General features: G+C 46.4%; 1 protein-coding gene across 2 annotated transcripts; it reads right to left on the reverse strand.

Moving 5' to 3' along the window:
• Positions 1 to 922: 922 nt before the first annotated feature.
• On the reverse strand, positions 923 to 79114 carry ZBTB6 (zinc finger and BTB domain containing 6). Of its 2 annotated transcripts, XM_063936942.1 has the most exons (3): positions 78964 to 79113; positions 32304 to 32381; positions 923 to 3816 (listed from the first exon to the last, which is right to left on the reverse strand). In XM_063936942.1, the coding sequence occupies exon 3, from the start codon at positions 3804 to 3806 to the stop codon at positions 2547 to 2549; it is 1260 nt and encodes a 419-aa protein (XP_063793012.1). In that variant the 5' UTR covers positions 3807 to 3816; positions 32304 to 32381; positions 78964 to 79113; the 3' UTR covers positions 923 to 2546. The 2 variants fall into 2 exon arrangements, with proteins under 2 accessions (XP_063793012.1, XP_063793013.1); XM_063936943.1 differs by lacking the exon at positions 32304 to 32381 and having other exon boundaries at positions 78964 to 79114.
• Between the last annotated feature and the right edge of the window lie 65065 nt (positions 79115 to 144179).

The raw sequence follows: 144179 nt of genomic DNA on the forward strand, positions 1-144179 counted from the left end.
GGCAGGTCCCACCTGGGGGACCCTCTTACCTCCTCCCTAAGAAGCAGCCACGCGATCCAGGAGAGCATCAGCGCTGGTGTGCCTGGGAACCAGAGTGTCACCGCCGCAAGTACCCGGGAACTCAGCCAGCGGGAGTATGCAGCGCTGCTGGGGAGGTGATGGAGCCGCAGCACAGTATGTCACAATGACATATAAAGTGCTGCAGCCCTTGAAGTCTTCTAAAAGCTCTTTTCAGGGCTGCCTAGCGCAGACCCCCCCCCCCCCCCCCCGTTAAGTGCAGCGCAGGCAACAACTTACAAACTGAGCTCCAGTGTCAAGAGGCGGGGTTATAGAGGAGGCGGTGCAATGCATCCTGGGAACAGTCAAAGCTTTAGCCTGTTGGTGCCTCTGGATCAAGATCCAACTCTACACCCCGATGGAACAGTGTACCCCGCTGCAGAAAAACGATAACGTTCCCATCTAGACTATGCTGATCATTGAGATAAGTTCTCATGATCTGTGCCAAGATAAAGTGAAGATATATAGATAAAGAGCAATTACCTTAATGCATGTTTCTTTTGCTAAAACAACCACCACCTTCTGTACAGCGTACTTTTAAAATTAATGAAAATCATAAAAGGGAAAGGGTGGATTATATTTCTAGTATAAATACAGCCAACAGATAGAGCACCCACCAGATCTGTGCCATAGTATGGAATACGTCACTTTTCTATTTCAAAACAATACATCCTCTTCCCCTCAATGGATTTATTTTAAGCGTCATGTTGAAGCAATGTTTGACCTTGAAAGTGCTCATAAGGTAATGTACTGTTTGCAGACCTCTAAAAGGGGTATTAGGTTATTGCATGTTTGGCTGTTAGGAACTGCTATATTTAGCACTTTCAGAATAAGCAAAGAGAGGTCTACAGTAACAGCAACAATCTACTAAAAGTAGCTTTATTCTTTCTTTTTTTTCATTTGGCAAGTAAAATCCTAAAGTAGGTAAACAATAGTGTACTTTGGTGATTACACACTATGGCAGTGGCTCTCAAACTGTATGCCCGTGCCCTGGGTTGGTGGTCCAAGACCAATTAAAAAAGGTTATGGGCAATGTAATAGGCAAAATCAGTGCTGGTGGCTGCCAAACATAAAACATATGGACAAACAGAAGAAAATCTTGTCCCTCACCACTTAACTGAACCCAAGGATGACATCAAAACACAATTTACTTAATTTAACATTTCTTTCTAAATTTCTCAATAAGAAACTTTTGGCCTAGGACTGCCGTGAAAAAAATTCCGACACTCTAGGGCGCCGTGATTTAAAAAAAAAAAAAAAAAATGTTTGGGAACCACTGAACTATGGGGTATATTTACTGAAGGTCGATTCTCAGTTTTTTATTCAATGAAAATCGATCTCAACTGATGCTGGGTTTTAGAGCCTAAAACACACTTACTAACACATTTTTAAATATTAATAAGTGTGTTCTAACACTGGAAGACAAACAACGATTTAGATTAATTTTCAAATTGACAAAAATCAAATAAATAAAAAGATCTACCTTTAGTACATAACCCCTAGAGGTCAAAAGTATGGGTACACCCCCAGTTTTTATTGAAATACAAGCTATTTAAGTTGAGTTTACCACTTTGAATTTTGACAAAAGGTAAGTGGTGCATTTATAGGAGGTTAAAAAAAAAACTAACATGATGGTCTGGCGCTCTTTTGCTGGATCCCAAGTACTTGACTTGCACAAAGGGACTGGAACCCTGTACCAAGATGGCTACCACAGCATTTTGCAGCACCATGCAATATCCTCTGGTCTATGACTAGTTGATCCAAGGGTTTATCATACAGGAAAATAACTCCCAAAACATACGGTACCTCAAGGCTAATTTCTGGGAAAACAACAAAATGATACTGCAGGCTCCAAATCGCAGAGCGGCCAGTACAGTCTCCAGCATAAAACTCCAACAAGCTGGTTTGGGATGAACTGGACAGAAGGGCGACACCAAAGCAAACTACCTACAAGTACAACACATTTGTGGGAGCTTCTGCAACAGTGTAGGGCAGTTATATCTGCAATAGGCGACTACTTTTCATGTCAAAAATTTAGATTACAATTTGTTAAATAAAATGATTCCATAATTTTGTTTTATCTCTAGTTATTTGTGCTATGCTTTCATGTTACAGTACACAGACATGGAACTGCATAAATTCCAATAAAAACTGGAAAAATGGGGGTTATCTAAACCTTTTGACAGATAGAGGAAAGTCTTAATTCAGCAGTTTGCAAAAACACAACCTAACACTTAATTTAGTGTATACTAAACAACAATTGTTGCCTTGTTTAAGTGGGTACAGGACATTTATGTACTGTGCCGCTGATGATGGTGAATTAAATACTATATAATGTGCCACTGACCTAAGCCAGATCCGATATCTTGTCCCTCACCACTTCTGGGCGCTGCGGAACCCTTGTGGCGCCATATAAATAAAGGATAATAATAATAAAGGATAATAATAATAATATCCCTCAGCAATACGTGTAGCTTCTCCAGTGCACCCTAATCATAATCTATGGTTATTTTAGTAATGGAGTCCAAGTTTGGCTTATCTCCCCCACCCCTCCCGTGTACTGAATTAAGATGTTTTTTTAGGGCTGATTTGTGCTTAAAATCCATGTCGCAGCAATGACACTTGTATGGACGGTCCCCACTGTGGATATTGTGATGGTCTTGAAGTGTACTTTTTGCAGTGAATGTTTTCAAACACACAGAACACTGGAATGGCCTGATACCCATGTGACCACGGATATGTCTGTTCAAGTTCTTTTTCTGCGTAAAGGTTTTTCCACACTGCAAGCACAAAAACAGTTTGTGCATCTTTAAGTGTCGTAAGTAGTTCTCCAAGTGTAGAAATCCACGAGGGCATTTAGGACACTGATGTCTCCATGAGCACGTCCCTTCCGCGGGACTTTGAAGGCCATGCATCATGGCAGAAGGTGGAGTACCACCATCCTGGAAACTCTGATACGGACTGCCTGGCAGATCATTCATGCGGTTTTCGACAGTAGAGTTAATCATGGAGTGCTGAGTGTCCGAAAAATACATGTTTGATTTAGAAGACGTGCAAGGCTGGGGGAACTGCTCACTCGCTACATGGTTTGCATCGTCAGACACAGAGCCCATCCTGAAAATGCATATATCATTGTCTTTATAATCCATGTCCACTGCAGAAAGATCATTCTTTTCAGACACATGGCTCTGCAAATCGCTCTGATCATTTCCTTCCTTCTTAATCTGGTAGTCCAAATTCAGCTGGATGTCATCTGACAGTTCAATGATGTCGCAATCTTTACCCTGACTGTTGGCGGATCCTATTTCAGCTTCACAAGGAGGATCTTTGGCTGGCTGCAATGCTTCCTTATTGTCAGCAGTCTCACTTTGTAAGTACCGTGAAAGAGCTTCTGTGCATTTTTCAACAATGTGAACCATTTGCAGATAACTGGCTGCAGTCAGATACTTCAGAAGCTCTTTTTTCCTTACCTCCAGAACCCCAGTATAACAGGAAAGAAGCAATTTCTGTCCCACTTCTGAATTCTGCAGTATGGTGATACGAACCTGCCTTGACTGATTCAGTAAAAACTGATCCCTCATGAATGTGGAGCAGGCGGCAAAAACAACTTTATGTCCATGGAACTCTGCATCATTGATGTATATAGAAACATCACAAAACAGATTTTGCTCTCTGAGAATATTCATCTTGTGCAAAACACCATCTCCTTGCTGCTCAAATCGAAAGTGGAGGATGTCGGAGTCAGACATGGTGACAGCCCTGAAGAAAACAAAACAAACATGAAAATAGAAGAATGCAGATGATACTAAACCGTCAACTACAGCATTTTCTATCACGTTCCCTTTACAAACCATTATATCCTCTTTAACGACTCCGCTACTCTCCTATTTGGGTGCATTTATTAAGTTAGGTGTCTTTGCCTATGATCCATTGATATTTAGGATAATACTTTTAAAAGGGCAAAGAGAATATTTGCTTTTCCCAAAATGAGAAAGGGATTACAGTGATAACTTGAAGCATGAGGAAGCCTATTTAGCACATGCTTTTACTACCATTATAGCTGCCCTGTTCAATGTCTATAAGACAACAAAATCATTAATAAAAATAAGAATTTACTCACCGGTAATTCTATTTCTCGTAGTCCGTAGTGGATGCTGGGTACTCCGTAAGGACCATGGGGAATAGACGGGCTCCGCAGGAGACTGGGCACTCTTAAAAGAAAGATTAGGTACTATATCTGGTGTGCACTGGCTTCTCCCTCTATGCCCCTCCTCCAGACCTCAGTTAGGGAAACTGTGCCCGGAAGAGCTGACATTACTAGGAAAGGATTTGGAATCCAGGGTAAGACTCATACCAGCCACACCAATCACACCGTACAACTTGTGATAACTATACCCAGTTAACAGTATGAACAACAACTGAGCCTCATTCAACAGATGGCTCAGAACAATAACCCTATAGTTAAGCAATAACTATATACAAGTATTGCAGAAAGTCCGCACTTGGGACGGGCTCCCAGCATCCACTACGGACTACGAGAAATAGAATTACCGGTGAGTAAATTCTTATTTTCTCTGACGTCCTAGTGGATGCTGGGTACTCCGTAAGGACCATGGGGATTATACCAAAGCTCCCAAACGGGCGGGAGAGTGCGGATGACTCTGCAGCACCGAATGAGCAAACTCAAGGTCCTCCTCAGCCAGGGTATCAAACTTGTAGAATTTTGCAAAAGTGTTTGATCCCGACCAAGTAGCAGCTCGGCAAAGTTGTAAAGCCGAGACCCCTCGGGCAGCCGCCCAAGAAGAGCCAACCTTCCTCGTGGAATGGGCTTTTACTGATTTAGGATGCGGCAGTCCAGCCGCAGAATGTGCAAGTTGAATCGTGCTACAGATCCAGCGAGCAATAGTCTGCTTTGAAGCAGGAGCACCCAGCTTGTTGGGTGCATGCAGGATAAACAGCGAGTCAGTTTTTCTGACTCTAGTCGTCCTGGAAACATAGATTTTCAGGGCCCGGACTACGTCCAGCAACTTGGAATCCTCCAAGTCCAGAGTAGCCGCAGGCACCACAATAGGTTGGTTCAAATGAAACGCTGATACCACCTTTGGGAGAAATTGGGGACGAGTCCTCAATTCTGCCCTGTCCATATGGAAAATCAGATATGGGATTTTACAGGACAAAGCCGCCAATTCTGACACACGCCTAGCTGAGGCCAAGGCCAACAGCATGACTACCTTCCACGTGAGATACTTCAACTCCACGGTCTGAAGTGGCTCAAACCAATGTGATTTTAGGAAATCCAACACTACGTTGAGATCCCAAGGTGCCACTGGAGGTACAAAAGGGGGCTGAATATGCAGCACTCCCTTAACAAACGTCTGAACTTCAGGCAGTGAAACCAGTTCTTTTTGAAAGAAAATAGACAGGGCCGAAATCTGGACTTTAATGGATCCCAATTTTAGGCCCATAGTCACTCCCGACTGTAGGAAGTGCAGAAATCGACCCAGCTGAAATTCCTCTGTTGGGGCCTTCATGGCCCCACACCAAGCAACATATTTTCGCCATATGCGGTGATAATGTTTTGCTGTCACCTCCTTCCTAGCTTTTATCAGCGTAGGAATGACTTCAACTGGAATGCCCTTTTCCATTAGGATCCGGCGTTCAACCGCCATGCCGTCAAACGCAGCCGCGGTAAGTCTTGGAACAGACAGGGCCCCTGCTGTAGCAGGTCCTGTCGGAGCGGCAGAGGCCAAGGGTCCTCTGAGATCATTTCTTGTAGTTCCGGGTACCAAGTTCTTCTTGGCCAATCCGGAACGATGAGTATAGTTCTTATTATTCTCAGTACCTTGGGTATGAGAGGCAGAGGAGGGAACACAAACCGACAAGTACACCCACGGTGTCACTAGAGCGTCCACAGCTATCGCCTGAGGGTCCCTTGACCTGGCGCAATATCTTTTTAGCTTTTTGTTGAGGCGGGACGCCATCATGTCCACCTGTGGCCTTTCCCAACGATTTACAATCAGCTGGAAAACTTCTGGATGAAGTTCCCACTCTCCCGGGTGGAGGTCGTGCCTGCTGAGGAAGTCTGCTTCCCAGTTGTCCACTCCCGGAATGAACACCGCTGACAGTGCTAGCACGTGATTCTCCGCCCATCGGAGAATCCTTGTGGCTTCTGCCATCGCCATCCTGCTTCTTGTGCCGCCCTGTCGGTTTACATGGGCGACCGCCGTGATGTTGTCTGACTGAATCAGCACCGGCTGGTTTTGAAGCAGGGGTTCTGCTTGACTTAGGGCATTGTAAATGGCCCTTAGTTCCAGAATATTTATGTGTAGGGAAGTCTCCTGACTCGACCATTGTCCTTAGAAGTTTCTTCCCTGAGTGACTGCCCCCCAACCTCGGAGGCTTGCATCCGTGGTCACCAGGACCCAGTCCTGAATGCCGAATCTGCGGCCCTCGAGAAGATGAGCACTCTGCAGCCACCACAGCAGAGACACCCTGGCCCTCGGGGACAGGGTGATCAGCCGATGCATCTGAAGATGCGATCCGGACCACTTGTCTAACAGATCCCACTGAAAGATCCTTGCATGGAACCTGCCGAAGGGAATTGCTTCGGAAGAAGCTACCATCTTTCCCAGGACTCGCGTGCAGTGATGCACCGACACCTGTTTTGGTTTCAGGAGGTCTCTGACCAGAGATGACAACTCCTTGGCCTTCTCCTCCAGGAGAAACACCTTCTTCTGTTCTGTGTCCAGAATCATGCCCAAGAACAGCAGACGCGTCGTAGGAACCAGCTGCGACTTTGGGATATTCAGAATCCAGCCGTGCTGTTGTAGCACTTCCCGAGATAGTGCTACTCCGACTAACAACTGCTCCTTGGACCTTGCCTTTATAAGGAGATCGTCCAAGTACGGGATAATTATAACCCCCTTCTTTCGAAGGAGTATCATCATTTCGGCCATTACCTTGGTAAATACCCTTGGTGCCGTGGACAGACCAAACGGCAACGTCTGGAATTGGTAATGGCAGTCCTGTACCACAAACCTGAGGTACTCCTGGTGAGGTGGGTAAATGGGGACATGTAGGTAAGCATCCTTGATGTCCAGTGACACCATAAAATCCCCCTCTTCCAGGCTTGCAATAACCGCCCTGAGCGATTCCATTTTGAACTTGAACTTCCTTATATAAGTGTTCAAGGATTTTAAATTTAGAATGGGTCTCACCGAACCGTCTGGTTTCGGTACCACAAACATTGTGGAATAGTAACCCCGTCCCTGTTGAAGGAGGGGAACTTTGATTATCACCTGCTGAAGGTACAGCTTGTGAATTGCCGCCAGTACTACCTCCCTTTCCTTGGGAGTAGCTGGTAAGGCTGATTTGAGGTAACGGCGAGGGGGAGACGCCTCGAACTCCAGCTTGTATCCCTGAGATACCACTTGTAGAACCCAGAGATCCACCTGTGAGTGAACCCACTGGTCGCTGAAGTTCCGGAGACGGGCCCCCACCGCACCTGGCTCCACCTGTGGAGCCCCAGCGTCATGCGGTGGACTTAGTGGAAGCAGGGGAGGATTTTTGTTCCTGGGAACTGGCTGTCTGGTGCAGCTTTTTCCCTCTACCCCTGCCTCTGGGCAGAAAGGACGCGCCTCTGACCCGCTTGCCTTTCTGAGGCCGAAAGGACTGTACTTGATAATACGGTGCTTTCTTAGGCTGTGAGGGAACCTGAGGTAAAAAGTCGACTTCCCAGCTGTTGCTGTGGATACGAGGTCTGAGAGACCGTCCCCAAACAATTCCTCACCTTTATAAGGCAAAACTTCCATGTGCCTTTTAGAATCAGCATCACCTGTCCACTGCCGAGTCCATAATACTCTCCTGGCAGAAATGGACATTGCATTAATTCTAGATGCCAGCCGGCAAATGTCCCTCTGTGCATCCCTCATATATAAAAGACTACGTCTTTAATATGCTCTATGGTTAGCAAAATAGTATCCCTGTCAAGGGAATCAATGTTATCTGACAGGGTATCAGACCATGCTGCTGCAGCACTACACATCCATGCTGAAGCAATAGCAGGTCTCAGTATAGTACCTGAGTGTGTATACACAGACTTCAGGATAGCCTCCTGCTTTCTATCCGCAGGCTCCTTTAAGGCGGCCGTATCCTGAGACGGCAGTGCCACCTTTTTTGATAAGCGTGTGAGCGCCTTGTCCACCCTAGGGTATGTTTCCCAACGCAACCTGTCCGTTGGCGGGAAAGGGTACGCCATTAGTAACCTCTTAGAAATCACTAATTTTTTATCTGGGGAACACCACGCTTCTTCACACAATTCATTTAACTCATCAGATGGGGGAAAAGTCACTGGCTGCTTTTTCTCCCCAAACATAATACCCTTTTTAGTGGTAACCGGGTTAATGTCAGAAATGTGCAACACATTTTTCATTGCTGTAATCATGCATCGGATGGCCCTTGTGGATTGTACATTTGTCTCATCCTCGTCCACACTGGAGTCAGACTCCGTGTCGACATCTGTGTCTGCCATCTGAGCGGGCGTTTTTGAGCCCCTGATGGCCTCTGAGACGCCTGGGCAGGCGCGGGCTGAGATGCCGGCTTTCCCAAAGCTGTTACGTCATCGAACCTTTTATGCAAGGAGTTGACACTGTCGGTTAATACCTTCCACATATCCATCCACTCTGGTGTCGGCCCCGCAGGGGGCGACATCACACTTATCGGCTCCTGCTCCGCCTCCACGTAAGCGTCCTCATCAAACATGTCGACACAGCCGTACCGACACACCGCACACACACACAGGGAATGCTCTGACTGAGGACAGGACCCCACAAAGTCCTTTGGGGAGACAGAGAGAGAGTATGCCAGCACACACCAGAGCGCTATATAACAGAGGGATTTACACTAACACAAAGTTCATTTTCCCCCAATAGCTGCTTATATCACCTTTTGCGCCTAAATTTATGTGCCCCCCCCTCTCTTTTTTACCCTTCTCGTAGTGTATACTGCAGGGGAGAGCCTGGGGAGCGTCCTTCCAGCGGAGCTGTGAAGAGAAAATGGCGCTGGCTGTGCTGAGGAAGATAGCCCCGCCCCTTCAGCGGCGGGCTTCTCCCGCTTTTTTAATAATACTTATGGCGGGGGATTAGGCACATATACAGTTTATAACTGTATTATGTGCATTTTGCCAAAAAGGTATACATATTGCTGCCCAGGGCGCCCCCCCCCAGCGCCCTGCACCCACCAGTGACCGGAGCGTGTGGTGTGCTGTGGGAGCAATGGCGCACAGCTGCAGTGCTGTGCGCTACCTTATTGAAGACCGGAGTCTTCAGCCGCCGATTTTCTCCTGGTTCTTCCGTCTTCTGGCTCTGCAAGGGGGACGGCGGCGCGGCTCCGGGAACGGACGATCGAGGTCGGGCCCTGTGTTCGATCCCTCTGGAGCTAATGGTGTCCAGTAGCCTTAGAAGCACAAGCTAGCTGCAAGCAGGTAGGTTTGCTTCTCTCCCCTCAGTCCCTCGTAGCAGTGAGTCTGTTGCCAGCAGATCTCACTGAAAATGAAAAACCTAACAAATACTTTCTTTTCTAGTAAGCTCAGGAGAGCCCACTGGGTGCATCCAGCTCTGGCCGGGCACAGATTCTAACTGAGGTCTGGAGGAGGGGCATAGAGGGAGGAGCCAGTGCACACCAGATATAGTACCTAATCTTTCTTTTAAGAGTGCCCAGTCTTCTGCGGAGCCCGTCAATTCCCCATGGTCCTTACGGAGTACCAAGCATCCACTAGGACGTCAGAGAAAGGATGTTTTCAATGCATAGATCAAAACAGAAAACTTGCCTCTTTATACTTTTTATTTACTACTAACATGAGTACATACTCACTACGGCCCTAATCAGAGTCTGAATTCCACTCACGTCTCTTATTCTGACTCTGTCCATATAAAGAGCACAGTCCTCCCTCCATTTGATTTCCAGATGTGCATTTTTGCCTACCTAGTATGTCCCCACTTTTGTGTGTGCAGTGTTCCCCTTTGTCGGACACTGAAGAGCACTGTGTGCCTTACAAATATATTTAAATTGTATTTCTTTGTAACATTAGTGGAACCAAAATTCTAAACTTTACTTATGAGCACAACTACAGAAATTGGACCAGCAAAGTTAACTGTTTAATACCAGTATTGTCTGAACAGCCTAGGCAATATGCTGGCAATAAGTTTTAGCACTGTAAAGAAAAAAAACAACAACTATAATTTCCGCGATTTGGGCCATTTTGACAAATAAGCCCCTAGATTCAAATTCAGGACATGGGACCCCATGAGGTTAGCATAACTAAGCTGCTTCAGAACAACAGTAAGATAATTTAACACTTAAGCTTCTAATGAATGCAACACGTATACCGCTTTCAGATTGCAGTAATAACCCGGGTAATTGCTGGGATAAACTAGGTAGCAGCTCAATGTAAAAGGATCCCCCCCAAATAATGGATTTTAATACCTACCGGTAAATCCTTTTCTCCTAGTCCGTAGAGGATGCTGGGGTCCAATTCAGTACCATGGGGTATAGACGGTTCCGCAGGAGCCATGGGCACTTTAAGACTTTTTCAGAGTGTGAACTGGCTCCTCCCTCTATGCCCCTCCTCCAGACCTCAGTATAGGAACTGTGCCCAGGGAGACGGACATTTCGCATAAGAATTTACTTTTAAGTCAACGGTGAGATTCATACCAGCTCACACTCCAACCATGCCGCACAACATGGCATTCAACATAACACATGCCAATGGGCATGAACTATTGCAGCAACCTGCTGAAAATAATTTTAACACAACACTTGTGTAACTACAACGAAATAACAACTGCAGGTGAAGTACGCACTGGGTTGGGTGCCCAGCATCCTCTACGGACTAGGAGAAAAGGATTTACCGGTAGGTATTAAAATCCAGTTTTCTCATACGTCCTAGAGGATGCTGGGGTCCACTTCAGTACCATGGTGTTATACCAAAGCTCCAGTACGGACGGGAGAGTGCGGATGACCCTGCAGCACCAATTGACCAAACTTGAGGTCCTCATCGGCCAAGGTGTCAAACTTGTAAAACTTAGCAAACGTTTTGTCCCTGACCAAGTAGCTGCTCTGCAAAGTTGTAAAGCCGAGACCCCCCCGAGCAGCCGCCCAGGATGAGGAGCCCACCTTTCTAGTAGAATGGGCTTTTAACGAAGTCGGTAATGGCAATCCTGCCGTGGAATGAGCGTGCTGAATCGTACCTCTGATCCAGCGCGCAATAGTCTGCGTAGAAGCAGGACCCCCAATCTTTTTGGGAACATACAGGACAAACAGAGCCTCTGATTTCCATATCTGAGCTGTTCTTGCGACAAATTCTCAAAGCTCTGACCACATCCAGAGACTTTGAAGCAGCGAAGGTGTCAGTAGCCACTGGCACCACAATAGGCTGAAACCACCTTAGGCAGAAATTGCTGACAAGTTCATAACTCAGCCCTATCTTCATGGAAGATCAAGTAAGGGCTCTTGTAAGACAAGGCCCCTAACTCGGACACCCTTCTTGCAGATGCCAAGGCCAACAGCATGACCACTTTCCAAGTGAGAAACTTCAATTCTATCTCCTGGAGAGGTTCAAACCAATCCGATTGAAGGAACTGCAACACCACGTTAAGATCCCATGGTGCCACAGGAGGCACAAAAAAGGAGGTTGGATGTGCAGAACCCTCTTCATGAAGGTCTGAACTTCTGGAAGGGAGGCCAAATGTTTCTGAAAGAAAACGTACAAGGCAGAAATCTGGACCTTGATTGACCGCAATCATAGGCCCGCATCCACACCCGCCTGGAGAAAATGTCCTAACTGAAACTCTTCCGTTGGAGCTTTCTTGGATTCACACCAAGACACATTTTCTCCAAATGCGGTGGTAATGTTTAGACGTTACCCCTTTCCTGGCCTGAATTAGAGTGGGAATGACCTCTTTGGGAATACCCTTTCGGGCTAGGATCCGGCGCTCAACAGCCATGCCGTCAAACGTAGCCGCGGTAAGTCTCTATATACGCACAGCCCCAGGAAGAGGCCGAGGATCTTCTATGAGCAACTCCTGAAGATCTGGATACCAAGCCCTCCTTGGCCAGTCCGGGACAATGAGGATCGCTCAAACCCTTGTTCTTCTTATGATCTTGAGAACTTTTGGTATTAGTGGAAGTGGAGGGAAGACATACACCGACCAAAACAACCACTAGGTCAGTAGTGCATCCACTGCTATTGCTTGAGGGTCTCTCGACCTGAAAATATCTCTGAAGCTTCTTGTTGAGATGAGATGCCATCATGTCTACTTGAGGAACTCCCCAAAGACCTGTCACCTCTGCGAAGACTTCTTGGTGGAGGCCCCATTCTCCTGGATGGAGATCGTTTCTGCTGAGGAAGTCCACTTCCCAGTTATCCTCTCCCGGAATGAAAGTTGCTGACAGAGCTCTTGCATGTCTTTCTGCCCAGAGGAGGATCTTTGTCACCTCTGCCATCGCCGCTCTGCTTTTCGTTCCGCCCTGACGGTTAATGTACGCGACCGCTGTTACATTGTCCGACTGGATCTGTACGGGTTGATCTTGAAGAAGATGTACCGCTTGTAGAAGGCCATCGTAAATGGCTCTCAATTCTAGAACGTTTATGTGAAGACAAGCTTCTTGACTTGATCATCTTCCTTAGAAGCTTTTCCCCTGTGTGACTGCTCCCCAGCCTCGGAGACTTGCATCCGTGGTTACTAGGACCCAGTCCTGAATCCCGAACCTGCGTCCCTCTAGTAGGTGAGAACTGTGTAGCCACCACAGGAGCGAAATTCTGGCTTTGGATGACAGGATTATCCTCTGGTGCATGTGTAGGTGGGATCCGGACCACTTGTCCAACAGGTCCCACTGGAATACTCTGGCATGGCATCGGCCAAACTGTATGGCCTCGTAGGCCGCTACCATCTTTCCTAACAACCGAATGCATTGATGAATCGACACTTGTGTTGGTTTCAGAATTTGTTTGAGCATTCTCTGGATTTCCAGAGACTTTTCTACTGGAAGAAATACCCTCTGTACTTCTGTGTCCAGTATCATCCCCAGAAAAGATAATCTTGTCGTCGGTTCCAACTGTGACTTTGGAAAAATAAGATTTTAAACCTACCGGTAAATCTTTTTCTCGTAGTCCGTAGAGGATGCTGGGGACTCCGTAAGGACCATGGGGATAGACGGGCTCCGCAGGATACATGGGCACTTTAAGAAAGACTTTAGATCTGGTGTGCACTGGCTCCTCCCTCTACGCCCCTCCTCCAGACCTCAGTTAGAGAAACTGTGCCCAGAGGAGACAGACAGTACGAGGAAAGGATTTTCGTTAATCCAAGGGCAAGATTCATACCAGCCACACCAATCACACCGTATAACTTGTGATATACTATCCAGTTAACAGTATGAAAACGACATAGCATCAGTCCAAGACAGATGAGACTATAACATAACCCTTATTTAAGCAATAACTATATACAAGTCTTGCAGAAGTAGTCCGCACTTGGGACGGGCGCCCAGCATCCTCTACGGACTACGAGAAAAATATTTACCGGTAGGTTTAAAATCTTATTTTGTCTTACGTCCTAGAGGATGCTGCGGACTCCGTAAAGACCATGGGGATTATACCAAAGCTCCCAAACGGGCGGGAGAAAGCGGATGACTCTGCAGCACCGATTGAGCAAACAGGAGTTCCTCCTCAGCCAGGGTATCAAACTTATAGAACTTTGCAAAGGAGTTTGAACCCGACCAAGTAGTAGCTCGGCACAGCTATAGCGCTGAGACCCCTCTGGCAGCCGCCCAAGAAGAGCCCACCTTCCTAGTGGAATGGGGCTTGACCGATTTAGGTAACGGCAATCCCGCCGTAGAATGCGCCTGCTGAATCGTGTTACATATGCAGCGAGCAATAGTCTACTTTGAAGCAGGGGCACCAATCTTGTTGGGTGCATACATGACAAACAGTGCTTCTGTTTTTCTGACTGTAGCCGATCTGGCCACGTAAATTTTCAAAGCCCTGACTACATGAAGGGACTCTGGATCCTCCAAGTCACGCGTAGCCACAGGCACCACAATAGTTCATATGAAAAGGATGAAAACACTTTTGGCAGGAATTGTGGACGGGTCCTCAATTCCGCTCTATCCATATGGAAAACCAGATAGGGGCTTTTATGTGATAAAGCCGCTAATTCCGACACTCGCCTAGCCGAAGCCAAGGCTAATAACATGACCACCTTCCAAGTGAGATTTTTCAACTCCACCGTTTTAAGTGGTTCAAACCAGTCTGACTTAATGAAACTTAACACCACGTTAAGGTCCCAAGGCGTCACCGGAGGTACAAAAGGAGGCTGAATATGCAGTACTCCCTTCACAAAAGTTTGTACTTCAGGGAGAGAGGCCAATTCCTTTTGAAAGAAAATGGATAGGCCGAAATCTGAACCTTAATATATACTAATTTTAGGCCGAAATTTACTCCAGTTTGCAGGAAGTGAAGGAAACGGCCCAGATGGAATTCTTCCGTAGGAGCATTCCTGGCCTCACACCAGGAAACATTTTAGCCATATACGGTGATAATGTTTAGATGTCATGTCCTTCCTAGCCTTTATTAGCGTAGGAATGACCTCATCCGGAATACCCTGATCCACTAGGATCCGGCGTTCAACCGCCATGCCGTCCAACGCAGCCGCGGTAAGTCTTGGAATAGACATGGCCCCTGTTGCAACCGGTCCTGTCTTAGAGGAAGAAGCCACTGATCTTCTGTGAGCATTTCCTGCAGATCCAGATACCAGGTCCTTCGTGGCCTATCTGGAACAATGAGGATTGTTCTCATTCCTCTCCCTCCTACCATTCTCAACACCTTGGGTATGAGAGGAAGAGGGGGAAATACATAGACCGACTGGAACACTAACGGTGTCACTAGGGCATCTACAGCTACTGCCTGAGGGTCTCTTGACCTGGTGCAATACCTCTGTAGCTTCTTGTTGAGGCGGGACGCCATCACGTCTATCTGTGGCAGTTCCCACTGACTTGCAATCTGTGCGAAGGCATCCTAAAGAAGTCCTCTCTTGGATGCAGGTCGTGTTTGCTGAGGAAGTCTGCTTCTCAGTTGTCCACTCCCGGAATGAACTGCTGAAAATGCGCCCAGCGGAGAATCCTGATGGCTTCTGCCATTTCCACTCTGCTCTTTGTGCCGCCTTGGCGGTTTACATGAGCCACTGCGGTGATGTTGTCTTACTGGATCAGAACCGGTAGGTCGCGAAGCAATGTTTCCGCTTGCCGAAGGGCGTTGTATATGGCCCTCAGCTCCAGGATGTTGATTTGAATACAAGTTTTTTGACTTGACCCAAAGACCTTTGAAGTTTCTTCCCTGTGTGACTGCTCCCCCACCTCGGAGGCTCGCGTCCGTGGCTACCAGAATCCAGTCCTGGATGGCGAACCTGCGACCCTGCAGAAGGTGAGCACTCTGCAGCCACCATAGGAGAGACAACCTGGCCCTAGGGGACAGGGTGATTAACTGATGCATCTGTAGATGTGATCCGGACCACTTGTTCCGTAGATCCCATTGGAAAGTCCTCGCATGGAACCTGCCGAAGGGAATGGCCCCGTAAGATGCCACCATCTTTCCCAGGACCCGAGTGCAGTGACGCACCGACACCTGTTTTGGTTTTAATAGGTCTCTGACCAGTGTCATGAGTTCCTGAGCCTTCTCCATCGGGAGATAAACCCTTTTCTGGTCTGTGTCCAGAATCATGCCCAGGAAAGGCAGATGAGTCGTAGGAATGAACTGCGACTTTGGAATATTTAGAATCCAGCCGTGTTGTCATAACACTTCCAGAGAGCGTGCTACGCTGATCAGCAACTGCTCTCTTGACCTCGCTTTTATGAGGAGATCGTCCAAGTATGGGATAATTGTGACCCCTTGATCCCGCAGGAGTACCATCATTTCCGCCATTACCTTGGTAAATATTCTCGGTGCCGTGGAGAGACCAAACGGCAACGTCTGAAATTGGTAATGACAATCCTGTACCACAAATCTGAGGTACGCCTGATGAGGTGAATAAATGGGGACATGAAGGTACGCATCCTTTATGTCCAGAGACACCATAAAATCCCCCCCTTCCAGGCTAGCGATGACCGCTCTTAGCGATTCCATCTTGAACTTGAACCTTTACAGGTATATGTTCAGGGATTTTAAATTTAATATGGGTCTGACCGAACCGTCCGGTTTCGGTACTACAAACATGGTCGAATAATAACCCCTTCCTTGTTGAAGGAGGGGAACCTTGACCACCACCTGTTGAAGATACAATTTGTGAATTGCAGTTAACACTATTTCCCTCTCGAGGGGGGAAGCTGGCAGGGCCGATTTGAGGTATCAGTGAGGGGGCATCTCTTCGAATTCCAGCTTGTATCCCTGAAACACAATCTCTATTGCCCAGGGATCCAACTGGGAGTGAACCCACTTGTGGCTGAAATTTCGGAGACGCGCCCCCACCGGGACTAGCCCCGCCTGTGGAGCCCCAGCGTCATGCGGTGGATTTAGTGGAAGCCGGGGAGGACTTCTGTTCCTGGGAACTAGCTGCGTTGTGCAGCTTCCTTCCTCTGCCCCTGCCAAGAAAGGACGCACCTCGGACTTTCTTGCCTTTCTGTGATCGAAAGGACTGCATTTGGTAATACGCTGCTTTCTTAGGTTGTGAGGAAACATATGGCAAAAAATTTGACTTTCCAGCAGTAGCTGTGGAGACCAGGTCCGAGAGACCCTCCCCAAACAATTCCTCACCCTTGTAAGGTAAAACCTCCATGTGCCTTTTTGAGTCGGCATCACCTGTCCATTGCCGAGTCCACAGGACCCTTCTGGCAGAAAATCGACATAGCATTTATTCTAGAACCCAGTAGACTAATGTCTCTTTGAGCATCTCTCATATATAGGACAGCGTCTTTTATATGCCCCAGGGTCATTAATATAGTATCCTTGTCTAAGGTATCAAGTTCCTCAGACAGGGTGTCCGTCCATGCTGCTACAGCACTACACACCCAGGCCGACGCGATCGCTGGCCTCAGTAAGGTACCTGTTTGTGTATAAATGGATTTCAGGGTACCCTCTTGCTTTCTATCCGCAGCATCTTTGAGGGTGGCCGTATCCTGTGACGGCAGGGCTACCCTCTTGGATAAGCGTGTTAAAGCTTTGTCCACCCTAGGGGAGTATTCCCAGCGTAACCTGTCCGTTGGCGGGAAAGGATACGCCATAAGCATCCGTTTGGAAATCTGCAGTTTTTTATCTGGAGATTCCCAAGCCTTTTCACATAACTCATTTAGCTCGTGTGAAGGGGGAAAGGTCACCACCTGCCTTTTTTTCCCCATACATATGAACCCTCTTGTCAGGGACTGGGGTTTCCTCTGTGATGTGCAACACATCCTTAATTGCTATAATCATATAACGGATGGATTTAGCCAATTTAGGCTGTAACTTTGCATCATCGTAATCGACACTGGAGTCAGAATCCATGTCGGTATCTGTGTCAACAATTTGGGATAGTGGGCGCTTCTGAGACCCTGACTGCCTCTGCGACATAGGATCAGGCACGGGCTGAGACCCTGACTGTCATAAGGCTTCAGCTTTATCCAACCTTTTATGCAAGGAATTAACATTATCATTTAAAACCTTCCACATATCCATCCAATCAGGTGTCGGCGCCGTCGGCGGAGACACCACATTCATTTGCTCCCGCTCTGTTTCCACATAGCCTTCCTCGTCAAACATGTCGACACAAGCGTACCGACACACCACACACACAGGGAATGCTCCTTTTGAAGACAGTTCCCCCACAAGGCCCTTTGGAGAGACAGAGAGAGAGTATGCCAGCACACACCCCAGCGCTATATAACCCAGGAATAACACAGTAACTTAATGTTAACCCAGTAGCCGCTGTTTATAGTGATTTTTGCGCCTAATTATGTGCCCCCCCTCTCTTTTTACCCTCTTGTACCGTGTCTCTGCAGGGGAGAGCCTGGGGAGCTTCCTCTCAGCGGAGCCGTGTAGAAAAAAATGGCGCTGGTGAGTGCTGAGGAAGAAGCCCCGCCCCCTCAGCGGCGGGCTTCTGTCCCGCTTCAATGTACAATTTTTGGCGGGGGCTCATACATATATACAGTGCCCAACTGTATATATGCTAAACTGTTGCCAAAGAGGCCCCAATTGCTGCCCAGGGCGCCCCTTTCCCTCTGCGCCCTGCACCCTTACAGTGACCGGAGTATGTGAGGTGTGTGTGGGAGCAATGGCGCACAGCTGCAGTGCTGTGCGCTACCTCAGTGAAGACCGGAGTCTTCTGCCGCCGATTTAGAGGTCTTCTTGCTTCTCATGCTCACCCGGCTTCTGTCTTCCAGCTCTGCGAGGGGGACGGCGGCGCGGCTCTGGGATCGGACGACGAGGGTGAGATCCTGTGTACGATCCCTCTGGAGCTAATGGTGTCCAGTAGCCTAAGAAGCAGGACCTATCTTCAGAGAGTAGGGCTGCTTCTCTCCCCTCAGTCCCACGATGCAGGGAGTCTGTTGCCAGCAGAGCTCCCTGAAAATAAAAAAACCTAACAAAATACTTTCTTACAGCAAGCTCAGGAGAGCTCACTGAACAGCACCCAGCTCGTCCGGGCACAGATTCAAACTGAGGTCTGGAGGAGGGACATAGAGGGAGGAGCCAGAGCACACCAGAATATGAATTCTTTCTTAAAGTGCCCATGTCTCCTGCGGAGCCCGTCTATTCCCCATGGTCCTTACGGAGTCCCCAGCATCCACTAGGACATTAGAGATAAGAAATTAAAAAAGGAGTCCTTATTGCAGTGATAAGGAGTCTTCATTATAGGTGGTTAGCTGCAAATGATAATAACTATGCCTCTGCGTGCCTGCCTTAAGCAGTAAGACAGTGGGATAATTCACTGCTGGTCAGTGGAGGAGCGATAGGACTACCCTTAAACTGATGTTCCTTGTGCTTTCGTATACGCTGCGAATGTGCACTCAACTGCGAATGAGATGCGATATCTGCAGTGAGCGTCTTTCATTTTTGGGCAGCAGCCTCACTTGCCAATATCAGCAGTTGCAATGGGGGAAAAACAACGCACTTGCAATTCAATTAGCATCCATCTCTGAATCAAACCCTATAAGATCTCCCTGTGTTGGTGGATAATGGGATGGTGTTGTAAACCCCTTAATAGTTATTCATTAAAAATGCTATAGCCCTCCGGTTTCCTGGCTAATACCCATAAGGTGATCTGCAACTTTGTTTGGGGTGGATGGAAACCTAGATTCAAACATTCTATTCAACCGCAAGCATCAAGGAGGTAAACTCCTTACTCCCTCAGCTTACGATCGAGCTATAGCGCTTACTTGAGTAATGGACTGGATAAGGGGTTCAGAAGAGTGAGTGGCTCTAGAGGGGGTTTCATCTCCAGTTCCCCTGAAATTTTTGCCTTGGTGCTCCAAAATTCCTAAAAGTTCCTATCTCACTACTGGTCCAACATTAAAGGTATGGGGGGGAAAAAAATAAGAATTTACTCACCGGTAATTCTATTTCTCGTAGTCCGTAGTGGATGCTGGGGACTCCGTAAGGACCATGGGGAATAGCGGCTCCGCAGGAGACTGGGCACAACTAAGAAAGATTTAGGACTACCTGGTGTGCATTGGCTCCTCCCTCTATGCCCCTCCTCCAGACCTCAGTTAGGAAACTGTGCCCGGAAGAGCTGACACAATAAGGAAAGGATTTGGAATCCCGGGTAAGACTCATACCAGCCACACCAATCACACCGTACAACTCGTGATACTATACCCAGTGAACAGTATGAATAACAACTGGGCCTCTCAAACAGATGGCTCCAAACAATAACCCTTTAGTTAGGCAATAACTATATACAAGTATTGCAGACAATCCGCACTTGGGATGGGCGCCCAGCATCCACTACGGACTACGAGAAATAGAATTACCGGTGAGTAAATTCTTATTTTCTCGGACGTCCTAGTGGATGCTGGGAACTCCGTAAGGACCATGGGGATTATACCAAAGCTCCCAAACGGGCGGGAGAGTGCGGATGACTCTGCAGCACCGAATGAGCAAACTCAAGGTCCTCCTCAGCCAGGGTATCAAACTTGTAGAATTTAGCAAATGTGTTTGAACCCGACCAAGTAGCAGCTCGGCAAAGTTGTAAAGCAGAGACCCCTCGGGCAGCCGCCCAAGAAGAGCCCACTTTCCTCGTGGAATGGGCTTTTACAGATTTAGGATGCGGCAGTCCAGCCGCAGAATGTGTAAGTTGAATCGGACTACAGATCCAGCGAGCAATAGACTGCTTTGAAGCAGGAGCACCCAGTTTGTTGGGCGCATACAGGATAAATAGCGAGTCAGTTTTCCCGACTCCAGCCGTCCTGGAAACAGATTTTCAGGGCCCTGACTACGTCCAGCAACTTGGAATCCTCCAAGTCCTTAGTAGCCGCAGGCACCACAATAGGTTGGTTCAAATTAAAAGCTGATGTCCCCAATTTCTTCCTAAGGTGGTGAGTCCTCAATTCCGCCCTATCCATATGGAAAATCAGATAAGGGCTTTTACATGACAAAGCCGGCAATTCTGACACACGCCTGGCCGAAGCCAAAGCCAACAGCATGACCACTTTCCACGTGAGATATTTTAGTTCCACGGTTTTAAGTGGCTCAAACCAATGTGACTTAAGGAAATCCAACACCACGTTGAGATCCCAAGGTGCCACTGGAGGCACAAAAGGGGGCTGAATATGCAGCACTCCTTTAACAAACGTCTGAACTTCAGGCAGTGAAGCCAGTTCTTTTTGGAAGAAAATCGACAGAGCCGAAATCTGGACCTTAATGGAACCTAATTTGAGGCCCATAGTCACCCCTGACTGTAGGAAGTGCAGAAATCGACCCAGCTGAAATTCCTCCGTTGGGGCCCTTCTGGCCTCACACCACGCAACATATTTTCGCCATATGCGGTGATAATGGTTTGCGGTCACCTCTTTCCTAGCTTTAATCAGCGTAGGGATGACTTCCTCTGGAATGCCCTTTTCCTTCAGGATTCGGCGTTCAACCGCCATGCCGTCAAACGCAGTCGCGGTAAGTCTTGGAACAGACAGGGTCCCTGCTGCAGCAGGTCCTGTCTGAGCGGCAGAGGCCATGGTTCCTCTGATATCATTTCTTGAAGTTCTGGGTACCAAGCTCTTCTTGGCCAATCCGGAACAATGATTATAGTTCTTACTCTTCTCCTTCTTATTATCCTCAGTACCTTGGGTATGAGAGGAAGAGGAGGGAACACATAAACCGACTGGTACACCCACGGTGTCACTAAAGCGTCCACAACTATCGCCTGAGGGTCCCTTGACCTGGCGCAATATCTTTGTAGCTTTTTGTTGAGGCGGGACGCCATCATGTCCACCTGTGGCCTTTCCCACCGGTGTACAACCATTTGGAAGACTTCTGGATGAAGTCCCCACTCTCCCGGGTGGAGGTCGTGTCTGCTGAGAAAGTCTGCTTCCCAGTTGTCCACTCCGGGAATGAACACTGCTGACAGTGCTAACACATGATTTTCCGCCCATCGGAGAATCCTTGTGCCTTCTGCCATCGCCATCCTGCTTCTTGTGCCGCCCTGTCGGTTTACATGGGCGACCGCCGTGATGTTGTCTGACTGGATCAGCACCGGCTGGTGTTGATGCAGGGGTCTTGCCTGACTTAGGGAATTGTAAATGGCCCTTAGTTCCAGAATATTTATGTGTAGGGAAGTCTCCTGACTCGACCATTGTCCCTGGAAGTTTCTTCCCTGTGTGACTGCCCCCCAACCTCGAAGGCTGGCATCCGTGGTCACCAGGATCCAGTCCTGTATGCCGAATCTGCGGCCCTCTAGAAGATGAGCACTCTGCAGCCACCACAGCAGCGACACCCTGGCCCTTGGAGACAGGGTTATCAGCCGATGCATCTGAAGATGCGATCCGGACCACTTGTCCAACAGATCCCACTGAAAGATCCTTGCATGGAACCTTCCGAATGGAATTGCTTCGTAAGAAGCCACCATCTTTCCCAGGACTCGCGTGCAGTGGTGCACAGACACCTGTTTTGGTTTTAGGAGGTCTCTGACTAGAGATGACAACTCCTTGGCCTTCTCCTCCGGTGAAACACTTTTTTCTGTTCTGTGTCCAGAACCATCCCCAGGAACAGTAGACGCGTTGTAGGAACTAGCTGCGACTTTGGAATATTCAGGATCCAGCCGTGCTGTTGTAGCACTTCCCGAGCTAGTGCTACTCCGATCAACAACTGTTCCCTGGACCTCGCCTTTATAAGGAGATCGTCCAAGTACGGGATAATTAAAACTCCCTTTTTCCGAAGGAGTATCATCATTTCGGCCATTACCTTGGTAAATACTCTCGGTGCCGTGGACAGACCAAACGGCAACGTCTGGAATTGGTAATGACAGTCCTGTACCACAAATCTGAGGTACTCCTGGTGAGGAGGGTAAATGGGGATATGCAGGTAAGCATCCTTGATGTCCAGTGATACCATGTAATCCCCCTCGTCCAGGCTTGCAATCACCGCCCTGAGCGATTCCATCTTGAACTTGAACCTTCTTATATAAGTGTTCAAGGATTTTAAAATTTAAAATGGGTCTCACCGAACCGTCCGGTTTCGCTACAACAAACATTGTGGAAAAGTAACCCCGTCCTTGTTGAAGGAGGGGTACCTTGATTATCACCTGCTGAGAATACAGCTTGCGAATCGCCTCCAGCACTGCCTCCCTGTCTGGGGGAGCTGTCGGCAAGGCAGATTTGAGGAAACGGCGAGGGGGAGACGTCTCGAATTCCAGCTTGTACCCCTGAGATACTACTTGTAGAATCCAGGGATCCACCCGTGAGCGAGCCCACTGGTCGCTGAAGTTCTTGAGACGGGCCCCCACCGTACCTGGCTCCGCCTGTGGAGCCCCAGCATCATGCGGTGGACTTAGAGGAAGCGGGGGAGGACTTTTGTTCCTGGGAACTGGCTGTATGTTGCAGCTTTTTCCCTCTACCTCTGGGCAGAAAGGACGCGCCTCTAACCCGCTTGCCTTTCTGGGGCCGAAAGGACTGTACCTGATAATACGGTGCTTTCATTTGCTGTGAGGGAACATGGGGTAAAAATGCTGACTTCCCAGCTGTCGCTGTGGAAACGAGGTCCGAGAGACCATCCCCAAACAACTCCTCACCCTTGTAAGGCAAAACTTCCATGTGCCTTTTAGAATCTGTATCTCCTGTCCACTGCCGAGTCCACAATCCTTTCCTGGCAGAAATGGACATTGCGTTTATTTTAGATGCCAGCCGGCAAATATCCCTCTGTGCATCTCTCATGTATAAGACGACGTCTTTAATATGCTCTACGGTTAGCAATATAGTGTCCCTGTCTAGGGTATCAATGTTTTCCGACAGGGAATCTGACCACGCAGCTGCAGAACTGCACATCCATGCTGAAGCAATAGCCGGTCTCAGTATAATTCCTGAGTGTGTATATACAGACTTCAGGATAGCCTCCTGCTTTCTATCCGCAGGCTCCTTTAGGGCGACCGTGTCCGGAGACGGAAGTGCCACCTTTTTTGACAGACGTGCGAGCGCTTTATCCACCCTAGGGGATGTCTCCCAACGTGACCTGTCCTCTGGCGGGAAAGGGTACGCCATTAGTAACTTTTTAGAAATTACCAGTTTCTTATCGGGGGAAGCCCACGCTTCTTCACACACTTCATTTAATTCATCAGATGGGGGAAAAACCACTGGTAGCTTTTTCTCCCCAAACATAATACCCTTTTTTGTGGTACCTGGGGTAATATCAGAAATGTGCAACACATTTTTCATTGCCGTAATCATATAACGAGTGGCTCTATTGGAATGTACACTAGTCTCATCGTCGTCGACACTGGAGTCAGTATCCGTGTCGACATCTGTGTCTGCCATCTGAGGTAGTGGTCGTTTTAGAGCCCCTGATGGCTTTTGAGACGCCTGGGCAGGCACAGGCTGAAAAGCCGGCTGTCCCACATCTGCTATGTCGTCAAACCTTTTATGTAAGGAGTTGACACTGTCGCGTAATTCCTTCCACATGTCCATCCATTCAGGTGTCGACCCCGCAGGGGGTGACATCACATTTATCGGCACCTGCTCCGCCTCCACATAAGCCTCCTCATCAAACATGTCGACACAGCCGTACCGACACACCGCACACACACAGGGAATGCTCTGACTGAGGACAGGACCCCACAAAGTCCTTTGGGGAGACAGAGAGAGAGTATGCCAGCACACACCAGAGCGCTATATAATGCAGGGATACACACTACACACAGTGATTTTTCCCCTATAGCTGCTATAATACACAGTTTGCGCCTAAATTTAGTGCCCCCACTCTCTTTTTTTACCCTATTGAGCCTGGAAACTGCAGGGGAGAGCCTTGGGAGCGTCCTTCCAGCGGAGCTGTGAGAGGAAATGGCGCCAGTGTGCTGAGGGAGATAGCCCCGCCCCCTTCTCGTCGGACTTCTCCCGCTTTTTTCAGGATATTTTTGGCAGGGGATTTTACAAATATATAGTCTTACTGACTATATTATGTGTTTGTTTGCCAAGCTAAGGTACTCTTATTGCAGCCCAGGGCGCACCCCCCCCCCCCCAGCGCACTGCACCCATCAGTGACCGGAGTGTGTGGTGTGCATGGGGAGCAATGGCGCACAGCTGCAGTGCTGTGCGCTACCTTAATGAAGACCGGAGTCTTCAGCCGCCGATTTCCTGGACGTTCTTCTTGCTTCTGGCTCTGCAAGGGGGACGGCGGCGCGGCTCCGGGACCGGACGACCGAGGCTGGGCCTGTGTTCGATCCCTCTGGAGCTAATGGTGTCCAGTAGCCTAAGAAGCCCAAGCTAGCTGCAAGCAGGTAGGTTCGCTTCTTCTCCCCTCAGTCCCTCGTAGCAGTGAGTCTGTTGCCAGCAGATCTCACTGAAAATAAAAAACCTAAATATACTTTCTTTTCTAAGAGCTCAGGAGAGCCCCTAGTGTGCAACCAGCTCGGCCGGGCACAAAATTCTAACTGAGGTCTGGAGGAGGGGCATAGAGGGAGGAGCCAGTGCACACCAGGTAGTCCTAAATCTTTCTTAGTTGTGCCCAGTCTCCTGCGGAGCCGCTATTCCCCATGGTCCTTACGGAGTCCCCAGCATCCACTAGGACGTCAGAGAAAATAAAATAAAAATCGAGAGCTGTAGATGGGATCTCTTCGGTATTCTACCCACTTACTCCTCTTCTTCATAACCCTTTTTTTCCATCAGACATTGTCTATGCAGTCGAAGGAAGGTGTGAATAGGGAAGGCCACATAATATTAAAAGGCAGATTTAAAACGTTCCCGTGGAAATATGGAAGTAAATATTTCAGTCAAGCACCACACCATGCTTGCTGTTGCCCTCTCCTCCTTCCTTATAGCGGGTGTAATACTGTTCAGTATGCCAATTCGAAGTCTATAGGAACAGGCACATGCTTTAAGAAGGGATTTAAAGGGGAGGTCATATGATGATCACTGACATGACATGTCAGTCTAGTTTGTAAACTGACCTGTCTAAACTTACCCCGAGAACAGTTCTGCACCAGAGTATATGGCCCACAGCCAGGGCGTCAAATTTCGTGATCTCACGTGTCCAGGTTATCCATATCTCATGGAAAGATTTTCTCTTGCTTAGTTTCCGCTTTTTCACGGTTTTACCCCAACACCCTTCATTGTGTTCCGCCATTCCCTTCTGAATCCTCCTCCTTGTACATTTGTGTACCAGACCTAGCTTGTTGATCATCCTGTCTCTCTGAAAATCTGTAGGCACATCAGAGAGCTGAATCCTGCAAGCCTTTTTGTAGCAAAACCTAAACCACCTTGCAGGGGTCATGGGTTTAATTACAACCATGTCCCTAGCTGTGTGACGCTTCTATGGTCTCCCACTCTTTGGAATATAGGAGGAAACCCCTGGTGTTTGCAATAGGACATATACTGTAAAATACACAGGGTTAAGGACTTTTAAGAATGATTAAAAATTCTCTGTTTTCTAGTAAACATGCACTATATAAAATAAGATTTTACTCACCGGTAAATCTAATTCTCGTAGTCCGTAGTGGATGCTGGGACTCCGTAAGGACCATGGGGAATAGCGGCTCCGCAGGAGACTGGGCACAACTAAAGAAAGCTTTAGGACTACCTGGTGTGCACTGGCTCCTCCCACTATGACCCTCCTCCAGACCTCAGTTAGGATACTGTGCCCGGAAGAGCTGACACAATAAGGAAGGATTTTGAATCCCGGGTAAGACTCATACCAGCCACACCAATCACACCGTTTAACTCGTGATACTATACCCAGTTAACAGTATGAAATATAACTGAGCCTCTCAACAGATGGCTCAACAATAACCCTTTAGTTAGGCAATAACTATAAACAAGTATTGCAGACAATCCGCACTTGGGATGGGCGCCCAGCATCCACTACGGACTACGAGAAATAGATTTACCGGTGAGTAAAATCTTATTTTCTCGGATGTCCTAAGTGGATGCTGGGACTCCGAAAGGACCATGGGGATTATACCAAAGCTCCCAAACGGGCGGGAGAGTGTGGATGACTCTGCAGCACCGAATGAGCAAACTCTAGGTCCTCCTCAGCCAGGGTATCAAACTTGTAGACTCTTGCAAAAATGTTTGAACCCGACCAAGTAACAGCTCGGCAAATTTGTAAAGCCGAGACCCCTCGGGCAGCCGCCCAAGAAGAGCCCCTTTCCTCGTGGAATGGGCTTTTACAGATTTAGGGTGCGGCAGTCCAGCCGCAGAATGTGCAAGTTGAATCGTGCTACAGATCCATCGAGCAATAGTCTGCTTAGAAGCAGGAGCACCCAGTTTGTTGGGTGCATACAGGATAAATAACGAGACAGTTTTCCTGACTCCAGCAGTCCTGGGAACATATACTTTCCAGGGCCCTGACTACGTCCAGTAAATTGGAATCCTCCAAGTCCCAAGTAGCCGCAGGCACCACAATAGGTTGGTTCACATGAAAAACTGATACCACCTTAGGAAGGAATTGGGAACGAGTCCTCAATTCCGCCTTTTCCATATAAAAAAATCAGATAAGGGCTTTTGCATGACAAAGCCGCCAATTCTGATACACGCCTGGCCGACGCCAAGGCCAACAGCATGACCATTTTTCCACGTGAGGTATTGTAGCTCCACGGATTTAAGTGGCTCAACCCAATGCGACTTCAGGAAATCCAACATCACGTTGAGATCCCACGGTGCCACTGGAGGCACAAACGGGGGCTGACTATGCAGCACTCCCTTAACAAAAGTCTGAACTTCAGGCAGTGAAGCCAGTTCTATTTTGGAAGAAAATCGATAGAGCCGAAATCTGGACCTTAATGTAACCCAATTTTAGGCCCATAGTCACCCCTGACTGTAGGAAGTGCAGAAATCGACCTAGCTGAAATTCCTCCTTTGGGGGTCTTCCTGGCCTCACAGCACGCAACATATTTCCGCCATATGCGGTGATAATGGTTTGCGGTCACTTCTTTCCTAGCTTTAATTAGCGTAGGGATAACTTCCTCCGGAATGCCCTTTTCCTTCAGGATCCGGCGTTCAACCGCCATGCCGTCAAACGCAGCCGCGGTACGTCTTGGAACAGACAGGCCCCCTGCTGCAGCAGGTCCTGTCTGAGCGGCAGAGGCCATGGGTCCTCTGAGATCATTTCTTGGAGTTCTGGGTACCAAGCTCTTCTTGGCCAATCCGGAACAATGAGTATAGTTCTTACTACTCTCCTTCTTATTATTCTCATAACCCTGGGTAAGAGAGGCAGAGAAGGGAACACATACACCGACTGGTACACCCACGGTGTTACCAGAGCGTCCACAGCTATCGCCTGAGGGTCCCTTGACCTGGCGCAATATCTTTGTAGCTTTTTGTTGAGGCGGGACGCCATCATGTCCACCTGTGGCCTTTCCCAATGGTGTACAATCATTTGGAAGACTTCTGGATGAAGTCCCCACTCTCCCGGGTGGAGGTCGTGTCTGCTGAGAAAGTCTGCTTCCCAGTTGTCCACTCCGGGAATGAACACTGCTGACAGTGCTAACACATGATTTTCCACCCATCGGAGAATCCTTGTGGCTTCTGCCATCGCCATCCTGCTTCTTGTGCCGCCCTGTCGGTTTACATGAGCGACCGCCGTGATGTTGTCCGACTGGATCAGCACCGGCCGGTGTTGAAGCAGGTGTCAAGCCTGACTTAGGGCCTTGTAAATGGCCCTTAGTTCCAGAATATTTATGTGTAGGGAAGTCTCCTGACTTTTCCACAGTCCTTGGAAGTTTCTTCCCTGTGTGACTGCCTCCCAGCCTCGAAGGCTGGCATCCGTGGTCACCAGGACCCAGTCCTGTATGCCGAATCTGCGGCCCCCTAGAAGATGAGCACTCTGCAGCCACCACAACAGCGACACCCTGGCCCTTGGAGACAGGGTTATCCGCCGATGCATCTGAAGATGCGACCCGGACCACTTGTCCAACAGAACCCACTGGAAGATCCTTGCATGGGACCTGACGAATGGAATTTCTTCGTAAGAAGCTACCATCTTTCCCAGGGCTCGCGTGAATGATGCACCGACACCTGTATTTGTATTAGGAGGTCTCTGTCTAGAGACGACAACTCCTTGGACTTCTCCTCCGGGAGAAACCCTTTTTATCCTGTTCTGTGTCCAGAACCATACCCAGGAACAGTAGACGCGTCGTAGGAACCAGCTGCGACTTTGGAATATTCAGAATCCAGCCATGCTGTTGTAGCACTTCCCGAGATAGTGCTACTCCGACGAACAACTGCTCCCTGGACCTCGCCTTTATAAGGAGATCGTCCAAGTACGGGATAATTATTTCGGCCATTACCTTGGTAAATACCCTCGGTGCCGGGGACAGACCAACGGCAACGTCTGGAATTGGTAATGACAATCCTGTACCACAATTTTGAGGTACTCCTGGTGAAGAGGGTAAATAGGGACATGCAGGTAAGCATCCTTGATGTCCAGTGATACCATGAAATTCTCCAGGCTTGCAATAATCGCCATGAGCGATTCCATTTTGAACTTGAACCTTCGTATATAAGTGTTCAAGGATTTCAATTTTAGAATGGGTCTCACCGAACCGTCTGGTTTCGGTACCACAACATTTTGGAATAGTAACCCCGGCCTTGTTGAAGGAGTGGTACCTTGATTTCACCTGCTGGAAGTACAGCTTGTGAATTGCCGCCAGTACTACCTCCCTTTCTCCGAGGGCAGCAGGCAAGGCTGATGTGAGGTAACGGCGAGGGGGAGTTGCTTCGAACTCCAGCCTGTATCCCTGTGATACTACTTGCAGAACCTAGGGATCCACCTGTGGGCAAGCCCACTGGTCCCTGAAGTTCCCGAGACGCGCCCCCCACCGCACCTGTCTCCACCTGTGGAGCCCCAGCGTCATGCGGTGGACTCAGAGGAAGCGGGGGAAGATTTTTGATCCTGGGAACTGGCTGTCTGGTGCAGCTTTTTCCTTCTTCCCTTGTCTCTGTGCAGAAAGGAAGCGCCTTTGACCCGCTTGCTTTTCTGAAGCCGAAAGGACTGTACTTGAAAATACGGTGCTTTCTTAGGCTGTGAGGAAACCTGAGGTAAAAAAATTTCTTCCCAGCTGTTGCTGTGGATACGAGGTCCCAGAGACCATCCCCAAACAATTCCTCACCCTTATAAGGCAGAATCTCCATGTGCCTTTTAAAGGCAGCATCACCTGTCCACTGCCGGGTCTCTAATACCCTCCTGGCAGAATGGACATTGCATTAATTCTGGATGCCAGCCGGCAAATATCCCTCTGTGCATCCTTCATATATAAGACGATGTCTTTAAAATGCTCTATGTTAGCAAAATATTTTCCTGTCTAGGGTATTAATATTATCTGACAGGGTAACAGACCACGCTGCAGCAGCACTATTTATGCTGAGGCAAATGCAGGTCTCAGTATAGTACCTGAGTGTGTATATACAGACTTCAGGATAGCCTCCTGCTTTTTATCAGCAGACTCCTTCAAAGTGGCCGTATCCCAAGACGGCAGTGCCACCTTTTTTTGACAAACGTGTGAGCACCTTATCCACCCTAGGGGATATCTCCCAACGTGACCTATCCTCTGGCGGGAAAGGGTACGCCAGCAGTAACTTTTTAGAAATTACCCTTATCTTATCGGGGGAACCCACGCTCTTTACACACTTCATTCACTCATCTGATGGGGGAACAAAACACTGGCTGCTTTTTCTCCCCAAACATAAAAACCCTTTTATGTGGTACTTGGGTTCATGTCAGAATGTGTAACACATTTTTTATTGCCGAGATCATGCAACGGATGTTCCTAGTGGATTGTGTATATGTCTCAACCTCGTCGACACTGGAGTCAGACTCCGTGCCGACATCTGTGTCTGCCATCTGAGGTAACGGGCGTTTTTTTTGAGCCCCTGATGGCCTTTGAGACGCCTGGGCAGGCGCGGGCTGAGAAGCCGGCTGTCCCACAGCAGTTACGTCATCCAGCCTTTTATGTAAGGAGTTGACATTGTCGGTTAATACCTTCCACCTATCCATCCACACTGGTGTCTGCTCCACAGGGGGCGACATCCCATTTATCGGCCTCTGCTCCGCCTCCACGTAACCTTCCTCATCCAACATGTCGACACAGCCGTACCGACACACCGCACACACACAGGGAATGCTCTGACTGAGGACAGGACCCCACAAAGTCCTTTGGGGAGACAGAGAGAGAGTATGCCAGCACACACCAGAGCGCTATATAATGCAGGGATTAACACTATAACTGAGTGATTTTTCCCCCAATAGCTGCTTGTATACACATATTGCGCCTAAATTTAGTGCCCCCCCTCTCTTTTTAACCCTTTGAGCCTGAAAACTACAGGGGAGAGGCCTGGGGAGCTGTCTTCCAGCTGCACTGTGAAGAAAAAATGGCGCCAGTGTGCTGAGGGAGATAGCCCCGCCCCTTTTTTGGCTGACTTTTCTCCCGCTTTTTTCATGGATTCTGGCAGGGGTAATTTATCACATACATAGCCCTGGGACTATATATTGTGATGATTTGCCAGCCAAAATGTATTTTATTGCCCTCAGGGCGCCCCCCCCCAGCGCCCTGCACCCATCAGTGACCGGAGTGTGAGGTGTGCATGAGGAGCAATGGCGCACAGCTGCAGTGCTGTGCGCTACCTTGTTGAAGACAGAAGTCTTCTGCCGCCGATTTTCCGGAACACTTCTTGCTTCTGGCTCTGTAAGGGGGCCGGCGGCGCGGCTCCGGGACCGCACATCGAGGTCGGGTCCTGTGGTCGATCCCTCTGGAGCTAATGGTGTCCAGTAGCCTAAGAAGCCCAAGCTACCACCAGTTAGGTAGGTTCGCTTCTTCTCCCCTTAGTCCCTCGCTGCAGTGAGTCTGTTGCCAGCAGATCTCACTGTAAAATAAAAAACCTAAAATATACTTTCTTTCTAGGAGCTCAGGAGAGCCCCTAGTGTGCATCCAGCTCAGCCGGGCACAAGATTCTAACAGAGGTCTGGAGGAGGGTCATAGTGGGAGGAGCCAGTGCACACCAGGTAGTCCTAAAGCTTTCTTTAGTTGTGCCCAGTCTCCTGCGGAGCCGCTATTCCCCATGGTCCTTACGGAGTCCCAGCATCCACTTAGGACGTCAGAGAAATAATAATTGAGAGGGTCAGTAACCGCTTCTGCCATCTAGCATCTTCTCCATTAACTTCTAACATAGTGGCATGTGCCACTATGTTCCTCATCAGCAGCAATATACAATCCCTGGTATTGTATTTCAAGACATATCTAACTGAAAAGGGACCCATGACACTTGTGGCATGTGCCTCTTTACCACAGAGACCCTCAATTGTAAACAACCTCATTTACCAAAATAATTTTGTTTTCACTTTTGCGTATGTATTAGAAATGCATCCTAAATTCAAAATTGCCACACCCTTTTCCCAATTCACATTTAACAGGTCAAAGGTAATACACGTTTTTATTTTCCATTCATCTTGAAGCAGGTACCACAGAAGCTGAAGATATGTATTTGAACCGAATACGCTAAAGACATGCAACATAAGTATTTCACTATTTTGTACGTGTACGTCTAAATGACAAGCCTATAGATACATATAGATTAGATAGTATAGTGTTTACAATTACCTAGAACTATGCAATCATGCTTTTCAGGTTGTGAGCAGGTGCAATACTGATTGCTAGTAGATGTAGTTCCACAATTACCTGTAGGTGAGAGAACAATGAGATATTCGGGGTTACTTCACAGTTCTTTGCATACTGATCATATCCTCACCCAGGATAAATCACAGGCGACACCCTTGGAATTTTCACCCTTAGAACTTTTCGCCCCAGTTAAATCAGCCTTACTAAACTCTAACTGCGGGATACTTATGTCAGTGTCCGTCTGCTGCTGTGCCTATGTTTTATTTACCCTGTACTTGTCCTTTATTGTCTTCAACTGTAAGTCACTAGTTTCCTGTTTTGATTATTTTGTATTTTGTTTATGTACTCTAATCGGGCGCTGCAGATCCCTTGTGGCGCCATATAAATAAAGGATAGTACTAATAAATTATAATATATATATTTATTGTGTATGGAAAAAAGTGAGAAATAGCGCCTTCTAGTGCAGTATATAGGAGTCTGATTTTACAGATACCTTCACCAGTATAATACACTCTTGAAATGCACAAATACCACTTTTTATGTCACATGGGTCCAGTGGGTAATCACAATCAGGATGGCTTTTCATTAACCACGCATTTAAGGACTACAAGACTCTGTACATCTGTTTCATCTGTGTGGTGTAGCGCTTGAAACCACTATTTTCTAATATATATATATATATACACACACATATACATACATACATACATACATACATATACATACAGGGTTGAGTATCCCTTATCCAAAATGCTTGTGACCAGAGGTATTTTGGATATCGGATTTTTCCGTATTTTGGAATAATTGCATACCATAATGAGATGTCATGGTGATGGGACCTTAATCTAAGCACAGAATACATTTATGTTTTATATATACACCTTATACACACAGCCTGAAAGTAATTTTAGCCAATATTTTTTATAACTTTGTGCATTAAACAAAGTGCGTCTACATTCACACAATTCATTTATGTTTCATATACACCTTATGCACACAGCCTGAAGGTCATGTAATACAATATTTTTAATAACTTTGTGTATTAAACAAAGTTTGTGTACATTGAGCCATCAGAAAACAAAGGTTTCACTATCTCACTCAAAAAAGTCAGTATTTCGGAATATTCCGTATTTCGGAATATTCCGTATTTCGGAATATTCCGTATTTCGGAATATTCCGTATTTCGGAATATTCCGTATTTCGGAATATTTGGATATGGGATAAGATTAGATAGATAGATAGATAGATAGATAGATAGATAGATAGATAGATAGATATACACATATACATACAGGCGGATTGGACTGGTGGTGGTAATGTATAAATATGCTTTTTTGTGTTGTACTTGTTATCCTGATGAAGGGGATATCACCCCAAAACGTTGATTATAGCACCTTGCTGTTTTGCACTTTAATGAAGACTCCGAGTGCCACTTCTTCTGCTTTGAAATGTATGTGGGGGCGCCGTCCTCTCCAAGAAGGCACTGAAGCAATTACAGCATTTTCACCAGTTGAGTGCCTGATCATTTTTCACAGGTATATTGCATGAGTTGAGCAGCATAGCCAACGGCTGGTATATCGTCAGATATATCAGCACATATGGCTGTGTGTACAAGCTGACCTCACAGCTGGGCAGGCAAATTCATGTTGAGCGGCCGATCAACAACACCACAAATAAACTCCTGCTTCCATGTGTAAACTGTAATACATATACATAAATACCCAAACTAACACAAATACACCACAAACTGAGCATCTACACTAAAACAAATAAAGGAACACAACAGAATATTTACATACACATCTTAAAATACATATAAGTCAGCATGTGCTTGTGTATGCACAACACTTGAGGATATGATATTGTAAGTATGATCTTGCTGTTGATACATCAGCATCCTCTGGATGATGAAGAATGATTATATTATGGCTATGTAATTATTTAAAAAATTGTGTAGCCACAGCACGGTCAGCACCAGCACAGGACTGAACTCCCTTGGGGAATTAGGGCCACATAAAATATGGGGGCCTTTCACTAAGAATAAAAACAAAAACCAGCCCCATGTTATAAACACTAGAGCTCTTTACAAACATCAATGGAGCACTCAATGTGGGGGGTAATATCTTTAAATTGCCAAGTCAGTTTTTTTATTTTTTATTGGTGGCATACAGGTCCCAGTATGGCCTATGGCCAACGTACTCATTATGCCTCAGCCCCATACACGATGGATTAGCTGTTAATCAGAGGCGGAACTACCATTGGTGCAGTAGGTGAATTGCACCGGGGCCCCTGAGAACTAATGGGCCCACTGCTGCCCAGACCAGCAATGAATTATCCTCTGGACCCACGCAGACTGTTTTGAGCAATGTCGGATGAATGGCCCAGTGCAGAGAGCAGGGTGAGCCCCACTACCCTTACCTTAGCAGGGCTAACCTTTGCTTGGCTTGACGAGCGTGACTCACTGGGACGGAGGAGGAGGCGCTGTGCAGTGGACACGGATCCGGAAGTGACAGCCGGGTCAAGAGCGTGCGCGTGTGAGGAACGAGCGAGTGGTGGTGCCGGATCGATGGTATTGCCGTGAGCGGGGGGTGCCGGATCGGCCGGGGGGACCTGCCATGAGAGTTGGTGCCGGATCGGCCGGAGGCACAGCCGGTGAGAGCGGAAACAGGGGGTACACGCTCTCAGTGTAAAACTATAATTAATATATGTATGTATGTATGTATGTATGTATGTATGTATGTATGTATGTATGTATGTATATATATATATATATATATATATATATATATATATATATATATATATATATATATATATATATATATATATATATATATATATATATATATATATATATATATACACATACACATACACATACACATACACACACAAGCAGGGATGCGGCACTCACGAAGACTTGGGAAGAAAATCACAGACACCAATTCTGGTATAATCAACGTTTCAATCCTTTAAGGATTGAAACGTTGATTATACCAGAATTGGTGTCTGTGATTTTCTTCCCAAATGTTCGTGAGTGCCGCATCCCTGCTTGCTTGTATTTGTTTTATGAGGGCACCAGAACCAGCTGTGTACGAGGTGGAGTGCCGGGTAAACTGCATTGTGTATGTATGTATGTATGTATGTGTATATATATATATGTATATATATATATATATATATATATTTTTTTTTTTTTTTTTTATTTATTTTTTTTTTTTAAAGTAAGAACTTAATCACCGGTAATTCTATTCCTCGTAGTCCGTAGTGGATGCTGGGAACTCCGTAAGGACAATGGGGAATAGACGGGCTCTGCAGGAGACTGGGCACCCTAAAGAAAAGATTAGGTACTAGCTGGTGTGCACTGGCTCCTCCCTCTATGCCCCTCCTCCAGACCTCAGTTAGGGAAACTGTGCCCGGAAGAGCTGACATTACAAGGAAAGGATTTTTGGAATCCAGGGTAAGACTCATACCAGCCACACCAATCACACCGTACAACTTTTGATAACCTTACCCAGTTAACAGTATGAACAACAACTGAGCCTCACTCAACGGATGGCTCATAACAATAACCCTTATTTAAGCAATAACTATAAACACGTATTGCAGAAAGTCCGCACTTGGGACGGGCGCCCAGCATCCACTATGGACTACGAGAAATAGAATTACCGGTGAGTAATTTCTTATTTTCTCTGACGTCCTAGTGGATGCTGGGAACTCCGTAAGGACCATGGGGATTATACCAAAGCTCCCAAACGGGCGGGAGAGTGCGGATGACTCTGCAGCACCGAATGAGCAAACACAAGGTCCTCCTCAGCCAGGGTATCAAACTTGTAGAACTTTGCAAAGGTGTTTGAACCCGACCAAGTAGCCGCTCGGCAAAGCTGTAAAGCCGAGACCCCTCGGGCAGCCGCCCAAGAAGAGCCCACCTTCCTTGTGGAATGGGCTTTTACTGATTTTGGATGCGGCAATCCAGCCGCAGAATGAGCCAGCTGAATCGTGCTACAGATCCAGCGAGCAATAGTTTGCTTTGAAGCAGGAGCACCCAGCTTGTTGGGAGCATGCAGGATAAACAGCGAGTCAGTCTTCCTGGCTCCAGCCGTTCTGGAAACATATATTTTCAAAGCCCTGACTACGTCCAGCAACTTGGAGTCCTCCAAGTCCCGAGTAGCCGCAGGCACCACAATAGGTTGGTTCAAATGAAACGATACCACCACTTTTGGGAGAAATTGGGGACGAGTCCTCAATTCTGCCCTGTCCATATGGAAGATCAGATATGGGCTTTTACATGACAAAGCCGCCAATTCCGACACACGCCTAGCCGATGCTAAGGCCAACGGCATGACCACTGTCCACGTGAGATACTTTAGTTCCACGGTCTTAAGTGGCTCGAACCAGTGGGATTTCAGGAAATCCAACACAACGTTAAGATCCCAGGGTGCCACTGGTGGCACAAAAGGGGGCCGAATATGCAGCACTCCCTTTACAAACGTCTGAACCTCAGGCAGTGAAGCCAGTTCTTTTTGAAAGAAAATGGATAGGGCCGAAATCTGGACCTTTATGGACCCCAATTTTAGGCCCATAGTCACCCCTGACTGTAGGAAGTGCAGGAATCGACCCAGCTGGAATTCCTCTGTAGGGGCCGTCCTGGCCTCACACCAAGCAACATATTTTCGCCATATACGGTGATAATGCTTTGCGGTCACGTCCTTCCTAGCCTTTATCAGCGTAGGAATAACTTCATCCGGAACGCCTTTTTCCGCTAGGATCCGGCGTTCAACCGCCATGCCGTCAAACGCAGCCGCGGTAAGTCTTGGAATAGACAGGGCCCTTGTTGCAGCAGGTCCTGTCAGAGGCAGAGGCCATGGGTCCTCTGTGCGCATTTCTTGCAGTTCCGGGTACCAAGTCCTTCTTGGCCAATCCAGAACAATGAGTATTGTTCTTATTCCTCTCTTTCTTACTATTCTCAGTACCTTGGGTATGAGAGGAAGAGGAGGAAACACATATACCGACTGGTACACCCACGGTGTCACTAGGGCGTCCACAGCTATCGCCTGAGGGTCCCTTGACCTGGCGCAATATCTTTTTAGCATTTTGTTGAGGCGGGACGCCATCATGTCCACCTGTGGCAGTTCCCATCGCTTTGCAATCTGTGTGAAGACTTCTTGATGAAGTCCCCACTCTCCCGGGTGGAGGCCGTGTCTGCTGAGGAAGTCTGCTTCCCAGTTGTCCACTCCCGGAATGAACACTGCTGACAGTGCTTGCACGTGATTCTCCGCCCACCGAAGAATCTTTGTGGCTTCCGCCATTGCCATCCTGCTTCTTGTGCCGCCCTGGCGGTTTACATGGGCGACCGCCGTGATGTTGTCTGACTGAATCAGCACTGGCCGGTTTCGAAGCAGGGGCTCTGCTTGACTCAGGGCGTTGTAAATGGCCCTTAGTTCCAGTATATTTATGTGTAGAGAAGTCTCCAGACTTGACCACAGCCCTTGGAAGTTTCTTCCCTGAGTGACTGCCCCCCATCCTCGGAGGCTTGCATCCGTGGTCACCAGGACCCAGTCCTGTATGCCGAACCTGCGGCCCTCGAGAAGGTGAGCACTCTGCAGCCACCACAGAAGAGACACCCTGGCCCTTGGGGACAGGGTGATCAGCCGATGCATCTGAAGATGCGATCCGGACCACTTGTCCAACAGATCCCACTGAAAGATCCTTGCATGGAACCTGCCGAAGGGAATGGCTTCGTATGAAGCCACTATCTTTCCCAGGACTCGCGTGCAGTGATGCACCGATACCGGTTTTGGTTTCAGGAGGTCCCTGACCAGAGATGCTAATTCCTGGGCCTTCTCCACCGGGAGAAACACCTTCTTCTGTTCTGTGTCCAGAATCATGCCCAGGAAAAGCAGACGTGTCGTAGGAATCAGCTGCGACTTTGGAACATTCAGAATCCAGCCGTGCTGTTGCAACACTTCCTGAGAGAGTGCTACGCTGATCAACAACTGCTCTCTGGACCTCGCCTTTATGAGGAGATCGTCCAAGTACGGGATAACTATAACTCCCTTCTTCTGAAGGAGTATCATCATTTCGGCCATTACCTTGGTAAATATCCTCGGTGCCGTAGACAGGCCAAACGGCAACGTCTGGAACTGGTAATGACAGTCCTGTATCACAAACCTGAGGTACTCCTGGTGAAGTGGGTAAATGGGGACATGCAAGTAAGCATCGTTGATGTCCAGCGACACCATAAAATCCCCCTCTTCCAGGCTTGCAATAATCGCTCTGAGCGATTCCATTTTGAACTTGAATTTCTTTATATAAGTGTTCAAGGATTTTAAATTCAGAATGGGTCTCACCGAACCGTCCGGTTTCGGTACCACAAACATTGTGGAATAGTAACCCCTTCCCTGTTGAAGGAGGGGGACCCTGATAATCACTTGCTGGAGGTACAGCTTGTGAATTGCCGCCAGTACTACCTCCCTTTCCATGGGGGAAGCTGGCAAGGCTGATTTGAGGTAACGGCAGGGGGGGGGGGGACACAGAGTCGCTTCGAATTCCAGCTTGTATCCCTGAGATACAATTTGTACAGCCCAGAGATCCACCTGTGAGCGAACCCACTGGTTGCTGAAGTTTCGGAGACGCGCCCCCACCGCACCTGGCTCCGCCTGTGGAGCCCCAACGTCATGCTGACCGACAGTCACATGACCTCCTCCGTGAGCCAGACGGCTCACTATCCCGATGGTCGGCATGCCGACCAACAGGGACTATTTCCACTCGTGGGTGTCCACGACACCCATAGAGTGGGAATAGAACCCGTGGCGACCGCAGGTCGCCACCGAGTCCGCAGCGTGGCGAGCGCAGCGTGGCGAGCGCAGCGAGCCCGTAAGGGGCTTGCTGCACTCGCCCCTCCCTGCCGGTATGCTGCCGGGATCCCGGCGTCGGTAAGGTGACCGGCGGTCAGGAGACCGCCGGTCACCAGTACTACACCCTTTTATATGGCCCAAGGATGGCAAAACAGTATCCCTGTCGAGGGAATCTATGTCGTCTGACAGAGTATCTGTCCATGCTGCTACAGCACTACACCTCCAGGCTGAAGCAATAGCAGGTCTCAGTAGAGTACCAGAGTGTGTATACACTGACTTCAGGATAGCTTCCTGCTTTCTATCCGCAGGCTCCTTTAGGGCAGCCGTATCCTGAAACGGCAGGGCCACCTTTTTAGATAAGCGTGTCAGCGCCTTGTCCACCCTAGGGGATGTTTCCCAACGTAACCTGTCCGTTGGCGGGAAAGGGTACGCCATCAGTAACCTCTTAGAAATCACTAGTTTCTTATCAGGGGAACTCCACGCTTCTTCACATAATTCATTTAATTCATCAGATGGGGGAAAAGTCACTGGCTGCTTTTTCTCCCCAAACATATAAACCCTCTTGGTATTAACAGGGTTAATCTCAGAAATGTGTAATACATCTTTCATTGCAATAATCATGTATCGGATGGCCTTGGTCATTTTAGACTGTAAATGTGCCTCATCATCGTCGACACTGGAGTCGGACTCCGTGTCGACATCTGTGTCAACCATCTGAGATAGAGGGCGTTTATGAGCCCCTGACGGTTTCTGAGTCGCCTGGGCAGGCGCGGGCTGAGACCCCGGCTGTCCCAAGGCTGCAGCGTCATCAAACCTTTTATGTAAGGAGCTTACATTGTCGTTTAAGACCTTCCACATATCCATCCAATCAGGTGTCGGCCCCGACGGGGGCGACACCACACTTATCTGCCCTTGCTCCGCCTCCACGTAACCCTCCTCATCAAACATGTCGACACAGCCGTACCGACACACCGCACACACACAGGGAATGCTCAGACTGAGGACAGGACCCCACAAAGTCCTTTGGGGAGACAGAGAGAGAGTATGCCAGCACACACCACAGCGCTATATAACACAGGGATTTTCACTTATAATAAGCGATTACCCAATAGCTGCCTTATATGTTTTATTTGCGCCTAAATTTATGTGCCCCCCCTCTCTTTTTTACCCTTCTTGTACCTGGATACTGCAGGGGAGAGCCTGGGAAACTGCTTCCAGCGGAGCTGTGAAGAGAAAATGGCGCTGGTGTGCTGAGGAAGAAGGCCCCGCCCCCTTAGTGGCGGGCTTCTGTCCCGCTTTCTGTGTAAAAAAATGGCGGGGGTTTTTACATATATACAGTGCCAGACTGTATATATGTATTTTTATTGCCAAAAGGTACTTCTATTGCTGGCCCCCCCCCCCCCCAGCTGCGGTGCTGTGCGCTACCTTAAATGAAGACAGGAGTCTTCTGCCGCCGATTTCGTCGTCTTCAAGCTTCTGTTTTTCTGGCTCTGCGAGGGGGACGGCGGCGCGGCTCCGGGAACGGACGATCGAGGACAGGTGCCTGTGTTCGAACACTCTGGAGCTAATGGTGTCCAGTAGCCTAAGAAGCACAAGCTAGCTGCAAGCAGGTAGGTTTGCTTCTCTCCCCTTAGTCCCACGTAGCAGAGAGTCTGTTGCCAGCAGAAGCTCACTGAAAAAAAAACACCCTAATAAATACTTTCTTTACTAGTAAGCTCAGGAGAGCCCACTAGGAGCACCCAGCTCTGGCCGGGCACAGATTCTAACTGAGGTCTGGAGGAGGGGCATAGAGGGAGGAGCCAGTGCACACCAGATAGTACCTAATCTTTTCTTTAGAGTGCCCAGTCTCCTGCGGAGCCCGTCTATTCCCCATGGTCCTTACGGAGTTCCCAGCATCCACTAGGACGTCAGAGAAAATAAGAATTTACTTACCGATAATTCTATTTCTCGTAGTCCGTAGTGGATGCTGGGGACTCCGTCAGGACCATGGGGAATAGCGGGCTCCGCAGGAGACAGGGCACATCTAAAAAAGCTTTTAGGTCACATGGTGTGTACTGGCTCCTCCCCCTATGACCCTCCTCCAAGCCTCAGTTAGGTACTGTGCCCGGACGAGCGTACACAATAAGGAAGGATCTTGAATCCCGGGTAAGACTCATACCAGCCACACCAATCACACCGTACAACTTGTGATCTGAACCCAGTTAACAGTATGATAACAAAACGAAGTAGCCTCCGAAAAGATGGCTCACAACAATAGTAATAACCCGATTTTTGTAACAATAACTATGTACAAGCATTGCAGACAATCCGCACTTGGGATGGGCGCCCAGCATCCACTACGGACTACGAGAAATAGAATTATCGGTAAGTAAATTCTTATTTTCTCTAACGTCCTAGTGGATGCTGGGGACTCCGTCAGGACCATGGGGATTATACCAAAGCTCCCAAACGGGCGGGAGAGTGCGGATGACTCTGCAGCACCGAATGAGAGAACTCCAGGTCCTCCTTAGCCAGAGTATCAAAATTTGTAAAATTTTACAAACGTGTTCTCCCCTGACCACGTAGCTGCTCGGCAAAGTTGTAATGCCGAGACTCCTCGGGCAGCTGCCCAGGATGAGCCCACCTTCCTTGTGGAATGGGCATCTATATATTTTGTCTGTGGCAGGCCTGCCACAGAATGTGCAAGCTGAATTGTATTACAAATCCAGCGTGCAATAGACTGCTTAGAAGCATGAGCACCCAGCTTGTTGGGTGTATACAGTATAAACAGCAAGTCAGACTTTCTGACTCCAGCCGTCCTAAATATATATATATATATATATATATATATATATATATATATATATATATATATATATATATATATATATATATATATATATATTTTTAGGGCCCTGACCACGTCTAGTAACTTGGAGTCCTCCAAGTCCCTAGTAGCCGCAGGCACCACAAGAGGTTGTTTCAGGTGAAAACGCTGACACCCCTTTATGAAGAAACTGGAGACGAGTCCCAGTTCTGTCCTGTTCAAATGGAAAATTTTAACATGGGCTTTTGTAAGACAAAGCCGCCCATTCTGACAATCGCCTGGCCGAGGCCAGGGCTAACCACATGGTCACTTCCCATGTGAGATATTTGTCAACAGCATGGTCACTTTCCATGTGAGATATTTCAAATCCACAGATTTGAGCGGTTCAAACCAATATGAATTTAAGAAATCCCAACACTATGTTGAGATCTCACGGTGCCCCTAGGGGCACAAAAAAGCTGTATATGCAATACATCCTTTACAATCTGGACTTCAGGAACTGAAGTCAATTCTTTCTGGAAGAAAATCTACAGGGCCGAAATTTAAATGTTAATGAACCCCAATTTGAGGTCCAAAACACTCCTGTTTTCAGGAAGTGTAGAAATCGACCTAGTTGAATTTCCGTCGTGGAGCCTTCCTGGCCTCACCCACGCAACATATTTTCACCACATGTGGTGATGACGTTGTGCGGCCACCTCCTTCCTGGCTTTGACCAGGGTAGGTATGACCTCTTATGGAATGCCTTTTCCCCTCAGGATCCGGCATTCAACCGCCATGCCGTCAAACGCAGCCGCGGTAAGTCTTGGAATAGACATGGTACTTGCTGAATCAAGTCCCTTCTTAGCTCCCCAGGCCCTTAGTCCTCTGTGAGCATTTCTTGAAGTTCCGGGTACCAAGTCCCTCTTGGCCAATCCGGAGCCACTAGTATAGTTCATACTCCTCTATGTCTTATAATTCTCAATACCCTGGTTATGAGAAACAGAGGAGGGAACACATACACAGACTGGTACACCCACGGTGTTACCAGAACATCCACAGCTATCGCCTGAAGGTCTCATGACCTGGCGGAATACCTGTCCCGTTTTTTGTTCGGGCGGGACGCCATCATGTCCACCTTTGGTCTTTGCCAACGGTCCACAATCATGTTGAAAAACTTCCCTATGAAGTTTCCACTCTCCCGGGTGGAGGTCATGCCTGCTGAGGAAGTCTGCTTCCCAGTCGTCCACTCCCGGAAAGAACACTGCTGACAGTGCTATCACATGATTTTCCGCCTAGCGAAAAATCCTTGCAGTTTTCACTGCCCTCCTGCTTCTTGTGCCGCCCTTCTGTTTACGTGGGCGACTGCCGTGATGTTATCCCACTGGATCAATACCGGCTGACCTTGAAGCAGAGGTCTAGCTAAGTTTAGAGCATTATAAAATTGCTCTAAGCTTATTTATGCGGAGAGAATTCTCCAGACTTAATCACACTTCCCTGGAAATTTTTTCCCTGTGTGACTGTTCCCCAGCCTCTCAGGCTGGCCTCCGTGGTCACCGGCATCCAATCCTGAATGCCGAATCTGCGGCCCTCTAGAAGATGAGCACTCTGTAATCACCACAGGAGAGACACCCTTTTCCTTGGATATAGGGTTATCCGCTGATGCATCTGAGGATGCGATCCGGACCATTTGTCCAGCAGATCCCACTGAAGAGTTCTTGCGGGAAATCTGCCGAATGGAATTGCTTCGTAATAAGCCACCATTTTTACCAGGACTATTGTGCAATGATGCACTGACACTTTTCCTGGTTTCAGGAGGATCCCGATTAGCTCGGATAACTCCCTGGTTTTCTCCACTGGGAGAAACACGTTTTTCTGGACTGTGTCCAGAATCTTCCCTAGGAACAGTAGACGTGTCGTCGGAAAAAGCTGCGATTTTGGAATATTTAGAATCCACTCGTGCTGTCGTAGAACTACTTAAGATAGTGCTACTCCGACCTCCAACTGTTCTCTGGACCTTGCCCTTATCAGGAAAGCGTCCATGTTTCTTTTAAGAAAAATCATCATTCCGGCCATTACCTTGGTAAAGACCCGGGGCGCCGTGGACAATCCAAACGGCAGCGTCTGAACTGATAGTGACAGTTCTGTACCAGGAACCTGAAGTACCCTTGGTGAGAAGGGCAAATTTGGACCTGTAGGTAAACGTCCCTGATATCCAGTGACATCATATCGTCCCCTTCTTCCTGGTTCGCTATCACTGCTCCGAGTGACTCCATCTTGATTTGAACGCTTGTATGTAAGTGTTCAAATATTTCAGATCTCACCGAGCCGGTTGGCTTCAGTACCACAATATAGTGTGGAATACTACCCCCTTCCTTGTTGTAAGAAGGGTACTTTGATTATCACCTGCTGGGATTACAGCCTGTGAATTGTGTGAGGGGGAGACGTCTCGAATTTCCAATGTACACCTGGGATATTACATGTAGGATCCCGGAGTTCCCTTGCGAGTGTTGCTGAAACTCTTGAGATGACCCCCTACCGCACCTGAGTCCGCTTGTACGGCCCCAGCGTTATGCTGCGGACTTGGCAGAAGCCGTGAGGAGCTTCTGTTCCTGGGAATGAGCTGCTTGCTGCAGTCTTCTTCCCTTTCCTCTCCCCCTGGGCAGATATGACTGGCCTTCGCCCGCCTGCCCGTATGGGGACGAAAGGACTGAGACTGAAAAGACTGTGTCCTTTTCTGCCAATATGTGACTCGGGGTAACAAAAGGTGGATTTTTCAGCTGTTGCCATGGCCACCAGGTCCAATGGACCGCCCCTTTATACGGCAATACTTCCATATGCCGTCTGGAATCTGCCTCACCTGACCACTGTCGTGTCTTCATCTGGCAGATATGTACATCACATTTACTCTTGATGCCAGAATGCAAATATGCCTCTGCGCATCACACATATATAGAAATGCATCCTTAAAATGCTCTATAGACAATAAAATCCTGTCCCTGTCAAGGGTATCAAAATTTTCAGTCAGGAAATCCGACCAAGCCCCCTCAGCGCTGCACATCCAAGCTGAGGCGATTGCTGGTCGTAGTATAACACCAGTATGTGTGTATATACTGTTATGATATTTTTCAGCTTCCTATCAGCTGGCTCCTTGAGGGCGGCCGTATCTGGAAACGGTAACGCCATGTTTTTTATAAGCGTGTGAGCGCCTTGTCCACCCTAAGGTGTGTTTTCCAACTCGCCCTTACTACTGGCGGGAAAAAGGGTATACCGCCCATAACTTTCTGTCGGAGGAACCCCACGTATCATCACACACTTCATTTAATTTATCTGATTCAGGCAAAACTACAAGTAGTTTATTCCCACCCTACAAAATACCCTTATTTGTGGTACTTGTGGTATCAGAAATACGTAACACCTCCTTCATTGCCCTTAACATGTAACTTGTGGCCCTAAAGGAAAAATACGTTTGTTTCTTCACCGTCGACACTGGGGTCAGTGTCCGTGTCAGTGTCTGTCGACCGACTGAGGTAAATGGGCGTTTTTACAAGCCCCTGACGGTGTCTGAGACGCCTGGACCGATACTAATTTGTCCGCCGGCTGTCTCATGTCGTCAACCGGCTTGCAGCGTGTTGACATTATCACGTAATTCCATAAGTAAGCCATCCATTCTGGTGTCGACTCCCTAGAGAGTGACATCACCATTACAGGCAATTTTCTCCGTCTCCTCACCAACATTTTCCTCATACATGTCGACACACACGTACCGACCTACAGCACACACATACAGGGAATGCTCTGATAGAGGACAGGACCCACTAGCCCTTTGGGGAGACAGAGGGAGAGTTTGCCAGCACACACCAAAAGCGCCATAATGTATATAACAACCCTAGAAGGTGTTGTTTCTATATATGGGCTCTTAATATATAATTATATCGCCAATTTATGCCCCCCTTCTCTTTAACCCTGTTTCTGTAGTGCAGGGGAGAGTGGGAGCCTTCCTCACCAGCGGAGCTGGTCAGGAAAATGGCGCTGAGTGCTGAGGAGAATAAGCTCCGCCCCTTTCACGGCGGCTTTTCTCCCGGTTATTAGGAAAACTGGCCTGGGTTAAATACATACATATAGCCTTAATGGCTATATGTGATGTATTTATTTGCCTCTAAGGTAATCTATATTGCTGCCCAGGGCGCCCCCAGCAGCGCCCTGCACCCTCCGTGACCGAGATCAGTGAGCCGTGTAGCAACAATGGCGCACAGCTGCAGTGCTGTGCGCTACCTTCATGAAGACTGAGGAGTCTTCTGCCGCCTGTTTCCGGACCTCCGTTCTGCCGTTCTTCAGCGTCTGTAAGGGGGATCGGCGGCGCGGCTCCGGGACGAACCCCAGGCTGACCTGTGTTCCGACTCCCTCTGGAGCTCAGTGTCCAGTAGCCTAAGACTTCAATCCTCCTGCACGCAGGTGAGTTGCAAGTCTCTCCCCTAAGTCCCTCGTTGCAGTGATCCTGTCGCCAGCAGGAATCACTGATTAGAAACCTAAAAAAAAACTTTTCTAAACAGCTCTTTAAGAGAGCCACCTAGATTGCACCCTCTCGGACGGGCACAAAAACCTAACTGAGGCTTGGAGGAGGGTCATAGGGGGAGGAGCCAGTACACACCATGTGACCTAAAAGCTTTTTTAGATGTGCCCTGTCTCCTGCGGAGCCCGCTATTCCCCATGGTCCTGACGGAGTCCCCAGCATCCACTAGGACGTTAGAGAAAAGTGTATTAGTGGCTCTTTGAGTGAGTGAGGGGCAGAGAGCAGTGTGTGATTGAGGGACTGGTGTGTGTGTGTGTGTGTGTGTGTGTGTGTGTGTGTGTGTGTGTGTGTGTGTGTGTGTGTGTGTGTGTGTGTGTGTGTTGTTGGAACTAGTTTGTGAGCAAGGGGCCGAGTTTGGAGTGTGTGAGGGGCAGAGTTTTCGGGTGTGTAGCGTGCCTGTTTGTTTCGGTATTTTGGATTTGTTTGTGTGTGTGTGCACTTTTTGTGTGTGTTCTAGGAATTTCCGGGGACGCTGCTGCATATTGTTTTCTTCACCACCCGCCTGTGGGGTCAAAACCCTCTGCTGAGCTGCACAAGGGGACGAGGAAGTCGGCTGCTGCAGTCATCAGAAGAGAGGACAGAAGGGGATAGAGACTGCTGCCATTACAGCTGCTGCTGCCACTGGAGGTACCGGGTACTACGGCTGCATAAAAGCGAAGAACCAAGGACCGCACAAAGATAGATAAGTATAAGCCAGCTTAATTATTGGATAAGTGAGTGTTTGCCCAGATTGTTTTGCTTCTACTTTTTCTCTTTTGCTTCTTTTTCTTTGAGAGTAACAGGGAGTTAGACCTTACAAACAATATGGGGGGGGGCTGTGATTGGGGACCTCACTCAGTGCATGTCGTGCAAGATGTATGCACACCTGGAGCTACCGGCCCAGTGTGACGAGGTGTGTGCGAACGGTTGCCCTGGAAGCTCAGGTAACTGATCTAGAGCAAACCGTTACGCGACTGAGGGAGTTGCACAATCTCACGCAAAGTTTAGACAGAACAGTGGAGGAGTTGCGGGAGGGGTCAATGGTAGAAGAGGATGATGATCAGGTAGCTAGCTGGGTCACAGTTAGAAGGAAGAAAAAGAGGGGGAGGCTCGACATCTCCGAACTATCAAACCCGAACAAATTTGCCCGACTGGACGAGGAATCAGAGGATGATAGTGAGGAAATGACGGTGCCGGAGGATACTGCTCCCTCTAGCAACCAGAGGTGCGGTAGCTCTGGCGCAGTTGGGATAAAAGATAGTGAGGTACCTAGTGAGATTGTGGTGGTAGGGGATTCTATCATCAGGAAGGCAGATAGGGCAATTTGCTACCGGGACCGTGATCACCGTACAGTCTGTTGTCTCCCGGGTGCTCGGGTACGGCACATCGCGGACCGGGTAGATAGATTATTGGGAGGGGCTGGGAAAGACCTGGCGGTCTTGGTGCACGTTGGCACTAATGACAAAGTTAGCGGTAGGTGGGATGTCCTTAAGAAAGACTATAGGGACTTAGGAAAGAAACTTAAGGCAAGGACATCTAAGGTAATATTCTCCGAAATATTACCCATGCCACGCGCTAGTCCAGGGAGGCAGAGGGAGATTAGGGAGGTAAATGTGTGGCTTAGGGATTGGTGCAGGAAAGAGGGTTCGTGTTCCTGGAACACTGGGCGGACTTCTCAGTCAGGCGCCATCTCTTTTGTCGTGATGGATTGCACCTGACTGAGGAGGGGGGCAGCGGTGCTGGGGGGGATGGTTAGAAGGTTGGAGGAGATTTTTAACTAGGAGCCTGGGGGGAGGGTTTAGCTAGAAACTACGGGTCATGCAGTGAGAATAGTGGGGATGGCGGTAGTAAACGAAATGGGGGAGAAGATGGGGGGGGGGGGGGGGGGGGGGGAGGGTAAGAGCAGGCAGTAAGGTTGCTAACATGGGTACTAAAAGAGATTTTACCAAAGCACTAACCAATGACGATTACAGGTCATCATTGCTACATAAGGTGAAAGATGTCCCTAACGCAAGGGGAAATACTTATCTTAGTTGTATGTATGTAAACGCATGCATTCTGGGCACCATACTACAAAAAGGATATCCTAGAGCTAGAAAAGGTTCAGAGGCGGGCGACCAAACTAATTAAGGGTATGGAGATGCTGGAATACGAGGAAAGCCTTGCAAGACTAGGCATGTTTACACTGGACAAGAGGAGACTAAGAGGGGGCATGATCAACATCTACAAATATATAAGGGGACAATACACAGATCTTGCGCAGGACCTGTTTTTGGTTAGGTCAACACAGAGAACACGCGAGATTCTGCACAATACGGCATAAAGGCTTTTTTACGGTAAGGACGATACGTGTTTGGAATTCCCTGCCTGAGGGAGTTGTAATGGCGGACTCAGTCAACACCTTTAAGAATGGGTTAGATAAATTCCTAATGGATAAGGCAATCCAGGGTTATGGTGCATAGTCACGCACTATGGTTATTGTAAAATAAGAATTTACTTACCGATAATTCTATTTCTCATAGTCCGTAGTGGATGCTGGGGACTCCGAAAGGACCATGGGGAATAGCGGCTCCGCAGGAGACTGGGCACAAAGTAAAAGCTTTAGGACTAGCTGGTGTGCACTGGCTCCTCCCCCTATGACCCTCCTCCAAGCCTCAGTTAGGATACTGTGCCCGGACGAGCGTACACAATAAGGAAGGATTTTGAATCCCGGGTAAGACTCATACCAGCCACACCAATCACACCGTACAACTTGTGATCTGAACCCAGTTAACAGCATGATAACAGAAGGAGCCTCTGAAAAGATGGCTCACAACAATAATAACCCGATTTTTGTAACTATGTACAAGTATTGCAGACAATCCGCACTTGGGATGGGCGCCCAGCATCCACTACGGACTATGAGAAATAGAATTATCGGTAAGTAAATTCTTATTTTCTCTAACGTCCTAGTGGATGCTGGGGACTCCGAAAGGACCATGGGGATTATACCAAAGCTCCCAAATGGGCGGGAGAGTGCGGATGACTCTGCAGCACCGAATGAGAGAACTCCAGGTCCTCCTCAGCCAGGGTATCAAATTTGTAGAATTTAGCAAACGTGTTTGCCCCTGACCAAGTAGCAGCTCGGCAAAGTTGTAAAGCCGAGACCCCTCGGGCAGCCGCCCAAGATGAGCCCACTTTCCGTGTGGAATGGGCTTTTACAGATTTTGGCTGTGGCAGGCCTGCCACAGAATGTGCAAGCTGAATTGTACTACAAATCCAACGAGCAATCGTCTGCTTAGAAGCAGGAGCACCCAGTTTGTTGGGTGCATACAGGATAAACAGCGAGTCAGATTTTCTGACTCCAGCCGTCCTGGAAACATATATTTTCAGGGCCCTGACTACGTCCAGCAACTTGGAATCCTCCAAGTCCCTAGTAGCCGCAGGCACCACAATAGGTTGGTTTAAGTGAAATGCTGAAACCACCTTAAGGAGAAATTGAGGACGAGTCCTCAATTCTGCCCTGTCCGTATGAAAAATTAGGTAAGGGCTTTTATAGGATAAAGCCGCCAATTCTGATACACGCCTGGCTGAAGCCAGGGCTAACAGCATTACCACTTTCCATGTGAGATATTTCAAGTCCACAGTGGTGAGTGGTTCAAACCAATGTGATTTTAGGAATCCCAACACTACATTGAGATCCCAAGGTGCCACTGGAGGCACAAAAGGAGGCTGTATATGCAGTACTCCCTTGACAAACGTCTGAACTTCAGGAACAGAAGCTAGTTCTTTTTGGAAGAATATCGACAGGGCCGAAATTTGAACCTTAATGGACCCTAATTTGAGGCCCATAGACAGTCCTGTTTGCAGGAAATGCAGGAATCGACCCAGTTGAAATTCCTCCGTAGGGGCCTTCCTGGCCTCGCACCACGCAACATATTTACGCCAAATACGGTGATAATGTTGTACGGTTACATCCTTCCTGGCTTTGATCAGGGTAGGGATGACTTCATCCGGAATGCCTTTTTCCTTCAGGATCCGGCGTTCAACCGCCATGCCGTCAAACGCAGCCGCGGTAAGTCTTGGAACAGACATGGTCCCTGCTGGAGCAGGTCCGGTCTTAGAGGTAGAGGCCACGGGTCTTCCGTGAGCATCTCTTGAATTTCCGGGTACCAAGTCCTTCTTGGCCAATCCGGAGCCACGAGTATAGTCTTTACTCCTCTCCTTCCTATGATTCTCAGTACTTTTGGTATGAGAGGAAGAGGAGGGAACACATACACTGACCGGTACACCCACGGTGTTACCAGAGCGTCCACAGCTATTGCCTGAGGGTCCCTTGACCTGGAGCAATATCTGTCCAGTTTTTTGTTGAGGCGGGACGCCATCATGTCCACCTTTGGTTCTTCCCAACGGTTTACAATCATGTGGAAGACTTCTGGGTGAAGTCCCCACTCCCCCGGGTGAAGATCGTGCCTGCTGAGGAAGTCTGCTTCCCAGTTGTCCACTCCCGGAATGAACACTGCTGACAGTGCTATCACATGATTTTCCGCCCAGCGAAGAATCCTTGTCACTTCCGTCATTGCCCTCCTGCTTCTTGTGCCGCCCTGTCTGTTTACGTGGGCGACTGCCGTGATGTTGTCCGACTGGATCAATACTGGCTGACCCTGAAGCAGAGGCCTTGCCTGACTTAGGGCATTGTAAATGGCCCTTAGTTCCAGGATATTTATGTGAAGTGACGTTTCCATGCTTGACCACAAGCCCTGGAAATTTTTTCCCTGTGTGACTGCTCCCCAGCCTCTCAGGCTGGCATCCGTGGTCACCAGGACCCAATCCTGAATGCCGAATCTGCGGCCCTCTAGGAGATGAGCACTCTGTAACCACCACAGGAGAGACACCCTTGTCCTTGGAGACAGGGTTATCCGCTGATGCATTTGAAGATGCGATCCGGACCATTTGTCTAGCAGATCCAACTGAAAAGTTCTTGCGTGGAATCTGCCGAATGGAATCGCTTCGTAAGAAGCCACCATCTTTCCCAGGACCCTTGTGCACTGATGCACTGACACCTGGCCTAGTCTTAGGAGTTTCCTGACTAGGTCGGATAACTCCCTGGCTTTCTCTTCCGGGAGAAACACCTTTTTCTGTACTGTGTCCAGAATCATCCCTAGGAACAGCAGACGTGTCGTCGGAATCAGCTGTGATTTTGGAATATTTAGAATCCATCCGTACTGTCGTAGTACTATTTGAGATAGTGCTACTCCGACCTCTAACTGTTCTCTGGACCGCGCCCTTATCAGGAGATCGTCCAAGTAAGGGATAATTAAGACGCCTTTTCTTCTAAGAAGAATCATCATTTCGGCCATTACCTTGGTAAAGACCCGGGGTGCCGTGGACAATCCAAACGGCAGCGTCTGAAACTGATAGTGACAGTTCTGTACCACAAACCTGAGGTACCCTTGGTGAGAAGGGCAAATTGGGACATGGAGGTAAGCATCCTTGATGTCCAGAGACACCATGTAGTCCCCTTCTTCCAGGTTCGCTATCACTGCTCTGAGTGACTCCATCTTGAACTTGAACCTTTTTATGTAAGTGTTCAAGGCTTTCAGATTTAAAATAGGTCTCACAGAGCCATCCGGCTTCGGTACCACAAACAGCGTGGAGTAATACCCCTTTCCCTGTTGTAGGAGGGGTACCTTGATTATCACTTGCTGGGAATACAGCTTGTGAATGGCTTCCAATACCGCCTCCCTGTCGGGGGTAGACGTTGGTAAAGCAGACTTCAGGAACCGGCGAGGGGGAGACGTCTCGAATTCCAATTTGTACCCCTGAGATACTACCTGCAGGATCCAGGGGTCCACTTGCGAGTGAGCCCACTGCGCGCTGAAATTCTTGAGACGGGCCCCCACCGTGCCTGAGTCCGCTTGTAAGGCCCCAGCGTCATGCTGAGGACTTGGCAGAAGCGGGGGAGGGCTTCTGGTCGTGGGAAGAAGCTGTCTGTTGCAGTCTTTTTCCCCTTCCTCTGCCCTGGGGCAGATATGAGTGGCCTTTTGCCCGCTTGCCCTTATGGGGACGAAAGGACTGAGCCTGAAAAGGCGGTATCTTTTTCTGCTGCGAGGTGACTTGGGGTAAAAAGGTGGATTTCCCAGCCGTTGCCGTGGCCACCAGGTCCGATAGACCGCCCCCAAATAACTCCTCTCCTTTATACGGCAATACTTCCATATGCCGTTTGGAATCCGCATCCCCTGACCACTGTCGCGTCCATAATCCTCTTCTGGCAGAAATGGACATCGCACTTACTCTTGATGCCAGAGTGCAAATGTCTCTCTGTGCATCTCGCATATATAGGAATGCATCCTTTAAATGCTCTATAGTCAATAATATATTGTCCCTGTCCAGGGTATCAATATTTTCAGTCATGGAATCCGACCAAGCCACCCCAGCACTGCACATCCAGGCTGAGGCGATTGCTGGTCGCAGTATAACACCAGTATGTGTGTATATACTTTTAAGGATATTTTCCAGCCTCCTATCTGCTGGCTCCTTAAGGGCGGCCGTTTCTGGAGACGGTAACGCCACTTGTTTTGATAAGCGTGTGAGCGCCTTATCCACCCTAGGGGGTGTTTCCCAATGAGCCCTAACCTCTGGTGGGAAGGGATATAGTGCCAATATTTTTTTAGAAATTAGCAGTTTTTTGTCGGGGGTAACCCACGCTTCATCACACACTTCATTCAATTCATCTGATTCAGGAAAAACTACGGGTAGTTTTTTCACACCCCACATAATACCCCTTTTTGTGGTACTTGCAGTATCAGAGATGTGCAAAACCTCCTTCATTGCCGTGATCATGTAACGTGTGGCCCTACTGGAAAATACGTTTGTTTCTTCACCGTCGACACTGGAGTCAGTGTCTGTGTCTGGGTCCGTGTCGACCCACTGAGGTAACGGGCGTTTAATAGCCCCTGACGGTGTTTGAGACGCCTGGACAGGCACTAACTGAGCTGCCGGCTGTCTCATGTCGTCAACAGTTTTCTGTAACGTGCCGACACGGTCACGTAATTCCTTAATTACGGCCATCCATTCAGGTGTCGACTCCCTAGGGGGTGACATCACCATTATAGGCAATTGCTCCGCCTCCACATCATTTTCCTCCTCATACATGTCGACACACACGTACCGACACCCAGCACACACACAGGGAATGCTCTGATAGAGGACAGGACCCACTTAGCCCCTTGGGGAGACAGAGGGAGAGTTTGCCAGCACACACCAGAGCGCTATATATGTATAGGGACAACCTTACAATAAGTGTCTATCCCTTATAGCTGCTTATATCTGTTATTTTGCCAAATAAGTGCCCCCCTTTTTTTTTTTACCCTGTTTCTGTAGTTGCAGGATGCAGGGGAGATTCTGGGAGCCTTCCTACCAGCGGAGCTGTGTGGGAAAAATGGCGCTGTGTGCTGAGGAGATAGGCCCCGCCCCCTTCGCGGCGGGCTCTTCTCCCGCTTTTTTCTGGAAAACTGGCAGGGGTTAAATACATCAATATAGCCCAGGAGCTATATGTGATGTATTTTTTGCCAAATAAGGTAAATTCATTGCTTCCCAGGGCGCCCCCCCCCAGCGTCCTGCACCCTCAGTGACCGAAGTGTGAAGTGTGCTGAGAGCAATGGCGCACAGCTGCAGTGCTGTGCGCTACCTTATGAAGACAGGAAAGTCTTCTGCCGCCGATTTATGGACCTCTTCTTGCTTCAGCATCTGTAAGGGGGCCGGCGGCGCGGCTCCGGGACCCATCCATGGCTGGGCCTGTGATCGTCCCTCTGGAGCTAATGTCCAGTAGCCTAAGAAGCCCAATCCACTCTGCACGCAGGTGAGTTCGCTTCTTCTCCCCTTAGTCCCTCGATGCAGTGAGCCTGTTGCCAGCAGGTCTCACTGAAAATAAAAAACCTATTTAAACTTTTACTCTAAGCAGCTCAGGAGAGCCACCTAGATTGCACCCTTCTCGTTCGGGCACAAAATCTTAACTGAGGCTTGGAGGAGGGTCATAGGGGGAGGAGCCAGTGCACACCAGCTAGTCCTAAAGCTTTTACTTTGTGCCCAGTCTCCTGCGGAGCCGCTATTCCCCATGGTCCTTTCGGAGTCCCCAGCATCCACTAGGACGTTAGAGGAAAAAAGAGGGGCAAAACGTAACGACAGTCATCAACATCAGTCAAAATTTTATACCAAATAATCTTGCATAGGAGACCACAAATAATAAGAATTTACTTACCGATAATTCTATTTCTCGAAGTCCGTAGTTGATGCTGGGAACTCCGTAAGGACCATGGGGAATAGCGGCTCCGCAGGAGACTGGGCACAAAAGTAAAAGCTTTAGGACTACCTGGTGTGCACTGGCTCCTCCCCCTATGACCCTCCTCCAAGCCTCAGTTAGGATACTGTGCCCGGACGAGCATACACAATAAGGAAGGATTCATGAATCCCGGGTAAGACTCATACCAGCCACACCAATCACACCGTACAACTTGTGATATGAACCCAGTTAACAGCATGATAACAGAGGAGCCTCTGGAAAGATGGCTCACAACAACAATAACCCGAATTAGTTAACAATAACTGTGTACAAGTATTGCAGACAATCCGCACTTGGGATGGGCGCCCAGCATCCACTACGGACTACGAGAAATAGAATTATCGGTAAGTAAATTCTTATTTTCTCTGACGTCCTAGTGGATGCTGGGAACTCCGTAAGGACCATGGGGATTATACCAAAGCTCCCAAACGGGCGGGAGAGTGCGGATGACTCTGCAGCACCGAATGAGAGAACTCCAGGTCCTCCTCAGCCAGGGTATCAAATTTGTAGAATTTAGCAAACGTATTTGCCCCTGACCAAGTAGCTGCTCGGCAAAGTTGTAGAGCCGAGACCCCTCGGGCAGCCGCCCAAGAAGAGCCCACCTTCCGTGTGGAATGGGCTTTTACAGATTTTGGCTGTGGCAGGCCTGCCACAGAATGTGCAAGCTGAATTGTACTACAAATCCAACGAGCAATAGTCTGCTTAGAAGCAGGAGCACCCAGCTTGTTGGGTGCATACAGAATAAACAGCGAGTCAGATTTTCTGACTCCAGCCGTCCTGGAAACATATTTTCAGGGCCCCGACTACGTCCAGCAACTTGGAGTCCTCCAAGTCCCTAGTAGCCGCAGGTACCACAATAGGCTGGTTCAGGAGAAACGCTGAAACCACCTTAGGGAGAAATTGAGGACGAGTCCTCAATTCTGCCCTGTCCGTATGAAAAATCAGGTAAGGGCTTTTACAGGATAAAGCCGCCAATTCTGACACGCGCCTGGCCGAAGCCAAGGCCAACAACATGACCACTTTCCACGTGAGATATTTTAAATCCACAGATTTAAGCGGTTCAGACCAATGTGATTTTAGGAACCCCAAAACTACATTGAGATCCCAAGGTGCCACTGGAGGCACAAAAGGAGGCTGTATATGCAGCACCCCCTTGACAAACGTCTGAACTTCAGGCACTGAAGCCAGTTCTTTTTGGAAGAAAATCGACAGGGCCGAAATCTGAACCTTTATGGATCCCAATTTGAGGCCCATAGACACTCCTGTTTGCAGGAAATGTAGGAATCGACCCAGTTGAAATTCCTCCGTAGGGGCCTTCCTGGCCTCGCACCAAGCAACGTATTTCCACCAAATGCGGTGATAATGCTTTATGGTTACATCCTTCCTGGCTTTGATCAGGGTAGGGATGACTTCCTCCGGAATGCCTTTCTCTTTCAGGATCCGGCGTTCAACCGCCATGCCGTCAAACGCAGCCGCGGTAAGTCTTGGAACAGACAGGGTCCTTGCTGGAGCAGGTCCCTTCTTAGAGGTAGAGGCCATGGGTCCTCTGTGAGCATCTCTTGAAGTTCCGGGTACCAAGTCCTTCTTGGCCAATCCGGAGCCACGAGTATAGTTCTCACTCCTCTCCGTCTTATAATTCTCAGTACCTTGGGTATGAGAGGCAGAGGAGGGAACACATACACTGACTGGTACACCCACGGTGTTACCAGAGCGTCCACAGCTATTGCCTGAGGGTCCCTTGACCTGGCGCAATACCTGTCCAGTTTTTTGTTGAGGCGGGACGCCATCATGTCCACCTTTGGTTTTTCCCAACGGTTTACAATCATGTGGAAGACTTCTGGGTGAAGTCCCCACTCTCCCGGGTGGAGGTCGTGCCTGCTGAGGAAGTCTGCTTCCCAGTTGTCCACTCCCGGAATGAACACTGCTGACAGTGCTATCACATGATTTTCCGCCCAGCGAAGAATCCTTGCAACTTCTGCCATTGCCATCCTGATTCTTGTGCCGCCCTGTCTGTTTACGTGGGCGACTGCCGTGATGTTGTCCGACTGGATCAGTATCGGCAGACCTTGAAGCAGAGGTCTTGCTTGGCTTAGAGCATTGTAAATGGCCCTCAACTCCAGAATATTTATGTGAAGTGATGTCTCCAGGCTTGACCACAAGCCCTGGAAATTTCTTCCCTGTGTGACTGCTCCCCAGCCTCGCAGGCTGGCATCTGTGGTCACCAGGACCCAGTCCTGAATGCCGAATCTGCGGCCCTCGAGAAGATGAGCACTCTGCAACCACCACAGGAGAGACACCCTTGTCCTTGGAGACAGGGTTATCCGCTGATGCATCTGAAGATGCGATCCGGACCATTTGTCCAGCAGGTCCCACTGGAATGTTCTTGCGTGGAATCTGCCGAACGGGATTGCTTCGTAGGAAGCCACCATTTTTCCCAGGACCCTTGTGCATTGATGCACTGATACTTGGCCTGGTTTTAGTAGGTTTCTGACTAGCTCGGATAACTCCCTGGCTTTCTCTTCCGGGAGAAACACCTTTTTCTGGACTGTGTCCAGGATCATTCCAAGGAATAGAAGATGTGTCGTCGGGATCAGCTGCGATTTTGGGATATTGAGAATCCAACCGTGCTGCCGCAGCACTACTTGAGATAGTGCTACTCCGACTACCAACTGTTCCCTGCATCTTGCCCTTATCAGGAGACCGTCCAAGTAAGGGATAATCAAAACTCCTTTCTTTCGAAGGAGTATCATCATTTCGGCCATTACTTTGGTAAAGACCCGGGGCGCCGTGGACAATCCAAACGGCAGCGTCTGAAACTGATAGTGGCAGTTCTGTACCACAAACCTGAGGTACCCTTGATGAGAAGGGTAAATTGGGACATGGAGGTAAGCATCCTTGATGTCCAGAGATACCATATAATCCCCTTCTTCCAGTTTCGCGATCACTGCTCTGAGTGACTCCATCTTGAATTTGAACCTCTGTATGTAAGTGTTCAAAGATTTTAGATTTAAAATAGGTCTCACCGAGCCGTCCGGCTTCGGTACCACAAACAGTGTGGAATAATACCCCTTTCCCTGTTGCAGGAGCGGTACCTTGATTATCACCCGCTGGGAATACAGCTTGTGAATGGCTTCCAATACCGCCTCCCTGTCGGAGGGAGACGTCGGTAAAGCAGACTTTAGGAAACGGCGAGGGGGAGACGTCTCGAATTCCAATTTGTACCCCTGAGATATCACCTGAAAGATCCAGGGGTCCACTTGTGAGTGAGCCCACTGCGCGCTGAAATTCTTGAGACGGGCCCCTACCGTACCCGAGTCCGCTTGTAAAGACCCAGCGTCATGCTGAGGACTTGGCAGAAGCGGGAGAGGGCTTCTGTTCCTGGGAACTGGCTGTCTGCTGCAGCCTTTTTCCTCTTCCTCTGCCACGGGGCAGAAAAGAGGAGCCTTTTGTCCTCTTACCCTTATGGGGCCGAAAGGACTGCGCCTGATAATACGGCATCTTCTTATGTTGAGAGGCTACCTGGGGTAAAAATGTGGATTTCCCAGCAGTCGCCGTGGCCACCAGGTCTGATAGACCTACCCCAAATAACTCCTCCCCTTTATAAGGTAATACTTCCATATGCCTTTTGGAATCCGCATCACCTGACCACTGCCGCGTCCATAACCCCCTTCTGGCAGAAATGGACAGCGCACTTACTCTTGATGCCAGTCGGCAAATATCCCTCTGTGCATCACGCATATATAAAAATGCATCTTTTAAATGCTCTATAGTCAGTAATATACTATCCCTATCCAGGGTATCAATATTGTCAGTCAGGGAATCCGACCAAGCCACCCCAGCACTGCACATCCAGGCTGAGGCGATTGCTGGTCGCAGTATAACACCAGTATGTGTGTATATACATTTTAGGATATTCTCCTGCTTTCTATCAGCAGGTTCCTTAAGGGCGGCCGTATCAGGAGACGGTAATGCCACTTGTTTTGACAAGCGTGTGAGCGCTTTATCCACCCTAGGGGGTGTTTCCCAACGTGCCCTATCCTCTGGCGGGAAAGGGTATGATGCCAATAACTTTTTAGGAATTACCAGTTTTTTATCGGGGGAAACCCACGCTTCATCACACACTTCATTTAATTCATCAGATGCAGAAAAAACTACGGGTAGTTTTTTCTCACCAAACATAATACCCTTTTTAGTGGTACTTGTACTATCAGAAATGTGTAAAACATCTTTCATTGCCTCAATCATGTAACGTGTGGCCCTACTGGAAGTCACATTTGTCTCTTCACCGTCGACACTGGAGTCAGTATCCGTGTCGGCGTCTGTATCTGCCATCTGAGGTAACGGGCGTTTTAGAGCCCCTGATGGCCTTTGAGACGACTGGACAGGCACAAGCTGAGTAGCCGGCTGTCTCATGTCATCAACTGTCTTTTGTAAAGAGCTGACACTATCACGTAAGTCCTTCCATAAGTTCATCCACTCAGGTGTCGACTCCCTAGGGGGTGACATCACCATTACCGGCAATTGCTCCGCCTCCACATCATTTTCCTCCTCATACATGTCGACACAATCGTACCGACACACAGCCCACACACACGGAATGCTCTGATAGAGGACAGGACCCAACTAGCCCTTTGGGGAGACAGAGGGAGAGTATGCCAGCACACCCAGAGCGCTATATATATATATATATATATATATATATATATAGATAACCTTATATAAGTGTTTTTCCCCTTATAGCTGCTGTTATGTTAATACTGCGCCCAATTAGTGCCCCCCTCTCTTGTTTTACCCTTTTCTGTAGTGCAGGACTGCAGGGGAGAGTCAGGGAGACGTCCTTCCAGCGGAGCTGTGAGGGAAAATGGCGCCTGTGTGCTGAGGAGATAGGCTCCGCCCCCTTCTCGGCGGACTTTTCTCCCGCTTTTTGCTGTATTCTGGCAGGGGTTAAAATACATCCATATAGCCCTGGGGGCTATATGTGAGGTATTTTCACCAGCCAAGGTGTTTTTATTGCTGCTCAGGGCGCCCCCCCCCCAGCGCCCTGCACCCTCAGTGACCGGAGTGTGAAGTGTGCCTGAGGAGCAATGGCGCACAGCTGCAGTGCTGTGCGCTACCTTGGTGAAGACTGCTGTCTTCTGCCGCCGATTTTCCGGACCTCTTCTTGCTTCTGGCTCTGTAAGGGGGCCGGCGGCGCGGCTCTGGGACCGGACTCCGAGGCTGGGCCTGTGTTCGGTCCCTCTGGAGCTAATGGTGTCCAGTAGCCAAGAAGCCCAAGCTGGCTGCAAGCAGGCAGGTTCGCTTCTTCTCCCCTTAGTCCCTCGATGCAGTGAGCCTGTTGCCAGCAGGTCTCACTGAAAATAAAAAACCTAAAACTAAACTTTTTCTTAGAAACTCAGGAGAGTCCTAGAATGCACCCTTCTCGGCCGGGCACAAAAATCTAACTGAGGCTTGGAGGAGGGTCATAGGGGGAGGAGCCAGTGCACACCAGGTAGTCCTAAAGCTTTACTTTTGTGCCCAGTCTCCTGCGGAGCCGCTATTCCCCATGGTCCTTACGGAGTTCCCAGCATCCACTAGGACGTCAGAGAAAGGTTGAACTCGAACCTTAGATACTATGTTACTATGATAAAGTGCTTTCTATCTGCACAATTATCACAGCTACATACTGCCTCTATTTAACAGACAGCTGTGCATTAATTCTGATTCACTGCTGTCTGCGAATGTAAGGCAGCTCACAAACGGTGTAACTGGCACGGTGTTCCTGTCCCACCAAGCTACAGGAAGTGGTTAAAATACCACTAGTCGGGTTTCCGGCGGTCACAATGGTGAAATACCGGCGCCACAGGCTATTCACCCTCTGTGGGTGCACTGTGTCCACAGCGTGGCGAGGCTGCAAGGGGCTTTCTAGCGCTTGCCCCGCTGCCGGCATACTGGTGGCCGGGATGCCGCTGTCTGTATACTGTCTGACGGTCGGCACCCCGGCTGCCGGAAATTCATACTGAACTCCGAGGTACACGCCCCCTGTTCTCCAAACCACATAGGACATTGAGGCAGATGTATTAACCTGATAAGCGATAAAGAAGATATAAAATAAGATTTTATACCTACCGGTAAAAATTTTTCTCCTAGTCCGTAGAGGATGCTGGGGACTCCGTAAGGACCATGGGCATTATAAAGAACTTTAGTATGGGTGTGCACTGGCTCCTCCCTCTATGCCCCTCCTCCAGACCTCAGTTAGAGAAACTGTGCCCAGAGGAGACGGACAGTACGAGGAAAGGATTTTTGTTAATCTAAGGGCAAGATTCATACCAGCCCACACCATCCACACCGTATAACCTGGAATATACGCAACCAGTTAACAGTATGAACAAAACAGCATCAGCCAACGACTGATCTTAACTGTAACATAACCCTTATGTAAGCAACAACTATATACAAGTCATGCAGAAAAATGTCCGCACTGGGACGGGCGCCCAGCATCCTCTACGGACTAGGAGAAAAAGATTTACCGGTAGGTTTAAAATCTTATTTTCTCTTACGTCCTAGAGGATGCTGGGGACTCCGTAAGGACCATGGGGATTATACCAAAGCTCCAGACCGGGCGGGAGAGTGCGGATGACTCTGCAGCACCAATTAAGCAAACATGAGGTCCTCATCAGCCAGGGTATCAAACTTGTAGAATTTAGCAAAAGTGTTTGACCCTGACCAAGTAGCTGCTCGGCAAAGCTGTAAAGCCGAGACGCCTCGGGCAGCTGCCCAAGAAGAGCCCACCTTCCTAGTGGAATGGGCCTTTACCGAATTTGGTACCGGCAATCCAGCCGTAGAATGAGCCTGCTGAATCATGTTACAGATCCAGCGAGCAATAGTCTGCTTAGAAGCAGGAGAGCCAACCTTTTTGGCTGCATACAGGACAAACAGAGCTTCTGTTTTCCTAATTCGAGCCGTCCTGGCTACGTACATTTTTAAGGCCCTGACTACATCAAGAGACTTGGAGTCCTCCAAGTCCCCCGTAGCCACAGGCACCACAATAGTTTGGTTCATATGAAACAATGACACCACCTTAGGCAAAAATTGAGGACGAGTCCTCAACTCTGCTCTATCCACATGGAAAATGAGATCGGGGCTCTTTTGAGAAAAGGCCACCAATTCGGACACCCGCCTTGCAGATGCCAAGGCCAACAACATGACCACCTTCCAAGTGAGAAATTTTAACTCAACAGTTTAAAGAGGCTCAAACCAGTGAGATTTTAGGAACTGTAACACCATGTTAAGGTCCCATGGTGCCACTAGGGGCACAAAAGGAGGCTGGATGTGCAGCCCTCCCTTTACAAAAGTCTGGACTTCTGGGAGAGAAGCCAATTCTTTCTGGAAGAATATAGAAAGGGCCGAAATCTGAACCTTAATGGAGCCTAACTTTAGGCCCATATCCACTCCAGTCTGTAGAAAATGGAGAAACCGGCCCAAGTGGAAGTCTTCCGTAGGAGCATTCTTGGCTTCACACCAAGAAACATACTTCCTCCAGATACGGTGATAATGTTTCGCCGTCACCTCCTTCCTAGCCTTTATCAGAGTAGGGATGACTTCTTCCGGAATACCCTTCCCAGCTAGGATTTGGTGTTCAACCGCCATGCCGTCAAACGTAACCGCGGTAAGTCTTGGAACACGCAGGGCCCCTGCTGCAACAGGTCCTCCCTGAGAGGAAGAGGCCATGGATCTTCTGTGAGCAGCTCCTGAAAATCTGAATACCAGGCCCTTCGAGGCCAATGTGGAACAATGAGTATTGTCTGCACTCTTTTTCGTCTTATGATTCTCTGTATCTTTGAGATGAGAGGAAGAGGAGGGAACACATAGACCGACTGAAACACCCACGGTGTCACGAGGGCGTCCACCGCTACTGCCTGAGGGTCCCTTGACCTGGCACAATACCTCCGAAGCTTCTTGTTGAGGCGTGACGCCATCATGTCTATTTGAGGAAGTCTCCAAAGACTTATTATCTCTGCAAAAACTTCTTGATGAAGTCCCCACTCTCCTGGATGGAGATCGTGTCTGCTGAGGAAGTCTGCTTCCCAGTTGTCCACTCCCGGAATGAATACCGCTAACAGAGCGCTTACGTGATTTTCTGCCCAGCGCAGAATCCTGGTGGCTTCCGCCATTGCCACTCTGCTCCTTGTCCCGCCTTGGCGGTTTACATGAGCCACGGCTGTGACATTGTCTGATTGAATCAGAATCAGTAGGTCGCGAAGAATATTCTCCGCTTGTCGTAGGCCGTTATATATGGCCCTCAATTCCATTATGTTGATGTGTAGACAAGCCTCCTGGCTTGACCACAGTCCCTGAAAATTCCTTCCTTGTGTGACTGCTTCCCATCATCGGAGGCTCGCGTCCGTGATCACCAGAACCCAGACCTGAATGCCGAACCTGCGACCCTCTAGAAGGTGAGCACTCTGGAGCCACCACAGGAGAGACACCCTGGCCCTTGGGGACAGAGTTATTTTCTGATGTATTTGAAGGTGGGACCCGGACCACTTGTCCAGAAGGTCCCACTGAAACGTCCTCGCATGAAACCTGCCGAAAGGGATGGCCTTGTATGTCGCCACCATTTTCCCCAGTACTCGAGTGCATTGATGGACTGACACTCTTTTCGGTTTTAACAGGTCTCTTACCATGTTCTGGAGTTCCTGGGCTTTTTCCCCTCGGAAGAAAAACCCTCTTTTGTTCTGTGTCCAGAATCATGCCTAAGAAAGATAGCCGAGTTGTTGGAACCAACTGTGACTTTGGTAGATTTAGAATCCATCCATGGTGCTGCAGCACTCTCAGGGAGAGTGACACACTTTTCTGCAACTGTTCCTTTGATCTCACTTTTATCAGGAGATCGTCCAAGTACGGGATAATTGTGACTCCTTTCCTGCGTAGGAGCACCATCATTTCCACCATTACCTTGGTGAACACCCTCGGGGCCATGGAAAGCCCAAACGGCAACGTCTGAAAATGGTAATGACAGTCCTGTACAACGAATCTCACAGGTATGCCTGATGAGGAGGATATATGGGGACGTGAAGGTATGCATCCTTTATGTCTAATGACACCATAAAATCCCCCCCTTCCAGGCTGGATATGACTGCCCTGAGCGATTCCATCTTGAACTTGAATCTTTTTAAGAACAGGTTCAGGGATTATAGATTTAGAATGGGTCTGACCGAGCCATCCGGTTTTGCGACCACAAATAGGGTTGAATAGTACCCTTTCCCCTGTTGTGTTAGGGGAACCTTGATAATCACTTGCTGTTGACACAGCTTTTGAATTGCAGCTAAAACTATCTCCCTCTCTGGGGGAGAAGCTGGTAAAGCCGATTTGAAGAATCGACGAGGAGGCACGTCTTCGAATTCCAGCTTGTAGCCCTGGGATACAATTTCCATCGCCCAAGGATCCACGTCCGACTGAACCCAGACGTGGCTGAAGAGTCGAAGACGTGCTCCCACCGGTGCGGCCTCCCTCAGTGGAGCCCCAGCGTCATGCGGTGGATTTAGTAGTAGCCGGAGAGGACTTCTGTACCTGGGAACTGGCCGTAGCAGGCATTCTTTTCCCTCTACCGAGGAAGGAAGAGCCCCGACCTCTTCTGGACTTATGCGACCAAAAGGACTTTATCTGATACTGTGGAGTTTTCTTTTGCTGTGGGGAAACATAAGGCAAAAAAATAAGAATTTACTTACCGATAATTCTATTTCTCGGAGTCCGTAGTGGATGCTGGGGTTCCTGAAAGGACCATGGGGAATAGCGGCTCCGCAGGAGACAGGGCACAAAAAGTAAAGCTCTAGGATCAGGTGGTGTGCACTGGCTCCTCCCCCCACGACCCCCCCCCCCAAGCCCCAGTTAGGACACTGTGCCCGGACGAGCGTACACAATAAGGAAGGATTTATGAATCCCGGGTAAGACTCATACCAGCCACACCAATCACACTGTACAACCTGTGATCTGAACCCAGTTAACAGTATGATAACAGCGGAGCCTCTGAAAAGATGGCTCACAACAAATAATAACCCGATTTTTGTAACTATGTACAAGTAATGCAGATAATCCGCACTTGGGATGGGCGCCCAGCATCCACTACGGACTCCGAGAAATAGAATTATCGGTAAGTAAATTCTTATTTTCTCTATCGTCCTAGTGGATGCTGGGGTTCCTGAAAGGACCATGGGGATTATACCAAAGCTCCCAAACGGGCGGGAGAGTGCGGATGACTCTGCAGCACCGAATGAGAGAACTCCAGGTCCTCCTTAGCCAGGGTATCAAATTTGTAGGATTTTACAAACGTGTTTGCCCCTGACTAAATAGCCGCTCGGCAAAGTTGTAAAGCCGAGACCCCTCGGGCAGCCGCCCAAGATGAGCCCACCTTCCTTGTGGAATGGGCATTTACATATTTTGGCTGTGGCAGGCCTGCCACAGAATGTGCAAGCTGAATTGTATTACACATCCAACTAGCAAAAGTCTGCTTAAAAGCAAGAGCACCCAGTTTGTTGGGTGCATACAGGATAACAGCAAGTCAGTTTTCCTGACTCCAGCCGTCCTGGAACCTATATTTTCAGGGCCCTGACCACATCTAGCAACTTGGAGTCCTCCAAGTCCCTAGTAGGCGCAAGACACCACAATAAGCTGGTTCAGGTGAAACACTGACACCACCTTAGGGAGAAACTGGGGACGAGTCCGCAGCTCTGCCCTGTCCGAATGGACAAACAGATATGGGCTTTTTTGAGAAAAAAACCACCAATTTGACACTCGCCTGGTCCAGGCCAGGTCCAAGAGCATGTTCACTTTTCATGTGAGATGCTTCAAATCCACAGATTTGACTGGTTTTAAACCAATGTGTTTTGAGGAATCCCAGAACTACGTTGAGATCCCACAGTGCCACTGGAGGCACAAAAGGGGGTTGTATATGCAATACTCCCTTGACAAACTTCTGGACTTCAGGAACTGAAGCCAATTCTTTCTGGAAGAAAAATCGACAGGGCCGAAATTTGAACCTTAATGGACCCCAATTTGAGGCCCATAGAGACTCCTGTTTGCAGGAAATGCAGGAATCGACCGAGTTGAAATTTCTTCGTGGGGCCTTCCTGGCCTCACACCACGCAACATATTTTCGCCACATGTGGTGATAATGTTGTGCGGTCACCTCCTTTCTGGCTTTGACCAGGGTAGGAATGACCTCTTCCTGAATGCCTTTTCCCTTAGGATCCGGCGTTCCACCGCCATGCCGTCAAACGCAGCTGCGGTAAGTCTTGGAACAGACATGGTACTTGCTGAAACAAGTCCCTTCTTAGCGGCAGAGGCCATAAGTCCTCTGTGAGCATCTCTTGAAGTTCCGGGTACCAAGTCCTTCTTGGCCAATCCGGAGCCATGAGTATAGTTCTTACTCCTCTACGTCTTATAATTCTCAGTACCCTAGGTATGAAAAGCAGAGGATGGAACACATACACCGACTGGTACACCCACGGTGTTACCAGAACGTCCACAGCTATTGCCTGAGGGTCTCTTAACCTGGCGCAATACCTGTCCCGTTTTTTGTTCAGACGGGACGCCATCATGTCCACCTTTGGTAATTCCCAACGGTTTACAATTATGTGGAAAACTTCCCCATGAAGTTCCCACTCTGCCGGGTGGAGGTCGTGCCTACTGAGGAAGTCTGCTTCCCAGTTTCCATTCCCGGAATGAAACACTGCTAACAGTGCTATCACATGATTTTCCGCCCAGCGAAAAGTCCTTGCAGTTTTTGCCACTGCCCTCCTGCTTCTTGTGCCGCCCTGTCTATTTACGTGGGCGACTGCCGTGATGTTTTATCCCACTGGGTCAATACCGGCTGACCTTGAAGCAGAGGTCTTGCTAAGCTTAGAGCATTATAAATTTACCCTTAGCTATATTTATGTGGAGAAAAGTCTCCAGACTTGATCACACTCCCTGGAAATTTTTTCCTTGTGTGACTGCTCCCCAGCCTCTCGGGCTGGCCTCCGTGGTCACCAACATCCAAAACTGAATGCCGAATCTGCGGCCCTCTAGAAGATGAGCACTCTGTAACCACCACAGGAGAGACACCCTTGTCCTTGGATATAGGGTTATCCGCTGATGCATCTGAAGATGCGATCCGGACCATTTGTCCAGCAGATCCCACTGAAAAGTTCTTGCATGAAATCTGCCGACTGGAATTGCTTCGAAGGAAGTCACCATTTTTTTTACCATGGCCCTTGTGCAATGATGCACTGATTTTAGGAGGTTCCTGACTAGCTCGGATAACTCCCTGGCTTTCTCTTCCGGGAGAAACACCTTTTTCTGGACTGTGTCCAGAATCATCCCTAAGCACAGGAGACTTGTTGTCGGGATCAGCTGCGATTTTGGAATATTTAGAATCCACCCCTGCTGTTGTAACAGTATCCGAGATAGTGCTACTCCGACCTCCAACTGTTCCCTGGACTTTGCCCTTATCAGGAGATCGTCCAAGTAAGGGATAATTAAGACGCCTTTTCTTCGAAGAAGAACCATCATTTCGGCCATTACCTTGGTAAAGACCCGGGGTGCCGTGGACAATCCAAACGGCAGCGTCTGAAACTGATAGTGACAGTTCTGTACCACGAACCTGAGGTACCCTTAGTGATAAGGGCAAATTTGGGACATGGAGGTAAGCATCCCTGATGTCTCGGGACACCAGATAGTCCCCTTCTTCCCGGTTCGTTATCACTGCTCTGAGTGACTCCATCTTGATTTGAACCTTTGTAAGTGTTCAAATTTTTTTTTTAGATTTAGAATAGGTCTCACCTAGCCTTCTGGCTTCAGTACCACAATATAGTGTGGAATAATACCCCTTTTCTTGTTGTAGGAGGGGTAATTTAATTATCACCTGCTGGGAATACAGCTCGTGAATTGTTACCCATACTGCCTCCTTGTCGGAGGGAGACCTTGGTAAAGCAGACTTCAGGAGCCTGCGCAGGGGAAACGTCTCGACATTCCAATCTGTACCCCTGGGATACTACTTGTAGGATCCAGGGGTCCTGTACGGTCTCAGCGTCATGCTGAGAGCTTGTCAGAAGCGGTGGAACGCTTCTGTTCCTGGGAATGGGCTGCCTGCTGCAGTCTTCTTCCCTTTCCTCTATCCCTGGGCAGATATGACTCTTATAGGGACGAAAGGACTGAAGCTGAAAAGACGGTGTCTTTTTCTGCAGAGATGTGACTTAGGGTAAAAACGGTGGATTTTCCAACAGTTGCCGTGGCCACCAGGTCCGATGGACCGACCCCAAATAACTCCTCTTCCTTTATACGGCAATACACCTTTGTGCCGTTTGGAATCTGCATCACCTGACCACTGTCGTGTCCATAAACATCTTCTGGCAGATATGGACATCGCACTTACTCTTGATGCCAGAGTGCAAATATCCCTCTGTGCATCTCGCATATCTAGAAATGCATCCTTTAAATGCTCTATAGTCAATAAAATACTGTCCCTGTCAAGGGTATCAATATTTTTAGTCAGGGAATCCGACCAAGCCACCCCAGCTCTGCACATCCAGGCTGAGGCGATCGCTGGTCGCAGTATAACACCAGTATGTGTGTATATACTTTTTATGATATTTTTCCAGCCTCCTGTCAGCTGGCTCCTTGAGGACGGCCCTATCTATAGACGGTACCGCCACTTGTTCTGATAAGCGTGTGAGCGCCTTATCCACCCTAAGGGGTGTTTCCCAACGCGCCCTAACTTCTGGCGGGAAAGGGTATACCGCCCATATTTTCTATCGGGGGGAACCCACGCATCATCACACACTTCATTTAATTTATCTGATTCAGGAAAAACTACGGTAGTTTTTTCACATCCCACATAATACCCTCTTTTGTGGTACTTGTAGTATCAGAAATATGTAACACCTCCTTCATTGCCCTTAACGTGTGGCCCTAATAAGGAATACGTTTGTTTATTCACCGTCGACACTGGATTCAGTGTCCCTGTCTGTGTCTGTGTCGACCGACTAAAGTAAACGGGCGTTTTAAAACCCCTGACGGTGTTTTTGAGACGTCTGGACCGGTACTAATTGTTTGTCGGCCGTCTCATGTCGTCAACCGACCTTGGCGCGTGTTGACATTATCACGTAATTCCCTAAATAAGCCATCCATTCCGGTGTCGACTCCCTAGAGAGTGACATCACCATTACAGGCAATTGCTCCGCCTCCTCACCAACATCGTCCTCATACATGACGACACACACGTACCGACACACAGCACACACACAGGGAATGCTCTGATAGAGGACAGGACCTACTAGCCCTTTGGAGAGACAGAGGGAGAGTTTGCCAGCACACACCAAAAACGCTATAATTATATAGGGACAACCTTATATAAGTGTTTTCCCTTATAGCATCTTTTTTATATATTTCTAACGCCAAATTAGTGCCCCCCCTCTCTGTTTTAACCCTGTTTCTGTAGTGCAGTGCAGGGGAGAGCCTGGGAGCCTTCCCTCCAGCCTTTCTGTGAGGGAAAATGGCGCTGTGTGCTGAGGAGATAGGCCCCGCCCCTTTTTTGGCGGCCTCGTCTCCCGCTCTTAACGTATTCTGGCAGGGGTTAAATATCTCCATATAGCCCCCGGAGGCTATATGTGAGGTATTTTTAGCCAAAAATAGGTTTTCATTGCCTCCCAGGGCGCCCCCCTCCCAGCGCCCTGCACCCTCAGTGACTGCCGTGTGAAGTGTGCTGAGAGGAAATGGCGCACAGCTGCAGTGCTGTGCGCTACCTTAAGAAGACTGAGGAGTCTTCATGCCGCCGATTCTGGACCTTCTTCTTGTTTCAGCATCTGCAAGGGGGCCGGCGGCGAGGCTCCGGTGACCATCCAGGCTGTACCTGTGATCGTCCCTCTGGAGCTAATGTCCAGTAGCCAAAGAAGCCAATCCATCCTGCACGCAGGTGAGTTCACTTCTTCTCCCCTAAGTCCCTCGTTGCAGTGATCCTGTTGCCAGCAGGACTCACTGTAAAATAAAAAACCTAAGCTAAACTTTTCTAAGCAGCTCTTTAGGAGAGCCACCTAGATTGCACCCTTCTCGGCCGGGCACAAAAATCTAACTGGGGCTTGGGGGGGGGGGGGGGGTCGTGGGGGGAGGAGCCAGTGCACACCACCTGATCCTAGAGCTTTACTTTTTGTGCCCTGTCTCCTGCGGAGCCGCTATTCCCCATGGTCCTTTCAGGAACCCCAGCATCCACTAGGACGATAGAGAAAGTAGATTTACCGGCGGTAGCTGTGGAAACTAGGTCCGCGAGACCTTCCCCAAATAAAACCTCACCCTTGTAAGGTAAAACTTCCATATGCCTCTTTGAGTCGGCACCACCCGTCCATTGGCGGGTCCACAGTGCTCGCCTAGCCGAGACCGCCATCGCATTGGCCCTTGAACCTAGTAGTCCGACGTCTCTCTGAGCGTCTCTCATATATAAGACTGCGTCTTTGATGTGACCTAAGGTCAACAAAATGGTATCCCTATCTAGGTTATCAATATCAGCTGACAAGGTATCTGTCCAAGCTGCTACTGCGCTACAGACCCAAGCCGATGCTATAGCCGGTCTGAGTAAAGCACCAGTATGTGTATAAATTGATTTTAAAGTCGTTTCCTGCCTGCGATCAGCAGGATCTTTGAGAGCTGCCGTGTCTGGGGACAGTAGCGCCACCTTTTTGGATAAGCGCGTCAAAGCCTTGTCCACCCTGGGCGAGGATTCCCACCGTACCCTGTCCTGTGCCGGGAAAGGATACACCATAAGAACTCTTTTGGGAATCTGCAGTTTTTTGTCTGAAGTTTCCCAAGCTTTTTCAAATAACGCGTTCAGCTCATGAGATGGGGGAAATGTTACCTCAGGTTTCTTTTACTTAAACATGTGTACCCTCGTGTCAGGGACAGAGGGGTCATCTGTGATATGCAAAACATCTTTTATTGCAATAATCATATAATTAATACTTTTGGCCACCCTTGGGTGTAGCCTGGCATCATCGTAGTCGACACTGGAGTCACAATCCGTGTCGGTATCAGTGTCTGCTATTTGGGATAGGGGACGTTTTTGAGACCCTGAAGGGCCCTGTGACACCGTCAAAGCCATTGATTGACTCCCCATATTATCCCTGGACTCTGCTTTGTCCAATCTCTTATGTAACAAGGTCACATTTGCATTTAAAACATTCCACATGTCCAACCAATCAGGTGTCGGCGTTGCCGACGGAGACACCACAATCATCTGCTCCACCTCCTCTCTAGAAGAGCCTTCCGCCTCAGACATGCCGACACAGGCGTACCGACACCCCCACACACACAGGGATTGTATATATTAGATAAATCTATACACTCACTGCGCCTTACAAGTGCCCCCCCCCCCCCCTCTTTTTTGCCCTCTGTCACCGTGTACAGCAGGGGAGAGTCCGGGGAGCCAGCTTCTGCAGTGTGCTGCGGAGAAAATGGCGCTGGTTAGTGCTGTGAGATCAAGCTCCGCCCCATCAGCGGCGCGCTTCAGTCCCGCTCAAATTTATTTATACTGGCGGGAGATTATAAAATATACTGCCTCTGCAGCCTATATATTCATATGAGCCAGTCCTATAGGTTTATTGCTGCCCAGGGCGCCCCCCCCCCCCCTGCGCCCATCAGTGCCTGCAGTGTGTGGGAGCAATGGCGCTACACGTTACCTCATAGAAGATCTGAAGTCTTCTGCCGCCTTTGAAGTCTTCTTTCTTCTTATACTCACCCGGCTTCCATCTTCCGGCTCTGCGAGGAGGACGGCGGCGCGGCTCCAGGACGAACGGCGAGGGCGAGACCTGCGTTCCGACTCCCTCTGGAGCTAATGATGTCCAGTAGACTAAGAAGCAGAGCCTATCATTTAAGTAGGTCTGCTTCTCTCTCCTCAGTCCCACGATGCAGGGAGCCTGCTGCCAGCAGTGCTCCCTGAAAATAAAAAACCTAACAAAAATAAGATTTTACTTACCTGTAAATCTATTTCTCGTAGTCCGTAGAGGATGCTGGGGACGCCGTAAGGACCATGGGGAAAGACGGGCTCCGCAGGAGACATGGGCACTTTAAGAAAGAATTTAGTTCCTGGTGTGCACTGGCTCCTCCCTCTGCCCCTCCTCCAGACCTCAGTTAGAGAACTGTGCCCAGAGGAGATGGACAGTACGAGGAAAGGATTTTTGTTAATCCAAGGTCAAGATTCATACCAGCCACACCGTATAACTTGTGATAACAATCCAGTAAACAGTATGACAATAACATAGCATCAGCTCACGCCCGATGCAACAATAACGTAACCCTTATTGAAACAATAACTACATACAAGTATTGCAGAAGAAGTCCGCACTTGGGACGGGCGCCCAGCATCCTCTACGGACTACGAGAAATAGATTTACCGGTAAATAAAATCTTATTTTCTCTAACGTCCTAGAGGATGCTGGGGACTCCGTAAGGACCATGGGGATTTAACCAAAGCTCCCAAACGGGCGGGAGAGTGCGGATGACTCTGCAGCACCGATTGAGCAATCATGAGGTCCTCCTCAGCCAGGGTATCAAACTTATAGAATTTTGCAAAGGTGTATGTACCCGACCAAGTAGCAGCTCGACACAGCTGTAGTGCAGAGACCCCTCGGGCAGCCGCCCAAGAAGAGACCACTTTCCTAGTGGAATGGGCCTTGATCGATTTAGGTAACGGCAATCCTGCCGTAGAATGCGCCTGCTGAATCGTGTTACAGATCCAGCGAGCAAGAGTCTGCTTTGAAGCAGGGCCGCCAAGCTTGTTGGCTGCATACAGAACAAACAGTGCTTCTGTATTTCGGACTCTAGCCGTTCTGGCTACATAAATTTTCAAAGCCCTGACCACATCAAGGGACTCGGAATCCTCTAAGTCCAGTGTAGCCACAGGCACCACAATAGGTTGGTTCATATGAAAGGATGAAACCACTTTTGGCAGGAACTGAGGACGTGTCCGCAATTCTGCTCTATCCATATGGAAAACCAGATAGGGGCTTTTATGTGATAAAGCCGCTAATTCCGACACTCGCCTAGCCGAAGCCAGGGCTAATAACATGACCACCTTCCAAGTGAGATATTTTAACTCCACCGTTTTCAGGGGTTCAAACCAGTGTGACTTTAGGAAGCCCAAGACCACATTAAAGGTCCCAAGGTGCCACCGGAGGCACAAACGGAGGCTGAATATGCAGTACTCCCTTAACAAAAGTCTGAACTTCTGAGAGAGAAGCCAATTCTTTTTGAAAGAGAATGGATAGGGCCGAAATCTGCACCTTAATGGAGCCTAATTTAAGGCCCAAATCCACTCCAGTTTGTAGGAAGTGAAGGAAACGGCCCAGATGGAATTCTTCCGTAGGGGCATTCCTAGCCTCACACCAAGAAACATATTTTCGCCATATACGGTGATAATGTTTTGCTGTTACTTCCTTCCTAGCCTTTATCAGCGTAGGGATAACCTACACCGGAATACCTTTTTCCGCTAGGATCCAGCGTTCAACCGCCATGCCATCAAACGCAGCCGCGGTAAGTCTTGGAACAGACAGGGTCCCTGTTGCAACAGGTCCTGCCTTAGAGGAAGAGGCCACGGATATTCCGTGAGCATTTCCTGCAGATCTGGATACCAGGTCCGTCGTGGCCAATCTGGAACAACGAGGATTGTTTTTACTCCTTTTCTTCTTACTATTCTCAACACCTTGGGTATGAGAGGAAGAGGAGGAAATACATAAACGGACCGGAACACCCACGGTGTCACGAGGGCGTCTACCGCTACTGCCTGAGGGTCTCTGGACCTGGCGCAATACCTCTGTAGCTTTTTGTTGAGGCGGGACGCCATCATGTCTATCTGTGGCAGTTCCCGCCGACTCACAATCTGTGTGAAGACTTCTGGATGAAGTCCCCACTCTCCCGGGTGTAGGTCGTGTCTGCTGAGGAAGTCTGCTTCCCAGTTGTCCACTCCCGGAATGAACACTGCTGACAGTGCGCTTACATGATTCTCCGCCCAGCGAAGAATCCTGGTGGCTTCCACCATTGCCGCTCTGCTCCTTGTGCCGCCTTGGCGGTTTACATGAGCCACTGCGGTGATGTTGTCTGACTGGATCAGAACTGGTTGGTCGCGAAGTAAGGCCTCCGCTTGACGTAGGGCGTTGTATATGGCCCTTAGTTCCAGGATGTTGATGTGCAGACAAGTCTCTTGACTTGACCAAAGACCCTGGAAATTTCTTCTCTGTGTGACTGCTCCCCAACTTCGGAGGATCCAATCCTGAATGCCGAATCTGCGGCCCTCAAGAAGGGGAGCACTCTGCAGCCACCACAGGAGTGACACCCTGGCTCTGGGGGACAGGGTGATCAACCGATGCATCTGTAGATGTGATCCGGACCACTTGTCCAACAGATCCCATTGAAAAGTCCTTGCATGGAACCTGCCAAAGGGAATGGCCTCGTATGAGGCCACCATCTTTCCCAGGACTCGAGTGCAATGATGCACGGACACCTGTCTTGATTTCAAAAGGTTCCTGACCAGAGTCATAAGTTCCTGGGCTTTTTCGATCGGAAGATAAACCCTTTTCTGGGTCGTGTCCAGAATCATGCCCAAGAAAGGCAGACGAGTCGTAGGAACCAACTGCGACTTTGGGATATTGAGAACCCAGCCGTGTTGTTGTAACACTTTCAGTGAAAGATACGCTGTTCAGCAACTGCTCTCTTGATCTCGCTTTTATGAGGAGATCGTCCAAGTACGGGATAATTGTGACACCCTGCTTGCGCAGGAGCACCATCATTTCCGCCAATACCTTGGTGAAAATCCTCGGCGCCGTTGAGAGACCAAACGGCAACGTCTGAAATTGGTAATGACAATCCTGTACCGCAAATCTTAGGTACACCTGATGAGGTGGATAAATGGGGACATGAAGGTACGCATCCTTTATGTCCAGTGACACCATAAAATCCCCCCCTTCCAGGCTGGCGATGACCGCTCTTAGCGACTCCATCTTGAACCTCTTCAAGTATAGGTTCAGAGATTTTAAATTCAATATGGGTCTGACCGAACCGTCCGGTTTCGGAACCACAAACATGGTCGAATAATAACCCCTTCCCTGTTGAAGGAGGGGAACTTCGACCACCACCTGCAGAAGATACAATTTTTGTATTGCATTTAACACTATCTCCCTCTCTAGGAGGGAAGACGGTAGGGCAGATTTGAAAAACCGGCGAGGAGGCACCTCTTCGAATTCCAGCTTGTAACCCTGAGACACAATTTCTATTGCCCAGGGATACACCTGGGAGTGAACCCACATGTGGCTGAAATTCCGAAGACGCGCCCCCACTGGCCCCGACTCCGCCAGTGGAGCCCCAGCGTCATGCGGTGGATTTTGCAGAGGCCGGGGAGGACTTCTGTTCCTGGGAACTAGCTGTATTGTGCAGCTTCTTTCCTCTGCCCCTCCCTCTGGCAAGAAAGGACGCACCTCGGACTTTCTTGTTTCTTTGTAAACGAAAGGACTGCATTTGATAATGCGGTGCTCTCTTAGGCTGTGAGGGAACATAAGGCAAAAAATTTGACTTTCCAGCCGTAGCTGTGGAGACCAGGTCCGAGAGACCTTCACCGAACAATTCCTCACCCCTGTAAGGTAAAAAACCTCCATATGCGGTTTTGAGTCGGCATCACCTGTCCATTGCCGAGTCCACAGGACCCTTCTGGCAGAAATCGACATAGCGTTTATTCTAGAACCCAGCAGACTAATGTCTCTTTGAGCATCTCTCATATAAAGGACAGCGTCTTTAATATGCCCCAGGGTCAATAAAACAGTATCCCTATCTAGGGTATCAAACTCCTCTGATAAGGTATCAGTCCATGCCGCTACTGCACTACAGACCCAGGCCGACGCGATTGCCGGTATGAGCAAGGTACCTGAATGTGTTAAAGCTTTGTCCACCCTAGGGGAGGATTCCCATCGTAACCCGTCTGTTGGCGGGAAAGGATACGCCATAAGAATCCGTTTGGAAATCTGCAGTGTTTTATCTGGAGATTTCAATGCTTTTTCACATAACTCATTCAGCTCGTGTGAGGGGGGAAAAGTCACCTCAGGTTTCTTTCCCTTATACATATAAACCCTTGTGTCAGGGACAGGCGTTTCCTCTGTGATGTGCAAAACCTCCTTAATTGCTATAATCATATATCGGAGTGATTTAGCCAACTTTGGCTGTAACTTTGCATCATCGTAATCGACACTGGAGTCAGAATCCATGTCGGTATCTGTGTCAACAATTTGGGATAGTGGGCGCTTATGAGACCCCGACGGTCCCTGCGACATAGGATCAGGCACGGGTTGAGACCCCAACTGTCCCAATGCATCAGCCTTGTCTAATCTTTTATGCAAGGAATTAACATTATCATCTAAAACCTTCCACATATCCATTCAATCAGGTGTCGGCGCCGTCGGCGGAGACACCACATTCATTTGCTCCCTCTACTCTCCCACATAGCATTCCACATCAGACATGTCGACACAAGCGTACCGACACACCACACACACAGGGAATGTCCTTTCTGAAGACAGTTCCCCCACGAGGCCCTTTGGAGAGACCGAGAGAGCGTATGCCAGCACACACCCCAGCGCTATATAACCCAGGAATAACACAGTAACTTAATGTTAACCCAGTAGCTGCTGTTTACATACTTTTTTGCGCCTAATTATGTGCCCCCCCCCCCTCTCTTTTCAACCCTCTTCTACCGTGTATCAGCAGGGGAGAGCCTGGGGAGCTTCCCCTCAGCGTGCTGTGGAGAAAAAATGGCGCTGGTGAGTGCTGAGGGAGAAGCCCCGCCCCCTCGGCGGCAGGCTTCTGTCCCGCTTAAATTTTATTTCTTTGGTGGGGCCTCATACATATATACAGTGCCCAGCTGTATATCTGTGTTCATTTGCCAGAATGAGGTCCCAAATGCTGCCCAGGGCGCCCCCCCCTGCGCCCTGCACCCTATCAGTGACCGGAGTATGTGTAGGTGTGTGGAGCAATGGCGCACAGCAGCAGTGCTGTGCGTTACCTCCAGTGAAGATCACAAAGTCTTCTGCCGCCTGTGAAGTCTTCTTGCTTCTCATACTCACCCGGCTTCTGTCTTCCGGCTCTGCGAGGGGGGCGGCGGCGCGGCTCTGGGACGGACGGCGAGGGTGAGATCCTGCGTACCGATCCCTCTGGAGCTAATGGTGTCCAGTAGCCTAAGAAGCAGGACCTAGCTTCAGAGAGTAGGGCTGCTTCTCTCCCCTCAGTCCCACGATGCAGGGAGTCTGTTGCCAGCAGAGCTCCCTGAAAATAAAAAACCTAACAAAAAACTTTCTATCAGCAAACTCAGGAGAGCTCACTGAAAAGCACCCAGCTCCTCTGGGCACAGAATCAAACTGAGGTCTGGAGGAGGGGCAGAGAGGGAGGAGCCAGTGCACACCAGGAACTAAATTCTTTCTTAAAGTGCTCATGTCTCCTGCGGAGCCCGTCTTTCCCCATGGTCCTTATGGAGTCCCCAGCATCCTCTAGGACGTTAGAGAAATTCTTTTTCAGATAAACTCAGGAGAGCTCCCCTGTAATGCACCCAGTCTCCTCTGGGCACAGGATCTAACTGAGGTCTGGAGGAGGGGCATAGAGGGAGGAGCCAGTGCACACCCATTCTAAAGTTCTTTATAGTGCCCATGTCTCCTGCGGAGCACGTCTATACCACATGGTCCTTACGGAGTCCCCAGCATCCTCTAGGACGTAAGAGAAAGCAGTGATAAGTGGAAGGTGATAACACACCAGCCAATCATTACGGATTTGAGAAATGACAGTTAGGAGCTGACTGGTTGGTGCGTTATCACCTTCCACTTATCACTTCTTTATCCCTTCTACAGGCTTAATACATCTGCCCCATTGTGCTTGTACTCCTGTCACGCACTGTCTATCCCTGTTTACGCACTGCCTCCCCTCGTCTTCCGTTGTCACGCACTGCCTCCCCTCGTCTTCCGTTGTCACGCACTGCCTCCCCTCGTCTTCCGTTGTCACACTCTGCCTCCCCTCGTCTTCCGTTGTCACACTCTGCCTCCCCTCGTCTTCCGTTGTCACACTCTGCCTCCCCTCGTCTTCCGTTGTCACACTCTGCCTCCCCTCGTCTTCCATTGTCACACTCTGCCTCCCCTCGTCTTCCATTGTCACACTCTGCCTCCCCTCGTCTTCCATTGTCACTATCTGACTCTCCAATTCATCCACTGCTGTGTGGCATATTCTAAACTTGGGTTGGGGTGAAGGAGAGGGGCCCAAATTATATTTTTGCACCTGGGCCCACCACTCACAAGTGCTGCCACTGCTGTGAATAGTGTATGGTAGAGACTGTGAGATCCCATGGGTATGGGTCGTTTGATCGACACAACTTAGGTCAACAGGGTCATTAGGTCGACATGTACTAGGTCGACATGAGTTTTTTTTTACTTTTTTTGGTGTAGTTTTCTTCGTAAAGTGATGGGGAACCCCAATTAGTGCACTGTGTCCCCTCGCTCAGCACAGGTTACTATTCCCAATCGTAGTCCACGTGTATGGTGTATGTAAGTATATGTGTATTAAAAAAGTCCAAAAATGTAAGTATATGTGTATGAAAAAGTCAAAAAATGTAAAAAAAATAAAAATGAAAAACTCATGTCGACCTTTTGACCTAGCACATGTCGACCTAATGACCATGTCAGCCTAGTGACCCTGTCGACCTAATGCATGTTGGCCTATAGTTGTCGTCCTAATGACCCTATCCCTATCCCATAGGGCAGGGACTAGTGTGAATGGCAGAACACTCTCTGTACAGTTCTGTGTAAGAGGCTATGTAAACACATAATAATAAGTGAACAGGCACGACACACATACATATACAAAGAATGTATGGGCTCGTTTCCATCACACACTGGGCAGACTGGGTATAGCATGTGCTACAGTATGTGTTAGGTACCCATGTGTAGGTAAAGAGGCCAGACTGCAGCAAACACTGCAAGACCAGAGTGAGGATAAGCAAGGAGTAATAGGACACAGGAGGAGGACTGTAACAGGTTAAGGTTCTGCAACCCAGCATCCATAACAAAAAAAACTACAGCACCGCCACCAATATGACCATGACAACTTACAGTTGCGCTATCGCAGGACTCTGTACACAAATCGCACCGCACCCAGAGCCAGGAGACCAGCGGCAGCGGTGGCAGTCACAGCAGCAGCAACGCTCAGTTTAAAGAGCGTCATGCGAGCAATCTATCAGTGCGCATGCGCAAAAGTTCACCACCCGCCTGATGGTCTGTGATTGGCTAAGGGCGCACCAGCCAATAAAAACAAGATAGGTCATTTGGAAAGCAAACTATGCCGAGTTAATGGACTGGAATGCGCATGCGTGACTCAGTAGTACCGGGTATTATGTTGGTTGATTCTATTTCGGAGTGGGAGAAGGGACCTTCTGACGTATCTAGGGGAGGAGACACGTCACCAGGGGGAGGAGCTACGGGCGAGCAGGGTACCCGAAAAGTACCCTCGCGGGCTCGCTTCGCTCGCCACCTGATTACTAAAGGTAATAGTTGGTGGCGTGGATAGTAGAGGAACTATCACGCTGGCCTAGCTCCTCCACCTTGTGTTGTGACTCCTCCCCCAGACGGAAAAGGTCTCTTAGCCCACTTGATTCTAGCATCTACCGTATTATGGGGGTCATTCCGAGTTGTTCGCTCTGTATTTTTTTATCGCAACGGAGCGATTAGTCGCTAATGCACATGCGCAATGCGACTGCGCCAAGTAAATTTGCTATGCAGTTAGGTATTTTACTCACGGCATTACGAGGTTTTTTCTTCGTTCTGGTGATCGTAATGTGATTGACAGGAAGTGGGTGTTTCTGGTCGGAAACTGGCCGTTTTATGGGAGTGTGTGAAAAAACGCTACAGTTTCTGGGAAAAACGCGGGAGTGGCTGGAGAAACGGAGGAGTGTCTGGGCGAACGCTGGGTGTGTTTGTGACGTCAAACCAGGAACGACAAACACTGAACTGATCGCAGATGCCGAGTAAGTGTGGAGCTACTCAGAAACTGCTAAGAAGTGTCTATTCGCTATTTTGCGAATCTTTCGTTCGCAATTTTGATAAGCTAAGATTCACTCGCAGTAGGCGGCGGCTTAGCGTGTGCAAAGCTGCTAAAAGCAGCTTGCGAGCGAGCAACTCGGAATGACCCCCTATGTTCGCTGGTTGTGTTTCTGCGTCACTTTGCTGCTTCCTGTATCAGTAAAGTCTTTCAATCAGTTGTGTGTCAGTTTCTCTAGGAGACGAAGTGAAGGACAGCAGTCTTATGATTTTTAAAAGTATCTGTTTATTTTGTAATAATTACAATTCTTTCTCTTTCCATTACACAAGCGCTATATCCCACCAGTGTCATCTCCCAACATCTCCACCAGTTTAGTCACTCACTCCACCAGTGTCATCTCGGTATCCGGTCTTTGGGTCGACCACACTTAGTGGTCGACCAAATGACTGTCGACCTATTGGTTCACATGCATTAGGTTGACATGATCAGTAGGTCGACATTAGGCGGAGTGCTCTTCCCAGGAGGAGACTGTGTTAGGGGCAGAAACGGCTGTGGGAGTGACCCTGTCGGCACCGCCGACTCCTGACTGGGTAACTGTGTTGAATGCTTTGAATGCTAATGTGGCTCTTATTAATAAGAGATTAGATAAATCTGGGTCTCAGAACCAGGTATGGAAAAAATCTGTGGAGGATGTGTTATCACAGGTCCAGACCCCCTCGGGGTCACATAAACGTTCGTTTGCTCAGTAAGCAGACACAGATACGGACACTGACTCCAGTGTCAACTATAGTGATCCAGATTAGACCCAAAATTGGCAAAGAGCATTCAGTACATGATTGTGGCAATAAAAGACGTGTTGCATATCTCCGAGGACCCTGCTGTTCCTGATACTAGGGTTTGTATGTATAAGGGAAAGAAACCTGAGGTAACGTTTACGCCCTCTCATGAACTGAATACTCGGTTTGAAAAAATGTGGGAAAATCCTGACAAAAAGTTTCTGATTCCCAAAAGGATTCAGGTGGCGTATCCGTTCCCCTCTGGGGATAGAGAAAAGTGGGTCATCCCCCATTGTGGATAAGGCTCTATCACGGTTGTCTAAAAAGGTGGCTTTACCGTCTCCTGACACAGCAGCCCTTAAGGATCCTGCGGATCGTAGACAGGAAAATACATTAAAATCTATTTATGTCACCACAAGTACACTTCTCAGACCAACCATCGCGTCGGCGTGGGTGAGTAGTGCTATCGAAAAGTGTGCAGAGAACTTGTCATCTGATATAGATACCCTAGATAGGGATAGTATCCTGTTAACTCTGGGTTATATCAGGGATGCTGCCGCCTACCTAAAGGAGGCGGCGAGATATATTGGCATTTTGGGATCAAAAGCCAATGCCATGGCGATTTCAGCTAGGAGGGCATTGTGGATTCATCAATGGAATGCTGATGCTGACTCTAAGAAAGCTATGGAGTCTCTCCCATATAAAGGTAGTGTCTTGTTTGGTGAGGGTCTCAATGCATTATTAACACAATTTTATTAATATGCCACAAAACTTTCACATAAAATTCATCAATAGAAAATGCAAATAAACACAAATCATTCACATGTATATCATATTCACATGAATGAATAAATAAAAAAATATTAAGTGCAATGTGCATAGACAGGATTACGTGGTCCAGATGCAACTGACCCAAGGTGACTTCTATTAAATATGACAGGTATCTCACCAGAATCGGTGGTAGCGGTGGGCTAGCTTTTATTAAAAAAGATAGCAAGTGTAGTCCTAGGCTGAATAGCCTGGCACCACTGCACAAGGTATATTCAGCATGAAGTCACCTAGTCCTCGGCATGCACACTCTTTCTCGGCACAACAGCAACGCGTTTCGGTCATTAAGGAGACCTTTTTCAAGCTGAATGAGGAGTTTACCATGAGTCCCTTTTTATACCCTAGTTATAACAATGTAATTAGTCTCAATTAACTGAACAAGCGCAGTGACTTCCTGGTTCCTCAACCGGAAGTCACGCGCTTGCGTTCCAGCTGTGACTTCCTGTGCATTTCAAATACCAGATATATAATTTCTCCACAAACATCGTGTTCATAAAGCTTTTCAAACTGGATTAGAAGTGATAGGGTAATAAATCTATTCAGGTCGGATTATGAACTCTCTTCAGTCATCAGTCAGAATGCTGTTCTCCTTTAGCAACCGGTTGGAGGTCAATGAATGATAAGATGACACAAATTTATGCGTAATCGAAGCAAATCATAAGTGACCCGCTTGAGGGCCGTCATGGCTTTATTATTTATAGCTTGAACACAAAGGGTTTATGCTTGCCAATACATTTTAGCCAATCAGAATACACCATGTATGTCTTGAATACATCGATTGTCATACAATGTTAGAAGTGGCAACTAGGACAGCCTTGAAAATGGTTATTATTTCGTTTATCAGTCTTTCGGACATAAACTCAAAAGATTTCTTTCTTTATTCTTCTCAATTAGCCTTGGATATATCTGGTGTTGCTTTGTCCGTCTTGGATACATTTCCAATACATTTAATGTTGCATTTGTCTTGTACAAGTCATGCCTTAAAACAAGATTATTCAGCAAATACAATATTCTGACCAGCTCTGCACATTTTTCTTAAGGACATATCAACTCATTTTGTGATTAACAGTAAATATCTTTGTTAAATGTGAAAAAGCTTGAATCAATATATATTTGCCATTTAAAGGAAGCTCATACACTATCATTTCCCCTCTTTTTGATTCCACTTTTTCTCCCTAATATCTACCTACACTATCTAGGCCTGAACTATTTTCTTTCAGTAAACCAGTCCCCTGGACTTATAGTCCAAACCTTGGGGATTACCCCTAACAACAATCAAAGGATAAGCAACTTCATTCTTCTGGCTGGAGAGTCACTGTCAACTTCTTCAAGTGGGATGCATGTAATCAAGTATCACGACCTTTCACCTTAATTTAAGGTAGACATGGTTAGCAGCACTTGATATGGACCATCATATCTTGGTTTAAAGGTCTTTCTCACATGTCTCTTTAAATAGACCCAATCTCCTGGATTTAGCTTATGCGTAGCTGATCCTTCTGGGTCTGGAATGGAAGAAAACACTCGGCCATGGAGGTTAGTCAATGTTTTACAGACCTCCTGTACATAACCTGTAAAAATCATCATGATTATGTTGTAACTGTAGTGGATAATAACAACCTGTTCTTAGAGCTGACCCAAACAATATCTCATATGGAGTCAGCTTACTAGGTTTCATGGGTGTGGTCCTAATATTAAACAAGACTATGGGTAGGCATTCTGGACAAGTTCTTTTGGTTTCTGTCATTTTCTGTAGTTTTAGCTTAAGGTCAAAGTTCAGATGTCCCCCCTCCCACTCGCCTGGGGCTGGTAAGGCACATGGAAGGCCTGCTGTACCCCCAAATCTTTCATTATATGCTGCATGACTTCTCCTGTGAAATGTGTACCTCTATCTGATTCTATAACCTCAGGTACATACTACTTCTGCTATCAGTTTCTTTGCAGTGGTTTTTGCTGTGGCTTTGCTTACTGGCCAGGCTTCGGCCCAGTGACTAAACATGTCCGTTGCTACTAGTACATATTCATATGGACTGCTTCGTCGCCACTGTATATAGTCAATTGGTAGTCTTTCAAATGGGTAAGAGGCTTTGGGTATAGTTCCTAGAGGTGTCTTGGTTCTTTTTCCTGGATTGCTGATTCCACAGATCCAGCATCCTGCTACAAAGTTTGTTGCAGCTTTATTGAAGCCTGGAGCTATCCAATGCTCTTGTACTCTATTCACCGTGGCTTCCTTTGAATGGTGTACTTGTCCATGAGCTACTTGTAACATAGGTGGAAATAGAGCTGCTGGTAGACAGTACTTCAATTCTCTTGACTTCCAAAGTCCATGTTCATCTTCTTCTGCCCCCAATCGTCTCCATTTCTCCTTTTCTCCTTGTGATGCTTGTTGTTGAATTTTGATCAGCTCCTGTTCACTGGGCATTTGCTTCACGTCTTGAGCTACTAAGACTTGCTCAAGTTATTTTGATTGTAAGGCAATTCTCTTGGCTTCTGCATCTGCAAATGCATTTCCTTTAGCTTCCATGGTTTGGCTCTTAGTATGTGCTTGTACCTTGATTATTCCAATTCTTTTAGGTAGTTCCAATGCTCTGAAGAGTTCCATAATCAAACTGGCATGTTTGATGGGTTTTCCGTTTGCACTTTTGAAGTCCCTACTTTTCCATATAACAGCGTAATCCTGGGACTAGATGTTAGCTGTCATGTTTTCAGCATGTATGCAGGCTTTGGTCATTGCTATGAGTTCTGCTTCTTGTGCTGACATGCTTGGTAGCAATGCTCCAGAGTCTATGACTTCAGTTTCAGTTGTTACTGCATATCCTGTCTTTGGGGATCCATTATCATAATATCTTGATCCATCGACGAACAGGTTCATGTCTGGATTGTCCAATGGTGTATCTTGGACATTAGGGAGAGGTAAAGTCTCTAATTCCATGAGGGCTAGGCAATCACTTCATATTTGGTAAGTCTGGCTGCAGAAAGATGCTTTTCTGTTACAGCATGCGGTACTTGTATACACAGTGGATGATCAAACACAATGATGTCTGTCACCTTTTCCTTCATTATTGCTGCTGCTGCCACTGCTCGGACACAGGATGGTGCTCCTCAGATAATCGGATCCAGCTGGGCTGAATAGTATGCCACTGGTCTTTGTTTTGGTCCGTATTTCTGGGTGAGCACCCCTAAAGAATGCCCTCTGTTTTCATGGCAGAATAGGTTAAAAGGCTTTTTTGTAATCAGGCAATCCCAATGCTGGGGCTGTGATTATGGCTTGCTTTAGTTGTCTTACTGCTTCTTCAATGGTGTCCCTGTTTTCTGCTGACGCCTCCTTTTTTATTAATTCATATAGGGGCTGCATCAGTAATGAGGCCGAGGGAATCCATTCTCTGCAATAACCAATAAGGCCCAGAAAAGCTCTGATTTCATTTAATGTTCTTGGGGTTTTTGCTTGAGTTATTGCCTTTGTTCTTTCATCAGTAAGATGCCTTGTTCCTTGAGATATGCAGTGTCCTAAGAAGACAACTTTTTTCTGTACTAGCTGAAGCTTGTCTTTTGACACTCTGCAATCTTCTTCTGCCAAAAAGATGAGTAGTGATACTGTTTCCTTTTTGCACTTCTCTTCTGTCTGTGCAGCAATAAGCATATCATCGACATATTGAACTAACTGGGTGTCTGTAAAGTGTGGTCTCCATTTCTGCAGGATTAATGCCATTGCCTCTGAGAAATCTGATAGACTAGTGGCTCCTGCCTTGGGGTAATTGTCCCTCCTTTTGAATCTTGAGATTCAACACCTTTATTGATTAATGTTGGAAAAGGGTTGCTGCGTTGAGGATAATACATCTTCTGATGGTTACTTGTCGCATTTTGGCAGTGCTACTTCATACATGGTCAGCCTTGCCACTGACAGGTGTTTGGTTCTTGCTTGTTGAAGCTTCTCTGTACCTGCATGTGGACCCTGGATGATAAGTTCATGATTCAGCACTATGCCTGTGCTCTTGTCCTCTTCTAGGACTTCTGATTCATCACTGTGTCTGTGCTCTTATACTCTTCTAGGGCTGTTGCTGCTATCACTGCTCTGATGCCGGTAGGTGCTCTTTGATTACCGCTGTCAAGTTTGCTTAAGTTGTAGGCCACTGGTCTTCACCTCAGTCCATGATTTTGCATAAGGACTTCTATGTATGGCCTCCTTCTTTAATAGTCAGGTAGTTCTAGGGCTTGAGATGAGGCAACTGCTGTTTCCAACTATTCAATAGCTTAATTCATCTGTTGCTGTATGTAGGATGCGGACCCTCCTCCCTTTCAGTGTTGTCATACAATGCTTGCATGTAGACTGGTGCTAGAGGTATCCGTGTTCTGTAGTGTCCTACTAGGCCCAGGAATGATCATCTGACTTGCTTGACACTAGTTGGCATCTTAGCTTGCAGTCTGAATCTTTTCCTTTTCACTTTTGTTAGATGTCTGGTACCTTGAGTGTCCTAGGAAGATTAACTCTTGCTTGACTAGCTGCAATTTCTCCTTCTGAGGCTCTGCAGTCTTGTTCTTCCAGAAACTTCACTAAGGACACTGCCCCTTCTTGGTGCTTCTTTTAGTAGTGGTGGCAATCAGCAGTTCATTCACATCCTGTATTTAGCTGTGTGTTTTGTGGATATATCACTTGGTGATATAGCCCCTCCACAGGGCTATTCTGGTCCAGTAGTATTGCTTCCTTTCTTCTACAACTGGTACTGCGGGAATGAGCCAATACTGAACTTCTGTTTTAACTTGCTTCTAAATGGCTTTTTTGTTCTTTCCTTTGATAAGTTGCTGGAAAGTTAAACTTCTGCTGGTGTGTACTGTATTCTCCTTAGATAAGCTTTAGTACATTGTGCTTCAGCAAAGTCACTGGACATGTACTCCAAGGTCAAGAATTGGTATTGGTGACTGCATTTCTCTCATCTCCTGTCCCTTTAAGAATTTCTGATATCATCAGTTCTTGTGGTATCTCCCTCTGCTGTCTTCTGCGTGTGCTGGCTCCAGTATTCATTAGGCACAAACGTATTTCTCCAGTGGGCAAGGTGACTGTAATCATACCTTCTGCTGTTTCTTCTGGAGACATTCTGTTCACTGGGGAGTACCTGAAGAAGCTTGTACTTCATATTGGCAGAAGAAGCATCATTCATTTGTTTTCTGGAATTTTTTTCTGTCTTGTTCCTTATTATTTGCTTTAAATCCCGGAGCTTCTATTGCTTTAAATCATGGCATTATCTCTGTAATCTTGCCAGGTAGTACTGACCACTTGTCAGATGTCTTTCTTTGTCCTTCTTAACTTGCATATTCTTTCTCACTGCTGCTGGCATGTCATTTTCTTAGTCCAAGTCCACCCAGGCTGGTGTTTAACGTAATGATGTTTATGCTGGGAGTTGTTGTTCCTCTTTGTCTTACTTTTCCAGTGAGAGATAGTCTTGTATAGCAGCTTGTATTTCAGGTTACATCTTTGCTTTCTTGCAAGGGTAGGGCTTAATCTCCCAATCCAGTCGTTGCAATGGCTTGATCTGTAAGTAAACGTAGAGGAATCTGGTTGTGCATAAAAACAGCTCTTGAAACCCTTGGGTCTCCTGTGGGTAAAGTCACTTTTATCGAACTGCCAGTGGTGACTGAGTACACTGTTGTCGACACAGGAGTTGCACACCTTCATATTCTATCATCTTGTGTGTCGTATAGTGACTTTATCATAGTAAGTTCTGATGGACTCAGTCTTTTCCTGTTTCAAATCTGGGGCTGCTGGTGCCCTGAGTGTCTGTGCATGACACCATCTCTTAAGTCTTGTCATGTACATCTTTCCACTTTCAAACGTTGTTCTATTTTTCTCTGTCGGAACGTCCGTTATGGCTGGGCAATCATCTACTGCATCTGTTTTTAACATGGTGCTTACTGTTTGGGCAGTTGCTGGTCCTAGTATAGCCTCACACAACTGGTGGTAGTCGACCCATGCCGGTGTCCATATGGTTTGAATTCTTTCCATATAGGCATAAACTGCTATTGGGTTTTATCTAGGATCTGGGGATTCTGCAACTATATTTGCGAGGTCATTGCCATACCATGGTTTGTGGTGTTGGCTCTGTACGATGTATGGTTCGTTCGTCCTGGCTGCATTATCTGGGTTGCGTATTCTCTGTACTTGTGCTGGATACAGAGAAACAGGCAATGTTCATATCCTTCTGGAACGCAAAACTGACATACCGGACACAATCTTTCTGGAAAATATGTCAGTTTATTCTGTACATTATGCACCTGGGCATGAAAAGCTGTAGAGGCTGTGTCTTGACCCCTTGCTTCTCCTCTTCATCTGATTTGCACCCTTTCGCCTATAGTTCCTGATTGTGGACAATTGTTTACTGGACTCAGCTTGATTGCAGGTGTCTACCACTCGTTTAAACATGAGGGAAGCATTAGGTGGCTAGTTTCTTTGGTTGGTCTTGTTGGGGTTTCTTGTGATAAAGTATCAGGACACTGGGGCATACTCTGTACACATAGCTCAGGTAAATCATTCGGATTTTCAACCACAGATCCTTCTAAGATAGGGCTGATTATTCGTCACTCTTTTCCTTGCTCGTATCTTTTTAATTTCACTGTTAGTGAGCTTGTAGGTAATTGCATTCTGTTCATACTAGGGGTACCTTGGTGTGCATGCATGTCTGGGTATAGGGGTGGGGTATAGTGTGGAGGTGCTGTTGCTGGACTAGGTCTCAGTTATGCTTTAGGTTTTTCTTGCTGGTTTTCACACCATTTCTTGTATTTTCTGCAATTCTTCTTGAAATGTCCTTTTTTCTTGCAGAAATAACACTTTCTTTCATCTTGCTTGTGCTTCAGTGATCCAGATGGATGCTTGATCTCTACTATTATGATTCCTTTCAGAAATTTATTACCCTCCCTGTTATTAACAATATCCACGGGTTTGTCGGGCCCTGACATCTTTACAGACCGCGCTCCCATGCCTGGGTGAACGTGCGCGGAACCCCTCCTGATGTGGTATTTTAATAACTCCTTTTGAGGGACTTAAAATCTCCTTTTAAAGAATCTCTATCTAGGTCAAGTGTCCCCCCCTGACGGGAAGCCTGCTCCTTTGAAATTCCTTTCAGAGATTCATTACCCTACCTGTTATTAACAATATCCACGGGTTTGAACCCATCCTGATGTGGTATTTTAATAACTCCTTTTGAGGGAATTAAAATCTCCTGTTAAGGAATCTCTAAAAGAGCTTCTTCAATCCGTCTGTGGACAAATGACTGGGGTTGTAGTGTTGCCCCTTCCTCCCTGTGTTGGTGGAGAATTTGTTAGTACTGCTCCCCAAGTGAGACCTGCATAATAGATTATTTCTTCTGGATCACTGAGATGCGTCCCTAATATTATTGTTAAGTTGCTCCAAGGGTCTATCCCCCTGCCTATATGGACTCCTGCTTGTATCAGTATCCCTGTTGTAGTTTAATGCTTGTTTCTCTTCAGAAAGTAACAGCTAACACCGGGAATGCTTGGATGTGAGAAATACCTATCAGTGTGTGTAGGAGAATCTAGTTTCATTATTCAGCAGACAACCCGACTCCCCCCCACCTTTTCAAAAGCATATTGACAGAGTACATATAACAGTGCAAGGATACAAAAACAAAGATGACAGTAAATCCTATATCTGTTATCTGCGTGCACGGCAGCTGTTTGAGACTGCACGGCACATGGGTCTTAGACCTGGAATTATGTGGTTCCTAGGCCAATAGGTTATGATGTTAAATCAATCATTCTTAATGTAATGTTCCAACAATTCTCTTTTTAAAATGACACCCTTTTGTACAATAAAATTCATCATCATTTTCCACATAGCCAAATGAGACTTCAGTGCTTGTAATTGCCAGCAATCTTGGTGCTACAGACCCTTCGTATTTTCTTAACACAACAACACAGGTACAAGATTTGCATATACCTCTTTGGTTATTTATCAATTCAAACTGGTTATCAGCATTAGAACATATCTTGGCCATGCGCCACTTTTATAAAACGGCTCTATTTTCTCAACAAACACACATCAGTACAATTTAAAAGTTTTCTGCATACTTGATTAATTCCCCCTGTGCACTTGTGACAAATTATCTGAAATTATTTACCCACAATTCAACAATATAACATAATTCAACTATATAACATACTTCAACAATATAACATACATGTATGGTACCTTAAAGAAAAATTTCTTCTGACTGACGCTGGGCTCTTTAAGATATTCTCTGACCTTCTCGACTGGACTTCCCCTTGATTTACACAGGAAGCGCTGAGTTCAAGTGAGCAGGTAGAAATCTACACAATAAATCTCACTTACCGGTTTTTTTTGTTATCAGCGGTTCCTGAAAGATCAGAGGATTTATTGCCAGTGGAGGAGATGCTGGAATATCCCGGACGAGATCCCCAAAAATGATAGGGTAATAAATCTATTCAGGTCGGATTATGAACTCTCTTCAGTCATCAGTCAGAATGCTGTTCTCCTTTAGCAACCGGTTGGAGGTCAATGAATGATAAGATGACACAAATTTATGCGTAATCGAAGCAAATCATAAGTGACCCGCTTGAGGGCCGTCATGGCTTTATTATTTATAGCTTGAACACAAAGGGTTTATGCTTGCCAATACATTTTAGCCAATCAGAATACACCATGTATGTCTTGAATACATCGATTGTCATACAATGTTAGAAGTGGCAACTAGGACAGCCTTGAAAATGGTTATTATTTCGTTTATCAGTCTTTCGGACATAAACTCAAAAGATTTCTTTCTTTATTCTTCTCAATTAGCCTTGGATATATCTGGTGTTGCTTTGTCCGTCTTGGATACATTTCCAATACATTTAATGTTGCATTTGTCTTGTACAAGTCATGCCTTAAAACAAGATTATTCAGCAAATACAATATTCTGACCAGCTCTGCACATTTTTCTTAAGGACATATCAACTCATTTTGTGATTAACAGTAAATATCTTTGTTAAATGTGAAAAAGCTTGAATCAATATATATTTGCCATTTAAAGGAAGCTCATACACTATCAGAAGCTTAATGCGTTCTTTTTTCTACCTTACTACTAACAATGTGGTTAATCCAAATTAACTGCTCAAATGGTGGCGCCATGACTTCCTGGTTCTCCAACTGGAAGTCACGTGCTTGCGTTCCAGCTGTGACTTCCTCTGCATTTCAAATACCAGATATATCATTTCTCCACAAACAACGTGTTCATAAAGCTTTTCAAACTGAATTAGAAGCTTAATGCGTTCTTTCTCTAACGTCCTAAGTGGATGCTGGGACTCCGTAAGGACCATGGGGAATAGCGGCTCCGCAGGAGACTGGGCACAAAAGTAAAAGCTTGAACTAGCTGGTGTGCACTGGCTCCTCCCCCTATGACCCTCCTCCAAGCCTCAGTTAGATTTTTGTGCCCGAACGAGAAGGGTGCATGCTAGGTGGCTCTCCTGAGCTGCTTAGAGTAAAAGTTTATTTTAGGTTTTTTATTTTCAGTGAGTCCTGCTGGCAACAGGCTCACTGCATCGTGGGACTAAGGGGAGAAGAAACAAACTCACCTGCGTGCAGAGTGGATTGGGTTTCTTAGGCTACTGGACATTAGCTCCAGAGGGACGATCACAGGTTCAGCCTGGATGGGTCCCGGAGCCGCGCCGCCGGCCCCCTTACAGAGCCAGAAGAACGAAGAGGTCCGGTGAAATCGGCGGCAGAAGACGTTCCTGTCTTCAACTAAGGTAGCGCACAGCACTGCAGCTGTGCGCCATTGCTCTCAGCACACTTCACACTCCGGTCACTGAGGGTGCAGGGCGCTGGGGGGGAGCGCCCTGAGACGCAATAAAAACAGAAATACCTTAGGATGGCAAAAGAAATACATCACATATAGCTCCTGGGCTATATGGATGTATTTAACCCCTGCCAGTTTTCCAGAAAAAAGCGGGAGATAAGGCCGTCGTGAAGGGGCGGAGCCTATCTCCTCAGCACACAAGCGCCATTTTCCCTCACAGTTCCGCTGGAAGGACGGCTCCCTGACTCTCCCCTGCAGTCCCTACAGAATCAGGGTAAAAACGAGAGAGGGGGGGCACTATTGGCAGCTAAATTATAAACAGCAGCTATAAAAGGGAGTAACACTTATATAAGGTTATCCCTATTGATATATATATAGCGCTCTGGTGTGTGCTGGCAAACTCTCCCTCTGTCTCCCCAAAGGGCTAGTGGGGTCCTGTCCTCTATCAGAGCATTCCCTGTGTGTGTGCTGGGTGTCGGTACGATTGTGTCGACATGTATGAGGAGGAAAATGATGTGGAAGCAGAGCAATTGCCTGTATTAGTGATGTCACCCCCTAGGGAGTCGACACCTGACTGGATGGTTGTATTTAAAGAACTACGTGACAATGTCAGCACTTTACAAAAAACTGTTGACGACATGAGACAGCCGACAAATCAATTAGTGCCTGTCCAGGCGTCTCAGACACCGTCAGGGGCGATAAAACGCCCGTTACCTCAGTGGGTCGACACAGACCCAGACACGGATACTGAGTCCAGTGTCGACGGTTAGGAGACAAACGTAATGTCCAGTAGGGCCACACGTTACATGATCACGGCAATGAAGGAGGCATTGAACATTTCTGACACTACAAGTACCACAAAGAAGGGTATTATGTGGGGAGTGAAAAAACTACCAGTAGCTTTTCCTGAGTCAGATGAATTAAATGAGGTGTGTGATAAAGCGTGGGTTTCCCCCGATAAAAAAGTGCTAATTTCTAATAAATTATTGGCACTATACCCTTTCCCGCCAGAGGTTAGGGCGCGTTGGGAAACACCCCCTAGAGTAGATAAAGCGCTCACACGTTTATCTAAACAAGTAGCGTTACCGTCTCCTGATACGGCCGCCCTCAAAGAACCAGCGGATAGAAGGCTGGAAAATATCCTGAAGGGTATATACACACATACTGGTGTTATACTGCGACCAGCAATCGCATCAGCCTGGATGTGCAGTGCTGGAGTTGCGTGGTCGGATTCCCTGACTGAAAATATTGATACCCTGGATAGGGACAGTATATTACTAACTATAGAGCATTTGAAGGATGCATTACTATATATGCGTGATGCACAGAGGGATATTTGCACCCTGGCATCAAGAGTGAGTGCTATGTCCATTTCTGCCAGAAGAGCGTTATGGACGCGACAGTGGTCAGGGGATGCGGATTCCAAACGACATATGGAAGTATTGCCGTTTAAAGGGGAGGAGTTATTTGGGGCCGGTCTATCGGACCTGGTGGCCACGGCAACGGCCGGAAAGTCCACCTTTTTACCCCAGGTCACCTCTCAGCAGAAAAAGACACCGTCTTTTCAAACTCAGTCCTTTCGTCCCCATAAGTACAGGCGGGCAAAAGGCCACTCATTTCTGCCCCGGGGCAGAGGAAGAGGAAAAAGACTGCACCAGGCAGCCTCTTCACAGGAGCAGAAGCCCTCCTCTGCTTCTGCCAAGTCTTCAGCATGACGCTGGGGCTTTACAAGCGGACTCGGACACGGTGGGGGCCCGTCTCAAAAATTTCAACGCGCAGTGGGCTCACTCGCAAGTGGACCCCTGGATTCTGCAGGTAGTATCACAGGGGTACAAACTGGAATTCGAGACGTCTCCCCCTCGCCGGTTCCTGAAGTCTGCTCTACCAAAGTCTCCCTCCGACAGGGAGGCAGTTTTGGAAGCCATTCACAAGCTGTATTCCCAGCAGGTGATAATCAAGGTACCTCTCCTACAACAGGGAAAGGGGTATTATTCCACGCTGTTTGTGGTACCGAAGCCGGACGGCTCGGTGAGACCAATTTTAAATCTAAAATCCTTGAACACTTACATAAAGAGGTTCAAATTCAAGATGGAGTCACTCAGAGCAGTGATAGCAAACCTGGAAGAAGGGGACTATATGGTGTCTCTGGACATCAAAGATGCTTATCTCCACGTCCCAATCTACCCTTCTCACCAAGGGTACCTCAGGTTTGTAGTACAAAACTGTCATTATCAGTTTCAGACGCTGCCGTTTGGATTGTCCACGGCACCTCGGGTCTTTACCAAGGTAATGGCCGAAATGATGATTCTTCTTCGAAGAAAGGGCGTTTTAATTATCCCTTACTTGGACGATCTCCTGATAAGGGCAAGGTCCAGGGAACAGCTAGAAGTCGGAGTAGCACTATCTCAGTTAGTGTTACGTCAGCACGGGTGGATTCTAAATATTCCAAAATCGCAGCTGATTCCAACGACACGTCTCCTGTTCCTAGGAATGATTCTGGACACAGTCCAGAAAAAGGTGTTTCTCCGAGAGGAGAACGCCAGGGAGTTATCCGAGCTAGTCAGGAATCTCCTAAAACCAGGCCAGGTGTCAGTGCATCAGTGCACGAGGGTCCTGGAAAAAATGGTGGCTTCTTACGAAGCGATTCCATTCGGAAGATTCCATGCAAGAACGTTTCAGTGGGATCTTCTGGACAAATGGTCCGGATCGCATCTTCAGATGCATCAGCGGATAACCCTGTCGCCAAGGACAAGGGTGTCTCTTCTGTGGTGGCTGCAGAGTGCTCATCTACTAGAGGGCCGCAGATTCGGCATTCAGGATTGGATCCTGGTGACCACAGATGCCAGCCTGAGAGGCTGGGGAGCAGTCACACAGGGACAAAATTTCCAGGGCTTGTGGTCAAGCATGGAAACATCTCTTCATATAAACATTCTGGAACTACGGGCCATTTACAATGCCCTAACTCAAGCAAAACCCCTGCTTCAGGGTCAGGCGGTATTGATCCAATCGGACAACATCACGTCAGTCGCCCACGTAAACAGACAGGGCGGCACGAGAAGCAGGAGGGCGATGGCAGAAGCTGCAAGGATTCTTCGCTGGGCGGAGAATCATGTGATAGCACTGTCAGCAGTGTTCATTCCGGGAGTGGACAACTGGGAAGCGGACTTCCTCAGCAGACACGACCTTCACCCGGGGGAGTGGGGACTTCATCCAGAAGTCTTCCAAGAGATGGTAAACCGTTGGGAAAAACCAAAGGTGGACATGATGGCGTCCCGTCTCAACAAAAAACTAGACAGATATTGCGCCAGGTCAAGGGACCTTCAGGCAATAGCGGTGGACGCTCTGGTAACACCATGGGTGTACCAGTCAGTGTATGTGTTCCCTCCTCTGCCTCTCATACCAAAAGTACTGAGAATCATAAAAAGGAGAGGAGTAAGAACTATACTCGTGGTTCCGGATTGGCCAAGAAGGACTTGGTACCCGGAACTTCAAGAGATGCTCACGGAGGACCCGTGGCCTCTACCTCTAAGAAAGGACCTGCTCCAGCAGGGACCTTGTCTGTTCCAAGACTTACCGCGGCTGCGTTTGACGGCATGGCGGTTGAATGCCGGATCCTGAAGGAAAAAGGCATTCCAGAAGAAGTCATCCCTACCCTGATAAAGGCCAGGAAGGATGTAACCGCGAAACATTATCACTGCATTTGGCGAAAATATGTTGCGTGGTGTGAGGCCAAAGAGGCCCCTACAGAGGAATTTCAACTGGGTCGCTTCCTACATTTCCTGCAAACAGGACTGTCTATGGGCATAAAATTAGGGTCCATTAAGGTTCAAATTTCGGCCCTGTCGATTTTCTTCCAAAAAGAACTGGCTTCTGTGCCTCAAGTCCAGACGTTTGTCAAAGGGGTACTGCATATACAGCCTCCTTTTGTGCCCCCGGTGGCACCTTGGGATCTCAATGTGGTTTTGGGGTTCCTAAAATCACATTGGTTTGAACCACTCACCACTGTGGAATTAAAATATCTCACATGGAAGGTGGTAATGCTGTTAGCCCTGGCTTCAGCCAGGCGTGTCTCAGAATTGGCGGCTTTATCTTATAAAAGCCCTTACCTGATTTTTCACACGGATAGGGCAGAATTGAGGACTCGTCCTCAATTTCTCCCAAAGGTGGTTTCAGCGTTTCACGTGAACCAGCCTATTGTGGTGCCTGCGGCTACTAGGGACTTGGAGGACTCCAAGTTACTGGACGTAGTCAGGGCCCTGAAAATATATATTTCCAGGACGGCTGGAGTCAGGAAATCTGACTCGCTGTTTATCCTGTATGCACCCAACAAGCTGGGTGCTCCTGCTTCTAAGCAGACGATTGCTCGTTGGATTTGTAGTACAATTCAGCTTGCACATTCTGTGGCAGGCCTGCCACAGCCAAAATCTGTAAAAGCCCATTCCACAAGGAAGGTGGGCTCATCTTGGGCGGCTGCCCGAGGGGTCTCGGCTTTACAACTTTGCCGAGCAGCTACTTGGTCAGGGGCAAACACGTTTGCTAAATTCTACAAATTTGATACCCTGGCTGAGGAGGACCTGGAGTTCTCTCATTCGGTGCTGCAGAGTCATCCGCACTCTCCCGCCCGTTTGGGAGCTTTGGTATAATCCCCATGGTCCTTACGGAGTCCCAGCATCCACTTAGGACGTTAGAGAAAATAAGAATTTACTTACCGATAATTCTATTTCTCATAGTCCGTAGTGGATGCTGGGCGCCCATCCCAAGTGCGGATTGTCTGCAATACTTGTATATGGTTATTGTTACAAAATTCGGGTTATTATTGTTGTGAGCCATCTTTTTCAGAGGCTCCTTCGTTTATCATACTGTTAACTGGGTTCAGATCACAGGTTGTACGGTGTGATTGGTGTGGCTGGTATGAGTCTTACCCGGGATTCAATATCCTTCCTTATTATGTACGCTCGTCCGGGCACAGTATCCTAACTGAGGCTTGGAGGAGGGTCATAGGGGGAGGAGCCAGTGCACACCAGCTAGTTCAAGCTTTTACTTTTGTGCCCAGTCTCCTGCGGAGCCGCTATTCCCCATGGTCCTTACGGAGTCCCAGCATCCACTACGGACTATGAGAAATAGAATTATCGGTAAGTAAATTCTTATTTTTTTCTACCTTACTACTAAGAATGTGGTTAATCCAAATTAACTGCTCAAATGGTGGCGCCATGACTTCCTGGTTCTCCAACTGGAAGTCACGTGCTTGCGTTCCAACGACTACTTCCTGTGCGTTCCAAGCATCAAATCGTCGTTTCTCCAGAGCAGAGTATTCAGAAGCCGCCCATTCCTCCATCACGCATGCGGAATCCATGTAACTCGCTCGCACCCACTCCTCCCCGCACACATCGGTATCGAACTTCACTCTCCCATATAATAGAGATAATCGAAGCAAGATCCGCCATCTTGTTTGTGGGAGCCAGGGTTTTCTTGCCATTTCTTACATAAAACGGAGTGCAGCAACCCACCTTTAAGTTACCGACTTAGTGGTACTTTATATTCCCAGCCAGTCCTTCCCTATTACCAGGGTGGGTGCAGATGATCAAGTTTAGGATTGGTTTGAACCTTTACAGAAAGTAGAGTTGAAATTTCTCACTTGGAAAGTGGTCATGCTATTGGCCTTGGCATCCGCAAGGCGGGTGTCTGAGTTGGCGGCTTTGTCTCACAAGAGTCCTTATTTAATTTTCCATGAAGATAGAGCGGAGTTGAGGACTCGTCAACAATTTCTGCCGAAGGTGGTTTCATCATTCCACATGAACCAGCCTATTGTGGTACCGGTGGCTACTGACGCCTTCGCAGAGTCAAAATCTCTCGATGTTGTTAGGGCCTTAAAGATTTATGTCACCAGAACGGCTCAACTTAGGAAAACGGAATCTCTGTTTGTCCTGTATGCTGCCAACAAGATTGGGACGCCTGCTTCCAAGCAGACTACTGCTCGCTGGATCTGTAATACGATTCAGCATGCTCATTCTATGGCTGGATTGCCGTTACCAAAATCAGTGAAGGCCCACTCTACCAGAAAGGTGGGCTCATCCTGGGCTGCTGCCCGGGGGGTCTCGGCATTACAATTCTGCCGAGCAGCTACTTGGTCGGGTTCAAACACTTTTGCAAAATTTTACAAGTTTGATACCCTGGCTGATGAGGACCTCATGTTTGGTCAATCGGTGCTGCAGAGTCATCCGCACTCTCCCACCTGTTCTAGAGCTTTGGTATAAACCCCATGGTTCTTGAAGTGTCCCAGCATCCTCCTAGGACGTATGAGAAAATAGGATTTTAATACCTACCGGTAAATCCTTTTCTCTTAGTCCATAGAGGATGCTGGGCGGACTCGATCTGCAGTTATTAGTTATTAGTTATGGTTACACACAGGTTGTGTTTCTGTTATAGTCAGCCTGTTGCTGACATGGTTCATGCCGTTGACTGGAGTTCTGTTAAATGCCATGTTGTACGGCGTGTTTGTGGTGTGAGCTGGTATGTGTCTCACCTTAGTTTAACAATAAATCCTTTTTCTCGAAATGTCCGTCTCCCTGGGCACAGTTCCTATAACTGGAGTCTGGAGGAGGGGCATAGAGGGAGGAGCCAGTTCACACCCCTTCAAAGTCCTAAAGTGCCCATGTCTCCTGCGGATCCCGTCCAGAGCCGGCCATAGGCATAGGCAAACTAGGCAATTGCCTAGGGCATTTGATATGCCTAGGGGCATCATCAGCTTCTGCTGATTAAAATGATATGCGGCATGCCTATATTCTGTATGTAGCATTTCATATGCAGATACAGCCACAGTCTCACACAGTATATAGGCATGCTGCATATCAGTTTAATCAGCAGACGCTGCTTGTGCATCCTAGCCACATAGCAATGCAAATAAGATGCATTTTCATTAAAAAAAAAGGTGCCCGACATTAGCAGTGATACAAGATTTGTGAGGACACATCTGTATCCAAGCAGAGGCAGAGGTCACAGTGTTAGTGGCAGTGTGAGTGCTGTGTGCATGTGAGTGGGTTGGTTGTGCAGTAGTGTTCAGAATATGTGTGAGGAGCATTATTAATGTTAGTAAAAATGCATTAATAATGTGCAACATATGTGTAAATGGCCACTATGTGTGTCATTATGTGTATAAGGGCATTAATAATGTGCGGCATATGTGTAACAGGGTACTACTGTATGTGTGTCATTATGTGTATAGGGCACTAATAATGTGCAGCAAATGTGTAGGGGGCACTATGTGTGTCATGTGTATAAGGGCATTAATAATGTGCAGCATATGTGTAAGGGACATTATGTGTAAAAGGGCATTAATAAAGGTTGTCATAATGTGTAAGGTGCATTATGTTTATAAGGACATTAATGTGTCTCATATGTGTAAGGGGCATTATTGTGTGGAATTGTGTATAAATGCATTACTAATGTGTGGCATTATGTGTATAAGGTGCTCTACTATGTGGTGATGCGTATAGAAAGGGCACTACTGTGTCGTCTAATGTGAATAAAGAGCAATAGGGTGTGGTGTAATGTGAATAAGGAGCAATTCAGTATGATGTAATGTGAATAAGGGGCTCTACTGTGAGGAGTAACGTTTATAAGGTAAAGTGATACTACTGTGGGATGTAATATGAATTATGGACACTATCGCAAGATAAAATGTGAATAAAGTTGCAGTACTGTGTGGCGTAATTGGAATTGGGGTTACTATTGTGTGGCCATGCCCCTTCCCAGCAAGAAGATGCCCCTTTTTGGGCTGTGCGTCAAATGTGCGAACTGTTCCTATTTAAAATATAGGGGGTACAAGGACTGCTATGGGTGAGGGGTGATGGTGCTGGGAAAGAGGTGCAAGGTCAGAGGCAGAACCAGCGGTGGTGCTAGGGGGCACCAGCCAAAATCTAGCCTAGGGCATCATATTGGTTAGGGCCGGCTCTGATCCCGTCTATACCCCATGGTTCTTGAAGCGTCCCCAGCATCCTCTACGGACTAAGAGAAAAGGATTTACCGGTAGGTATTAAAATCCTATTTTTTCTTACTTTACGATCCATGTGGACTACAATTGGGAATAGTAACCTGTGCCGAGCACTGCGTAAGCAGAGCGAGTTACTTTGTCCGCTTGCCATGAGAGGGGACACAGTGCACTAACTGGGGTTCTTGGTCACTTTACGAAAAAGACGAAACCCCAAAAAATTCAATAAACCATGTCTACCTCATGACCATGTCGACCTATTCCAGGTGTCGACCCACTCACTGCCGACCAATATAGTGGTCGACCTAGTTAGGGTTGACCCAATGAACCACACCCATCATCTCACCCAATTTACCAGTCCCACCCACTAAACCATAGCCTCAGAGCCAGCCATAGGCATAGGCAAACTAGGCAATTGCCTAGGGCATTTGATATGCCTAGGGGCATCAGCAGCTTCTGCTGATTAAAATGATATGCGGCATGCCTATATTCTGTATGTAGCATTTCATATGCAGATACAGCCACAGTCTCACACAGTATATAGGCATGCTGCATATCAATTTAATCAGCAGAGGCTGCTTGTGCATCCTAGCCAATAGCAATGCAAATAAGATGCATTTTCATAAAAAAAGGTGCCCAACGTTAGCATTGATGCAAGATTTATGAGGACACATCTGTATCCAAGCAGAGGCAGAGGTCACAGTGTTAGTGGCAGTGTGAGTGGGTTGGTTGTGCAGTAGTGTTCAGAATATGTGTAAGGAGCATTATGTGTGTCATGTAAAAATGCATTAATAATGTGCAACATGTGTAAAGGGGCACTATGTGTGTCACTATGTGTATAAGGGCATTAATAATGTGCGGCATATGTGTAACAGGGTACTACTGTATGTGTGTCATTATGTGTATATTGGCACTAATAATGTGCAGCAAATGTGTAGGGGGCACTATGTGTGTCATGATGTGTATAAGGGCATTAATAATGTGCGGCATATGTGTAAGGGACATTATGTGTAAAAGGGCATTAAAAAAGGTTGTCATAATGTGTAAGGTGCATTATGTTTATAAGGACATTAATGTGTCTCATATGTGTAAGGGGCATTATTGTGTGGAATTGTGTATAAATGCATTACTAATGTGTGGCATTATGTGTATAAGGTGCTCTACTATGTGGTGATGCGTATAGAAAGGGCACTACTGTGTCGTCTAATGTGAATAAAGAGCAATAGGGTGTGGTGTAATGTGAATAAGGAGCAATTCAGTATGATGTAATGTGAATAAGGGGCTCTACTGTGAGGAGTAACGTTTATAAGGTAAAGTGATACTACTGTGGGATGTAATATGAATTATGGACACTATCGCAAGATAAAATGTGAATAAAGTTGCAGTACTGTGTGGCGTAATTGGAATTGGGGTTACTATTGTGTGGCCATGCCCCTTCCCAGCAAGAAGATGCCCCTTTTTGGGCTGTGCGTCAAATGTGCGAACTGTTCCTATTTAAAATATAGGGGGTACAAGGACTGCTATGGGTGAGGGGTGATGGTGCTGGGAAAGAGGTGCAAGGTCAGAGGCAGAACCAGCGGTGGTGCTAGGGGGCACCAGCCAAAATCTAGCCTAGGGCATCATATTGGTTAGGGCCGGCTCTGATCCCGTCTATACCCCATGGTTCTTGAAGCGTCCCCAGCATCCTCTACGGACTAAGAGAAAAGGATTTACCGGTAGGTATTAAAATCCTATTTTTTCTTACTTTACGATCCATGTGGACTACAATTGGGAATAGTAACCTGTGCCGAGCACTGCGTAAGCAGAGCGAGTTACTTTGTCCGCTTGCCATGAGAGGGGACACAGTGCACTAACTGGGGTTCTTGGTCACTTTACGAAAAAGACGAAACCCCAAAAAATTCAATAAACCATGTCTACCTCATGACCATGTCGACCTATTCCAGGTGTCGACCCACTCACTGCCGACCAATATAGTGGTCGACCTAGTTAGGGTTGACCCAATGAACCACACCCATCATCTCACCCAATTTACCAGTCCCACCCACTAAACCATAGCCTCAGAGCCAGCCATAGGCATAGGCAAACTAGGCAATTGCCTAGGGCATTTGATATGCCTAGGGGCATCAGCAGCTTCTGCTGATTAAAATGATATGCGGCATGCCTATATTCTGTATGTAGCATTTCATATGCAGATACAGCCACAGTCTCACACAGTATATAGGCATGCTGCATATCAATTTAATCAGCAGAGGCTGCTTGTGCATCCTAGCCAATAGCAATGCAAATAAGATGCATTTTCATAAAAAAAGGTGCCCAACGTTAGCATTGATGCAAGATTTATGAGGACACATCTGTATCCAAGCAGAGGCAGAGGTCACAGTGTTAGTGGCAGTGTGAGTGGGTTGGTTGTGCAGTAGTGTTCAGAATATGTGTAAGGAGCATTATGTGTGTCATGTAAAAATGCATTAATAATGTGCAACATGTGTAAAGGGGCACTATGTGTGTCACTATGTGTATAAGGGCATTAATAATGTGCGGCATATGTGTAACAGGGTACTACTGTATGTGTGTCATTATGTGTATATTGGCACTAATAATGTGCAGCAAATGTGTAGGGGGCACTATGTGTGTCATGATGTGTATAAGGGCATTAATAATGTGCGGCATATGTGTAAGGGACATTATGTGTAAAAGGGCATTAAAAAAGGTTGTCATAATGTGTAAGGTGCATTATGTTTATAAGGACATTAATGTGTCTCATATGTGTAAGGGGCATTACTGTGTGTAATTGTGTATAAATGCATTACTAATGTGTGGCATTATGTGTATAAGGTGCTCTAATATGTGGTGTTGCGTATAGAAAGGGCACTACTGTGTCATCTAATGTGAATAAAGAGCAATAGGGTGTGGTGTAATGTGAATAATGAGCAATTCAGTGTGATGTAATGTGAATAAGGGGCTCTACTGTGAGGAGTAACGTTTATAAGGTAAAGTGATACTACTGTGGGATGTAATATGTATTATGGACACTATCGCATGATAAAATGTGAATACAGTGTCACTACTGTGTGGTGTAGGTTACTATTGTGTGGCCATGCCCCTTGCCAGGAAAAACACACCCCTTTTTGGGCTGTGCGCCAAATGTTGCGAACTGTTCCTATTTAAAATATAGGGTGTACAAACACCAAAATAAGGACTGCTATGGGTGAGGGGTGATGATGCTGGGAAAGAGGTGCAAGGTCAAGGTGCAAAAGCAGCGGTGGTGCTAGGGGGCACCAGCCAAAATCTTGCCTAGGGCATCATATTGGTTAGGGCCGGCCCTGCATAGCCTTCACCCACCCATCCACCAGGGGTATTGTATATTTCTGCTGCGGGGTACACTGTGTTCCACAGGAAAACATCGGGGGTGTAGAGCAGGGACGTGTGGTGAGCTAAATGGCTCAGGAGGCACTGGCTAGCACCAGAGCCAGATTTAAACGCAATATATGAGCCAAAGGGTACATCTGGGCATTATACACAGGTGCAGCAGTATAAACATCTGGAAATTTGGTGAGTTTTGATCTGAGAAATGCAGAAAAGGTCAGCATAGACTTTTTACTCTAGAGTTTTGGCTATAAAAATGTTTGAAATATCTTCTTTGCATTATTTTAAACATATTCTTTGTATTTTTCATATACTTTATACAATCAAAACTCTGGTAAAAACGTTAGTATGACAGGAAAGGCTCTGCCTCACCTGCCTCACCCCACCGCACATCACTGGTGTAGAGTGGATCTTAATCCAGAGGCACCTACAGGCTAAAGCTTTAGGCTGTCCCAGGATGCATTGGGGCCTCCTCTGTAACCACGCCTATGGGCACTGTGAGCTCAGTTTTTCAGTTGGTGCTGTAGCAGCAGGTCACCATAACAGGAGGGCTGCACTGGGCAGCCCTGAAAAACCTTTTTCTGACAAAAAATATCTTCAAAACTGGGCTGTCAGCACTGTATGTCATGGTGACACTTCAGAGCTGCAGCTCCATCACCTCCCAAGCAGCATGGCATACTCCCACGGCATGTTCCCGGGTACTTGCAGCAGAGACTTTCCAGCTTTAGGCACATGGTCGCAGACGCTCTCCTGGTTCGCGTGGCTGCTATGGGGAGGAGGTAAGAGGATTCCCAAGGCGGGACCCGCCATTAAATTGCATTCCGATCACATGTCTAGGGAGATGGACTTCGACACTGGCGTGGATACTGTCACCGAGCAGGGACCCCACTATATAGAAAAAGTGTATGAAAGTATCTGTAGAGGTAAAAGGAGGATATTCATATAACTGTTAGGGTCTGTTAACCTGTTCAGGTCTGGTCTATAAACTCTCTGCAGTCATCAGTCAGAATTCTGTTCAACCGGTTGGAGGTCAGTAAATGAAAAAAGGACACAGGATCATGTGTAACCTTAATCAAATCATAAATGACCTGCTAGGGGCCGTCATAGGTTTATTATTTATAGCTTAAACAAAATCACGCTTGCCAATACATTTTAGCCAATCAGAATACACCATGTATGTCTTGAAATTCATCGATTGTCATACAATGTTCCAAGTGGCAACTAGAACAGCCTTGAAAATGGTTATTGTTTCGTTTATCAGTCTTTCGGACATAAACTCAAAAGATTTCTTTCAACATTCTTCTCAATTAGCCTTGGATATATCTGGTGTTGCTTTGTCCGCCTTGGATACATTTAATGTTGCATTGTCCTTGTACAAGTCATGCTTTAAAACAAGATATTCAGCAAATATAGTATTCTGACCAGCTCTACAATATTTTTCTTAAGGATACATGAACACAATTTGTGATTAACAGTAAATATCTTAATAAATGCGAAAAAGCGTGAATCAATATTTATTTGCTATATTGCGGAAGCTCCTACACCATCATTTCCCCTCTTTTTGATTCCACTTTTTCTCCCTATTCTACCTACACTAGGCCTGAACTATTCCCTTTCAGTAAACCAGTCCCCTGGACTTATAGTCCAAACCTTGGGGATTACCCTTAACAACAACCAAAGGATAAGCAACTTCATTCTTCTGGCTGGAGAGTCACTGTCAGCTTCTTCGAGTGGGAGGCGTGTAATCAGGTATCACGACCTTTCACCTTAATTTGAGGTAGGCATGGTTAGCAGCACTTGATTTGGACCATCATATCTTGGTTCAAAGGTCTTTCTCACATGTTTCTTTAAATAGACCCAATCTCCTGGATTCAGCTTATGCGTAGCTGATCCTTCTGGGTCTGGAATGGAAGAAAACACTCGGCAATGGAGGTTAGTTAATGTTTTACAGACCTCCTGTACATAACCTGTTAAATTACCATGATTATGTTGTAATTGTTGTGGATAATAACAACCTGTTCTTGGAGCTGACCCAAACAATATTTCATATGGAGTCAGTTTACTAGGTCTCATGGGTGTGGTCCTAATATTGAACAAGACTATAGGTAGGCATTCTGGCCAAGTTCTTTTGGTTTCTGTCATCATTTTCTGTAGTTTTAGCTTAAGGTCAAAGTTCAGATGTTCCCCCTCCCACTCGCCGGGGGGCGATAAGGCACGTGGAAGGCCTGCTGTACCCCCAAATCTTTCATTATATGCTGCATGACTTCTCCTGTGAAATGTGTACCTCTATCTGATTCTATAACCTCAGGTATCCCAAATCTACATACTACTTCTGCTATCAGTTTCTTTGCAGTGGTTTTTGCTGTGGCTTTGCTTACTTGCCAGGCTTCGGCCCAGTGACTAAACATGTCCGTTGCTACTAGTACATATTCATATGGACCGCTTCGTGGCAACTGTATATAGTCAATTTGTAGTCTTTGAAATGGGTAAGAGGCTTTGGGTATAGTTCCTAGAGGTGTCTTGGTTCTTTGTCCTGGATTGCTGATTCCACAGATCCAGCATCCTGCTACAAAGTTTGTTGCAGCTTTATTGAAGCCTGGAGCTATCCAAAGCTCTTGTACTCTATTCACTATGGCTTCCTTTGAATGATGTACTTGTCCATGAGCTACTTGTAACATAGGTGGAAATAGAGCTGCTGGTAGACAGTACTTTAATTCTCTTGACTTCCAAAGTCCATGTTCATCTTCTTCTGCCCCCAATCGTGTCCATTTTTCCTTTTCTCCTTGTGATGCTTGTTGTTGAATTTTGATCAACTCCTCTTCACTGGGCATTTGCTTCACATCTTGAGCTACTAAGACTTGCTCAGGTTCTTTTGATTGTAAGGCAATTCTCTTGGCTTCTGCATCTGCAAATGCATTTCCTTTAGCTTCCATGGTTTGGCTCTTAGTATGTGCTTGTACCTTGATTATGCCAATTCTTTTAGGTAGTTCCAATGCTCTGAAGAGTTCCATAATCAAACTGGCATGTTTGATGGGTTTTCCATTTACACCTTTGAAGTCCCTACTTTTCCAAATAACAGTGTAATCCTGGGACACCCCCCAAGCATAGCGTGAATCCGTGTAGATGTTAGCTGTCATGTTTTCAGCATGTATGCAGGCTTTGTTCATTGCTATGAGTTCTGCTTCTTGTGCTGACATGCTTGGTCCAGAATCTATGACTTCAGTTTCAGTTGTTACTGCATATCCTGTCCTTGGGGATCCATTATCATAATATCTTGATCCATCGACGAACAGGTTCATGTCTGGATTGTCCAGTGGTGTATCTTGGGCATTAGGAAGAGGTAAAGTCTCTAATTCCATGAGGGCTAGGCAATCATGTGGAAATGTTTGTGTTGTATTTTCTGCGTCTGTAGCAGCATTTTCCTCCTCATCTGACGATTTACCATCATTACCATTTCCCCCTCTCCTCCCCTCTTTTGAATCGTTGATGGGAAGGAGTGTAGCTGGGTTTAGTACAGTGCATCTTGTGATGGTGACATGGGAGGCGCTTAATAGCGCTACTTCATATTTGGTAAGTCTGGCTGCAGAAAGATGCTTGCTTTTTTCTTGACTTAGTATTTCTGTTACAGCGTGCGGTACTTGTATACACAGTGGATGATCAAGCACAAGGTCTGTCACCTTTTCCCTCAGTATTGCTGCTGCTGCCACTGCTCGGACACAGGATGGTGCTCCTCTGATAATCGGATCCAGCTGGGCTGAATAGTATGCCACTGGTCTTTGTTTTGGTCCGTATTTCTGGGTGAGCACCCCTAAAGAATGCCCTCTGTTTTCATGGCAGAATAGGTTAAAAGGCTTTTTGTAATCAGGCAATCCCAATGCTGGGGCTGTTATTATGGCTTGCTTTAGTTTTCTTACTGCTTCTTCAATGGTGTCCCTGTTTTCTGCTGACGCCTCCTTTTATTTTTTGTTAATTCATATAGGGGATGCATCAGTAATGAGGCTGAGGGTATCCATTCTCTGCAATAACCAATAAGGCCCAGGAAAGCTCTGATTTCTTTTAATGTTCTTGGGGTTTTTGCTTGAGTTATTGCTTTTGGTCTTTCATCAGTAAGATGCCTTGTTCCTTGGGATATGCAGTGTCCTAAAAAGATAACTCTTTTCTGTACTAGCTGTAGTTTGGCTTTTGACACTCTGCAATCTTCTTCTGCCTAAAAGATGAGTAGTGATGCTGTTTCCTTTTTGCACTTCTCTTCTGTCTGTGCAGCAATAAGCAGATCATCGACATATTGAACTAACTGGGTGTCTGTAAAGTGCGGTCTCCATTTCTGCAGGATTAATGCCATTGTCTCTGAGAAATCTGATGGACTGGTTGCTCCCCCTTGGGGTAATCGTGTCCAACAATATTGTTTACCTTCGTGAGTGAATGTTAGAAACTTCTGGCTTTCCCATTCATCAGTAGATAATCTGTTTTTCCCTCCTTTTGAATCTTGAGATTCAACACCTTTATTGATTAATGTTGGAAAAGGGTTGCTGAGTTGAGGGTAATACATCTTCTGATGGTTACTTGTCGCACTTTGGCAGTGCTACTTCATACATGGTCAGCCTTGCCACTGACAGGTGTTTGGTTCTTGCTTGTTGAAGCTTCTCTGTACCTGCATGTGGACCCTGGATGATAAGTTCATGATTCAGCACTATGCCTGTGCTCTTGTCCTCTTCTAGGACTACTGATTCAGCACTGTGTTTGTGCTCTTATACTCTTCTAGGACTGTTGATGCTATCACTGCTCTGATGCCGGTAGGTGCTCTTTGATTACTGCTGTCAAGCTTGCTTGAGTTGTAGGCCACTGGTCTTCACCTCAGTCCATGATTTTGCATAAGGACTTCTATGTATGGCCTCCTTCTTTAATAGTCAGGTAGTTCTAGGGCTTGAGATGAGGCAACTGCTGTTTCCAATTGTTCAATAGCTTAATTCATCTGTTGCTGTATGTAGGATGCGGACACTCCTCCCTTTCAGTGTTGTCATACAATGCTTGCATGTAGACTGGTGCTAGAGGTATCCATGTTCTGTAGTGTCCTACTAGGCCCAGGAATGATCATCTGACTTGCTTGACACTAGTTGGCATCTTAGCTTGCAGTATAAATCTTTTCCTTCTCACTTTTGTTAGATGTCGGGTACCTTGAGTGTCCTAGGAAGATTAACTCTTGCTTGACTAGCTGCAATTTCTCCTTTTGAGGCTCTGCAGTCTTGTTCTTCCAGAAACTTCACTAAGGACACTGCCCCTTCTTGGTACTTCTTTTAGTAGTGGTGGCAATCAGCAGTTCATTCACATCCTGTATTTAGCTGTGTGTTTTGTGGATAAATCACTTGGTGATATAGCCCCTCCACAGGGCTATCCTGGTCCAGTAGTATTGCTTACTTTCTTCTACAACTGGTACTGCAGGAATGAGTCAATACTGAACTTCTGTTCTAACTTGCTTCTAAATGGCTTTTTTTGTTCTTTCCTTTGATAAGTTTGCTAGAAAGTTAAACTTCTGCTGGTGTGTACTGTATTCTCCTTGGATAAGCCTTAGTACATTGTGCTTCAGCAAAGTCACTGGATATGTACTCCGAGGTCAAGAACTGGGCTGGTATTGGTGACTGTAGTTCTTGCATCTCCTGTCCTTTTAAGAATTTCTGATATCATCAGGTCTTGTGGTATCTCCCTCTGCTGTCTTCTGCGTGTGCTGGCTCCAGTATTCATTAGGCACAAACGTATTTCTCCAGTGGGCAAGGTGACTGTAATCATACCTTCTGCTGTTTCCTCTGGAGACATTATGTTCACTGGGGAGTACCTGAAGAAGCTTGTACTTCATATTGGCAGAAGAAGCATCATTCATTTGTCTTTTGGAACTTTTTCTGTCTTGTTCCTTATTATTTGCTTTAAACCCCGGAGCTTCTGTTGCTTTAAATCATGGCATTATCTCTGTAATCTTGCCATGTAGTACTGACCACTTGTCAGATGTCTTTCTTTGTCCTTCTTAAAGCAGACTTCCTTTAGTCTCCAAACTTTCATGCGACCTTCATATTGTTTCTCAACTTTTCTTTTTCCAATCACCTCTCTTTATGATTCATTCATTATTCTTCATACTTTGTCCTTTCTTTACTTGCATATTCTTTCTCACTGCTGCTGGCATGTCATCTTCTTAGTCCAAGTCCACCCAGGCTGGTGTTCAACATAATGATGTTCATGCTGGGAGTTGTTGTTCCTCTTTGTCTTACTTTTCCTGTGAGAGCTAGACTTGTATAGCAGCTTGTATTTCAGGTTACATCTTTGCTTTCTTGCAGGGGTAGGGCTTAACCTCCCAATCCAGTCGTTGCAATGGCCTGATCTGTAAGTAACCGTAGAGGAATCTGGTTGTGCATAAAAACAGCTCTTGAAACCCTTGTGTCTCCTGTGGGTAAAGTCACTTTTATCGAACTGCCAGTGGTGACTGAGTACACTGTTGCCGACACAGGAGTTGCACACCCTCATATTCTATCATCTTGTGTGTCGTATAGTGACTTTATCATAGTAAGTTCTGATGGACTCAGTCTTTTCCTGTTTCAAATCTGGGGCTGTTGGTGCCCTGAGTGTCTGTGCATGAGCATGGCGGTTCATGTGATGAAATCCAGTTTCCACAATTTGGGCAATGTTCATATCCTTCTGAAACACAAAACTGACATACCGGACACAATCTTTCTGGAAAATATGTCAGTTTATTCTGTACATTATGCACCTGGGCATGAAAAGCTGTAGAGGCTGTGTCTTGATCCCTTGCTTCTCCTCTCCGCCTGATTTGCACCCTTTCGTCTATAGTTCCTGATTGTGGACTATTGTTTACTGGACTCATAGCTTGATTCCAGGTGTCCACCACTCGTTTAAACATGAGGGGAGCTTTAGGTGCCCAGTTTCTTTGGTTTGATCTTGTTGGGGTTTCTTGTGATAAAGTATCAGGACACTGGGGCATACTCTGTACACATAGCTCAGGTAAATCATTCGGGTTTTCAACCACAGATCCTTCCAAGATAGGGCTGATTATTCGCCACTCTTTTCCTGGTTCATCTCTTTTCAATTTCACTGTTAGTGAGCTTGCAGATGATTCAATTCTGTTCATACTAGGGGTACCTGGGTGTGCATGCATGTCTGGGTATAGGGGTGGGGTATAGTGTGGAGGTGCTGTTGCTGGAATCACAGGCAGTGAGTTTAACGCTGGTTGTGGTGCTATTGAGTACTCTGGTACAATGGGGAAATCATTTTCCTCATCTCTTCTTATATTTTCTGCTTCTAATTCTTGTGCTACAGTGATCCAGATGGATGCTTGATCTCTACTATTATGCTTAATTATCCAACTCTTGTTACAGGAGGCCAAAAAAAAACTTGTTTTATTATTATTATTATTTTTTTATTTTTTTTCCATTTCTCTAGGTCTAGTGTCCCTTCTGACAGAAAACCTGCTGTTTTGAAAATTTTACTTATTCCTTTCAGAGCTTTCCTCCCCTCCCTGTTACTAACAATATCCACGGGTTTGAACCCCTCCTGATGTGGTATTTTAGTAACCCCTTATGAGGGAATTAAAATCATCTCCTTTCAGAGCTGTCCTCCCCTCCCTGTTACTAACAATATCCACGGGTTTGTCGGGCCCTGACATCTTTACAGACCGCGCTCCCATGCCTGGGTGAACGTGCGCGGAACCCCTCCTGATGTGGTATTTTAGTAACTTCTTATGAGGGAATTAAAATCTCCTTGTGAGACGCTGACTCTGAAGAATCTCTTCTATCCTTGTACCTAAAGAGCTCCTTAAATCCGTCTGTGGACAAATGACTGGGGTAGTGTTGCCCTTTCCTCCCTGTATTGGTGGAAAATCTGTTAGTACTGCTCCCCAAGTGAGACCTGCATAATAGATTATTTCTTCTGGATCACTGAGATGCATCCTTAATATTACTGTTAAGTCACTCCAAGGGTCTATCCCTCTGCATATATAGACTCCTGCTTGTACCAGTGCCCCTGTTGTTCCTTGTGTTCTTGGTAAATTCCCCACTATTCTTGGAATATGTTCACCTTGTGTCTCTTTCAGACAGTAGCTGTTCTTTATTACTGACCCAATCCTACCCCTTAACTGTCTTGCATAGGGACATACAATATAAACAGTACAATGTGTGCAGGAGAATCTAGTTACTGACACTGGTTTCATTATTCAGCAGACACCCCGACTTCCCCCCACCTTTTCAAAAGCATATTGGCAGAGTACATACAACAGTGCAAGGATCCAAAAACAAGGATGACAGTAAATGCTATATCTGTTATCTGTGTGCACGGCACAGCTGTTTGAGGCTGCACGGGCAAATGGGTCTTAGACCTGGGATTATGTGGTTCCTAGGCCAATAGGTTATGATGTTAGACCAATCATTCTCAATGTAATGTTCCAACAATTCGCTTTTTTTTAAATGACAACCTATTGTACAATAAAATTCATCATCATTTTCCACATAACCAAATGAGACTTCAGTGCTTGTAATTGCCACCAATCTCGGTGCTACAGACCCTTTGTATTTTCTTAACACAACAACACAGGTACAAGATTTGCATACACCTCTTTGGTTATTTCTCAATTCAAACTGTTTATCAGCATTAGAATACACCTTGGCCATACGCCACCTTTTAAAAATGTAACATTTTTCTGGATATTTGATTAATTCCCCCTGTACACTTGTGACAAATTAGCTGAAGATATTTACCCACAATTCAACAATATAACATAAATGTATGGTACCTTAAAAAATTTCTTCTGACTGACACTGGGCTCTTTAAGATATTCTCTGATCTTCCCGACTGGACTTCCCCAGATGTCAAGAAACGCTGATTCAAATGAGCAGGTAGAAATCTACACATTTCTCACTTACCGTTTTTTTTTTATCAGCGGTTCCTGAAAGATCAGAGGATTTGTTGCCAGTGGAGGAGATGCTGGAATATCCCGGACGATGCTCCCAAAATGTTAGGGTCTGTTAACCTGTTCAGGTCTGGTCTATAAACTCTCGCAGTCATCAGTCAGAATTCTGTTCAACCGGTTGGAGGTCAGTAAATGAAAAAAGGACACAGGATCATGTGTAACCTTAATCAAATCATAAATGACCTGCTAGGGGCCGTCATAGGTTTATTTTTTATAGCTTAAACAAAATCACGCTTGCCAATACATTTTAGCCAATCAGAATACACCATGTATGTCTTGAAATACATCGATTGTCATACAATGTTCCAAGTGGCAACTAGAACAGCCTTGAAAATGGTTATTGTTTCATTTATCAGTCTTTCGGACATAAACTCAAAAGATTTCTTTCAACATTCTTCTCAATTAGCCTTGGATATATCTGGTGTTGCTTTGTCCACCTTGGATACATTTAATGTTGCATTGTCCTTGTACAAGTCATGCTTTAAAACAAGATATTCAGCAAATATAGTATTCTGACCAGCTCTGCAATATTTTTCTTAAGGATACATGAACACAATTTGTGATTAACAGTAAATATCTTAATAAATGCGAAAAAGCGTGAATCAATATTTATTTGCTATATTGCGGAAGCTCCTACACCATCATAACTATATAAAATTAAGAATTATTAAGATTAATAATAAAAATAAAAATAATTTTAATAAGAAACCTGCCAGCGCTGTCTACATATTTTTGTTTCCCCACTATATCCGCCAGGGAATAGGAGTACAGGTCGGGTATACCTACGCCCCTATTGATAAGGCTTTGTAGTACCGGTGGTGAGGTCCAGCATAGGGGATTTGGCGCTTGACCTGTAGCCTCACCCCGGCCCAGGGAGACATCTACTGCTGATTTTCCCGCCCTGGAGCTTGCTCACAGTCTCCCGCACTCCCTGACTGAGATGCTGGGTGCTATCTTAGGAGCATAGCTGCGGCTAGTCTCTGGGACTGCAGGGCAAGGTCTCCCTTTTAAAGTCGCCTGTATTCTACATGTCTGTATATGGGGGGTCATTCCGAGTTGTTCGCTCGCAAGCGGATTTTAGCAGATTTGCTCATGCTAAGCCGCCGCCTACTGGGAGTGAATCTTAGCATCTTAAAATTGCGAACGATGTATTCGCAATATTGCGATTACACACCTCGTAGCAGTTTCTGAGTAGCTCCAGACTTACTCGGCATCTGCGATCATTTCAATGCTTGTCGTTCCTGGTTTGACGTCACAAACACACCCAGCGTTCGCCCAGACACTCCCCCGTTTCTCCGGCCACTCCTGCGTTTTTTCCGGAAACGGTAGCGTTTTCTCCCACACGCCCATAAAACGGCCTGTTTCCGCCCAGTAACACCCATTTCCTGTCAATCACATTACGATCGCCAGAACGATGAAAATGCCGTGAGTAAAATTCCTAAGTGCATAGCAAATTTACTTGGCGCAGTCGCAGTGCGGACATTGCGCATGCGCATTAAGCGGAAAATCGCTGCGATGCGAAGATTTTTACCAAGCGAACAACTCGGAATGACCCCCATAAACAGCGTTAGTTAAGAAAAAATTTACTAAATACAGAATATATTGTTTGAGTAGTCTGATATATACCTCCAGTCTAGGACCGCGCTGTGTTATATATATGTACATGTAATAGTTCAGTGCAGTTTTATTGTCATACTAATAATTATCTGCATTGCTGATGTGACTGTGTGTGCCTGTATCTGCTGTGGGGTTTCACTTTCAGTGTTTTCCAGAGATCTATCACTATATTCTGTTCCCTAAGGGGCTAATTCAGGCCTGATCGCTGCTGTGCGTGTTCACACAGCAGCGATCAGGTCTAAACTGCGCATGCAGTTTTTAGCCCTACGATCACCTCTGCCTGATTGACAGGCAGTCGCTGGGCGGGAGGGGTTGGCCGGCGGTGTTTGGCTGGCATTTATTGAACACAGTCCAGGCAACTCAGGCATGCCTGGACCATTGTGGGGGCGGGCCGCGGCGGCTGTGTGACATCACATGCATCCGCTGCGACCCGAGCTGCGATGAGTAGCTCCCTGCCAGCGCGCAGGAGCTGCACTGGTGGGGAGCTACTGTACCAGTACAAAAGCATCGCCGTGGTGTGATGTTTATGTACTTGTGCAACGGGGCAGGGCCTGACATGCGGGGTGGACTAGCCCTGTGCTGGGTGTCCCCCCGCATGTCAGGGAAGCTGAACGTAGATGTGCTAAATTTAGCACATCTACGATCAGTTTCACTGACATGCGGGGGACGCCCAGCACAGGGCTAGTCCTCCCCGCATGTCAGGCCCTGCCCCCTAAGGTGGTGATTCAGATCTGATCGTAGATGTGCTAAATTTAGAACATCTACGATAAGTCACACTGACATGTGGGGGGACGGCCAGACAGGGCTAGTCCACCCCGCATGTCAGTCCCTGCCCCGTCGCACAAGTACAAAGGCGCTATTGTACTTGAAGAGTAGCTCCCACTAGTGCAGCTGCAGCGCACTGGCAGGGAGCTACTCATTGCTGTGAGGCTCGCAGCAGCTGCGTGTGATGTCACGCAGCCACCACCGCAGGCCGCCCCCCAATGGTCTGGGCACGCATGCCGCCTCCCGCCCAGCGACCGCCTCTACCCATCAATCAGGCAGAGGCGATCGCAGGCCAAAAGAGAGCTTTCAGCTGTCTGGCATGCGCCGGCACACTGCGGCTCCGGCGCATGCGCAGTTTAGGCCTGATTGCTGCTGTGCAGAGTACCGATCAGGTCTGACTTAGGCCCTAGGTGGTCGTTTATATAGTGCGTCACAGTATTTACCTATTCAGTTTATTCTACTTTGTACTCAGTCACATAATACCGGATTTATTCGCAGGTGTTGTGTACTGGGGACTCAGTCACATAGTATCGGATTTATTCGCAGGTATTATACTCTGGCTTCATCGTACTAAACCGCTCTCTGTTGCATTTGTGTACAATGTCTAACAGGAAGGGCAGTAAATCTGTGGATGCTCCTGCATCATGCAGAGTATGCGCCAAAGATTTACCAGAGGGGAAAGCTGGGTATGATGGTCTGTGTACCATGTGTCATAGTCCCTCAGGTCAGTCCGCAACTCCTGTATCCAATCAGGAGCCACCCTGGGCTGCGTTCTCAAGCCTACTGGGTACTCTAGTGGAACGCCTAACGCCCCTGTTAAAGGTAGCCCCAGGACAGGGCACCCCTCGCTGATCCAAGCTCAAGCACACACTCAATCGGTCAGCATCAGGTTCATTCATGGCTGCAGCAGTTACCAGTTAAATAAAGAGAGTGAAGTAGGAAATAGCAGAAGCAGATTTTATTTCCTGGAAACAGCATATTATAAAGGAATACATATTTGCATACAGTGTCGTAATTTCCTTACACAAAGCTTATCCTATTGGTTAATGACCTCTTTAATTCTATTGGTTAACATACTTTCTAATCCTATTGGTTAATAAACTCCTATCTTATACATAACATGTTTACCAACGTCTAAAATTTCTATATGTGCTCTTTAAGTAGAATATCTGGGGGTTTTTGCTAACCTCGAAACCTACATATGTCTGGTTATGTTTTCACACCTGCTATATCGCAAACTGACAAATACCCTTTGAAGCTCACATGTCTAGCTGCTGATATTATATTTCTGCTAGGAAATTACCGTAAAATATATTTTAGATAAAGGTCATAACTTCACAATATGGGTTCAAACAAAGTACAATGTCTGGTACTTTTTCCTGTATCAGCACTAAGCTAAAACAATTAGAAACAGATTATCAGATGTCAATTACAAATGGAGTCTTATGAACAAATATGGCTTCCATCTTTATCAACTTCCCCTCTTTGTTTCTAATTTTTACCTCTAATTTACCCTTCCTTTACCTGGTCATTGATTCTATAGGGACACCTACTTTCACGACTGGTGTACCATAAGGGCACTCCAGGCATGGGCTAGTCCATTTAACATCCCTATGCTTGGGCAGAACCAATGTTCCCTATTCTCTTATCCCTAACTACAAGAGAAAGTTCATAAAGGAGAAGCATTTTCTGATGAGATGGAATCATCATAATGTCCATAGTCCTTGCTTAATAGTCCTTGAAAGTCTTTTTGACTCAATATTGTGACAGCAAAGTTCATTAGATTACGTCATCATAACAGTAGGGACAGCTTCTGAGTATCTAGTATGGCAGCTTTCACAGTAGTGTGAGGTGGAGTTATATATTGTAGCTCCTTCAATACGTTCCATATAAATTTGTTGCGGTTTAGCAGTTTCAGCAATAGGTAGAAAAACATTTTAGTGTCAGTATCCACATAATAAGCCTTACAATAAAATATGCAATTAATAGCAAAACAAGTCCCTTAGCAACAATAGATAATATTCCTGAAAAGCAATTGGTTGTATAGTGTTTATAGAACCAAGAAAAGAAAGAATCTGGAAATACACTGATATAATTATGATTAGTAGCAAACTGATATTACAACTGTATTACTTCATTTATCTTTTCATCAATAATATCCTCTGGGTTAGTATCATTAGTTAAATAAGTGCAATATTTAACTACATACACAGTTTGCAATGTGACACAATAGCCTGCAGATACAGTAAACAATTGGTGACAACTGTTTATATTGGTCCTGTTTTACGTTTAATGACCAGCATTTTTTATGCCTATTTGCCTTTACCTGAGTAATTGTTGACATCCTATGTGTAGACATTGCAGGTGGAGTAAGGGTAGTTAGTTGTGTATATATATTTCCTTTTGTTCTGTTATTTTTGGCATAGTTACTGATCATTGCACTATTACTTGACTCCTCATATAAGTAAGGGTCAATTATTACTGTTTATATAAGAATAACCATGCTAACAAGAAGAACTGAGTAACACATTATACATCCCCCAGACCCTTATATGGCCTGGGGCCTCTTAAATTGTATCTATATATTTCGATTATGTATCGTGATTGGATAATACTTCCTTTGTCACTTTCTTGCAATGAGATGCGTTTATTTACGAGTTTCTTTCACTCAACGTGACTGAAGTGGCGGTAGTCAACAGAACTTAAAACGGTCCTTTGAATCTGGGTTCAAGAGACTTTCTTTTTCTTAGTGACCACCCAATCACCTTGCTTTAGTTCATTTGAGTCTTGGGAACAGTTGGTATCTGGAATAGAATCAAAAACTTTGCCGTGCAATTTGGTTAGTTGCTGTTATGTATGCATTACATAATAAGTTAAGTCACCGTGCTCATGTTGCAGTTGCTGTGGAAAATAACATATTGTCCTTTGCAACAATACCAAAATAAGATTTCATATGGTATTAACCCATGCTTTTCCTGTTTCTATAACTAATTTTTATAGCTTTAGTTTTAAGGTAATAAATAAGTTATTCTACATGTTTACTACTCTGCTTATAGGGAGTGTAAAAGGCCTGAGTAACACCCAGATATGACAAAATTTTGCCTAATACTTCTCCTGTGAAATGGGTACCTCTGTTGCTTTCAATAACTTAAGGTACTCCATATCTACATATTACTTCTTGCATTAACGTCTTTGCAACTGTTTTGGTGTTTGCTGCCCTGCAAGGCCAAGCTTCGACCTAATTTTGAAAATAGATCTTTGCACACAAGTATATTTTCATACCCAGAACATTTAGGTAAATTGATAAGGTCTATTTGTAATCGCTGAAAGGGGTAGCAGGTTTGCGGGTACCTTTACTACCTTTTCTGGGTTATGTAAAGCACAAGCTACACACCCTGCAACATAAGCCAAATAATAATAATAAAATCCTCACCATTGCATCTTTTGATTGGTGAGTTTTTTTCATGCAATATTTGTGCTAAGACTGGGTAAAGTGAGCGTGGTAAACAGAGACGGTTTCCCACCATCCATCTGTCACCGTGTATTTGCCCACCTAATTTTTCCAATCTTTTTTTCTCCTTGCCTTGGGCCTGTGCTTGTAATTTGCACAATAACTGTAAATCTAATGACTCTGGTGTGCCAGTTAACATCGCCTGAGTGTCTGGCAGAGGCTGGACTGCTGCAGCTTTTGCTGCCTGATCAGCTAAAGCATTTCCTCTAACCTCTGCAGTATCCTCTTTAGTGTGTGCCTTGACCTTTATGACTGCTAATTTCTTTGGCAATTGAAAGGCAGCAAATAATGCCCTAATACAGTCTGCATATTTAATTGGTTTTTCTGAAGAGCCTATAAAATCTCTGCTCTTCCAGATAACCGCATAGTCATGGGCAATACCAAAGCAGTACCTTGAGTCTGTATAAACGTTAACTGTTTGACCTTCAGCATAAATACAGGCTGCAATCAGTGCCCTAAGTTCTGCCTCCTGAGCTGAACTACCTGGTTGCTGGGGTTCCTGTATTAAGATGTCTGTTTCTGTGGTAACTGCAAAACCTGTATGCGGTTCCCCATCCACATAGTACCTGGAGCCATCCACAAATAAATGTAAATTTGCATTTAGTAGAGGATGTTCCTGTATGTCTGGTGTACTTGCTGCTTCAAGGTTCATCAATTCTATACAATCATGTTCTTGATCGTGTGTAGAAACTGAAAAACTTGATTGGTTTTCTGTGCCTGTCATTTCATCATCACTCACACCATTCCCCTCACCACTAGAGGCAAGAGATTTTTCTCCTCCTTTAGCTTTCCCCTCTTTTGAAACCAGCGGCAATTATGTAGCTGGGTTCAAAGATGTACAGCGATTGATGGTGACATTGGACGGTGTGAGCAGTGCTACTTCATACAGTATTTGGTCAATTTAGCAGCAGATAAGTGTCTTGATTTTAACTGACAGAATGTGTATAGCTGCCCATGAGTCAGTTAAAATATGCATTATGTTTTATTTGGGCATCATATAAAACTTGGAGTTTTTGTGATGCCCCTGCAATCCCTTTTTTGCAATATGTACTTATACCTAAAAGGATATGAGTTGTTTACATGTTTGAGGAGGTTTAACTTCTGAAATAATTTTCCTCCTTTTTGTAGTGATATGCTTACTATAAGCAGAGATGCAGTGTCCTAGAAATTGTACTTTGTTTTGTGCATATTGTAACTTATTTTTATGTACCTTACATTTCTTTTCATATAGGAATAGCAATAAGGCTTGACATTTGGGTTTTATTTAAAAATACCTTACACTTGTTGTTTTTTTGGTGGCATCATATAAAACTTAGTTTACTGTGATGCCCTTTGAATGTATTTTGTACAATAGGTGATTAATTTTAGAAATGACTTAAGCTGTTGTAAGGTGCGTCATAGAGATATTTCTAAAATAAACCTTCCTCCTTTACTGTTATATGCCAAGCATCAACAGTGATGCAATGTTAATGTATGTTTACCTAACATCTTTCAGAGGTATTATTTATGCATTGTTACAGTTTACAGTTACAATCTTGATTTTATACCATGTAAATGTAATTGTATCATGAGGGCAGACTTTTATCTTAGGGGTATGGACTATAACTACAGTTCTGCCCACTTCTCATACCTAGTTTACCTCATCACTTGGCCCCACCCCTTGTAATAGTTACCCAAACACTTCCTGATTCTCTGGCATTTCATTACACACTGTAACTGGAACAGTAACGAGCTGTACATTAAAGAAAATATTTTCTTACATCTGTAACATGTTTCTAATTATCTACCTATGAACTGTTACTCTTTTAGACACAGAGATATTAATTTTACTGTGGAGATTTGTTTAATGCAAATACATGTCATATTTTTAGTCTTATGACAGCCCTTTGCTATTGGCTGGGGCAATATTCATTTGGCCACAACACATTTCATTATACTTATTCAAAACTTTATATTAAGAGAATACTATTTTACACACACAAATACAACACTGAGAGTGAGCCAGCACTCTCCCAACTCCGAACAGGGGTTAGCTGGAGTTTAATGATAAACCATTAGAACTTACATAATACATTATATCACACACTTTTATTGAAGTCTACAAGTCATTTGTAGCCACTGAGTCAATACATATTTACCAATGTAATTTACAGACTATATATTTTGCTATTCTGTGGCACAAAATGACAGAAAAGTGCAAACACACTGATTGCAATTTATGAATAATTTTTTAACACAATTTGATAAGCATGCAGTTCCAGAGACAAAAGCAGACTGAAACTGAGACTTTGACAAAATCAGCCTGAAATTGAGACTTTTGGACCCCGAATAAGTTTTACCTAATGACGGACCAGACCAGCCCACATGGGAAGGCAAAGAGGAGTAAATAATAGATTACTTCACCAGCTGGATTTATGTTTGCATTTCCATGCCACCTGAGTCCAATTGTCCATCACTAAGCAGGATCCAGAAAACTTATAACCCTTTTTGGATTCTATTTATAGGTTTAAATTATTCTTAATTTCCTTATATGTCTAATGAACTTCATAAATTGTTGTTTAACATCAGGGAGTTCTGTAACTGTTGTTATATTAACAGTTCTGAATTTGTTTATGGCTTGTACCATGTTGTGGTTCTGCGCCGCTCTGCCTGCGCTGCGTTACCATCCACAGCTGCTCCAGCAGGTGTGATTGAATCTTGTGTGCATACCGGATACAATCCATAGGGGACTGGTCCCTCGGGTACAGTATATGCTGGAGGTGCAGATGCCAGACAAGAGACCACACATCCAGTTTGTTTAGGATGCACTCCTGGTCTTTTGACATTACATGCTGTGCACTCTTTAGTTTGCCAATGTATAAGTCTGGGGCATACACATTTTCAGATATAATTAGTAGGTCTTTTATTTTTTTAACACTGGCAACCATTCACTGATTAACTTTTTAGATTTAACAGATTTCCTAACATTTGGTTCTTTACAGGGCTTACATTTATAGGACCAAGGTGTTTATCTAATTGAACATATTGTATCATTTGGTGGGTTACAATGTCTACAAGTTGGACATGCCCAGTAAGGATACCCTTTGGTTTTCTTGGGACCTCTACGTCTCATTGTTTCCTGTCTTGATGTGTTTGCATTATCCCAGTCATCCAAATTTATTAGGGACATTTGTTCCTGAATTTGGTCTACCTCTTCTAACTCTTTCTCATACTGAAGTAACTCACCCGTGTCAATCCACAACTCAAGCCTACGCTCCAGTTTATTATCCTTCACATATCTCCCATAGGTTACTCTGATCTGTTTCAACCTGTCCGGGTCCAGAGTGCCATCAATAGACAACCCTGCCCATTGAAACAACCGCCTCATACCCTTCAAGCATTGCTCACCATGTACATTCTTCATAATGTCCATGGCACTCCGAGGTGCTTCATCCGAAGGATAAGTATTTGTATTTCCCATACTTATTGGCCAGTAAGTATTCAGAATCCGGGAAATATCAGTAGCCTGGATCTAATGGATCCTCTGAGATATAACTGTGAGGAAAATTGCCTGGAGCAGAGGTGATTTGTAACCAATTTTTACCTATGTCACTATCCTTTGGAATGAAATGACATCCCATCAATATGAACACATCATCTGGGTTTTCTCTATTTTCCCAAACCCCTTCTTCTGCAGAGTACACTACTGCTTTTAAAACAAATGGATGTCCTTCTCCTAACGTATGTATGATAGCTATGCAGACACAATCCTGACAGGACATTTAACTTGTAGTTGCTGCACGCACCTGTCTTTGGTCACGGACCACAGAGAAAAAGTTTTAAATGATTTCCGTTCCTCTTTTTTTTTTCCAACTCTGTACGCTATGATTTTTAAAGCAACAGGAAGTACTTTGTTGAGGTGCCAGCAATATATGCAAGTCAGACGTTTCCTAGCAATGATATTTTACCTTAACTATAGCTTAGACTTATGTTATATGCAATATACTGTTCTGAATCTTCCAATTCAGACAGTATATTTGACCAATCCCTTCCAATACTTTAGGAATAAAATGACAACCTATTAGTATACAAATGTCAAACCCCTCTTCCCACGGTTCAGAGAATAAGGGTGATTCTCCTGGACTACAAATATAGTTTAAATAAAATTTCTGATTGTGGTATGCTTTTACTAAGAGTACTACACACTTACAAAGGGGACATGTCTGTTTCATAACTCTGACTTATTTTTAAAGTCTTTCTACAATATCCTACACATATAAACACATATAAGTAAAAGAATAGAAGAAAAATAAAAAAAATCAACCTGATTACTGACCAACCATTATGCACAATCCCCGATCCCTGTCTGACAACAGAACAGCTGGATAGTTAAAGGAATGACAGTCTGGAGATAAAATATCTCTACGTACCATGCGCATGGTTTTTGTGAGTCTCAGTCCAGCAACTATCCACCCAGCCGTCCGTTGTTCAACAGGAGATGAAGATCTCGGATTGGAAAACCTCCAAATTGTTAAAGGTAGCCCCAGGACTGGGCACCCCTCGCTGATCCAAGCTCAAGCACACACTCAGTCGGTCAGCATCAGGTTCATTCATGGCTGCAGCAGTTACCAGTTAAATAAAGAGAGTGAAGTAGGAAATAGCAGAAGCAGAAGCAGATTTTATTTCCTGGAAACAGCATATTATAAAGGAATACATATTTGCATACAGTGTCGTAATTTCCTTACACAAAGCTTAATCCTATTGGTTAATGACCTCTTTAATTCTATTGGTTAACATACTTTCTAATCCTATTGGTTAATAAACTCCTATCTTATACATAACATGTTTACCAACGTCTAAAATTTCTATATGTGCTCTTTAAGTAGAATATCTGGGGTTTTTTGCTAACCTCGAAACCTACATATGTCTGGTTATGTTTTCACACCTGCTATACCGCAAACTGACAAATACCCTTTGAAGCTCACATGTCTAGCTGCTGACATTATATTTCTGCTAGGAAATTACCGTAAAATATATTTTAGATAAAGGTCATAACTTCACAATATGGGTTCAAACAAAGTACAATGTCTGGTACTTTTTCCTGTATCAGCACTAAGCTAAAACAATTAGAAACAGATTATCAGATGTCAATTACAAATGGAGTCTTATGAACAAATATGGCTTCCATCTTTATCACCCCCTATGGGACCAGCTGTACCATTACAGTCTCAAATAGTCCCTATGGTTAATCCGCCTTCGGCGGAAAACTTGTCTAACCAGTTGCAGCAGTTGACTCATTCCTTGGTCAGACAAAAATATATCTCCGGTCCCATGTCGCTGGGTCATCTAAGCAGACTGCTTTCTCCTCACAATCCACAAATCTCTCAGATGTTTCATCTGAAGAGGAGGGGGAGCATACTGTCCTGTCAGACACTGAATCAGGCGTTTCTGACGAGGATTCTACAGTGCAAATTAACTTCCCTGCTCTAATGGTTGCTATTAAGCAAATCCTACAAATCACTGATGATGAGGATTGCACTACTGTCACCAAGAAAAGTGACATGTTTAAACGGCAGAAGGTGGCTAAATATCTGTTACCCCATTCTGACCATTTGGTTGACATCAGGCAGGAACCATGGTCTAATCCAGGGATGAAATGCCCTCTCTCTAAACGGGCCTTAGCTCGCTACCCTCTCCCTGCAGAGTTATGTAACAAGTGGGAAAATTCACCGCCGGTGGATTCTCATGTCACCCGCCAAGTGGTGTCATCAACTGTGTCACCACTGTCACTTCACTGAAAGAACCAACAGATAAACGTGTGGAGGGATGCCTGAAATCTATTTACTCCCTGACAGGTGCTGTACATAGACCCACTATTGCTGCCTCCTGGGCTGCTAAAGGTACTGAAGCATGGGTTCAGGCATTAGAGGAGTAGCTGCCCGAGGATATATCTGACAATGCCAGACCTGTCTCACATCACCACATCACCACCGCTTCTTATTATATTGAAGAGGCATCCTCTGAGATGGGTGTGTTGGCAGCCAAGGTGTCAACTACGTCTGTCCTTGCTCGCCGTATTCTGTGGTTGAGGTCATGGAAGGTGGACCTGGACTCCAAAAAGACCTTGGAGGTACCCCTTTTAAGGGAGACATATTGTTTGGGGAAGACCTAAATTAAATTGTGTCTGAACTAGCGGCTGCCAAGACTGCCTTTCTCCCAAATACTAATCCTTATGCACAGAAGGCAAAAGGTACCACTTTTCATACCTTTCGACCTCAAGGGAAAGCAAAAGGTCAGGCATACCCGAGACAATCTCATGCTTCCAAAACCACTAAGCCCAAGATGAAGCAGTCCTGGGCGGCCCATCACCCTGCTTCTCAAGAAGACAAACCTTCCGCATGACAGGGTGGGCATTCCCCTGGGGGACCCCAGGGTGGGAGGCCGACTTCTGCAGTTCACCCAGGTCTGATTGAAGATCACTTCAGACTCATGGGTGTGAGAAGTTGTCTCTCACGGGTACGCAGTCTCTTTCAAGAGATGTCCCTGATAAAGCTAACTATTTATCTTATTACATTCACTATAAAATGAGTAAGAGACTCAGTACGCAATTGGCGTATGGGGTACCGTAAGGGTACGCACTTAGCGTAGCAGACGCTTAGCCGTGGTCGAGACGCACATGCGACACGCTCGCTCACAACTTAACGCGTGGTATCGAGCACGCTATAGGCGGCCGACTACCGTAATGCTACGCTACTAGCGTAGCGTACGCTCGTGACCACGAGGAGAACACGAGCGGCGCAGACGCTCACGGGATAACACTCAGTAAACCTTGTATGCAACACAGTGAAAGATTGAGTTTGTACTGTAAACCTTGGTTTTGTAATGTGAGCACAATGCAATGCTAATTAACCTCTATTGTATGAAAGCCTCTTGAGCGATTGAGACACTCTGAATACTCTCAGCAATGTAATAAACACACAATACCTTGCTAAGGTTCCAACACCTTTACTAACAATATCTAGCTATGTAAAAGTTAAAACAGTTAACAGTTCATACACTACAGGCTAACATCAATATCTAAGCAGGCTAACTACACATAAATATACAATATCGTCACAATCTTATACAATAACAGAGAGAGAGAATATGGCAAATACAAACAGAGATTTAGAATGGTTACAGAGAATAACTTACACACACTGGGGAATGATCGCTGTGCAGTCCTGGTACCAGCTCCGAGTTAGTCAAGATGAAAACCGTTTGTGGAGAGAAGACTGAGCTGGTCAGGCTGGCTGTCCTTATATACACTGCGTACAGTATACTACATAGGGACCTACAATCTCATTGTTCATTGGACACAGGAATGTCTCCCCGCATCATAACAAAAGGTCATAGGTTAGTTTGAACAGGTGGGCTGTGACTATATCAAACTGCTCAGGTGGGAGGGAATCTGAGAATTCCCACCGCATGGATAATGAACCGCAAATATAGTAAATGTCCAGAAACCACTAATAGACATAACTATACGCAGGAGCGATTAATCTTTACCTAACCAGCACCGGATTGTTTCTAATAAAATGTTCTTTAGTTAGGTACCAAACACAACTGCTCAAACCCTGTCTGTCCCTTCGTACCATGAAAAGAGGAATTCCTCTGTCCAGCGACCAGTTACATTAAACAAACTAACAGTCATTATTAAGGGGAACATTATCTATAAAACATACTATTTGGTTTTATTATTTAACGATTGAGTCGCCCGCTAGACGCACACAAACTCTACCGTAAATGCACATACCACGCGCTTGAGCGCATGGCCGAGGAGGCGCCATCACGCAGCTGCGAGTATCCGCACGCACGGGAGAGAATGTGCACGTGCAGCAGGCACGCGCATGAGGTGAATATATGGCAACGTGTCGCATGATATTTTTCCGACTTTGACAGTCCACCCTTTGGCAGTCATCAATAACTGCCACTTCCTAAAACAGTTCAAAAAGAAAAATATATGTCATCATGTAAATACCATTTTATGATTGGGTAAAGGGAGGAGAGGAGCAGGTGGGAAAAAGTATGACCTAGTGAGATAGTAGAAGCATGTGTGTATGAATCCATGTTTGAGGGGTCATGTATCATCGTGCCGTACGTGTTTTAAATCAAGCTTCGAGGTATTGCGAAGTATACATTTGAATTCCTTCTTATCCCGTATTACGGGTCTGTGGATGGGCTGTCAAACTTTACCGAGCTCTTTTCGGCTTTTGGTTGCAACAAATGGGGGAGCACATTTAGTTGATGATACATGAATGGGGGGATATGTGAGTGCTGATATCTGTATCTATATTCCCTATCGACTATGTGTGTCATTACCTGAAGGTTGTAGCGGTGAAGATAAGAAGCAATTATTATAAATGCAGTCATAACCTATGTGAGTTTAATATGCATTCGCCGATTGAAGTCTTGTCTGAAGTCTTGTCTTGATGTACATGTTGTCTGATGTCTCTCGGTGCTTTTGCTATAAATAACGAGCAAAAGTTGTTCCATTGTCCATAAAGTTACAGTCTCTAAAGTGTTGGGCTATCGTAAAAGTTAAAGTCACTAGGGAAATTGGGGCTTGTAGCATAGTTCATCAATGGTCTGTATAAAAGAGGTTGTCAAATTCTTCTTCCAAGCGGATGTCTTTGTACCTTGGAGGAAAACAAAGGAGAAACGGGTGAAAGAAACGGACCGTGGAATCACATTTTCATCACAACATTGTCTCTATCGTTGGGTCATAAATCAAATTAGTTGTTGTTATTACAGTGTCTTCGCTCCTTAAACTCATCACCCTGATATTAATTTTACGCTTCGCTAAAACCCGAACGCATCTAAATATCAGGCCAACCAATATGACGACTCCTAGAATACACAAAAGAAATTTCCCTACATCCATAATAATACCTTGGGCCCATTCTCCTAAGCCCGAGAACCAATTTCGTGGGTTCAACCATGACACCCAACTGGTCAGCTCATTACCCACAGCAGTGAGTGTGAGATTGTGTTTCCTTCGAAACTCCCACTTTAATTGTAAAATGTCATCCATCTTTTGGTCTATGACCTCGGCTGGGTCCTCCGTGCTGTTTGTAATGTACGTGCAGTACTTTATTCCATATTGAGTTGCTAGGGTAACACAATACCCGCCTGTCACAGCTGTGAGGTAATTGAGAATCATCCTATGCTGAACCAGTTCTGTTTTGTAGGCTTGTAACTCTTTCCCAGTGTACCTGAATGTGTCGTCATACATTTCGGTGATATTGTCTAATAAATTTGCAAGCGCAGATATATATTTATAATTTATCACTCCTCTGGCGGTACGAGTGATATCTAACGCGAGTAGGTATTGAATCCCGGTGGATTCATGGATCAGATCAGAGGCTGAATGCTCTGTCCTCTCTATCAGGTGCCGTTTAACGACGTGCTCGTAATGAGTGTGAGTATAAGGAGCTTGGGCACTGCGGTGAATATCTTTCATTTTGTTATGGGTTACAGTCATTACTTCAGGCAGTACTTTTCCAATATAGCACAATCCCTCTGAGTTTGTGGCAAGCCACTTATATGCCTTCCTCCCGCATATGAAATATGCATCATCGGGGAGAACATATGGGACGGAGTATGACATTATCATGTTACAAATTTTCCATGTGAAATCTCCTAACCCTAACTCTCCCATCTGTTTAGTACACGTATCAGGTTGTACGATATGTGCACAGTATCCTGGTGATACTTCTCCAACTCGCATGGTTCTACTTCCTAGAGTGTACCTATACCGGAAATATTTTCCATGGTCGGCTATCTGGCGTATAAGTTCTGTGTCTATGGGCATTCTGTCGGGTCTGTATGAAAAGGTCATGGTTTGATTACTCCATGACACTTCCCAATTTCCCGGCTTTCGGGGATTGGAAATGTTAAAGCATACTAAGGACCTATCCACATGATATTGGTGGAGCTTCAAACTAGGAGGACTAGAGATATTAAACCTCTTGTCCACCGGCCTCCCACCACTTAGCTCAAGTACCTCTCCTACAGTTAAAGGGAATGGTACTAGTCCTGATTTACTATGACCTTGAGGTACTTGAGAGCATACCCAACAGTCTGTCTGGTTTAACACTTTACCCACTAAGGAGTGATAGTCACTCAATGGATGCCGGTCCATGTGAACATTAAAACTGGACTGACATTTCTTTATGCACCCATCCTCAACTATATTGTCACAATGCCTACAGATGCAGTTCTCTTCAGCTAACAATCCTTCACAATTTCTTCTATTGTCAATGCTACCAGATCGTTTTCTGATACTCGCCTTTGCTCGGAGATTATGTTGCTCTTGGAAATTTACGCCTGCATCCTGGTCATCAGAACCCATTCCCGATCCTTTCTCGACCTCCATGGTACTCTCACCGAAACAGACTGCTCTGGTCAACATCATGGTCAACAGGAAAATCTGGATCACAGTCTCTTGGGGCAAGTCCATCTTAGAGGAGTAAAAGGAGAAAAATAAGAAGGGGGAAAGGAAATAGGAGGGAGGTGGGAACTGGAGAAAATAACAAATGGGAAAAAGAAATCTGGCTCGACAAGCTTCCGGTCTTATTATTCTCAGCGCTCAGGTGTCGTCTCAATCCTCCCTGAACAGACACTCTAGTGATACAACCTCTACCGTCTGTTCTTTATCATGGGACCTCTCTGGGTCAGTGACCTTTATACAATGAGACGAATGGACCCAAGTATCTCTCTCGGCAACCTTCAATGCTGTTGTGCTGGTCAATAAGACTTGATATGATCCTTCCCATCTGTCAATAAGGCAACCTGAGCGTAGAAAATTCCGTATCATTACATAATCAATGTCATGACAATTACTGTCTGGCAGATCAGGAATCACCAACTTTAGATTATCATTCTGATTCCTCAATTGCTTACTCATCTTAACCAAATACTTTACAGTTACTTCATTGTTACATTTCAAATCATTCTGGGGGTTAATCATAACATGGAGTTGTCGACCAAACAGAATTTCAAAAGGAGATAGATTAAGAGGGGACCTGGGAGTGGTTCTGATGCTGTATAATACAATTGGCAAAGCTTCAGGCCATAACAGTCCTGTTTCAGTCATTACCTTGCTCAATTTATTTTTAATAGTGCTGTTTACTCTTTCCACCTTCACACTCGCCTGGGGGCGGTACGGAGTGTGCAGCTTACTATTAATTCCCATCAACTTACACATTGTTTGAAAGACTTCACCTGTAAAATGGGTACCCCTATCACTTTCAATGATTCTAGGGATACCATACCTACACACAAATTCCTGCACAATTTTCTTTGCAGTAAATACAGCGGTATTTGTGGCCGCGGGAAATGCTTCAACCCAATTTGAGAACACATCAATACAGACCAATACATATTTTAAATTTCTACAAGGTGGCAATTGTATGAAATCAATTTGTATTACCTGAAAAGGACCATCTGTCGGAGGGATATGGGATGGCTCTGTCGGTATTGCCTTTCCGATATTCTTCCTCAAGCAGGTGAGACATGTCATCGCTCTTTTACCCGCATGGGAAGAAAATCCTAGGGCGCACCAATAAGCTCTTACCAACTTACACATTCCTTCTTTGCTTAGATGAGTCAGCCCATGTGCCGCTTCCGCTAGACTTGGAAGGTATGCTCTGGGTGCCACTGGCTTACCCTGTCCGTCTGTCCAGAGTCCTGAGGACTCCTGGCCATATCCTTTTGACCTCCAAACTGCCTTTTCTTGTGGTGAACACAAATTTTGCATTTCACACAATTTCTGTGTGTTTACAGTATTAAATACCATCAGTTGTGTACTGTCTGTTTGTATGGGGTTACCTGCTGCTGATTTAGCAGCTTCGTCTGCTCGGCTGTTACCAAGTGATACCGGGTCTTGGCTATATGTGTGAGCTTTACACTTGATAACAGCCACTCTGTCGGGTTCCTGTATCGCTGTTAGAAGTCTTTTGATGTGGGCTGCATGCGCTACGGGTGTGCCAGCTGCCGTCATGAAATTTCTGAGGCACCATAGGGCCCCGAAATCATGGACTACTCCGAAGGCGTACCTAGAATCTGTGTAAATATTGGCTGATTTGCCCTTAGCCAATTCACATGCTCTGGTTAAGGCAACCAGTTCAGCAACTTGTGCTGAGTGTGGTGGGCCTAGCGGTTCCGCTTCTATGGTACCTTGGTCATCTACGACTGCATATCCAGTACACAAGTCTCTCGAGTCCGTCTGTCTGTGACAACTACCGTCAGTGTAGAAAGTAAAATCTACATCTTCCAGTGGGTTGTCACTGATGTCAGGCCTTGCCGTGAAATTTTGGGTCAAATATTCCATACAATCATGCGTGTCATCCCCTGCATTAAATCCTCCTTCACCATCACTCTCATCCTCCACCCTTTGTGCCTGTCCAGGCACACCTGGGAGATACGTTGCAGGATTTAATGCGCTGCATCTCCTTATGGTGATGTTTACGGGGACCATCAATGCCAATTCCCATCTTGTAAACCGCGCTGATGAGACGTGTCTGGTTTGGGCCAAATTCAGTAAGGCTGACACTGCATGTGGTGTATGAATTGTGAGGTTGTGTCCTAGCACTACATCTTCGCTCTTTGTGACTAGCATTGCTATTGCTGCAACGCTTCGCAAGCATGTGGGGAGGGATCGCGCTACCGTATCTAGCTGAGCGCTGTAGTAGGCTACCGGCCTGCTGGCATCACCATGCTTCTGGGTTAAGACACCTGCTGCGCACCCAGCACTCTCTGTTCCGTACAGCTCAAAGGGTTTCCCATAGTCAGGCATACCTAATGCCGGTGCCTGCGTTAGGCACTGTTTAAGTCTCTCAAATGCCATCTCAGATTCGTCTGTGTGCGAAATCCGATCAGGTTTGTTTGAGGAGACCATCTCCTGCAAAGGTAGGGCTAGTATGGAAAAACCTGGGATCCAGTTACGGCAATACCCACACATTCCTAAAAATGTTCTTATCTGTTGCTGGGTTTGTGGCAGGGTCATGTCGCGAATTGCTTGAATTCTATCAGCGGTAAGGTGTCTCAGTCCTTGTGTTAGACAGTGTCCCAAATACTTCACACGGGTTTGGCATAATTGTAACTTGTCCTTGGAAACCTTGTGTCCTGTGTCTGAAAGATGAAACAGGAGTTGTTTCGTATCTCTCAGGGACGCTTCCAGTGAATCTGAACACAGCAGTAAATCATCCACATACTGTATCAATATTGATCCACTCTCTGGTTGGAAAGACTGTAAACAATCATGCAGGGCCTGTGAGAAAATACTTGGACTGTCTATGAAACCTTGTGGTAATCGAGTCCAAGTGTACTGAACTCCTCTGTATGTGAATGCGAATAAGTATTGACTGTCAGGGTGCAGAGGTACCGAGAAGAAAGCGGAGCAGAGGTCAATCACAGTGAAAAATTTGGCAGTGGGAGGGATTTGCATAAGGATGACAGCTGGATTTGGCACTACGGGGAATTGACTCTCAACTATTTTGTTGATCCCTCTTAGATCCTGCACTAATCTGTAACCCCTCCCCCCACTCTTTTTAACAGGGAAGATGGGACTATTGGCAGTGCTGGACGTCCTTACCAGAATGCCCTGTTGTAGCAAGCGCTCTATTACAGGGTAAACTCCTAACTCCACCTCTGGCTTCAGAGGGTATTGTGGGATTTTTGGAGCTATCCTACCATCTTTTACTTGCACAACTACTGGGGCTACGTTTGCCATCAATCCAGTGTCTTGTCCATCCTTGGTCCAAAGTGATACCGGTATCTGGGAAATCATTTCCTCTACCTTGGACGGACACCTATTTACAACAACAGTGTGTGACATTAATCTTGTTGGGGAGTCTAGCATATCCTGCGCTTCCTGAGCGTGGTTTTCGGGTATGTCCAAGAACACACCTTCAGGAGTACAGTATATGACACATCCCATTTTGCACAGTAAATCTCTCCCTAGGAGATTAGTCGGAGCCGATGCAGCCAGCAGAAAAGAATGCTTGGTATGCAAAGGCCCTATCGTAATCTCTGCAGGTTTGCTTAAAGGGTAGTGCTGTACTACTCATGTTACTCCCATGGCTGGAATTGTTTTACCAGTGGTTCTCATGCCCATGGTCGAATTTATCACTGACTTGGCCGCCCCCGTATCTACAAGAAAATTTAGAGATTTACCAGCTACATCAATTGTGACCTCGGGTTCACTTCCAAGGCTCGCAATTAATTTTACTGGCTGCAGATTACAGGTGTGTGGTGACCTCCCTGCATTGCGCTGGCAGCTATTACCTGTGAAGGGGGTAAATGGGAACTATCAGTGACTTGCCAGTCTCTTTTTGGGGGATACCTTTTTGTTTCCCCTGCGTGTGGCTCATAACTCCGTCTCTGCGGTCCTTGATCCCAATTTCGTGTGTCATGTCGTTGTCCAGGGGGTTGATATGATTTTGGTGCATTTTTCGATCTACAGTCTCGTGCAAAATGTCCCTCCTTATGACAGTAATAACAAGTTACCACATTTGACTTACCCACAGGGGTCGGAGACTTATACTGAGGTGGCCTTGTGGTCAGGGCCTGTATACTTACGGCCATTAACTTATCACTTTGTGACTCCCTGTGTCTGGTGATATTCCGATCATGATCAATAGCGGCCTCTCTCAAAGTAGCCACCGACAGACCTCGCCAACATGGTTGGGTGGTCTGTACCCTCGTCCTCAATACTACCTTTAAACCATCCATTAACACAGATACTGCTACTTCTCTATGATTCACATTTGTCTTAATGTCTTCTATGCCTGTATACTTAGCCATATCCTGTAGTGCCCGATGAAAATAATCAGCAGCTGTTTCTCCCTCTTTTTGTTTGATGGAGAAAATTTTGTTCCATTTCACAACAGCTGGAAAATACTCTTTTAACTGTAAATTTATTCTCTTTACATTATCTTGGTTGTACACATCCGTAAGGGGTACCTCTTCATCTAATTTACAGTCAGCTATAAATCTCGCTGAGTCGACATTGGAGGGATTAAGTTCAATAACATCATTCTGAGTAGATTCTACAACATGTGGTGAAATGGTTTCAGCATAGTGTATGGTGCTGTACTTACCAGTTGATATGACCTCACCTGTCCCTCCACTAGGGGCCTTTGATACTGCTCTTACTGGTTGGGACGTGCCCACTGTTGTTTCTGCTATGGTGGCTGCTAGAGAGAGTGCCGATATTGTTGTTGGCTCATCCTCTTGGTCACAATCCTGGGGAAAGTTTAAAACAGGGTACAGCTTGCACGGGTTAATATTAGCATCAACAATCTTGGTTACATTATTCTTAACATTTATACAGTTACTAAGTGCATGTTTATCATTCACCAGTGTGCCATTCTCTGTAACCACCTTCTCTCCCGTTATTTATGGTGGTGGTGGCGCGGTGGCTATCAGTTTTCTGATAGGGTTAGATCCAGCCGCTTGAGCCAATCCTCTTTGTATTTCACCTTCCTGTTGCCATAACTGTAAATAATCATAATGTTTGATCCGTCTCTTTGCAGATTTAATGAGACATATCCTTCTCCTTAGATTTTGTAACACCTCGGGACTAAAACTGCCTACCCGTGGGAACTTTTCCCCATCATGCACAGTCATTCTTTCCCATTCATCGCACAAAACCTCTGTGTGTGAACCGTATTTCTCACACATTACATACCTTGCCGACCCGATTGGTCGGTTTACTAAGTCAACCCGAACCGAGGTTGATCGCCCCCTACCTGAACAACTGGCCCCCATCTTTGCAGGTGTTGCTTTCACTACCTCTGACCTTCAAATCAGGGTCTTCAGCGAACCCTTACAAAAACCAAGATGTCCGGGGTAGGCCGGCGGCGGAAGTTTACCGAGTACCTCCACTCACTCGCCCACGTCGACCAATACGCCCACACACTGCCCTAGCGCTGGCGTACTCGACCTAGGGCCCCTGCGACCTGAACCTCTATTTACTGGAACATGTGGGTGTGATCCGAAGAGCACTTAACCCTTTCCAGTAACTATTGGTTGTTAGAGAATTCCCGAGTGACCAGCGAACCTCCCTTAAAATAAAATAAAAATACACAAATCACGTTAGAATGTACAAATAGCGTTTATGACCCCTCTAGCGTACGCAAATGGTACTGGGTCAAGTTACTAACTAATGCACACAATTACGTGCGGTACAATCGTTCTGCACATAAGCAACTAATCTTATGTGCGGAGCGACCAGTGGAATCGAAAATTGTGGCTGCGAATTCCTTCAGCCAGAGCTTAATGGCCTATATGGGTACCGCACCAACCCTTCCTGGTGTTGTGCTTCTTTATCTCTTTATCTATAGCGGACTTCTTAGTCTGCTGTACCTAGACCTCCTGGTCTGTCTGGACCTCCTGGTCTGTGCTACAGTAGACCTCCTGGTCTGCTATACTCTAATGCTCTTTTTTTTAAATGTTTAACAAGGGATGCCTCCCAAGCCACCGTGCAGTCACTTACACGTATGTACCTCACGAGAACTCGATGATTTCCTGTGGTTCAACCCCAAAATTTTAGAAACTTATATATATGTATACACACTCTTTCACCTCATATACTCTTTACTTTCGTTTCTGCGCAGAAATCCCTTTCATTCAGTATCGCAGGCTAATCCCGAGGAGTTGCAACTAGACAAGGATCTATTAGCTTAAAATTTTGGACACTGAGATTGGTTTGCGCTATTATCGCGTTGCCTCCTTATCGCCTAACTAAAACAATACTATCGTGTGATTTGTATTATGTGGGCGTACCCAGACGCTCCGTGCATCGGCCCTTGCGTCGCGTACGCTAGTCCCGCCCTTTGTTAGAGACACATGTACGCAAGCCAGGTATATCCACAGAAATACAATTAACACGTTTATATCAATGTAGATGATCTTTAACTGTAATCATCTACTGAACACCACACCGAACTTCCTTGTATCTTAGGCAAGCTGTGCGCGTGTTTTACAAATTATTCCTTAACGTATTAATATTACTTTTAACTACCAATAGCAACAAATCTTTCTCAGCACATTATCAATTGTAAAATGGCAAACAGGAAAGTGAGGTGTGAAAATACACAAATGAAAAAAGAAATACAGGTGTGTGCGTGCGTGCGTACGCAAAACAGAAATAAACAGTTTTAAAAGACAATAGCGTACTGTTCTTACCTTCCGGTTCCGGATTCCACCAGCACTCCTACAGCGTAGCGAAACAGACGCTTATCTAGCCAGCACTACTGTATCCCGATACGAAGGGATACTGCCTTCCCGCCCTTGCTGACAGATAAAGTCTGTTTTCGCTGGTGCGGATATGTGGAGGACGGACGAGCCGCCAATTGATAAAGCTAACTATTTATCTTATTACATTCACTATAAAATGGGTAAGAGACTCAGTACGCAATTGGTGTATGGGGTACCGTAAGGGTACGCACTTAGCGTAGCAGACGCTTAGCTGTGGTCGAGACGCACATACGACACGCTCGCTCACAACTTAACGCGTGGTGTCGAGCACGCTATAGGCGGCCGACTACCGTAATGCTACGCTACTAGCGTAGCGTACACTCCTGACCACGAGGAGAACACGAGCGGCGCAGACGCTCACGGGATGACACTCAGTAAACCTTGTATGCAACACAGTGAAAGATTGATTTTGTACTGTAAACCTTGGTTTTGTAATGTGAGCACAATGCAATGCTAATTAACCTCTATTGTATGAAAGCCTCTTGAGCGATTGAGACACTCTGAATACTCTCAGCAATGTAATAAACACACAATACCTTGCTAAGGTTCCAACACCTTTACTAACAATATCTAGCTATGTAAAAGTTAAAACAGTTAACAGTTCATACACTACAGGCTAACATCAATATCTAAGCAGGCTAACTACACATAAATATACAATATCGTCACAATCTTATACAATAACAGAGAGAGAGAATATGGCAAATACAAACAGAGATTTAGAATGGTTACAGAGAATAACTTACACACACTGGGGAATGATCGCTGCGCAGTCCTGGTACCAGCTCCGAGTTAGTCAAGATGAAAACCGTTTGTGGAGAGAAGACTGAGCTGGTCAGACTGGTTGTCCTTATATACACTGCGTACAGTATACTACAAAGGGACCTACAATCTCATTGTTCATTGGACACAGGAATGTTTCCCCGCATCATAACAAAAGGTCATAGGTTAGTTTGAACAGGTGGGCTGTGACTATATCAAACTGCTCAGGTGGGAGGGAATCTGAGAATTCCCGCCGCATGGATAATGAACCGCAAATATAGTAAATGTCCAGAAACTACTAATAGACATAACTATACGCAGGAGCGATTAATCTTTACCTAACCAGCACCGGATTGTTTCTAATAAAATGTTCTTTAGTTAGGTACCAAACACAACTGCTCAAACCCTGTCTGTCCCTTTGTACCATGAAAAGAGGAATTCCTCTGTCCAGCGACCAGTTACATTAAACAAACTTACAGTCATTATTAAGGGGAACATTATCTATAAAACATACTATTTGGTTTTATTATTTAACGATTGAGTCGCCCGCTAGACGCACACAAACTCTACCGTAAATGCACATACCACGCGCTCGAGCGCATGGCCGAGGAGGCGCCATCACGCAGCTGCGAGTATCCGCACGCACGGGAGAGAATGTGCACGTGCAGCAGGCACGCGCATGAGGTGAATATATGGCAACGTGTAGCATGATATTTTTCCGACTTTGACATCCCCCTCACCAGTTTTGCACCACAGTCATCCCTTCGGATCCACTAAAGGCGCAATCTCTGCAGTAGGTTGTGAGTTCCTGGACACAGGCATAGTAGTGCCAGTACCTCTGTCCCAAAGGGGCAGTGGTTACTACTAGACGCTGTTTCTAGTCCCAAAACCCAATGGAACCTTCCGGCCTATACTCAACCTCAAATCACTAAACAAGTTTTGTTATTGGTAACCTACACTATCAGTTCCAGGCTCTGCCATTTGGACTGGCTACGGCTCCTCGGATCTTCACCAAGGACATGGCCGTAATGACGGCAGATCTTCGTCGCCAGCGAGTCAGGATCCTGTCATATCTGGACAACTTGCTGATCCTGGGAAAACTCCCAAGATGTCCTCCTCAGTCATCTACAACTGACGGTAAGCTTCCTACAAGCCAACGGGTGGCTCATCAATTGGAAGAAATCCTCGCTGGTCCCAGCTGGTCCCAGCTCAGAGCATGGTGCACCTGGGGGCACTCCTGGACACACACTGTCAACATCTGTTCCTGTCTACGGAGAAAGTCCTGAAGCTTCAGGACAGGATAAGATGCTTCCTTTGTCGCCCCAGAGTGTGGATACCCTCGGCAATGCAAATACTTGTCCTGATGGTGTCGGCATTCGACATGGTAGAGTACGCTCAGTTTAATTCCCACCCCTTGCAGAGGTTAATTCTTTCCAAGTGGAACGGCCTACCTCATTGGATCGAATCTCACATGATTACTTTGACTCCGGAGGTTCGTCAATCGCTGTCCTGGTGGCTACAGGACCAGCAATTGAGCAAGGACCGTCCCTTCTGGATCCCCGACTGGGTCTTGCTGACAGATGCCAGTCTGCAGGCATGGGGTGCGGTGTTGGAGCAACACTCTTTCCAGGGAAGTTGGACCATGGAGGAGTCCCTCCTCCCAATAAACATTCTGGAACTGCGGACAGTGTTCAATGCGTTAACTCTCACCCTGCCTCTGGTACAGAACAGGCCTGTTCAAGTACAGTCAGACAACGCCACCACGGTGGCATACATCAACCATCAAGGCAGCACTCAAAGCTGCATGGCAATGTTGGAAGTGTCAAAAATCCTTCGATGGGCGTAACGCCATCTGCTTGCAATATCGGCAGTGTTCATTCCGAGGTTCCTAAACTGGGAAGCGGACTTCCTCAGATGCCAGGACATACACGCCAGAGAGTGGAGTCTTCATCCAGAAGTTTATCAACTCCTAGTGGACATGTGGGGCCTATCAGATGTAGACCTGATGGCGTCTCGACACAATCACAAAGTCCTGGTCTTCGGATCAAGGACCAGGGATCCTCAAGCAACGTTCGTGGATGCACTAGCCATTCCATGGAACTTTTGGCTGCCCTCCAGTGTCACTCCTGCCAGAGTCCTGTGGAAGTTCAAGCAAGAAGGAGGAATACTACTTCTAGTCGCTCCGGTGTGGCCCAGGCGGCATTGGTTCTCAGACCTGCAGGGTCTATCTACAGAACGTCCTCTTCTACTTCCTCAATGACCAGACCTCCTCGTACAGAGCCCTTGGCCAGACTGGATTTGACGGTGTGGCTCTTGAAGCATCACTTCTGAGAGCCAAAGGATTCTCCGAGGTGGTCATTCAAACTATGTTGAAAGCCCGTAAGCCGATGTCTGCTTGGATCTATTATAGGGTCTGGAATTCTTACTTCACCTGGTGTGCAGATAGGAACTATGATGCGTACAGTTTCAAAACACCCAGAATCCTGGTTTCCTGCAACAAGGCCTGGACTTAGGCCTTCGTCTGGCCTCCCTCAAGGTTCACATATCAGCCTTGTCAGTGTGGTTTCAAAGAAAAATTGCGTCTATACCTGATGTTCATACATTCAATCAGGGTGTGTTATGGATTCAGCCTCCCTATGTCCCTCCTGTGGCTCCATGGGATCTGTCTGTTGTCCTGAATGCCCTCCAAGAGTCTCCATTTGAACCTCTTCAGTCAGTGGACCTTAAATTGCTCACAGCCAATGTCCTGTTTCTGCTAGCTATTGCCTCTGCTAGAAGGGTGTCAGACTTAAGCGCTTTGTCCTTTCGTCCACCCTTTCTAATATTCCATCGTGACCGGGCAGTTCTGAGAACTCACCCAGGTTACTTACTTAAAATGGTATAATCTTTCCACCTTAACCAAGAGATTGTGGTTCCGGCCTGTGGGGTGATTCCGAGTTGATCGAAGCAAATCTTCGCATCACAAGCAGCGAAGTTTAGCGAAATGCGCACGCGCAAACCACTGAATGCGCAGGTGCCAAGTCATCCGTACGACGAATGTGCAGAAATACAAACGCTTTTTGTGTTCGCAGTGGCCCAGCGACAAAGAGGCATGTTGAAGGCAGTGCGGGGGAATGGCTTCGCTAGCTAGTGAAAAGGGGCGTGAAGGTGGGTGTCTTGTGTGGGAGTGTGCTAAGGGTAGCAGGTGTGTTTTCCCCCGCAGCAAAGTTGATCTTTGCTGGTACACAACAGGCATTTGCAGCAGAGGAGTAGGTCTAGGGCTACGCCCAGCTAGCGAACTCTTGCTACAAGTGGCTGACAGGGCATAGCTAGCTAATCATTGGCAATAAAACGCAGCTGTTGAGCAGCAAAAGCATCAACTTCAATTGTAGCGGTGGCACTCTCACAGATGGTATGTTCATTTACCCTCCAAGGAAATGTTAAAATGTTAACCCATATCAAATTCGGTTACACTGACAAGCACCACATGTGTCTTATTTGCAAATGCATGTGTATTTGCAAAGTCCCACATGTCTGCTTTGTGTAGAAATTATGGGTATTTCATAAGTGTTAAAGCACATTTAATTTACTAAATAGGCTACTTACATGCCATGTTTTCCAGAATCCTACTTTAGTTTTGTGTTTCATATAATAACATTACCAACATAATGCAGCCTAACCTATAATGTTCTTACCTGCTGCTTTACCTAATACATTGCTATGGATGAATTCGGTCACTTCTAAGTTAGATTTAATATGGCATGTTGCCCATAGTAACCAAACAAACTTTGTGCCAGTATATTGTATAAGGAGCCACAGACATGTTTTTTGTATTAACAGCATTTAGAGCTAAGCAAGATGCTCTAATTTTGTGGATTGTAACCAAGCATAATAAATATTTGTTAAAGATTATGCAAAAAAAAAAAAAAGAATTCACACACCCACAATAATAAACACACAATATCCACACAAAGTTTATTTGTTTAAAGTTTTTTTTACTATTTTTATAACTGAAATAATTTTCGCTCTAAGAACAAACATGGCATAGCAAGAAAGACCTGCAAGTGTAGAAATTAGGAAGACAGAACCCAGTAGTCAGGGTCCCCCCATCTACTGGGCATAAAACACAAAAAGAGACTGGTGTCATGACCCTGCCTGAGGATAATGTGGTTCAAATTGTGGAAGATTCTGGCCACAATACCCAAACCCAACTAGCCACACCACAATATGAAGAGGAAGGTGGGACAAGTTCACAAGATAATGTCTCACAGGCTAATACCAAAAAGAGAACCCAGCAAACCCCATTCAGCATGAGGGAGCTTGGCATTCTGGTCCCACAAGCCATAGATAATCCATTTTGGGAACTGAATAAACATGGGTGCTGGGAAATGTGTCCGTATCTAGAGAGAAATTACTTCTTCTTTTTGCGCCCCGCCTGAAATGGATGTTGACTGGTTGGTCTGCGAACTGACCTTCGAGGTCCCTGCCCAGTGGGATCTTGTGCCTGGGCAGGGGGTAGGGGATGGTCCAGGTGTTGGTGCCTCCCTGACACTGTGGGCAAGAAGGCCAGCGATGGCCTGTAGTCCTTGTCCAACTGTGGTGTTTAATTGTTGGACCGAGGAGGTGAGGATGGCCATACCTTGCTGAACACAGGTGCTCAGATATGTGAGCTGTAAGGACATCTCACGTACCTCCCGGGTCATCACGCCATGGAATTGGGTGTTAATAACTCCGTGACTGGTGATTTCAGCCAGAATCTCTGGGAGAGAGGGTTGGGGGGGTAGGGGGGGGGGGGGGGCAGTGTGTGGCTGGGCTGGTGTTATATCCTGATATCCTGTTTTTGTTTGCAAAATGGATTTGATCCATGGCTTGTGGAACCAAAATAGCCAACTCCCTCCTTGTAAATGGCGGCTGCCGATTTCTCTTTTTGGCTGTTGCCTGTGATGCATCAGTCTGCAAATTGTGCCCACCTTCCTCTTCAGGTTGTGGTTGGCTTTGCTGGGTTTGGGTACTGACCTCAGAATTCCCCTCACTTTGGCCCACATCTTCCTCAGGCAGGGCCCTCACACCAGACTCTTCTTCTGTTTGTGGCCCAGTAGATGGGGGTAGTTGACTACTGGGTCTTGTTCCTTCATCCTCTGCACTGGCAACTCTTTTTTGGAGACGCTGCTGTTGCATCCTTCTTCTCCTGGCTGCAATCTCTTTCATCTGCTTCTGGAGTTCCTCCATCTCTGCATCGATTCTGCTGCACTCTGGATCAGAATCCATGTTGGTGATGGCGAGTGCGTATGAATGTGTGTTCTGTTTTTATACCTGCGTATGTTTTTTTTGTGGGAAATTGCACAGGTGATGCATACACAATTGTTAGACGTACTTTAATTGCATACACTATTTAAACGGCCTTCATGCGGCCTGTGTTTGTGGGTGTATGCAGGAGAGAAGAGAAGAGAGAGAAGAGAGATAGCGAGAGTGAGGTGTGAAGAAGCGGAAGAATAGTTGGTGTAAGAGAGGTGTGAGAGGTAAGTTATCTTTGTGTATGTTTGCAGCAAACTCCTGCTTCTACGGTTTAGATGCTGTTATTTATTGTATTGCGTACACTTTGCGGGGTTTTTTTGTTTTTGTTTTTTTGCTATTGTTCCAACATTAATTATGTTACATTTATATTTAATATTGTTTCAAAAATAATGTATTGTTAAACATTTGTGGTGGTGTTGTCCTTCATTATAATTGTAATCTGTTTTAATTTATTCTAATTAGAACAGTATATATATATATCTGCTGGTGAGTATCTGCATGTTGATTGGTGTGTTTTGGGTGTAGTGTTGTTTGAGTTTGCTTCTTATATTGTATTTTTATTATTGTTATTCTCTAGGGTGCATTGTTTTACTTATTTTTTTCTGCCCAAGTGAGGCCTTTGGTTTTTTTTTTTGTTATTTTCTTTTCTATCTGCTGGTAAGTATTTGCATGGTTTTTGGTGTGTTTTGGGTGGTGGGGTATCATATTCTGTGAGTATGCTTCTTATTTTGTTTATTTATTTTTGTTCTTTTGTAGGTTGCATATTTTGTGTTATTTTTTTTCTGCCCAAGTGAGGCCTTTTTTGGTTGGATTGTTAATTGTTTCTCTTCTATCTGCTGGTAAGTATCTGCATGGTGTTTGTTGTGTTTTGGGTGGTGGGGTGTTCTTTTTTTTTATCCATGTAAGTATATTTGTGTGTTAATTGTATGTTTAAGGTAAATATATGCATGCTAAGTGTGTGTTTGTAGTGTTATTTGTGTTTCTTGTTTAAGCATCCAATTTTTTATGTTTTTTCGGACCTAATTATTTAAATTTCTTGCCTCCTGGTGTCCTAAATTTAGATATGGATTATGAGACGGAAGTAAGTGTTTTTTAGTTGAAGTACTTACAAAAATTACTACATGTAAATAACACATTGGATGTGGTGTTGCTTCCATTTTTTTACCTTTTCAAGATGCTGGTGGCCAAATATCTAGCTTCCGAACCCGTCCAACCCCAACCTGCCCCTCATCATTGAAGGCAACGGAGGCGTGCAAGGCCTAGTACTTTCCATACCCGTGTCACCCTTTTTGGTATGCCAGATGATGAGGTTGTGCGCAGCTACAGGCTGCCCCCTCATGTCATCCTAGAAACTCTCTCGATAATAGAGAGTGATCTAGATACATCCATTCGGTATCCTACATCATTACCAGCATTGACACAATTCCTTGCTGTGTTACATTTCTGTGCCATGGGTTCCTACCAGCACATGGTTGGGGTGCTGGTAGGAATTTCGCAAGGGGCATTTTCAAAAGTGCTAAAGTGCATCATTGCTGCTTTTTTTAAGAGAGTAAAGCAGTTCATATCAATGCCATTGGATGTTGGGTCCCTAGCTGTGTTGAAGCGACAATTCCAGGAAGGGGGTAGTCGCTTCCCACACATTATTGGGTTGTGGATGGGACACATGTTCCACTAGTGGCACCAAAACATAATGAAATCTATAGAAACAGAAAACTGTTCCACTCTCTGAATGTGATGGTTGTTTGTGGCCCATCCCTCCAGATCCTGTCCCTGAATGCCAAGTACCCCGGCAGTGCTCATGATGCCCACGTCATTAGGCAATCAGGGATATGGCAAAGATTAAGAATGATGGAAGGCCAAGACACATGGCTATTGGGTGAGTTGTATTGGCTTCATGTAGTAGTACTTTTTATTTCTCATACGTCCTAAAGGATGCTGGGGTCCACTTCAGTACCATGGGGTATAGACGGTTCCACAGGAGCCATGGGCACTTTAAGACTTTTCAAGGGTGTGAACTGGCTCCTCCCTCTATGCCCCTCCTCCAGACCTCAGTTTAGAAAATGTGCCCAGGCAGACTGGATGCACTCCAGGGGAACTCTACTGAGTTTCTCTGAAAAGACTTATGTTAGGTTTTTTATTTTCAGAGAGAACTGCTGGCAACAGTCTCCCTGCTTCGTGGGACTTAGGGGGCAGAAGTAGGAACCAACTTCCTATATAGTTTCATGGCTTTGCTTCTGGCTGACAGGACACCATTAGCTCCTGAAGGGTAGTGATATGTGCTCACTCCCACAGCACGCCGTCACCCCCCTTGCAGAGCCAGAAGTCAGAAGACAGGTGAGTGTTAGAAGAAAGGATCTTCAATCAAAGTGACGGCTAAAGGTACCGCGCGGCTGGCGGGAGCGCAGCGCGCCATGTTGCCCACACATACACAGGCATTGCAGGGTGCAGGGGGGGGGCGCCCTGGGCAGCATGAAACCTAGTGAAACTGGCATAATAAGGGGCATAAGTTGCTGAGGCACAGTCCTACCCCCGCCAGTATAAAAAATTACCTCATAAATGCTGAGGAGAAACGCGCCATTGAGGGGGCGGGGCTTCCTCCTCAGTCAGCCAGCACACTGCTCAGTGCCATTTTCTCTCCTTCCAGGCTGCAGAGAAGAACGCTGGTCCTCCTCCACTGCTGAACAAGTATCAGGGTGCAAAACGGGGGGCCACAGTGAATTTGGTGCTATATAATTGTGTGATTAACATTATAAAAGCGCTGCATGTCAGTGGGCATATTGTGTTTCACAGACATTGTGTTACTGGCGCTGGGTTGTGAGCTGTCAAATCCTATATGTGTCCTTCTGACAGATTTTACTGTGGGTCTGTCCCCTATAAGTCCCGGAGTGTCTGTGGTGTGGTTGTACACGTGTGTGACAGGTCTGAGGCAGGGAGCTCTTCCCCTGAGGGAGCCATTTTAGGGACACAGAATTGTAATGTGGTGACGCTGCCGGCACAACATGAGCCTGAATGGGTGAAAGAATTACGTGTTAGTGTGAATCATATCAGTAAGAGGTTAGATGAGTCTGAGTCTCATGAGAGACCTGGAGAAAATCAGTAGAAGATGTGATTTTTCATAGTTCTGCCTCTTCATCCACAGGCGACCCTGCTGGGTCACATAAGAGACCATTTGCACAAATAGTACATACTGATACCGACACGGACTCTGATTCCTGTGTCGACGATAGTGATTCCAGGGGGATAGATCCTAAAATGGCAAAAAGCATTCAATATATGATTGTTGCTATAAAGGAAGTTTTGAAGTTACGGAGAGCCCTCTTGTACCTCAGGAGAAAGCTTATTTTTATAAAGAAAGGA

Source organism: Pseudophryne corroboree, chromosome 8 (assembly GCF_028390025.1).
Source record: "Pseudophryne corroboree isolate aPseCor3 chromosome 8, aPseCor3.hap2, whole genome shotgun sequence".
NCBI classification, from domain to species: domain Eukaryota; kingdom Metazoa; phylum Chordata; class Amphibia; order Anura; family Myobatrachidae; genus Pseudophryne; species Pseudophryne corroboree.

Coding starts and splice junctions, on each gene's coding strand:
- ZBTB6 (XM_063936943.1), bottom strand. CDS start 3,806: ATGTCTGACTCCGACATCCTCCACTTTCGATTTGAGCAGCAAGGAGAT.